The following is a 106,431-nucleotide window of genomic DNA, read 5'->3' on the forward strand; positions in this document are numbered from 1 at the left end:
GACAAGGTCGTTACTTATCCTCCGTTCAACGAGTTATCTTTAGTGGCACACTACCTTAATGTCATCATCAGGCTTCTCTCCCACCTCTGACACCAATGTAGCATGTTCAGCGATACTTTAGCTCTGCCCACGAGTTTATTAAGGTCACTGATGGTGTCAGTCCAGCACAATAAAACGTTACAAGTTGTCGGAAACTGCTACCGGTTACTGTGTTGCAAAAATTGTTTCAAACAATATTATAATTTGAGATTAACACTGAACAGCTGGACATATCCCAAACGTTAGCCCACTATTTTTGCTTTTCATTTTTAATAACATGGACTGTATACTACACCAAACCTCGTAATATAATATATATATATCTGTTTCTCTATTCTAAAACGAGAATTTCACTACATTAAATCCTTCACAGGATGGGCACACTTTTCGTCTCATGCATGCACAGTTCATTCCAGCAGCAAGGGGGAGGTGTTGATGGTGATTCTGAATGGAGTTGTCTGCTAGTCTGCCCATCATCATCATCATCATCATCGTCTTGGTCTGTCTGGCTGGGATAGCGGAATTGCAGGTTGTTGTATTCGCGACGGAACTGTCCGAGCTCAAATGCTTTGACTAAATGATGTGGGATTAAAAGAAAAAATAAGGACAACATACCTTCTTGGATTCATTTGTTATACGATACTGGTCTCTGCTTCGAAATGTCGGGGAAAATAGAGAGTAAGCAAGGTAAGTTCGCTTAGACTGGACTAAATAGCTAACCAGCTAACGTTAGCTGCTAGTCTGGGGTTTGTCTGCCTCGCTGTTGTATTTAGTAATACAGCCAGCCAGTGTAGTTTAGTCTAACGACGTTAGCTGTGGAACCAAGGCCGCATTAAACACACACACACACACACACCAAACATCCACCTTTTGTCGCAACGTTAGCTGGCCACCGATATTACTTTGTTAATTTTGTCTGGTTGCTATTCCAATAAGTCTTTACCTAGCGAGTTATTCTTGTTGCTGTCAAGCTAACGTTAGGCTAGCCAGACAACGGAACGTTCGTTTACTGGCAACCCGTAGCTAGCTACATAGACAGAGGTAATACAGCTAAGTTACCGTTACAAGCAAGCCGAACTAGCTAATGATAATGACATGTTATTACTGGTTTCATCTGTTGCCTAATGTTAATACCGACTGTCCTGCCGTTTGTTACTCGTTTTCTCTGAAGAACTGTTAACAAATGTGTTAATAGGATTAGCAGTCAGTTGTAGTAGTCCGAATATAATCGACAGTGTTTGTAATTCGGTTTAGTTAAGTAGTTCATTGGCGATCTAGTTTATTTCATTGCATTTGTTATCTGCTGATTTTGTTTCTGTTAGTGTTAACATACGGTACCTTTTTATAAAATAAACAGGATATAATGACAGTAGCCGTTATTCATTCTAGCTTAGGTAGCAGTGCCTGTTTAGTGTTTTCTCCTTGCGATGTCAATTTTCTTGTCGTTGTTATACCGCTATAATATTGAGTTGATAATTACTATCCCTATTTTTGCTGTAGCTGTTATTACTCAAACTTCCTGAGTATGGACTAGCAATTGGATGAGAAGTTCTAGTGTGTGAGTGATCGTTCTGTTATCACCGGTACACTGAACCAATTCATACGTCCTCTTTAACTGTGGGGAGTCGCCTCTACTTTATTCAAATGTACCCATCTTTTTCCACTGACTGTACTATGTAGACTGTTATTGTCACCACTAAGGGCTGATTTTGCAGACACATTAAAACTAGTCTAGGACTAAAACATTGGAGTGAGCTCATTGGAGTGATGTTTTTGTTTTTAATCCTAGACTAGGCTTAATCAGTTTCTTCTAAATTGCACCTGAAAATGAAGTTGAGTCAACCCAATCTTGTTTTCCACCATCAAATGAATTGGGTGTGATAATGATTACATTTGCCACTATGCGTAAGCCCACTAAACCTTGCTTTTCAATGAATCAGCTTACTAATGTTTAATGTTTATAGACCATTGATTTGCACTCTATTGTGTTGTTGCAAGATTAGAAATGACTTGAGTGTCAAGAAACGCTCACTACATCTGGAATTGTATATGGCAGGGCCAGTGCTCATCTCTGGATATGTTGTTCACATCTAGTGCATAGAGCACTAGAACTGGTAGAATCAGAATGTCCTTGTAGAGGGTGTGCATTCTGCTGTGATTCCCATCTGTGGCAGCTGCTTGGTGTTGGCTGACCTGACTGTGGACGAGCTGGCTCTTTAAGTACTGTCAGTGTTGACTCATTGAACATGTAATTACTAATTACAGTGGTGTTTAAATGAGCTGATTAGATATAATCCCCTCAAGTCTTTAGCGGCTGTTAAAAGCACAGTCTTTTTAGGTTGGTTGATTTAAAAATTAGCATTGGCCAATTGCTACGAGGGTACATTAGGCCAATTGCTACGAGGGTACATTAGGCCAATTGCTACGAGGGTACATTAGGCCAATTGCTACGAGGGTACATTAGGCCAATTGCTACGAGGGTACATTAGGCCAATTGCTACGAGGGTACATTAGGCCAATTGCTACGAGGGTACATTAGGCCAATTGCTACGAGGATACATTAGGCCAATTGCTACGAGGATACTACTATCGTATAGACTCACAGAGTAGATTCCACCTGTGTCCCTCAGGGTTTAATTCAGGGACCCTCAGCACAGCTACACTCATGAAAACAAACTTAGGCCCATCACATAACAAAGTCAATGGCCCACCTCAAGTCTCAGACGTTTTGTGACTTGCAGAAGGAACCACCTAACTAGCTGGCGTTTTCCTATCAGCTTAGCTACGCACTGCCCTTGTAGCAGTGATGCCAGATACCAGTCAAGCCTCTTTCAGGCAGACCTCCTCCCATGGAGAGATAACTTTGGAGTCTGACAAATGCTGTGTTGTGGCTGCATCTCTATAATTAATCTTAATCTTTTTCAATAGTACTCCCACTAGTTTTATGAACATCCTCTTGGTCAATAGTAAAATGGCCAGATCAGGTCAAATGCATGAGTATGTGTGACCAACTTCTCTGGTAGTTTTGGGTGGTTTCATTGTGAAGAAATGCTGAGACCTACTCACATTAGTGAGAACACTGCATCAGTCATGCCTGTTTTGGCCTCGCCTTTGTTTACAACCGTGGTGGAGAACCTTGCACAGAGTTGGAGCAAACAGGGGAGTGGTTACTGTAATGTTCTGCTCAATCTTGCTGGGCTGACTTTTGAAGACGGCAAACTTGCCATACTGTTAAATGTAGTTAGGAACAATTATTAATATGGAATACGTTGTATTGAGCAGGAACCACATTTTCTGAAACAGGATAACATTAAATACAATGTGGTGTTACTTATTTGGCAAATTTCTTAAAGGGAAATGTTACAGCAATTTACATTTTCAAATGTTCCTAGTTAATTCATGCGCACCGTGTCGAAATATTCTATTTTAGTGTATCGTTGCATTAAACCTATCAAAACACCCTATCTGTGAAAAGTTATGTCATCATACTAGACTTTGCACTTTGACCCTGCTGCTCAGTACCACAGATTCCTATAAACCATAATGTGCTAGCTAACTCCACCTTTCACTGTGTTCACCCAGCGTACACTCCCTCTTTGTCATCAGATAATGCCGTGGCTACCATTGCCTGCAGTGGTTAACAAACTTTGCGAAAGTTGGCTAATTTATCTTTCGTCAGAATGATTGTAATGGAAGTGTGAATAAAATGTATGCCCTCGCTCCTGAAAGTTGCTCTGCATGAGTGCGTCTGCTACATTACTTCAGTGTAAATGCAGTGATATTTCTGCAATGGAATGATCAACCTGTCTTGTTGTCTTTTGCAGCTCAAACGTTTATTTATGTGACATCCAGGTGGTTCAGTATTACAGCATATTTCTCCATTGCCCGTTGAAGTAAGCATTAAAAATGGTTCAGCACTTACACAATGGAAAATGTTTCAGCACTTACACAGTGGAAAATTGTTCAGGATTTACACGAGATTGGAGTCTGATGTGAATGAAGTAGTCATTTAGCTGCGGCTGACCTTAAGACCTCAAAGGCATTTTACCATAGGGCAACGAAGGTAATGATTTACTTGCCATGAGGTCAAAGTTACTTTCCCAAACAATTTAATGGTCTTTAACATGCACATGTAAAACAGTTTGATAAAATAAGTGCCTTATTTCATTTTAGTTTTGGTTAAATGCGTCTGTTCACCCATGACAACGTTCTAAATAAAAAATGTCCAATTAAAGAAAGAGAAAATACTTTTAAAAAAAAAACAAAAAAACAGAGCATTTATGGTTAAGTGTTGGATTTAATTTCTTGTTTTAAAAGAAGTTTTGAAATTGGATGCTAAAACCAAATCAGAATACTACTTCTGAAGTCAGTGAAACCCTTCATGTGTGCATAGCCTATACCAAGCACTGTTTTCTGCTAGTAGTGTTCCTGTAGTACCTACCTGGTCGGTACCTAGGATTGAGCTTGCAGGTGACTTACCATAACGAGTTGGTAGGTGTGTTAAGACAAGGCAGCCCTGTGGGATACCTGCCAGTCCAGTGTGATTTAGTGACAGCGGTGACTGATGGCAGAATGACATGTCGGTGACCGCGCAAAACTGTTGCTCTGCGGCAGTACTGTTACTCTGCGGCAGTGGTGTTACTCTGCGGCAGTGGTGTTACTCTGCGGCAGTGGTGTTACTCTGCGGCAGTGGTGTTACTCTGCGGCAGTGGTGTTACTCTGCGGCAGTGGTGTTGCTCTGCGGCAGTGGTGTTGCTCTGCGGCAGTGGTGTTGCTCTGCGGCAGTGGTGTTGCTCTGCGGCAGTGGTGTTGCTCTGCGGCAGTGGTGTTGCTCTGCGGCAGTGGTGTTGCTCTGCGGCATTACTGTTGCTCTGCGGCATTACTGTTGCTCTGCGGCATTACTGTTGCTCTGCGGCATTACTGTTGCTCTGCGGCATTACTGTTGCTCTGCGGCATTACTGTTGCTCTGCGGCCGTGGTGTTGCTCTGCGGCCGTGGTGTTGCTCTGCGGCAGTGGTGTTGCTCTGCGGCAGTGGTGTTGCTCTGCGGCAGTGGTGTTGCTCTGCGGCAGTGGTGTTGAACCACCATTAACAGGCCCACGGCCCAATTTGTTTCACAACCCATTGTTTGAGAACGGTTCCTCTAGGCCAGAGGTCTTCAACCCTCCCCTGGGGACCCCCCAGCCACTCCATCTATTTGATGAATCCCAGGGCTAGCACACCCTCAATCAACTTATTAACTAATTAACAAGCCCTTACCTGTTGAATCAGGTGAGCTAGTTTAGGGCAAAAACTAAACTGTGAGATGGCTAGGGGGTCCCCAGGAGAGGGTTGAAGACCTATGCTCTAGGCCTAATGGGAGAATGTGATTGTGTGTGCTAACACAGGGAAAATGAATATTGGGAGAAGGCCTGTCAGGTAGTATGGCTTTAAATTCAAATGTTTTTATTCAATTTTGAAAGGTAGGATTTCAGAGGTTTTCTGAAAACAGGTAGGGAGTCTTCTACCTTAAAGGATGGGCTGGTTCCTCCATTGTTGTGCCAGGGCCGAGAAAAGGCTTTACCTGGGCTGAGTGGGATTTGCTCCCCCAGTCACATCCAAAACACCCTAGGTGACAGGATATTGAGCTGGGCAGGGAGGTAGGTTTTGGGCATAGCCTGAAGCCAGGGATGAACAGTTCCCGTTATGCCTCCTCATGTCTTTGTAGTGGATGCAAGCTTGAACTGTCCGGCAGTTGAGTGAACAGGGTGACATGGGATACCTTTGGGAAGTTGGACATCATATGCCCTACAGCAGTCTGAATAAGTTGCGGGAGTTTGATGGCACATGCAGGGGGCCCTACCAACAGTGCAGATTCAGTAGTCAAAACAGGAGATAAACAATGACTTAGCACCTATGCCACTTCCTGTGTGAGATAGATGCATATATAAAAAATGCACCTCCGCCGCCGCAGTCTAAGTATGTCCGCTACTTGGTAATTGATTGGTTATTCTGATTCACCATAGTAAGTGCTTGTTATCCAGTGTTTTTCAGACACTCTAGCTAGCTGTTAACACGGTATTCAGTGGCCCCAGCCTATTCACGGCAGTGACATCAGTCAGAACACACACACACCTTATTCGAGGGTCTTTTAAACATCATGTTTTAATAAAGAATGATGAGTAAAATCTTGTGTAATACAGAACAGGATTGGTCATGAATTGGGCCTTTATGTTTGTTCTGTGACGCTAGTCAAACATTGACATGATGTCCCAATTCTTAGTTCCTCTTTGTTGTGTTTTTCGACTTGATTGTTCTGTAGGTATGTTTTCTTTTTGCTGACCGGGGCCTTATTTGTTGTTCAATGTCTAGGATAAGTTCTGTTACACGTAATCAATCTAGGAATGTTTTTAATTACTTGACAAGCACTACTTTACTTGACAAGCACTACTCAATTGCTTTTGTGGCCTGGTTGCCATTTAATGACTTGGGCTATTGAATAAGGGCAGAGTGTTTCTTACAAATCTTTGTAATAGTAATTCTGTATTATTTGATGACTGGGTGAGGCGTCCAATACATTTTGCTGGCAGTGAATAGAAGCTGCAAAATAGACAGAGGCGATTGTTTTTGCTTCAGTCTTTCTACCCTGCTTTGCTCAATTCAAATAATTTTTGTTTAAACTGGGTGTAAAATCTTATGTGTAAATTGTGTTTTATTTTTAGATTTTTCAGGCATTTTTCTGGCATTTTTTGAGTTTATTTGGTACAGAGACAGTGGGGAAAGATAGTGGGTTGTTCTATTTACCTGAAAAAGCAGTAGGCCGGGTTTAAAACCCATGTGTATACAGTTTACGGATGTCACCGAAAAGGTTAATGGAATTAGATTTGACTATTCTTTGTAAATATAGTTTGGTCTAGATGTAAAATGTAGTTTTTCAATATATAAACCCACCCTACATGTTCAAGTAAAATGCCAGGCATCTTTCAAAACCCAGACTCTCCAGGAGGGTTCTAGAATGCAAATTGCAGTCCTGGGTCAGAGTTCAACAATGTCAGGCAAACTCATGCTACATACACCCTCCGGGACCGCCGCAGATTGGCAGAGCAAAAGCATGTGTCTGGGAGAACGCAGGAGCCCTATGTAATCCGTTTGTTATAATTTAAAAAGATTTTAAAATTAAAAGTCTTGTCATGTTAAGTAGGCATAGACATTTGTTTTTAGAATGCAAAAGCAGAATTTCCCAATACGCAGTGGATTAGTCCTGTAATACCTGTCGTTTTTTGACTCATAAGAAAATGACCAAACAATTAACCAGTCGACTAAATGGGGTCACTGTAGTTATTCTATTAAAACTGAGTCTGCATAATTCACACCCACATGTGAAAACGTGGCACTTCATGCAGTGCTAGATTCAGAACTTGACTGCAGTGGGGTTTCTGAGATTCTTTCTGGATACGCTGTGCATATTTGCATGATTGTCTATTCTGTCGTGTTTTCCATGCGCTGGCTGACTACCATGTTACGCGTGTCCGGACTGCGGCGTATTTTAGCGAACCTTTTCTCATGCCAGATTGAGTAGAGCTGGTGTGTCGCTGGTTGAGCCGAGTGTGTCGCTGGTTGAGCCGAGGGCCCCAGGAGGCGCCAGGAGCCGAGGGCGCCAGGAGCCGAGGGCCCCAGGAGGCGCCAGGAGGCACCAGGAGCCAAGTGCATGGTACTCAACTGACATGCGTCCTAAAGGATCGGCCAACTTGCCTGCTGTCTGTGGGTGTTTTTTGCCTCCGTGGTGGGATGCGGCCTGGCCTCACGTCTCCCCTGAGGTGGAACTAACGGGGCTTTGGCGGAAATCACCGCACATTGGGAGGCTAAAGTGAAGCACTGAACACGGGACACACCAACACTTGTTTAGCTTTCTACGAGCTGAAACCTGAGCATGACGCCTGATTATCCATTCCGCCCTAATTTCAGGGAGACGTTACCCATAATCTGCCCGCGGGAAGAAGAGTTATCAGGGATCGATTGCAATCGTCCTCCAGTAAAAGATTCTCACGCAGCGTCATTTGCGTCTGTCCAAAGCTATATTGGAAGTGAGACGATGACTTGTTGTGACTCACTGACTACTCTGAAGGAACAGTCACTTTGTTCACCGCTGGCCACAATCAGTCACTTTCACAACAACCTGCCTGTTTTCACAGAAGGGTGGCACGTCCCCAAACTGACTGGCACAGCCAGGAATTCACAGCTAACCGTGGATGAGATCTGCATTGAATGGAGATCCAGACAGCATTCCTCACTGATTCCATTGGCAGAAGCTTTTCCCTCCCAGCTGTGAAGCTTGCTGATCCTCTGTCTTAAGCCACTGACAGTTCCTGTCCCTGGCATGAGTCCCATGCTTCGGAAGAGCAACTCAATCATCAGTGTTTGTTTATGAACTATATATATTTTCTCAACCGTTCTATATGTGGGTCATGTTTGTATTAGATGCTAAAGGATTTCTTTGGGGCTGTGGCCTTGATGTAGTTGGCTACGGGGCAGAACTGTAGTAATCTCAAATGTACTTCAGGTTCTGAGGGTTATTTCTAAGAAGTTGAAGAACAACACGTTTTTTTTGTAGTAAAATAAAAAAACAGGACAGATCCACGATGCTATTCTTCATAGGCTGTCTCACCTAAACAAATCACTTTTGAGGAAAATGTATACAATTTAAGAATTTCTTATGAAATCTTATCCAATGACCTAGTGAGAGGTTGTGTTTCAGTGTCAGTTGCGAGCTCATGTTACACTAGATGGAACGGTATGTCGGGGGTCATCTAGCTTGCTAAGTTCCCCCAAGTCACGTTTTCTGTAGATTAGCGCTCCTTCTCTTAACTCCTGCTTTTTGTCTCCCTCCTCAGATTCTCAACGCTCCCATTTGTCTTCCTTTACAATGAAGCTCATGGACAAGTTCCACTCTCCCAAAATCAAAAGGACACCTTCAAAGAAAGTCAGCAAGCCACCTTTAGAACTTAGCGTCAGCACAGCAGAGAAACCCAACATCAAGGTTCGTTTTATGTCTTTGTGTCTCCCTCTATATATGTCTCAAGTCCAGTGTGATTACTGGTTTATCTATATCCTACAACAAAACAGTCAGGCTGTGAAGGCAGAGAAGCAAACAGCCTCATTATTCCGTAACCAATATGACATTAATGAGATTTGCAGCACAGGCTTCACCACAGTTCTCACGTTGGATTCCTTTTGCAGAGTCTCAGCCGGTTAGAGGAGAATGAGAAAGACGTGGTTAGTGCCTTGCGTTACTTCAAGACCATCATTGACAAGATGGTGGTGGACAAGAAGGTGCTGGAGATGTTACCAGGTTCTGCCAGTAAGGTCCTGGAGGCCGTTCTTCCTCTGGTTCAAGTGGAGCCAAGGATCCAGCACAGGTGAGTTTGGCCCAGGAGGAGAAATTATATTATAAATACTGCTTCAAAAGTTGCAGCCAAAATGTAATTAGGAATAGGTAGAAATAATAAGGAACTCTCAAGAGACCAATACATAGTCATGAAGTTTTTCTTTCTTTTGTTCTCAGTTCGGCGGTGTCTTCCTGTTTGAACCGTGTCTACCAGAGTCTGGGCAATCTCATCCGCTGGTCCGACCAGGTCATGCTGGAGGGCGTTGACCTGGAAGACAAAGAAACCATTGTGACCGTCACCACTGTGATCAAAGCCGTGCTCGACGGTGTTAAGGTAACTTCGCCATGCCAGGAAACGAGCAAACGCCAACCGGCGGGATGTCACCGTGGAACTCCCTGGTAGGGGACGGTGGAAGTTGGCGAGTGTTTATTAACGGCACGCTGTAATTGTCCACAGGAGCTGGTTAAACTGACCATAGAGAAACGGGAGCGTCCCTCTCCCACATCCCCCGTCAAGCCAGTGCCACCGGCTGCTCTGCCCGAGAGGTCAGTGGGTCACTCCAATCTGAGCCTCTTTCTCATCGTATCTACTGCACACTACAGACGCTTGTGAGGTATTTGTAGCTCGCGGGAACCATCGTTGGTAATCAGGTTGTACACCCACAGCACGACCGAGCTGTCTGCCAATGAAAAGGAGAAGGACCGTCTGGACAAAACCTCGTCCCCGGTTCCGTCCACAGAGGTCCTGAACGAACACACTGGACCGGAGGAGGATGAGGTGGAGATGGCGCCGCCTAAACCCCCTCTTCCGGGCCCCAAGACGGCTGAACACAAGTAAGAGTCCATCTGGTGATGGTGTGCCTTTCATTGCCCTTGTATGTCACAGGATTACCGCTGTGCTGCTGGCCCAGACTCAATTAGTCACTTCAGTAAGTCAAGATTTGGTTCTTTCTTTAGATGGCACATTGTCATATTGTCTTCCAAACGCCATATCAGTGTCACACAACAGCATCTAGGTTACATAAGCTGCTTCAAAAAAGGGAGTTGAACCCTTCGTACAGTTTTTCATTATCTATTGTCAGAATATTTGATGTCGCCGTCAGTCAGTCTAGTCTGAGTTTACGTAAATACAGTAGAGGTCTAATCAAGTCAACAATCACTGTCTTAGTCACCAACCCTTTATGTTTGCTGGACCTGCAGCAACCTCCACTCATAGCTTTCTGGGCCCATTCATCAGCAAAAAAATGGTAATCGATTGTCCTTGAACTACAGACTAATGTTTTGTTCTCTCGTTTGTTTTGCATCAAGACATTGGCGGTAGCTGGAGAACGTGTAAATCAACACGGCCATTTATAGTGGTTCTAGTCTTTAAAGGCTGTATTAGAGAGGTGTCAGGAACGTGACTTCCTCTGATGAGAAAGCATGTCGCAGAACTGTCACTCAGGGGCCTTTTTCTGAGAAACGTCGCGGAGGCTTGTAAGCTCATAGCGTGTGAGTGACAAGATAATGGAGGTGGAAAACATCCGAACTGGACTGCAGCATATTCTGACACTTAGACATGCATTGGAAGGCTTTCTGCCTGCCTTTGTGCTTTCCATCAAACCAACAGTAGCTCTCTGAGATTCACTTTGCTAGCAGCCAGGTGGGGAAAGCTGTCAGAAGCAGCAGCTCACTGCATATTTTGTTTTTGTTATGCGTAAATAGTTCTGGTACGGAGGTGCTGGGGGCCGTCCTGTGGTTGAAATCTGCCCACCCCCTTCCTTTATAGGCAGAGAGGATATCCTCCGGTTTCACCTCCTCACCGACAACCCAGCTGACAACCTGCCCTGCATTCTGCACTTGCCTAACTGTCACCAGGCCATCTGTCTGCCTCTCTGCTGTTCAGTAGCTTCTCCCCTCTCCAGAGCTTTCTGTTTTTGTGGGGGGAGAAGCATCCAGGCACTGTCGGCCACTATCATTTTATTTCTTTTTGCCTGACCGCGTGAGCGGAGCCGTCCAAGAAGAGCGAATGTCTCTTACTGACTGACTCACTGGCTGGCTGACTACCCATTGTTAAATAGCATGGTGGTTAGAGACACGGACTGCCATGTAGGCGACCAGTTTTTGATCCTCGCCACCGACCGAAACAAAGTTTCCATTAGGATTTGATCAGGAAAGACAAAATCTTTGCTGGCTTCAAGCTTTAGTAGGTACGTTATAGTCATAAAAGAGGAGGGGTTTCTATGATTCTTTCGTCTTTTCACTTGACAGAAAAGTCAGTTACCGTCACCTATATGGATGGTTATTTTATCAGTGTCATTCAAGAATGAAAGAAGATTGTTGTGCCATGAAATGAAATAGCTTTTGCAGTTTGAAGTTCATCTTCAGTCTCACTAACAATTGCTCAATTCTTATGACTATTCCAAGTAGTAAGTTAGTAGATACTAGTAAGCCTATTACTGGCTAATAAGCTGTTGAAACGGCCAGTGTCGAATGCAATACAGTTCATAGATGCTATTTGTGGTGGAAGTAACATTAGTCAGTTTAACATACTAGCTTACTATATACAAAACAGTATGTCCTTCACCATCATCCACAAAGTACGTACTTGTAGTATGTAGTATACGATTTTGGATTCAACCATTCCTTTCGATTTACATAGTGGTTCACATGGCGTAATGGACGGCTATTCAAATGTCGTTGGTTTCTAAAGCAACGAACCAGACATGGAGGGATTGGAGTCATTGTTTTCATTACTGTATAGCTATTAGCTAGCCATCTACAGTCATCTCTTTCTAATTTAACACAATTAATGTAGTGCATGCTGTGGAAGTGTCTTGGAGACTGCCGGATATGGTTTCTCCCATTTCTCCCAGGCCTCATCCTTCTCCCGACCTCTCTCTTTTCCAAACATACATTGGGCCGAATGCCTTTGCTTTTTTTGGAATACTGAGCACATTTCACGCTGCCTCCTAATGAATACAATGTCCGGTTCTGCTTCCTCCCAAGTCCGCCGGCTCTCCCTCCAAAGAAGCGCCAGTCAGCCCCCTCCCCCACCCGACTGGCAGTGGTGTCACCGATGAGCCGGGCCACCAGTGGTGGTAGTTTCCCACTGGGCATTGGCCTCCTCAAACAGGTACAGTAGCTTGATGAAGGAGCCACTCCCCTCAGCGGGGGTGGGTCTGAAATGGCACCAGGGTTCACTACGGTGTTTGATGTTGGGTTTAAAGTAGAGCGTTTGGGCGGGGACACGGCATTAGCAGACATTGTCACACAGTTTCTTTGGTCCGGGCTGTTTCTACTAATGTTCTGACCAACATTGTGGGTGACGTCTGGTGTTGTCCCACCCTCTGATCTGCAGGAGAACGAAGTGGATGCGTTGCAGCGACGCTTCTCCGGGGGCAGCCACTCGTACGGAGGGGAGTCCCCGCGCCTGTCGCCCTGCAACAGCATGGGCAAGCTGAGCAAGTCCGACGAGCAGCTGTCCTGGACGGTGGACAGTGGGCAGTGCTCACGCAACACCAGCTGTGAGACTCTGGGTGAGAGACACGCACGCGCACATCTAAGGCGCGCACATGAATGTTCCAGCACTGACTTTGCAGTGGACCGATGAGTTTGTCGATGGCTGTAGAGGAGCCTCCAGGAGCCGAGCCGGAGAGGCGTGTCTCTGAGATGTTTGTGCGCCGCGGTCTCCAAAAGCCTCGCCGCAGGTTGTCTTCATGTGGCTGCCGGGTTGGTGTAAACAGGCATGCAGTGTATTGACAGACGCAGGCCGTGGCTTCCTGTTCCCGACGCCTCCGGCAGCACAGAGGCAACACACGGCCTCCTCCACTTCATCTGCAGCCTTCTAGAAATGTGGCGGGGGGGGGGGGGGGGGCGGCCCCATACGCAGCAGCGTAGCAATATGGCTGACTCCCTCTGGGAACTTGTTTTATCTGTCCTGTTCTTTGGTTGCGTACGAGGGAAAGGGGATGTGGATAGGAAGCCGTGCTGTTGAGATGCCAGGGTTGTCCGGACAAGTGGAGCACTTCACCCAGGTATCTGTCTTCCCCTTTCTGAGGGAAGAGAAGTTGGCTGTGTTTCTCCTGCTCCATTGTGATCCAGTGACATGTGCTGTAGATCTGGTTCTCACACAGGGCTCCACACCTCAGTACCAACTGAAGGGAGAACGTTGTGTGTTTCTCCTGCTCCTTTTGTTCACAGATGGGATTTATATTGTCAGGTGCCCTTTATGTCCCAGTGACTGTGTGGGTTGTTTTCAGGGCTCTGTGTCTCTGTCTCATCTCCCTCCCTCTCGCGTCTCCCTCCCCCGTCTCCTCCTCTTCCCTCCACAGACACAGCAGAACACTACGACCCGGACTATGACTTCCTGCACCAGGACCTGTCCAGCCTGGAGCAGATGCCTCCTGTGCTGGCTGGCGGGTGCCTCAGCCCCCTGCCCGAGTCCCACAGCGAATCGTCCTCCCCCTGCCCTGGCCCCGGTGCACCGCTGGCACAGCCCGACTTCAGTCCCGCCTCCCTCCAGGGTTCCTCCCCTCTGTACTCCCGCACGGCTCCCGCCCCGCCGCCCCCGGCGCTGCCGGAGAAGAAGCGTCGCAGCGGCGCCTGCTCCGGCTCCTCTGACGGCTTCTACTCGGGCTCCTCCTGGCGCAGCTCGTTCGAGCGCTACCCGTCCCAGTATGACAACCTCATGGAGGAGGATGTGCCGCCCTTTCCCCTCTCCACGCCCGACATCTCGTCCATGGTGGGGTTTGTGTCGGAGTTCGGCGCTGGCGAGGCCACAGACCCCCCACAGAGTCCACCCCCACTACCGGAGAAGAAGAGCCGTCACAGTGAGTCTGAATTCCATCTCCAAATCTGTCAGGCTGCGAAGCCATATGGTTTGTCTGCGAAGCACACAGAGGCCTGCTGGTGGAGCAGAATGATAAAACCAGAGTTTTAAGTAGAATGCATCCTCTGTCTGTCTCTCGCTGTCTGTCTCTCGCTGTCTGTCTCTCGCTGTCTGTCTCTCGCTGTCTGTCTCTCGCTGTCTGTCTCTCGCTGTCTGTCTCTCGCTGTCTGTCTCTCGCTGTCTGTCTCTCTCTCTCTGTCTCTCTCTCTCTGTCTCTCTCTCTGTGTCTGTGTCTGTGTCTGTCTCTCTGTGTCTGTGTCCGTCTCTCTGTGTCTGTGTCTGTCTCTCTGTCTCTCTGTCTGTCTCTCTGTCTGTCTCTCTGTCTGTCTCTGTCTGTCTCTGTCTGTCTCTGTCTGTCTCTGTCTGTCTCTCTCTCTGTCTGTCTCTCTCTGTCTCTCTCTCTGTGTCTGTCTCTCTGTTTCTGTGTCTGTCTCTCTCTGTCTGTGTCTGTCTCTCTGTCTCTGTCTGTCTCTCTGTCTGTCTCTCTGTCTGTCTCTCTGTCTGTCTCTCTGTCTGTCTCTGTCTGTTTCTCTGTCTCTGTCTGTTTCTCTGTTTCTTTCTCTCTGTAACATTGGGGAGGGTAGTTTTATCCTAGTACAAGGTGGCCACGTTTGTCTGTCTGATCGGCTGCTAATCCCTGGCTGTTTTGGCATGCGCTCCAGGCTGCCCTCCTCTCTGTCGGCTGCTAGCTAGGCCATCACACAAGGCCAGTCATGTTGGATAGGACATTCTGCAGCTGAACAGAGAGCACTTGGGAGTTCCATGTGTTTCATGTTTTTGCTGCGGGCTGGCCCTCAGGCATGTGTGTGTGAATGAGTTCACAGCTGGGAGCCCTTCTATTGCTCTGTCTGTCCCTCTGTGTCTCTGTCGCTCTCTCTCTCTCTGTTTCTCTCTCTCTCTCTCTCCCTCTGTCTCTCACTAACACACACCCATGATTCTGCAGGGAAACACTGATGTCAGCCCTGTGAGCTCACGTTGAATAATGCTTTTGTTGATCGAATGTCCCAGTGTACAGAGGCGTGGACTCTCCTGGCCGTGCAGGAAATGAGTGTGTTGAATGGCCCAGGGAGGTCTTGAACATGTCATTCAAGGATGTCATTATCAGCACATTCGCTATGTCCCGCCCAGTGATAGAGGCGTTCTTTATATTGAAGTAGGTTCATAAATTCACTACAGTTCCTTAACTCGTGGTAGAAACAGGAGACAGATATTACCACCTTTTCCCAACTCTAATGCTTCTGAATGGTTTTCTATAAACTATAGTAATGCTTATTTTTCAACCATCTGAGAACTGCCTTTTCTGTTATCAGCCAGGCCACTGAAATGATACCCAACCATGGTGATTGAGGAAAGGCCAGTTCCTCAGGACATTAACATGGCTGTGCTACATTTGGTTTGGTGCTTCCCCTGTTTATTTTGATTTCCAAAAGCTGACCCCCCCCCCCCCCCTTAAACCACAGTGTAAGACATTTAACAACGTCTGCTTGTCCCCCTTGTCATTCTCTTCTCCCCTGTGTTTGTGTGTCCCTGCATCACGCCGTCACAGTCCTGAAGTACATGCAGTTTGTGGAGGACTACTCCGAGCCCCAGCCCTCTGTCTTCTACCAGACAGCGCAGAGCGAGAGCATCTACGAGCAGCGCAACAAGCGCTTCCAGGAAGTGTATGGTTTCAACGACTCATTCAGCAGCAGCGACTCTGTTCACGAGCTCGTCCCGCCCCCGGCACTACCGCCCAAACAGAGGCAGCTGGTGAGCCACCGCCAACACTTCACACGGCTGAGGTCTCGTTCTCAGTGCGGTTCAGGCGCCCTCCCACACACCCTGCACACACACATCTGTCACCTACCGCGCCTCGCCACCGCTCGTTTCAGGGAAACCATTTCATCGGCATGCGTTGGTCAGTGATGTTTTAGAATCATCCGTGTGAGAAGTGAGGATGTTAAAGGGCCGAAGTGAGGAGCAGTACAGAGCCTGTAGTCTGTTGTTCACACCGCTTCTAATTCTATTTGTGTATGAGAAGGAATTTCTATTAATATAGTAGTCGTTAAGCATTTCCTCATTTAGAGTGGTTCCCAAATCATTGCTGAGGTATAAACTAAATTGCTACTATTTATATGTGACATTTGTTCAGTTTAGACCCTGGTGGCATAAGCTGATTAGCCTTTTGGACAGACTAGACATGAAATCTACTTGCCTTTTTTATTTTCCTGTTTTTACTGATTGTTATTTGTTTGATAGGTTTTAAATCCTGTGGTAGTTCACCTCGCTCTCAAAACCATCATCTCCACACATAAAAAAAATAACGTTATTTTCCAGAAGAAAAATAATACACAACCAATATGAATCAAATCAAGGTTCATCCATGATTACAGATGTTTTTTTAATTCATCCAAAGCAGATCAAAATATGAGAATACTTGCTTGCTTATTTGGCCTTGTGGATTAGTACATCCCAGTATTGGGTGTGGATTAAGATGAATCCCCTCAGAGTAGGGTTGGAAAACATGGATCGGTTTAAAGCCAGAGTGTGGGGAGGGAGAGCAAAGCTGGTTTGATTTTCATGTAATCAAATAGTTAAAGGTGCTTTTTTATTTTTGCATAGTAATTGCAGAAGATGTCCATAATATATTAGCTGTTATTGTGGAATGCTGCTGTTTCACTGTGTCACTGAGCTGTCGGTGTTGTGATTGGCTGTGATAATGACCTGTTGATTCCGCCCCCCTGTCTGGATTTGTTGGAATAGCAACGTTTTGTGACTGGATGTACAGCCAATGTAGACATTGGAATCTCCTGGTTGCTGACATTATACACCATTCCCGCAATGTGTTTCTGTTAGAAATAAAGTAATTAATATTGCTCGGAGTAGTGTTGCCATCCAGATAGCTGTGTAATATATATTTTACAACAAATATTGTGAGGGAGATTTGGGAATTGATACTCTAACTCAATTACTCTGTAAAAGAGCTGTGTTGTTGCTTTCAGCTACGTGTGGTCTGGTCTCTGGTCTGAATTGTCCATTCCCACTCTACTCACTGCCTTTGCCCTGTGTAAGATAGAGGATGTTTCTACTGTATGGCTGCTATTTTTTTATCTTGACACTAAGTGAACAAATTAGTGTTTTATATACTGTCCAATCTATTTTTCCCCCCTGCTTAACTTTCCATTGCATTCATGAAATGTCATTCCTTTTTTCTTCCTGGAAAGCCCACCCTCCATCAGAGCGATTCATGCTGCAGAGGTAACAGTAGAATGTTAGAGAACGCTTAGGACTGACGTCTTTCTTTTTAAACCATTTATTCTGTGCTAGCATTCCATTAGCCCACCCGGTGTCTTCATTTCTTCTGCTTCTACTGTGGGCTTAGCTGGCTGCAAAGATCCAACTGTTCTTTTTCTAACTAACATCTCGCTGCACTTTCCTTCTAACTCTTTCCTGCTCTTTATCTTCTCCTCTTTTGTCTCTTTCTTCTTCTCCACTCTGTTCTTGTCTCCCCCTTCCAGGCCTCCCACTCTTCCTCTCCTTCTTCCTCCTCCTCGTCCTCTCTCTCCTGCCACCTCCAGCAATCTAATGCCGTGCTGGTGGTGGATGAGGTTGGGGCTGCTCTCAGCATGTCTGTCTCTAACTCCTTCCTGAGCCGCCAGACCTCCCTGACCACCCCAATGGTGAGTGCCACTGTCGCTCTGTCTGTGGCTCTGTCTGTGGCTCTGTCTGTGGCTCTGTCTGTGGCTCTGTCTGTGGCTCTGTCTGTGGCTCTGTCTGTGGCTCTGTCTGTGGCTCTGTCTGTGTGGTTGTTTTGCTTGGCTTTGAGAGTGTTGGTTTCATTTCTAAAAATGTTCAGGCTTAAACATAACCATACAGTGGATATAAAAATTCTACACACCCCTTTTAAAATGCCAGGTTCTTGTGATGTAAAAGAATGAGACAAATATAAATCATGTCAGAACTTTTTCCACCTTTAATATGACCTATAACGTGAATAAATTCAATTGAAAAACAAACTGAAATCTTTAGAGGGGGCAAAATAAAATAAACTCACAATAACCTGGTTGCATAAGTCTGCAAACCCTTAAACTAATACTTTTGATTTTACCTCAGTCTTTTTGGGTAGGAGTCTATTAGCTTGGTCCATCTTGACGTGGCAATATTTGCCCACTCTTCTTTGCAAAAGCGCTCCAAATCGATGGCAAGGACATCTCCTGTGCACAGCCCTCTTCAGATCACCCCTCAGATGTGCAATTGGATTCAGGTCTGGGATCTGGCTGGGCCATTCCAAAACGTTAATCTTCTTCTGGTGAAGCCATGTTTTTGTGGATTTGGATGTGTGCTTTGGGTCGTGCTGAAATTGTTCACATTATAGGTCACATTAAAGGTGGAAAAGGTTCTGACATGATTTATCTTCGTCTCATCCTTTTACATCACAAAAACCTGGCATTTTAACAGGGGTGTGTAGACTTTTTATATCCACTGTACATATCAGTGGCGATAAAGAGTCTGTCTAGCAGTGTGTTGTTCATGATCCGTGTCTGTACTGTCTGGAGAGAGTTTTGCACTTTAGGGACTTTTCCAATGGCCACACCAGCAACCTTTATGAAATGCGGCAGAAGGACACAAGTTGAGCCCTTCTCTCTTCCACCACAGACTGCTTCTGCTTTAGTTCTCTTATTAGCCCTTGTGCTAGCCATGTGTTCGCAACTGATAAGGGAGTATATTGGGTAAAAAAACAGGCATAGAATGTGCAAATACGCTTTCCATTTTCTTTGCCAGACTTCTCCATGTTTACACACTCCAAACAATTGGATAAAGAGATAAATCGGAGATAAAGCATGAACTGTATATTTCCGTCCAGTGTTTATGAAATGTGTCATGTAAAAAGCATGCAGACCAGATACTGTACGCTTCTAAAACTGCCTTTCTAAAACTGGCAAAAAAATAATAATATACCAACTTTTCAAATTCCCGTAATGTTTTCCTATGTCTAATAACTCTAGTTTTGGAGCGATAACCGGATGTTTTACCCTTTGGTTTGGATTAAACTAATTTACACTTTCAGTCATTTAGCAGATAACCTCACCCAGAGCCACTTATATAGTGACTGCAGATGTTTTCGTAATTGTACTGGCTCCTCCTCATGAATCCACCTCCACAACAGGGGAGTTTTAATCGCCCTGACCTGCCCACTGAGCTACACAGGCCCCTTCCGTGGGAGATTCATCAAATCTGTTACTAGTAACAACCATGCTACATAGAACATGAAGTCACCCAGGAAGGATGCAGCATGGCCCTTTATAATCAGTGTAATTCTCTAAATGCCATGTCTCTGTGCCCAGTTTAGTCACTGTCGGGCCAGGGCTGTGCCTCAAAGTAAAACACATCAGCAGAAGCCAGGGCTGTGCCTCCAAGTCAAACGCATCAACAGAGGCCAGGGCTGTGCCCCCGAGTCAAACGCATCAACAGAAGCCAGGGCTGTGCCCCCCGAGTCAAACGCATCGACAGAGGCCAGGGCTGTGCCCCGAGTCAAACCCATCAACAGAGGCCAGAGCTGTGCCCCCCGAGTCAAACGCATCAACAGACAGAAACTTTGTAACCCTGTTGTGTGGGGTGTATTTGGTCTTGACAGATCAGGTTACAGCACCAATATCTTTTAAATTATTTATTGGCAATTATGTGCCAGACCACAGCCAACCTTTCCAGTCACTTCTTGTAGTGCCACCATGTAGGCCAATGACTTTAATTTATGAATGCTGGAACCATTTGGTGAGATGATTGACCTAGATTTTGTCACACATGGGGTCAGTGGTGTTTAAGGTGTCACAGGTGCCAGTACGACCAGGTGGATATCAGCTCACGCCCCCCTCCCCGATTTCACTGTTATGGTCAACAAGCACTCTTTATGGACGTGTAGTTCTGAAGAGACTAAGTTGAATTTAGAGTCATGGTCAACGACTGATCAGACTCACACAGACAAGTCTGTAGTCACATGTTTCACTAATGGCAAGAGTGCCAGAGTTTCTTAATGATTTGTTTCGTGTGTATTTCAGGCCGTGGACCTGACTTTATCCCTATTGTTGTCATTGATTTACTGAAACAGTTTTCGAGTCATGCTGTAGCGTAGCAACGTGTGTGTTTTGCCAACGGCGATGTTGTGAGATGTGATGCGCACATCAACCAAGTTGGATCTGCAACCACAACTTTATTCTTACTCTCTCAACTTACAGATCGCTCGCAGTTTTTTTTGTCTTAATCTCTTTCTCTCTGTCCCTCTCTTTTCTCGCCCTCGCTCTCTCAGCATAAGACAATTCTCCGGTCCTATTCTCAGGACTTTGGGCCTCTCTGCCAGTCTTCCATTCCACATCTCCTCTCATCTTTCTCTCCCTACTCTCCCATTGTCCACCAATCACAGAGCATGGACCTCGCGGCCCCGCCCAGTGGCTGCCCTGAACCTGTGCTGGTGGCCAATGGCTCGCTGGACAGCTCTGGTGCCTGTCTTGGCATCTGCCTTCCTACTGACTCTTCTTTCTCTGACACGCGTCAGACCTCTTTGGTGAGCCCTTTGCCTGGCTGTGTGTGGTGACAAGCGTTTGTGACTGTGCAAGGTGATAATGGGATTGTATACTAACAGTCTGATGGTGGGGGGGATTGCGGAGGGCGCGAGTTGCTCTTGTGGAAGAGCTGGTCTTGAATAGGGTATGAATATTGTTAGCAAAGAGCTGTTTAAATTTTAGGGACTGGATGTTCTCATCTGCGAAAATAGGCCAAACCCTATGTAAATAAAACCTAGGCTCCAGGCCTGTGTATGATATGGTGATTGGAACAATAGTGTTTCTTTGAGCTGATATTGCTGCCTCTTTGTTTTGAGCGGCTTGCCTGCAAGCAGTTTTTTTTTTGTGTCTGGTGTATAAAAAAAAGCATGCAACCGCCCCCACACACCCCCGGCATCTGTCTTTCTGCTGTCCTCCTTCTCCCCCCCCCCCCGTAGAGCGAAAGCGCTAATGAGGAAGGAGGGGAGGGAGAGTATGTCGACCTGTACTCGTCCAGCCAAGCCAACGGAGACGGGCTGCCCCCCCGCCCAGTAAGTAGCCCAGGCTGACAGGCGGCATGGGGTTGAGAGCGCAGGCAGCACGGCGTGCCTTCACCAACACAGCACAGCGTGCCTTCACCAACACAGCACAGCGTGACTGACAAGCAACCGCACTAACTAACCACCCATCCCAACTTGAACTGAGCGCGAGGGGTTCACGGCGCCTCGTCCGCCTTCCCGGCATGCTCTGCTAACTGCCTGTCCGTCACCCTGGGTTGTACTCCCTTCCCAAACCACCTGGTCTCTGGTCTGTCCCTGTTCCCCAGTACTTGGGCGTGTGTGTATTTCAGGAGTCAGAGGACATCCGAGTCCACTCCCTTGTGATGGTCTGAAGGTAGAGATTTTTCCAGGTTGCAGTTAGACGTTTTCGTGTAACGTTCATCTATAAATGGCTGTTACGGCCAATGGTGGTTGTCTCCAACCTTTCTGTCTGGACGGGAGAGTAGTAGCTTCATGTAAACTGGAAGAATGAGTGCCTGGCTTTGTTTAGTCTTTTAATTGTATGTCTTTATTCACGAACAACCGGCCTAACATAATAAAGCTACTAATCACAGATCATTCTCCAGTCTTTCAAAGCAGTTTTGCCCCCCCCCCCCCCCCCCCCGCCACTTTTAGAGACCATGTATTTTGGAATAGGTATTCAATACAGTATATCCAAGATATTGTCACCCTTGCACTTTTCTTAATTTCTTTTAAATAAATAGAATTTAAAAAAAGAAAGTGTGGTAAGTTGGATTTTCAACATGATATTGCATGATATTTTTCTAAAAATAAAATAACAACTGCTGTTTTAACATTCAAACATCTTTGATGTGATTCAGATATGGAGTTGTATATAGATATAGACTCTTCCCTGACCACACCAGAGCAGATTTTATTCTTCTGTTTTTGGGTGCTTTTATGTATGTGTTTTAGGGCTGCATGATTTGGATAAAATATTGAATCGCGATTTCTTTGACAAATATTGCTATTACAGTTATGCGATATTCAAACATGGGCGTAAACATCGTAGGTAATCTCACTTAAAAATAGAGATCATATCCTACATAATGTGTGATTAAAGTGAATAACAATCGAGTTGAAGTTCAGTGTTTTCTATTTTACACTTATTACCAATTTGAAGGTGCAGCCTGTATCAAACTATTTTTTTAACTGCACATTTACTGTAATGCAGTGGTGTTTGCAGTGCTTGCTATGTTTGTGCCGTTGCCAAAGCTGTTTAGGCTAAATGTTTCAACCCTTGAGCTATATTTTCTCTCATACTAAATTTGCTTGTAGGCGCTGACATTGAAGTTGAAACTTTTAATAACCGTGCTGTTGTGTGTGTGTGGGTCAATATCTTGGTACCACTCGCTAACTTGAAGCAGACGTCTTCGCTAGCAGTTGCAGTATTACCTCAAACTAACATTGAAAAACCATCAGGTATTTAAACAAAATTAGTCCAAGTATTTAAGTCATGTACAAAAATACCTACGATGCGTGCCTCCGTTGCCTCGCGTGAAGCTCATATCATTCACATTTTTTAGCTGGAAATTGCACAAGTTGGTGATTTGGATATTGCACATGGCAATTTCGATTATAATTAAATTAATTGTGCAGCCCTAATGTGTTTGTGCTGGAAGATCTACATGGAGATCCAGTTTTTGGACACCAGTTTGAACATTGGACTCAAATACCAGATTATCAGTTTATTTAATCTGTCCTTTTCAATTCAGTCATGCTTCCTTTTGTCCCATTTCAGCAATGAGGTTTTCCTCTTTTTCTTTGTTTACCATTGAGCCAATTGAGAAAAAAACTAACTTTATGCCTAAGATTTTTTGTCTTCCTCCATTTTGACCATGAGCTTGAATCTTTTTGCCCACAAAAGCTGTGGCATGTAAAGTAGGTTACGCAACTACTGTAAGATCTGAGAGTGAGTCAAATCCCGGATTGAAATGCTACCAACACTCATTGCTAGCTAACTAGGTTACGCTGACCCACGCTGACCACTTCTTCCATCTCTGCTGCAGAGCCCAACTGCATGATCTGTTCAACAGCATCGATGTGACAGGGCAGTTGGAAATGTGCCTGTCGACAGGGAGAATAATTCTAACCACCTTATTCCTACAGATAAGTACAATTCTAAAAAGAGGACAGGTAGATGACTTAAGGTTTGATAACTTCCTGATTATGGTTTTGTCAACTAGGACCAAGTAATCCATAGGGACTGCATGGCAGGAATAGCAGTTTATCCTCAGACTGTCCGCTCAGACTCGTTCCTTACATAATTGACAATATTTTACAGACGCTTCACATTTAGATCTGGACAGTAGTTTGTTAGGATTAGAGAGAGCAGGATTCATAAGGATGTCGTTGGCTGACAAAAACACCCTCCAATTTTGTTTCAGAGAAATAAGTTCTTCTAACATGTTAAATGGCCTCATTATAGATACCAATATGACATTTTAAAATATCCCGGTCAATGAAAACCTCATCCATGGCTGTTCAGCTTTCCTAAACTTTCTTTTTAGTTGTGCTGTTACATCATCTTCCAGGGAGGTTTTCATTTGGGGATGACCTAACTGGGTAACTATTTCACCCCAGTTACACCTACAATTCTATAAGGGGGTGAAAGGATTATGTGGTAAAGTTTCATTGGAGCCTCTTGTACAATGGGCCTTGAATGTCTGCAGAATATTTTGAAATAATCTTGATTGTCAAGGGTTTAACAGAGTTCTGTGTTTAACCCAGTGTCCAAAAACTGTCTCTGTTGAAAGTTCATTGTGTTCCAAAAAAACGACACCCTAAAAAAGTGCCTTGTTTCCATAGTAAATGATGGACCATTCATAATTCCATAGTAAATGATGGACCATTCATAATGGGCTAGAGAACAAAGATCTGAATCGTATCTAAAAAGTATGGACAGCATGGGGCTGAACACATTTGTTAAAATGCACCCCTCAAACATTTGAGAAATCAGCAATTTGTTTCTGAAAAAGCCACCACTAGATCTTATTAGTTTTTTTCTAATTCACTTGTTTTATGCTATTTGAAATTAATTTTAAAAAAAATTATCTAATAGGATTTACAATAGAAATATACAGGTATTTTCATTTAAAATTATTTTAGAAGAAATGGAGAATTATTTGTGCAAGGGTGTCTGTGGTTGGCTGCACCTTTTATTTTGTCTTCACTGTACTGGAGAAGTAAGCCTAGAACAGGGGTGTTCAACTCTTACCCAAAGAGGGCCGGAGCCTGCTGGTTTTCTCTTTTGCCTCATCATTTATTGCATCCACCTGGGTTCCCAGGTCTAAATACTCCCAGATTAGAGGGTTGGAATGAAAACACGGAGTGGGACTGGCTTCAAGGTCCAGAGTTGAAAACGCCTGACCTAGATTTATGCCTGTTTACATAAAGCATAATATACCATTGTCTGTTTTACAAAGAGCTCACTGAATAGACGGGCATGGACAACACACCCATGCACCTAGCTTAAATAAGAACGCATCCTCACCTTCCCCTTAACCTGCAGGTGATGTTCATTAGCCCCCCAACAGGAGAATTCACATGTGCATTCTGTAAACACATTGCGTTTCCACTGCAAAACGTGCCCCCCCCCCTGCTGAGTGCCCTCATGAACACGAGCTCTGGCTGCCGGTCAGAGGCAGGTCCTAACCATGTCGTGTTTCACTGTCAGGACTCGTCTGCCTTAGACGACTCACTGGACGACGCTGCCTCGAAGGACGCGCTGTGCAATAACCAGGACGTGGCCGATGACGGGTAAGCCCGCCACCGTTCCATCCTCCATTGTTCCTGCTCTCACGATTGAACGAGTCAAACCGTAATGATCCCCCCCCCCACCTTGTCATAATCCTTTCTCTGTCAGACGAAGGCAGAACTCCTGTGACGGAGGGCAGAGCGGCGAGGAGGCTGATGAGCTTTCTCTGGTCGATCACGCGGAGATCATGTCTCGGATAACACTAAAGCAGGAGGTAACCGTGCGGCCGGCGCTCCAGTATCCCCCAGCAGTCTGTTATTATCACGTATAATCACAGTGAAGGAGGTCCCTCTTTGTGGAGGTTCTTGTCAGCATCCTTGCTAATACAAGCCTCCTTACAGAGAGCCCTCTGCTGCCCCCTGCCTGAAACTCTGTTACTGCCTGTGTGATTGTATGTGAACTATGTGATTATAGGAGAAAAGCTGCAGTTGGCAAGATCAGACCAGCTTTAGTAGTGCTTAGTGTAGGTAACCCACTCGGGGCTAATGAGTTTAGCTTTTCAAAACGTCCATTTTTTTGATATGTCCGGTCCGGTTTAATCAGGACAGCCGCTGGTAGGGCGACCCTGGGACTTGTCACGAGGGCAACATTAAGGCTAATCCTCTCCTCCCTTTACAACATTTCATCTGACCGCATGTTGCCAGAATGATGACGGCCCAGATGTCCGAGCCGGATCAGGGGATATTTTGTTAGTCCACGCCACAGAAACAGACCGCAAAGGTATTTATGACCTCCGTGACATTTACACAACCACGTCCCCAAACACACACGCACGCTCATCCCCCAGCGCATCCCCAGCGTGCGCGCACGCACACATCAAACACATCCCCCAAAGGAGGTTAGTACACACCATCTGGGTCTGCTCAGATGGGAGGGTCTCTCTCTGCACTCCCACTTCCATATGTACTTCCATATGTACTTCCATATGAACTTCCATATGTACTTCCATATGTACTTCCATATGTACTTCCATATGAACTTCCATATGAACTACATCTTCTGTGTCGGTATGATGTCCACAGCAGAATATGGTTCAAACTAAGTAGGTTTTGATGTTTTCATGATTTGTCTCTATTAAGCTCTACCAAAATTGGAATGGTATTACTGCTAATAATGCTACTTTAGCTTTAATAGACCCAGATGTTCTTTTGCCCAAATTAATCTCTTGGGAAAGGAGAGAGTCCTTGGTAATCGTCTGTGTGGTCTTCATTACCAGATCTTGTCCTGTACTGTGAGGCTTTCCTGACAACGTACAGGACCTTCATAACACCCGAGGACCTCATCAAAAAGCTGCACTACAGATATCCTTTCCGTGCCGTCTCTCACACGTTACCTTTAACACAGCCTGCTTGTTTATTAAGACAGCCCAGACAATGTGGTGGCCAGCATATAGGGACAGAACAGTCAAACTGCAGTGTGTTGTGTACTTTCACATACTGCTTGTGCTTCTTAACCCTTCCACACATACACTAGGTTTTGTCACAGCCCAGATACATTCAAGAAGAGAGTGAGCAAAAACACCTTTTTTGTTCTGGTCCGTGTGGTCGACGAGTTGTGGTGAGTTCCGTAGAATGCAATCTACAGTGACGTTTCTTCCAGGACTCTCCTTCCATACCGACAACAGAGTATAGAACTGCACAGTTCATACATTTTCCAAGGATACAAAATGGGTTTTTGACGGGGTCCATCCAGCTCCAACCGACCTAGTCCATGATCCTTAATTAGCAGTTCCTATTCTCTATTGTAAACGTCCTGACGAGAGAGGAGCTAACTTAGTAAACATTCGTCTGCAATGAGACGCTCTCTCTAGTCTTGTCTTCTGTTCCTTCAACACCTCCGTCTCGTCCATCGTTTCCTGTGTGTCAGTCTGGTGGAGATGACAGAGGACATCCTGAAGCAGTTGATGGACCTGGTGTTCAGGCTGGTGTGTAACGGTGAGCTGAGCTTGGCCCGCGTGCTGCGCAACAACATCCTGGACAAAGTGGAGCAGAGGAAGCAGCTTCGCTACACCCACTCCCTCAAACCACTGGCTGCACGGGGTGTAGCGGCCAGGTAGCCCCCCCCCCGCCCCCCGCGCTGCCCATGCAGTTAGAGGACAGCATACCGTCACAGTTAACATACCGTGCACACGCCGACACGTTAAGAAATGTTCTGCTTTGTAATTGTTATTTTAGGAGTTCTGTGATTGTCGGTGCTGAGTTCTGACTAGGGCCATGTTTCCTTTTTTCTTTTTTTTACAGACCGGGAACCCTGCACGATTTTCGCAGTCACGAGATTGCCGATCAGCTAACTCTCCTGGACGCAGAGCTCTTCTACAAAATCGAGGTGGCGAACCCAAGCATGTCCTCCTCTCTCCCTTATTTGTACATTACCTTCTCCTGAGGAAGTCCTTATATGTGATCCTGTCTCTCTCTGCACAGATTCCTGAGGTTCTGCTCTGGGCAAAGGAGCAGAATGAGGAGAAGAGTCCCAACCTCACACAGTTCACAGAGCACTTTAACAACATGTCCTACTGGTAAGCCTACACTACTGTGACCTCACACCTTCCCTCAGTCACCAAGCTGCTCGACCTCCTGCCGGCAGGCCCATCTGGGGGGACATGTGGTGACATTCTGATGCATCGCTAGTCCTTTGTTTCTCTCTCAGGGTCCGCTCCCTAATCATTCTGCAGGAGAAAGCCCAGGACCGGGAGAAGCTCCTCCTCAAGTTCATCAAAATAATGAAGGTGTGTAGGTGTAAAAATGTGCATACCTAAGAAAGTGTTGCTTTGTGAGTTTTTTTTTTCTTTTTTCTAAGAAACATATTTTCTGTAATTTAAGACTCTCCACTTTCTTGCAGCACTTACGGAAGTTAAATAATTTCAACTCGTATTTGGCAATATTGTCTGCCTTGGATTCAGCTCCTATCCGAAGACTGGAATGGCAGAAAACCACCTCAGAGGTGAATTGAGCTGTGATTTCTAATATAGGAACTCTTATATGGGTGTGCCTGCGTTGGGGCTAGTGTGTACTGGATTTGAAGTGTACTTTTCACAGTTGATCTTTCCAATTTGTAAAATTGCAATGATTTACATTTCAAAAGATTGCTTGGAAACTTGGGTTTATTGTGAACCTTTCCACACAGCACTTCCTCTAAGCTGAGCTCCCAAACACGCGTCAGTGTTTTGGTTGAGGGTTACATTAACTAAGGTCCATCCTGTTTGTTTCACAGGGTCTAGAGGAATACTGCACCTTAATAGACAGCTCCTCCTCGTTCCGGGCCTACCGAGCAGCTCTGGCTGATGTGGAGCCCCCATGTATACCATATCTGTAAGTCAAGGGGTTACGAAGAGTTTGCCTTTCATTGTCACAAGACCCGCGTGTATTCGTCTTACTCAATGTTTCTTTTCTTTTTTTGTCTCGTTTCTGCACGACCCTGACAGGGGTCTTATTCTTCAGGACCTGACCTTTGTCCATCTGGGCAACCCTGACCACATCAACTCCAAGGTCAACTTCTCTAAGCGCTGGCAACAGTTCAACATCCTGGACACCATGAGGCGCTTCCAACAAGTGTAAGCGTTATGTGGCTAATGTGGCTGTCACTCCAGTATAGCGTTGTGTGTTTTAATCATGAAAACTCAATGGATGTTATTGGTATTTTGGGATGTTTTACTTGGACATCTCCCACTATTTGAAGGGTTTAGGGGATGTTTTCATTGTCTTTTCTTCCAGGCATTATGATCTGAAACACAACGACGACATTGTCTCCTTCTTCAATGACTTCGGCGACCACCTGGCAGAAGAGGCTCTGTGGGAGCTGTCGCTGAAGATCAAACCTCGGAATATTACGCGCCGCAAAACAGAGCGTGAAGCGAAGACATAGGGCTGGGTCCTGGTGTACCGGCCCTCGGGTCACCATACAAACTTAAAACGGAATTACAAGAGACTACAATCAAGTAGAACTGTGAAGGCAGCTAAAAGACTGGCACTTTTTTTGTTACAGTTGTTTACAGGAGCTCGATGACTTGCGATTTCACTGGGTTTCAGTCCAGGTATGAGGACGGCCCGTGGAGAGAGACTGCAGAACACGTGTTGGGAGGCCCACTAAGAGGGTTCTCCTGTTCACCTTTGTGGCACCAACCTCATCCACCCAATGCCATGTTGTGGGTACAACTCAAGCACTTCAGAATGTGCTTAGGGGTTCTCCCTCTCATGGCCTGAGAGAGTCTGACTGAAACCCTGTAGGTGTGTGGCATTGGAAACACTGTTCTGTGGCACTCAATTTAGAATTTCTTTTTTTACACGGGACACCAGCTCTTTTTTTTTGCCATAAACTGTGACAACATAACACAGCTGATGAACTGCAATTAGTGGTGCAGAACTTTGAGACAAAGACACTCAAATCACCCCATGTCTGTTTCTGGACAGGTAGAAAACTATTTTACAGACGCACATAAGATGGAATTTTATAATAATAATAAAAAAATGTATTTTTTTTTTTTTCTTTTTTTTTTTCAAGGAAGTATTGTATGTATAATCCTGTCTGACTAATGCAATGCAGTTGTCCTTTGGTTCTTTTAAAGGATCTGAGAAGGATAATGGGGAGACATGAGACATGAAGCTCATATTTGTGCACTTAATATCAAATGAACAAAATGGTATGTGAACAGTGTGTCACGGGATCTGTAAATAGCAATGGAGACAGAAACCAGAAGTGAACGCGAAGGTCGTCTTGTAAACATGCAGGTTCTACCTGTAGGGTGCCCCCCCCCCCAACCTGGTCCCCAATACCTCCTGTTTAATCTGGATGGCGTTTGGCTCCGATACCCAAAGACTGAAGTCCCCTCAATGCCAAATGAAGGCCGTTGCAAATGCAGGATAGCACATCGGTACCGCTGTCTCTTGACAGAATCATCCGGAACAGGCCCTACAGATCCCTGTGCAAATAAATAAAACATGAAGTATTTCTGTGTTGTGAATCACTTTTTTTATTCCTTGTTCGTGTCATTGTGTGACAGCGCGCAGTTTCAACATACTGCTCCTTGTTAACTTAATCGTTTTAAAATGTGTTCCTATACACATACTAGTAACAATTTTTAAATGACTACTACTTATTCCTTAGTTACTAGTAACTATTCCAGTTTTCCTAGCAACTATTCATTCAATACTAGTAGATTTTCATTAGTTACTACCAGTAACTGTTGCTTCTAGTAACATTTTTATTCTTACTAGAACCAACTGCTTTTTCAATCGGTCATCTGATGACTAGTCAAAATTATTACTGGATTGTTCAATTTAAAATGTTACTAGTAACAATAATAAAGTAACAACTGGAATACGTATCTATTAAATAAGAATATAATCAATAGTTACTTGTAAAACTGAAATAGATACAAGTAACTATTTGATTAGTTACTAGGAACTAATAAGTACTAGTCACTTAGTTACTAGTACGTCTTTAGGAATAACAAGTACTAGTCACAATAGTTACTAGTAAGTATTTAGCAATACGTGTTAAAGTGGCTTGTTATCCATGGCTGTATTACATTTTTTATGGATTCCCAGTATTAACTATGCGCTCACCACTATACGTACCTCTGAATAAGAGCGCCTGCTCAATTACTAAAAATGTATATAAAGAGTTGGTGAACATACGGTATAAATCTGTTTTGCTCAACTTGGCCACTATATTATCAGTTGATAGAAGAAGAATTGAATATCCAGATTAGATACGCTCAAGCTGCATTCAAACCCAAGGTGGAAAATGGCTCAAGAGAAGTACAGCTATCAAGCTTGTAAATCAATTTAATTGTCCAAAACCCACACCACTAAATTTAATACATTTATAAATAATATTTTGCTGTTAACAGCAAATAATCAAATTTTCCCCACAATCTCTTACATTATCTGAGCTCCACCCGGCCATGAACGGAGGATAATGTAAGAGCTGTGATTGTATTTTCGTACTCTTATTTTGTAATGCTATTCTGTCTTGGCAGAAGAGCAAAGGCTCATGGGAAACTTCTTTAGTCTTGATTTTTGAAGGGGGTGTAGAAGTTGAACTGATAGCGCGTGTTTATTTGACCCTTAAGCTGTGTATCACTGACAATAAAATATTAAGTCTAACACAAGTCCGTTGTTTTCGTTATAATTGATCGCTGGCACAAATCGACGTAAACGGCGTTTCAAAACGTTAGCCAATCAATGGTCATCTCTAGTGCGACAGCAGACCCACAAAATCGACTATCGAGAGGTATGGTCTCGTCTCGAATGTAAAATGTACCTTACCTTTTGAAATATGGAAAAAAAAGGTTTTTTAATTGCCATAGATTCGTCGTAGTCATGGATAAAGAACACTGCTTTTGCGTTCTCACATTTTTTTTTAACTACACTAAAGGCTAAGGTTCTTGTAGCTTGCAGTAAGCTATTAGTGGATGCAATAGGATGAGTAAACGGTACTGTAGCTAGCTAACTGTAGCTCACGGTTCACTGGAATATAAATATCTGTCTGGGGTTGTACTTTATTCTTACTGCCACAACAAAACGTTTAACTAGTTTCAAAACACGCAAACAGCAAAACAAGGAGGACGGTCAAATGTATGTGCTGGTAGTTTCCTCATTGTTTCGATCAAAATCGTTCGTAACTATTGTACATGTATACGTTTTGTTTGTAGGAATGAACACACCCCTAACCAGACATGTTTAAAACAGAGAGGTACAGTACTGTAGTCATCCACATTGACATACCAGGTGTTCTTTAGGTCCTTAATCGTTCTGTATGCACAAAAAACTAAAAGGAAATAAAAGAAATATGGATAATGATGTATTCAGGAGATGTGGCTATGCAAGCAGATTGAATTCCGTCAGACAAGCCTCGTCTTTTTATATTTTTTGCTAACTAAACCTGCATGTTGGTGTGATGATATAGCCTAGTATATTGCATTTGAAACGTGGGAAAGGTGAACCGTGGACAAATATATTGTTACTGTACTTTTACTGCACACAGGAACCATGCTGTCGTCTATCAAGCTGCCTATCGTGATCAGAGCTGAAATCAATTTAGTTCTGGTGGTGCTGACAGCACTTGGAGTCTTTTCCAGGCTTTATGGAATTCACTTTCCTAAAGCTGTTGTGTAAGTAGCTTATATAGTGCCAGTGTTTAAAATGAGGAAGACTCAACTCTGTCCAGATACTGGTTTGCTATTTATTCACCCTCTTCATGTTCACTAGTGGTCCAGTTCTGGTACAGGGCTCAGACCCCCCCCCCCCCCCCCCCCCCTCACCCAGTTTGAAACAGAACACACCAGACTGAACCACTGATTAGTTTAATCAATCAGGTGTGTAAAGCCCTGAGCTCATCTCAGAAACAAAAACCTACAAGCTGTAGCCAGAAGGTCCACTGGACCCAAACTCAAGGCCCTTCATTAAACCATAGGGACTGTACTGTTCCTAAGCTAGGACAACTATGTCACCTTGATGGATAACATTTTAATAAGACATTGGTTTTATTATGTTGAGCAAGATGGTATCCTGATATCTTTTGTTCTACAGGTTTGATGAGGTGTACTATGGACAGTTTGTGTCTTTGTACATGAAACGGGTCTTCTTTATTGATGAGAGTGGGCCACCTCTTGGTCACATGATTCTAGCATTTGGAGGTCAGTACAAACCCTTAATGATACCATACAGTGCAGTATACTTTTCATAGACATAACATTTAAATAAAAAAGTATCAGTTATTTAAATAAGCCTCTGTCTTTTTTTTCCTCTTCTACAGCTTATATCGGTGGATTTGATGGTAACTTCATCTGGAACAGGATTGGAGCAGGTAAACACTTTAACAACCGTCATGCTCATTGCCTTTGCTAAAGCCTAATTTCAGTGGCATCTTCAGATCTGTCTCCCAACATTCAAAGGTGCACGCTGTCCTTGTGTTTCTTAACGTGGTTGCTGTTTTGTCATAACGTTTTTGCAGAGTACTCCAGTAATGTGCCTGTGTGGAGTTTGAGACTGATCCCGGCTCTGGCTGGTTCACTGTCGGTCCCTCTGTGTTACATTCTGGTCGTGGAACTGGGCTACTCACATCTCACTGCCTTAGGTGCCACGTTGCTCTTCCTCATGGGTAACATTGGACTTCTCCTTCTCTTACACAGTAAAAATAACAACCTGTCTCTTTATCTGTTTTCTACCTGCCCAATTCAGGTTTAGTTTAATTGCTGTGTTTCATTAGATTAAATTAGATTCAACTTTATTGTCATTGAACATTACAAGTACAGTACAATGAAATGCAGTTAGCATCAAACCAGAAGTGCAAGAAAATATTGAATCCATTGTTGTTTATTGGTTACCATATTTTACTGAGGGTAGTGCAACTGTCTTTTCTACTCTTATGAAACAGAGAATTCCTTGATTGTTCAGTCCCGCTTCATGCTGCTGGAATCTGTGCTCATCTTTTTCCTATTGCTTGCTGTTGTGTCCTACCTCCGGTTTCACAATTCACAAAGCAGGTGAGTGTCACAGTTTTCTGTGTTCCACTACCCGATGGTGATTACCTTTTTTACTCCAGATTCGTCAATACAGAGTTCAGTGGAAGTATTCAGAAATTGATTATGTTGGGTGTTTACTCCGCCTTCTCTCAGCCTTTCTTCATCCCGGCTGATGTTTCTGTGTTTTTTCCAGTTCTCCATGGCGACTGGTATGGCTCCTGCTGACTGGAGTTACATGTGCGTGCGCTGTAGGGTAGGTTCAACACTTCAAAACTCGCAAAGGAAACAATGGTCCTGTTTGTGTCTTACGTCTTTGGTTTTCACTCATTTAATGTTGGCTTTACTCTCATATCTAAGCTTTGTTCCTGTCCCAGGGTGAAGTACATGGGCCTGTTCACCTACTTGTTGCTGCTGGGCCTGGCGGCCGTGCACATGTGGCAGCTTATTGGGGACCGAGCGCTGAGCAATGTGAGTTCAGGAGCTGCTGATTGCTGCTTGTTTATTTCTGCTTTTATTAATCTCCTTACTGATTGAAACATAGAGGTGTGGTTTCCCAGACACATTTTAATCATCTAAATGTGGGTATGGGAGGCTATGGGAGAGTGTGACCGACGCATCCTGTTAATGTCTCCACCACCATGCAGAGTGTGATTCTGGTGCAGGTGCTGACCCGCTTCCTGGCCCTCGTGGTTCTCCCCCTGCTGCTCTATCTTGGCTTCTTCTATGTCCATTTGACCCTGCTGTACCGCAGTGGGCCTCACGACCAGATGATGAGCAGTGCCTTCCAGGCCAGCCTAGAGGTCAGCGGCCCCCTCTGTCTCCGTTAAGATGCCTGCCCACACTCTGTGTTTCCGCTGCAACGTGTGGGTTTCAAATAATTTCATAGTGATCATCTGGACATGGGTTTCGTCCTGCTCTGTGTTTATATGCGGTGGGTTTGGCTGTATGCAGGGAGGCTTGGCGAGGATTACTCAGGGTCAGCCTCTGGAGATGGCTTATGGCTCTCAGGTGACCCTCCGGAGCGTGTCCAGTAAACCCATCCCCTGCTGGCTCCACTCTCACAAGGCAAACTATCCCATCAGGTGGGGGGCGAGATTCCGGTTGTCCGTTATTCACTGTAGATCTGGACCGTACACACTACACAAGTCATGGTGGCCGTGTTTCCCACAGGGGGCCGGTATGAATGCAGATGAAATGTATGCACTTGCTGCTGCGAGTAGCTCTGGATCGGAGTGTCTGCTCGATAACTTAAATGGAAATTGTTCTCTGATTCTGAAGGTATGAAAACGGCCGTGGTAGCTCTCACCAGCAGCAAGTCACCTGTTATCCATTCAAAGACGTCAACAACTGGTGGATTATCAAAGACCCGGGCAGGTGTGTGCTGACTGGCATCATTGGGCCGTGGCGCTGTGTCCATTCCTCTAAACTGTCACTGTTGTCTGGGATTCCCTTCCAGACAGGACCTGGTTGTGAGCAGCCCCCCCCGCCCTGTTCGCCATGGCGACGTTGTCCAGCTGCTTCACGGCATGACCTCGCGCTTCCTCAACACGTACTGTACACGCGGTTTTGCTTGGGGCTTTTCCCATCTGCACCACAGTCTGATCTGTCATGTGCTACGACCTACTGTTCTAGCATTTGTAACCAATATGTATGTCTGCCTGGCTGCTACTTGACCTCATTGAGAACATTATCCATGGTCTCTTAGGCATGATGTTGCAGCTCCCATGAGTCCACATGCACAGGAAGTGTCTGGGTACATTGACTTTAATGTGTCCATGCCAGCCCAGAACCTCTGGAAAGTGGTAAGAGACACTCCGCCCACCTCACATGGAGACCGTCCAATCACAATTACAACGTCATGATCTTCCTTGTGTTCTAAACAAATGAGGAAACTATACTTGAACATGACTGAGAACCCGTGTATCGTAGGCAGCCAGATAAACATATAGACACTGTTACTCTGTTCTGTAGGACATAGCGAATCGGGAGACTGAACAAGAGGTCTGGAAGACTATTCTGTCTGAAGTACGCTTGGTTCACGTCAAAACGTCAGCTGTGCTCAAGGTATGTTCCAGGACTCCATTATTTTAAATGATTAAACCACTTCTTCTCAGTTTCGCATTTGAAAAACCCTTTTTCCTCCGTTTGCCACTGCAGCTGAGTGGCTCCGCCCTTCCAGAGTGGGGCTTCAGACAACTGGAAGTAGTGGGAGATAAGATCTACAAGGGCTACCAGCCCACTGGCGTGTGGAATGTAGAGGAGCACCGCTATGGCAGAAGTAACATTGCCCAAACACCGATCGCATTCATTAACCCTTCAATAAACAGGCCCTGTACACATTTATGAGACCAGACATGACACCTTTTGAGAGTTGCCTGTGTCATTCAAAGCAATGCGTTTACCTCACTTCACAACGCATCTACTTAACTGAATAAATGCTGCTGCGTCGCTCCGAGTGTGTGGCGGGTGTAACGACAGGCTTCCTCGTCAGGTCAGGAGCAGAAGGAGAGGGAGTTGGAGCTGCACTCCCCCACCCACATTGATATCAACCGCAACCTCACCTTCATGGCTAAATTCCTGGAGCTGCAGGTAAGGTGAAGCGTGGCACACCGCTGACCATGTGACAACCTCAGGTAGGCCTCCCCAAGGTGGGCCTCCCCAAGGTGGGCCTCCCCAAGGTGGGCCTCCCATACTTCTCCTCTGTGTTGGTCCGACAGTGGAGGATGCTGACGGTGAAGCAGGAGACGTCTGAGCACAAGTACAGCTCTTCACCTCTAGACTGGATCACTATGGACACCAACATCGCGTATTGGCTGCATCACACTGGCAACGTAGGTTTGCTTCGGCCTTCAGTGGCCTTCCGCTCGCTCACTAAAGGAAATGACACGTTCTAATATCACTGCTGTCGTCCGGACAGAAATGGAACTCCAGCGTTGAGTTTTTAGAATGGTACCAAGTGTTTTTTCTGAGTAGCTACTGTTGTTTCAGGCCCAGATCCACCTGATGGGGAACTTGGTTACCTGGTCCCTGGGCAACCTGGCACTGATGGGGTATCTCCTCCTCTTCCTGTCCTATCTGTTAAGGAGGCGACGCAAAATTGAAGACATTCCTGAAGGTACACGCACTTCTCATGCACATTATAAATGCTACCCCATATTCTAGACCAGTGGCCTGTTGCAAGGACCATTGTTGACACGTGCCAACGGCTCATGTCCGCTGTTGTCGTTCAGACACCTGGCGCCAGCTGCTTCTGGCAGGAGTGGTGTGTGCTGGCGGCTGGGCCGTCAACTACCTGCCCTTCTTCATGATGGAGAAGACACTGTTCCTGTATCACTACCTGCCGGCGCTGACCTTCCAGATCCTGCTGATCCCTGTGGTCCTGGAGCACGTTCACACACACGTTCTGCGGTGAGCACCAGCATCTCGCCTCAGGATCGCCACGCGGTTGCCTGTCCCATTAGTCGTCCTAACCCGGTTGTCCTGCCGCCCTCTCCTGTCTCTAGGTGTACTTCTCACCGACGGGCTCTTCACGGAGCTGTATTGGCGGGATTGTCCTCTGTGTACTTGACCTTCTGGAAGTTCAGTCCCCTCACCTACGGCCACCCAGAGCTGAGCGCTGAGCAGCTGGACTCACTGCGCTGGAAGGACAGCTGGGACGTCCTGTTTCGCAGGCATTAGATCCGTGAACACCCAAACAGCTGGCCGGGAAGGAACCAGGCCGTGCCTTTGCACAAGGCAGGACGACCCTGAGAGAGTAAAGGCGGTGACTAACCGTTCAAATGCTAGGCCTTTGTCTGGTAACCATGGGGTTTCGTCAGCTGGTGCCTGTTCATGGGATAATAACTTTGGATTCAAGGAACTGATTTTCAGAGGGACATTTTTGATTGGGTCATGTAAGCTATTAATTATACCAACGTTAAGGCTATCTTAACTCAATTTTGTTTTTGTTTATAAGTCTCCAGTGTTCCTCCCAGCACTGTGACTCCCTCCTCTAAATTCTGCTGTTCTGCATGGCCTGGTCAAGCTCCTCACGGTAATGCTGCTCGTAGTGCTGTGGGCCCCAAACCAAATGCGCGTAGTGAGCCTTAGTCAGTTTTTTTAGGTAATAAATCTGCCTTCTTCCTGGCACAAAGCCACGGGCCTCCACTACCCTCAGGGGGGGACTAACGTGATCTTAACGGTTCTGATGGAGGCTCCACTGCCCTCAGGGGGGACTAACGTGATCTTAACGGTTCTGATGGAGGCTCCACTGCCCTCAGGGGGGACTAACGTGATCTTAACGGTTCTGATGGAGGCTCCACTGCCCTCAGGGGGGACTAACGTGATCTTAACGGTTCTGATGGAGGCTCCACTGCCCTCAGGGGGGACTAACGTAATCTGGACGGTTCTGATGGAGGCTCCACTGGACCATAATAACTGGAATGAGATTTGTTCTGTCCCAAACAAGTCACATGTTTATGGGTAAATAACAGTTTAGTGTTTATTTGTGTTTCTTTTTTAAATAAAGATTTGCCCAATTGAGTTTATCTTCTGCCTGTCTGTACATGTCACTTTAAGTGCCTGGTTGTTTTAAGGAAATCCTAGTGGTGAAATTAGTCTTCATTTCTGTTTCTACATTTCCAGGTCACATTATATTGAAAGCTGTCATTTTGGCCTCAATTTTATGAAATGTGTATCCACTGTAGCAGAGTTTAGCAGGTGTTGAAGGGGCGACTGTCCTATATGCTGAAAGTTTACAACCACCAAAGTTGCATGGAATTAAGCCAGATAAAGTGATTTGGTTGTGAAATCCATTAGAAAAAACTGGCCTTAGAAAGTAAACATTTTCATGCTGACCTAGTGTGAGAATAATGAACTCTCCTGAGCAGCAATACAAAACTATTCTCAGGACTTGTTTATAACGGCCGTCCCAAATCCAAATCTATGGACAGTGCTGGAGGTTCGGCATGCCCTGTGGTGTTTAGGCATCTCTGTCCCAATTGATGTGGAGGACAGCGTCCAATTCCTTGGGGAGGGGCTGAAGGCCATTATGATTTAGGATGCACATGGTCGATGGTAAAACACTTGCACAGGTCATATGTGACCACTACAAGGACAGCCATTTTGGAGCCAGTGGTAGTATTTGTAGCAGGAGGTCTCCCCAGAATCCTCTAAGAACGACATCAGCCTCACCGAGGTGCTGATTTAGGACTCAGAGCTGTTATCGCTGCAAGGGGAGGTTGCTCAAACTATTAAATGAAGGGGTACCAATAATTGTGGCACACATTTGAGAAAAGTATTTGTTGTAGGATTAGAATTTATTTTAGCTCTTAATTATTTTAAGTTTAATTTAAGTTCAGATTTTTGTTAATATTTTTAATGAAGTATCAGGAGGATATTATTGTTATAAGTTCACTGTACGTTTTGCTAATATTTATCAAGGGTGCCAATATAAGTGGAGGGCACTGTATGAGGCATCAATTTAGATTGCTGGATCACCATAATTGTTTATTCACATTGTTGTCAGAACACAACCACGGTTGTTTCAGATCTGGGGTCCTGAAGTGTTCCTGATAAAAATGTGTTCCGCCTATCAAAAGGATACAAAGACAAATAGTTGACAGAGTAAGAACATCAAGACTGAATCAGAAGGCTACATCATGGCATAAAATGTACTGCAAATATACTGTCGACTTCGCTATGGCATTTCTATGAGGATGCTTGATGTCTAATTCATTAAATTACACAGTAAATACAATTTCCATGAACATATGGTTCTAGCACCATATAACTTGTGAATGTCTAAAATTGTTGGGTAGGTTTGTAAACTTTAATGCTGGTTTTATTAGATTGAAAAATGAAAAAAAATATGTTCTCACAGACTTTGTATTTGAATGGGACCTTGAAAATGTTTAACACCAGTCAATGAGAGATGGGCAGATTAAATAAACAGCCCACACTCCTGTTCCCAGAACAACTAATAAACAGCCCACACTCTTGTCCCCAGAACAACTAATAAACAGCCCACACTCCTGTTCCCCGAACAACCAATAAACCTTGCAAAATACTTAAATCAAGTATTTCAACTGTTTATTACTTCATGACTTATATATTGAATTTAGTAGATGGTCAATGACAGTACATCCTTGTCAATGTTCATTTTCTGGTGTCTATCGCCCCAAATTAATTTGGCCAAACTCGTACCAGAATATATCAGTTTTAAGAGATTTTTCATGCTGACTGATCTTTGAAATTGCTGACTGATCTTTGTCCCTATCATTCAAAACAACATATTCTAAACTAAGGGTTGCTGATTCCGCCTAGTGGCTGATAAACAAACTGCATTAGAGACCATATTCCAAAAAGTTACCATAATCATGTGGCAAAAGATTTAATTTGATATTGTCCCACTAAATGGATTTACAGCCCAGCCTGCTCATCTGAGGATGGGTTCAGTGAACCGCCCTGTTTCGGTGAGGCCTGCGGTGGTGAAACCGACACTTCTTGGAGTGTCCTCGACGGAGAACAGAGCATCCCTGGAGCAGTGGGTTTTGATGAGCTTGTCCTCGTCTTGGTTGCTGGGGGTTTCCTGTAGAGATGCTACAGTCAATAAGACAGATTCTACGAAATGCAATGTTTACCATTATGTTTATCTTAAATTATCAATATTACATATTGCTCAAACATAAAACATTCTTGTGAAGTTTGAATTCGTTAAAAATCACCCATGCTATGTATTTGCTCTAACTAGGCTATATTGTCAGGGTTGTTCTATAGAAGTAGTGTAAAAATAGAAATGTAAAGCCTACTTTTCCAAACGCTCCACACACTTAAAACTGTCAGGTTAACATGCAGTACAGTGTCCGCAGAATGTAGTCCCCCTTCACTTTCTCCACATTTTGTGGTGGTATTGGCTTTATTCATAATTGATTCATGTAAAATAGATTGATGTGGTTGCCATCAATCTACACAATATCCCATAATGACAAAGAATATAAATTCTCTAATATTTGCTATACAAGTATTTAGTCCCAGACGTTTCCTGTGTGCTTCGGGTCCTTGTTGCGCTGGAAGATTAATCCTCGACCTAGTCTGAGATCTCGTGAACTCTCAGACCAGGTTTTCTTCAAGGACTTCTCTGTATTTTGATCTGTTCATCCATCCCCCAGTCCCTTCCAGACTTGTAGTCCCTGCCGCTGCGAAGCATGCCCATAGCCATCACAATGGTATCAGCAACGTTATGACCTGTTGTTGTTGCCAGACCTCTTGATCTAAGAGTCCTTCAGGTGGGATGTCATATCCCTTTTACTCAGGACTGGCATCAATTTAGCCACTCCATCATAAAGGTCTGATTGATAGAGGACTGCAGAGATAGTTGTGCTTTTGGCAGGTTATCCGATCCTTGCAGAGAAACTCTGAAGCTCTGTTGAAGTGCCCAGTGGGTTCTTGGTCACCTCTCTGACCAAGGCCCTTCTTGCCTGGTTTCTTAGTTTGGCTGGTTGGTCCGCTCAAGGAAGAGTCTTTTTGGTTCCAAACTTCATCCTTTTCACAGTAATGGAGCTCACTGGGCTCCTAGAAACATTTCAATTCTTTATCTATTATTATTACCTTTCCCAGACCTTTGCCTTGATATAATTCTATCCCTGAGGTCTATGGAGAGGTCCTTGGACCTCATGGTCTGGTATTTGCTCTGAAGGGTCCAAGTACATATGCACATGAGATGTTTCACTTTAGCATTTTCAATAAGGTTAAACGAATGATGCAAGGTTAGAAAACATTGTTTTGGCTTGGTCATTATGTAGTACTGTGTGTTGGCTGATGGACAGCAGCTCTGTTGAACCGCCCATGTATGAACATACACTGACATACTGTGACTTTTCTTACACTTACTAATCTGGGTCTTTTTTAAAGCATAAAAAGCAGTTCATTCACCTGTGCAGTTGAAGGCGTGTGCTCTTTGACAGGGGTCCCATCTGGGACAAGATGTGGTTGTATTTGAGTGTTGGCCGCGGTACGAGACCCGGGTCTCCCGTCTTAAAGGGAGACAGATGGGTGGTGGCTTTGAGGAGAGGACCAATTCCTGATGACCTGGAGGATTGTCATTTCAGAAACATATAGTGAGTTAGCTTGTTACGCGCCACTAAAAACTCTTTAACTCTGTTTACAATATCTGTTGTGGGATTAACAGAGGCTGGGTGTTTTGTAAAAACACTTGGTGACAACTGCTGATGTAAAAAGGGCTTCATAAATACATTTTGATTGATTGATGAATAAATCCATGATCAGGGACTGTTCTAGACAGATCAGGGACGGTTCTAGGCAGATCAGGGACGGTTCTAGGCAGATCAGGGACGGTTCTAGGCAGATCAGGGACGGTTGAGGCCCACCACTAGGGGGATCACTAGGGGAGGGTGCCCCAAATAAAATGTTGCTTAGGACCCCAAAAGGCTAGAGTCGGAATGATCCATGCTGTAGTTGTCTTTATAGTCCGCTTTGTCCAGGAGCAACGTAGTGTAAATTTTTTGTCTCCTCCTTAATCTACGCAATGGCTACATGTGTTCTAGCTCATATCTGCTACACTGGCATTGAATGAGAGCAAAGCAGTATGTGTACAGCCCTCAGTACCTTTCTGGGCCAGGGCTGGTCTTGAGCTTGTAAAGGGAGTCTTCCTCTGGGATGAAGGCCTTCATGGCAGCCCCTTTCCCGAGCACAGCAGCACTGTCCTGAGTCTTCAACTCAGAGTCCTCCACTTTAGGTACCTCTTGGTCAGACTGTTAGTGTAATATAGGTTCCCAACGTGCCATTTAGAACCAGTATGTAACTGTGAGGTAAATCTTTTTTTCTCGATGTTGAAAAATATATTTAGGTTAAGATTTTGTGGACACAGAATGAGCCTAGTATAGGACTAAAAATGTATTTACATGAGTATTCCTCATTAAGCTTGATTTTAGTCCAGAAGTAGTCTTAATCTGTAACTGGGAAAACTATGGGAAAGTCATAGCTATTATCTAATTACAAATTACTAATGTAGGAACATCTCTTAATGCATAAAAGACCAACAAGGATTCATTATTTACACTGCTGTTATTTTCATTGCTGCCACTTTCACCTTGAGGGCCTGCCTGCAAGCCAAGCCAGCTGCCTCAAGGTGCCCTCTCACGTCCCTGTCATCCTCCAGCCAGTCTTCCTCTGCACAGTTCCTCTCTGACTGCTCCAACATAGAGGTCTGCATCTGCCTGTCAGAACCCACCAGGGGGTTGGGCAGAAAGAAGCTCCTCAACACCAATGGGAAAAGAGACAGCAGACACATTTTCCATGCACTCAGTTCCATTCAGTTGAAATATATTTTGTGTGAGAATTCTCACTGTTCACTTGCAACTGACACATTTCGCATTCAGGTGCCCAATGTACCACAAGGAGTTGCTAGAGCACAAGGTAAGGAAACTCAGTGCAGAGCTAATTTGCACCACTACATAAAAGGCGCCTGGACGTTATCAGTTTTCCTGCAACCAGGAGTTGAATTCTAAATGTAATTATCAGACCTTAGTGCATGTGTCTCGGCCAGCAGGGAAACATGGTCCTTCTGTAGTTGTCGATGCTCCTTTTGAGCCCTCGCACACTCTTCCAGATCAGCCTGCAACTGTTTACACTTTTCCATGAGCTGATGGATCACCTGATGTAGAGAAAGCAAAAGCAGACTAACCACATTGCAGCCAGAAAGGGTTTCTGACAGGCCTTGTCACTATCATGTGGAAGTGTTGATTACTGCATGGAAGGCCCCATCATCACGTGAAAGTGTTGAATACAATATGGAAGTGTTGATTATTGCGAGGAAGGCCCTGTCATTATTACGTGGAAGTGTTGATTATTGTATGGAAGACCATGTTATTATTACATGGAAGTGTTGATTATCGCATGGAAGGCCCTGTTATTATCATATAGAAGTGTTGATTATTGCATGGAAGGCCCTGTCATTATCATATGGAAGTGTTGATTATTGCATGGAAGAGCCTGTCATTATCATAGGGCAGTGTTGATTATTGCATGGAAGGCCCTGTCATTATCACGTGGAAGTGTTGATTATTGCATGGAAGGCCCTGTCATTATCACATGGAAGTGTTGATTATTGCATGGAAGGCCCAGTCATTATCACATGGAAGTGTTGATTATTGCATGGAAGGCCCAGTCATTATCACATGGAAGTGTTGATGGAAGCTGACAGTCATGACAATCATCTCTCACCTCTTCCATGCATCACTCCCTTCACACTCTCCCAGTACCTTCTCGTTGCTGATGACCTTGCGGGTCATCTTGCTGAAGAGAGACTCCGACACCTCCCTTTCTCGGCGGACCCTCTTCTCCCTCTCTCTCAGATCCTCATTCTCCTCCAGCAGCTCCTTGCTCCTGCCGGAGAGCCGGCTAAGCTGAGCCGTCAGAGACACGTTCTCATGGAAGGCCCTGACCACCGTATCTGGCATCTTCTTGTCTGAAACACGCCGGAATTCTGCGGCCACCGCCGCTACATGTTGCTGCATCTCCTTCCTTAACCTACAAGGGGCAGAGAGGGTGGAGGAGAGCATGAGCAGGAGCGCCTGGGTGACACACGCACGTTCTACCCATGGTGTTGTTTTCTGAGGAGTGCCACTGTAGTGTCTTACGCGCCCTTAATTCCCTTCCCACAAGTCATCAAACTATTTTATGGCAAAAATGTGTTCGCCGTGAAAATCGACTCCGAAATGATTACGTGTTTTTAATGGATTGTCTACGTGCATGCCATTGACCTGTCATTGTCCAGCACGGCCTTCCTCTCCAGGCTGTAGATTACCGTTTGGTGCTCTCGTCTCTGCTCCTCAAGCTGCTCCTTCAGGCTCTCCAGGTGTGCAGTCAGCTCTTGCTTCTGCACACGGAACTCCTCCAGAGTTGCTAGCTTACCTACTGTACGCGCACGGAGAGAGGATAATGACATGAATGGATCAACATGATAATCTTTCACCCACAGTTTAATCGGGACATTTTGGGCCCCGGACAATACGAGTAAGCTGATTAGTATTGGGAGAAGGGAATGAAACATGCAGGGATCTATTAACTCTAAACTGGTGATCAGGTGGGTGGAATGTTGTGGTGTCAGGTTTCTTGGTATATTACCAAGGACCATGTTCTCTGAAGTGAGCTTGTCCTTCTTGTCCTGGAACTCATGGCGGAGTTGACTGAGCTGCAGTTCAAATGAATTCTTCTCATCGTCCTTGGCCTGCTGCAATCCCACCAATTGCTCTGACATGTCTCTAAGGTCATCCTCCTTCTGGGCCAGCAAGCGCTTCAGGTAGCGCACTATGTCCTTCTTCTCTTTCTCAACTGTAGTATACTTGGAGAACAAGTCCTTCTGTTGCACCTCCAACTCATCACATTTGTGTTTATATCTGCAAGGATGAGTTAAAACAGGTTTGAATTCTGAATGGCGATCGGTTGATAGCAAGGATTTACTCTCAATAATCCCAGCATTCCGGTTGTATTTTAATTATTTCTGTGCACATGTACCAAACTGTACCAAAGCACAACAGGCAATTAATTAACTTTATCTCCACCAGAAAGAATCATATACATTTTTTCTCTATGATTCTTGCCTAGCATTTGTTTTGTAATATGAGGGGTTATTTTAAGCCTATAAACCTATTAAGGTCTGTCTATCTGATCTTTGCCAGGACCATATTTTCTGGTTCAAGGATTAAATAAAATACTTTTTTTCATGATTTTACATTAATGGTCCAGTAATTGCTTACATGAGTTAGTTTAATATTCAATGATCGATTTTGTATAAATGGATAGTATTTCAAACATATTTTTAAATGATTTGTTCCCGTACAAGGTCTCCAGGCGGGCTAACTCCAGTTTACACTAAATTAGGCAAAAATATTTTGTTGCCACTTTTTAATTCGATCTTTGTGCGCTTATTACACCAAACTATACAATCACCTTCAAACAATAATTTAATTTCAGCACAAGAGAGTAGCCTACTGTAGCCTACATTTAAATATTAACTAATCAATTAATCAAAACGTATAAAAAGGCAGGCCACCTATCCAATCGTTCCTCAAGGTCCTGTATCTGCAACCGGTAAACGTTTTTTACGCCCTCAGACAATCCGTCGTCAAAACACTTTTGGTCTCCAAATCCTAAGGCCTCCTTTTTGGTTGATTTGTCGTCGCTTTTCTTTCCATTGTTTTTGGACATTTTTGCACTGAATTGTTCAAATTATATTAAAATCTATTGCTCCATGAAACCACGACGTAACTACAACAGAATGCAGTTACCAAGGAATGACGTAATTCGTTGGCCGTGGTTTCGGAACGGGTACTGGAACTGCAGAGAATTCTGCCAATTTAGGCTTCAACAACAATAATAAATAACAAATATTCACAATATATTCTGTTCGTCCAATTAATCTCGAAATTAATGTTGTGTTCTTTAATAACTTTAACATTTTAAGTATTTTTTTAAGAATAATGTCAAAGCGCATTAAATAAAAAACAAGTGAAAATAATAAACAGAGTCAAGATGCAATGAACGGTAAGTGCTTGTGTGGGGGTGTGGGGGGTTTGTATGTATGTACACAGCTACACAGAGGAACTGACACAAAGGACACTGAAAATACAAAGGACATGGACTACAAGGACACAGATTAAGTACAATAGCCTTCATTGGGAATGTATGATGCACACTTGCGCACCAAACAATCTGGATATACAATGTATTTCTTTGTAATTTAAATCAACTTTAAGTTTTTAATTCCGCAAGCCAATCTCTACTCCTTGTCCAAGAGCAAGTAACTTATTTTTGGTGCTCATCTCTGCTGCTCATAAGAAAGACATTGTGACTGTATGAATAGGCATGTATGGTACTTGCCAGGCCCAGGCAGATTTATAAACAAGTCAGCTTTCATTGACAATGTCACCCTTGTGTTAACTTAAACTAAGTCACCCAATCATTCCAAAGGTCAAAGCTTGTTTGGAGCTTAAATGTTGTTCCTTATCCCTTGGGAAACTGCTTATTGAATCCTACACCCTAATGAATCCTACACCTTAATGAATGCCACACCTTGTTGAATACTACACCTCCCTGAACACTACACCCTATTGCATACTAATGCTGATTCATTTGCATGTGACAGGAAATGTAGCAACCCAGAGAACATGAAGAAAGATTTCTGCTGAAGGATGAGTGAGTCAAATCCCTGACCCCTAAATAGGAGAAATGCAAGTGCCCCCCTGATGCCCCCCTGATGCCCCCCTGATGCCTCTTGATGCTCTCCTGATGCTTTCGTTGACTGTTTTCATATATTTTCTGGTAGTACATTTACATTTCATACAGCCAAGATGAAAGCTCCCTGAAACTGTCAGTGGAAATAACACAACTGTATTGACCGCAGTTTCACGATGCTGGTGAAACTAGGGGTCACAATCATTTTAGTGGGAAACTGTGTGGTTTTATTGCTGTAATAAACAACATCTTTCATAAGCAGAAATTACTACGAACGGCTGACGAGTATTTCGGTTGTCATATCCGCTCGCTCTAGATGACAGGAAGCACACTTCTCTGTTGGGCAAAAGTGTGCTGCTCATTCAATCGCATTGTGGGAACTGTATGCTTTTTGAGGATTGGACCATAGTTGTCTAAACACAAAGTAGGAACAAGGAATATAATTGGAACTGTCTCCTTACAGGTCTGAACCTATATCTTAAACCATGAGCAAACAAAAACTGAGTAAGTCATATTTTCCTAATAAATATCTCAAATTGAAATCAACTGTCCCACAGCTCTGGCTATATGATGAGTCAGGGAAAGAGAGGTTGCTCCTCATCTCTTATTGTGACTCCATGTAAAGAATGAGTCCTATTGACTCTTATTTCATCCATTCACTCATTGTGTGCTGTTGTGTCCACTTGTGAATGCACTATTGAGGTTTATGTGCCGTCGTAAACAAATACATAAATTGTTCATTGTTTGGTTTAAAATAGCAACTCAGCTGAACACTATAAATGGAGACTAACATGGCATACAATATTAAGCCAACTCTAACTCGGGAAGAACTTCTTTTGCCATAGAGAAACAAAGCACGTTTGTAGGCATTAGGGCTTAGGTCATGTATTTCAGTGTGTAACACCACCCACTGGCCTCATGTATCTACATAAAGGAAATAAAGGAAAGGTTAAAGAAAAAATTATTCACTTTTCACCCCCCCAATCCCCACCATTTTCAGCAGTCTCTACTGAGTCATCATTGTATTAAATGTCACTATTAGGTTTTCGTGCTCCAGTCCTCGGGACCCAAAGCACTGCTGGTTTTTATTCTAGCCCTCTAATCAGGGACTGATTGAAACCTGGTCCACCAGGGAAAAGCAATTAACTGCCATGTGTCCCTAGGCTATTAGTTGAGATCCCTTGGAGTCTAATGGGTCTCTAGGGCAGTATCATAATCAAATCTACAATAATATAAATCTGGTGATGGATTCAGCAGGCTCAACTTGGATGTTATAATATTCCAGATGTGACAGAGCAGACACTACAACAAATATATTTTTCGCATGCTAAAAATTTAAAGAGATCTACAAATTAAAATTGCATACTACACCACAGAAATCAATGTATCAGAATATCAAAATAGTCAGCAGTAGATCAAGTAAGACAATCTCTCTCTCTTCCAAGGTGTCAAGTGGTTTGGGAGCTTCTCCAGTCGCTCAAACTGGCGTTTGTCAGATAAGACAGACCCCAAGATAACCTCAAAACCGGATGGGAGCCAGAGAGACAAAATGCCCGGGGATAACTCAGTCAATGACATGGATACCTGCCTCCACAGCCCAGGCCATGTAGCTACAGTAGCCAGAAAGGAGAGGCAGAAACCCAGAAAAGCGGCAAAGAAGAAAAGGAGGAACAAAGAGGAGATCCACCAAGATCCGAGCCAGTGTCAGATTGGGGACTCTGTAAGAGATTCTCCCCTACTTAGTGTCCTCTCTGGTACTCACCTGTCTGCCTTAGAGAAACAATCGCCTAGTAGCCTTCAAAGGGAAACCCTGCCTGTGGCTCAGACCCCCGTCCACTCCCCCCAACCCTTTCCTGAAGAAGACAGACTGCCATTCAGTAGAGGCTCATTTCAGGGATGCAAGACCACAACACTTAACAGGCACTCAGGAAATCAAGATGCACCATCAACAAGTGAGGTCTTACCAGCGGTCAATTCAACCAAGACTGGGACCGACACCGGTGTGTACGACAGAGCCGTTATGCCTTTCTGCCAGCGCCCTCAGTGCCCCTCCGACTCAGCGTCAGCCACAACACTCTACAAGGACATGTATGTGCTGATGGACCCAATAGCGGAGGAGGTCAACAGCCATGCGGAAAAGAAGACATGGGACGTTTACAGCTGGACTCCGGGAGATTTAAAGAGGAGGGAGACACTTGACAGGTGAGTTTTTTTAAAGTTTTTTTTTTTTTTCTAATCTCAAATATGTTTTACATTATATGATTTTGGAATACCTTACTGCCCTTGTCAGATGTTCTCTATTTTTGCGCATTTATCCTGCTTCGCCGTAGTATTACATTGAGTGATAAACCACATCACAAAAAACACATTTTATACTTCGCCCCACTACAACTCGAGAAAACACAGGCTACAGTTTATTACGCTACATATGAAAGAAGTTTTGACATTCACATGGATGTGAAATTGCACGGCATTGACCACGATCAATAGAACAGGCTGTTAAACGTCTATGCCGTGTTTATGTGCCATCGGAATTATTACTAGGTCACGGCAGGAAATTTCACCCCACACTGAAATTATAGCCAAATCCCCTAATTAAACCCGCTTGTTCGAAACCCAAACACTAATTGGTTAATAATACGCTGTTTAAGACGTTATACCACAGTTACATAAAAACGGTTTACTATCAATTGTGTTGAAAATCAGTTCATAGCAATATGTTTGATGTTTGTGGTAGCCTATTGTATATTGTCAAAATTGGTCATATGCCACGCTCCTTCAAGTATTACTGCTAAATTGCGTTTATATATATTTTGCCATTACACCTCTACTAAGAGCTATATATCCATATACCAGCCCCCTTGCTGTACAACTTAAAACCCTTTCCTTCCGCCCCGCATTTGAACGTTCTAGTGCACCTCTACCATTGGTTCAAGTCTACCAAAGGTAAGGTAATGAAACTGGTCTATGGTGTTGTGGGCTAGCCACTATAGTCTACCTTGCTGCCCCATCTCCTTTCAGTTCTTCGTGTCGTAATCAGAGTCCATACATTGTGCTATGAATCTGGTCACTAAGATTCCCTTCATCTAAAACAAGGTTAGGGTTGAAAATCTGATCAGTGTGGCCTGGTTTGGTGGTTTAAACCGCTGCCCTCTCGGGAGCATGTACTGCTACAGCATGGATTTTAAAATGTACCACTGCTCTTTCAGCAAAAACTCTCCTTTCAGGGAAAATGTTTCTCTTTAGCATGATGTAAAGTCAGTGTACCATTATTGTAAGAGTATACTTTTTAGAGTATATTCATGGCATTCGTAGCCATGAATGTAGACTACCTCGGCTGTAGACTACCCCATTTTGAGTGTGAATGACAGATGTTTGAATGACTGTTAAATCAATCTTTAAAACTGAATCCCCAAATTCAGCTGCAATCATAATCGCACACCAAGCTCTGAAGCTAACTCCTTCCCTCGCCGATTTGCGCGCGTCTCGATCGTTAATGGGACTTGGAAGTAACATCTCTGATCAAGAAATCCACATCTGCTATGACCACCAACCTTTTAAGTTTGATTTTCATATGAATACGTTAGCTACACGAGGTATTATGGAGTACCAAAAGAGTAAAAATTAAATAAATAAATAATGAAATGCCTAATTTTGAGTAGCACATTATGATTTAAAAAAAGAAGGTATATTTCATAATAATATCAAATTGCTTTTTTTCATTACAAGATGTATTTCATAATGTCATAAACCTTTTCGTAATTTCGTTATATAATGGCCTGTTTGATTATTTCATTATCTATTCTATAACACTGTGCCGTTTTATCACCAGGGATATGTCAATCAATGTGGGATATCTTCCACTAATTATGGTGTGTACTATTTCTCAAATATTCCTTCTCAAATAATAATGTATTCCCAGTAGTAATCAGATGTATTCCAAAATGTTCTTTAACATCTGTGACACTCTTAACTAAAATATCAGCTGCCACTTTAAAGGCATGAAGCTTGCCATGGTTACGGAGTTAATGCTTTTGCCTCCGTTGAAGAACATGTCAGTCACTAGCTTGAATCCTACTGGAATGCTAGCGGTTTAAGTTTAACTTCTAACATTAAAATACCTCGAAACTCGTAAACAATGTCAGAAACTGAGAAAAACGGGAGTGAGTTTAATTTAAGGAATATTCAACCGCGAAGGGCTTCTAAAAATGTGCATTTCTCCTCCCCTATTTTCGGTATCTACTGCGTGCCGTTGAATATAATAAAACAAAAACGACGGAAATACTTTGAAAAGACCTCTATCAGATTGTGTGTGTTATAAATAGCAACCTTGCATACTCATTCATTACACACGTTTTTGTGTTAATCTCTCGAGTAAGATGTGAGAACCCAAATTGGTAGAATCGCAGCCAAACATCCCAATCAGTTCTCGTGACAAAAAATTGAGCTACGAACTTAAAGCTGAATTTGTTTAGCACCTGCAATCTCTGTAAAAGCTGCAAAAAAATAAATAATGATTTCTTACACTTATGACAAGCGCATTCTAACTTTCAGACTTTTTTTTTGGACAAGCGTTTGTCAAGCCCTGATAAGTATATTTGTTTTCATATAGGATATAAATAATCATTGCCTGCTGCCAAACAAGCGATAGTGTACTCTATTCTGTCTCGAGTCTTCACCACCATGGGAATAAGGTAATATTTTATAATTTGGACTCATTGATGTTGCAGGTACAGTACTGTAAGTCATTTTGTTACGTTGTATCCTGAACACTGCAGAAAATTTTTTTATTTTAATAGTTGCATGCTTAACTACAAGTATTTTGTAGTTCCATGTCACAGGCTTGAATGTTTTGTAATTTGAGTAGCCCAGGTGGTTTTCATGAAAGAAAACCAGCATGTGCCACATCGATGTGATGGCCTGTGAAATAATTTATTTACAACAATGTGTAATTATTTAAAGTATATATAAATATGATATTATTTCACTTCATGGAAACATTATATGTGGGACATATCTGCCCATACAGTAGCTGGCACTGCTGCTAAACTATTTCTTATTATATAGATATTTCTTATAGGGAACTGATATAAGGATAGGAAAAACAATTGTGCGTTCTTGGTTTTGCAAGTGGAGACCAACACTCGCTGCAAAGAGTAATCTGTCAATTTGGTCCCAACAAAATTCCATGGACCTCACAAGGAAAATGAAAAATCTCTGGTTTAGGGGTTATGTTTAGAGTAAAACATACGGTTGATGTAGGTTTAGGCATTATAGCTTAGGTTCAGGCAGAGGCAAAGAATTAAGGCAGGGGTGTCCAAACCATTCCACGGAGGGCCATGTGTCTGCAGGTTTTTGGTTTTTCCTATAAATTGGTTCCCAGTTCACACCTGAGAAACCAGGTGAGGGTAGAAACTAACCAATTAGTGACCTAATTAGTCAATCAAATACAAGGAGAGAGTGAAAACCTGCAGACACTCAGCCCTCCATGGAATAGTTTGGACACCCCTGCTTTAAGGGGTGCGATGGGACCGTGGAAGCCAATCAATCGGAGGGGCATGCAGGAACGTTTGTCTTATCACTGAAAATATATATCGTGAATTTTGTTGTTGTTGATTTGCTATATATTTATATATATTGGAGTGAATACATATTTGGACATTGAAGTGAAAGACATCTGCATACGTTTTAGGAGTCCATTATGCATTCTTAGGATTGAGTGACCGAGGGGGGGCGTAAAAGCAGATCTTGCTGGCTCTTTGGGTAAAGATCTGAGCTGTGCAAGATAGCTAGCTAAAGTTGCAAAACATAAAAATGGAGTGTTGATATGTTTGGCAATCAGAAGAGGAAAGAACACAATAGGTAAATGAGGGGGAAAGGGGTTCAGTGTGAATCTCTGGGTTCAGGGTTAGGTTAAATAAGACATAAAGGATAGGTTATTGAGGTTACGGTTAAGGTCTGTTTAAGTTATGTTAAGGTTATGTTTTGGGTAAGGGTTAGGATTAGTGTTAGGTATAGGGAATCTTTTTTCTGGTCCCCACAAGAAAGGTAAAACAATTGTGTCTGTGTGTGAATGCGAGATGCCCCTACACAACTGCATCAGAATGTTGGATGTGAGGCAGGGCGTTTTGTTCATGTTGTTAATAGGGATCTTCATGTGGGAAACCCACCCGGCCAAGAACGGGGAGGTTCCTTGGATCACATTGAACTGGTTTTATACATATCATAGGAAAAAAATTATTCCCCAGGCAGTCTGTAGATTCTTCTTCTTGCCAGATATTGACATAGGGCCTTTCACACTAACAACATCTATCAGTGCAGTATTGCAGTTTAAGTAATATTTAAATGAAGCGTAAACATACCCTTTTGTTTACATTTGCATTTAGAATACATCACTCTGACAAAGCTTGGCGCTATGCAGAAGACATGCTAGTGCAGTGCCTTGCCTCTCAAAATATTACCAGTAGCACTGGGCAACGAGTAGATATTTGTCTAGCGTGCTTATTTTTGTTATTTTCGTAAACTAATGGGTGTGGGGGCAGTAGCGACAGCGTCTCACATTAACTCAGAAGGTTACTGTCAACAATTTAGATTGACACCTGCTATATGTTTTTAATAATTTATGGAAATGTTGCAAATAGTCTTGTTAATCTAAATTGAAGTAAAATATTGTGTATGAGCCCATAGTTCTGTTTACGTGGTTTTGTGGTAATGCCATTGTTATCAAAGACTGTGTATTTGTGGTTGGGGAACCCTTGTGGGACATATGTTTTTGTTTGTGGATGTAACTTTAGCTGAAAGGAAGGAAAGAAGTGGTGGGAATCTATGAAGAACGGTATGTGTGGGAGGACGAGAAGTTGCGGAACTTGAGTGTGTGTGTGTGTGTGTGTGTGTGTGTGTGTATGCGTGTTTGTAAAGAGATTGAGTTCATGGGAACAAGAAGACATTTCTCTTCATAGAGAACTTGTGGAAATGTGCTGGGCTGAGGAACAACAGAAAGACCAAAAATGTTCAGGGAGTAGATTTTTCAGAATCCTTAACTTTTAACCTGACAGCTTTTTTGTTTAGTTCAGCAGGCTGTTGCTAGGAGTTGTCACAGTAGAACATATTTGGGAGGTATTGCAGATTTAAACTCTTCAGAGAGTCTTATGTAATAGGCCTACTTCCCTTAGTGAAGGCCCATAGAGAATGTAAGGAGACATATGAGAAAGACCAGCACATATTTTCCTTTTCAGATGTTTTCCTGTACAGGGGCCTCCTGGTATGGGTTATATAGTGGTTTTCAAAAGTGTTCACCCCCTTGGACCTTTCCAAATTGTATTGTCACAACGTGAAATGAAAATGTATTTTATTATTAGTCCAAAACAAATAAAAAATGTAGTATAATGGATTGCATAGGTATTCACCCCCTTTAGTTAATATTTGGTAACAAGTATGGCCTTGAGTCTATTTGGATAAGTCTCTAGCACCTTTGCACATCTGAACACAGAAATGTTTGCCCACTCTTTGGAAAATTTCTCAAGCTCCGAAGTTGGATTGGGACATTTGTTTAGCAGCAATTTTCAACTTTTCCTTTCCATGTTCCATGGGATGTGGGAATTGGCTTTGACTGGGCCACTCCAGGACATTGAATTTTTTTTGTCACTACAGTGGTTATCATTGTCCTACTGGAAAATGGAAAAAGTCCCACGTCTCTTGCTGACTTCAGCATGTTTTCTTTCAGGAATTCTCTGTACTTTGCTGCATCCATTTTGCCCTCTATCTTCACAAGCTTCCAGGGGCCTGACACACAGGAGCATGTCCATGGCATGATGCTGCCTCACAGTAAATGTGGTGCTCTCAGGGCGATGAGGCTTGTGCCAAACACCGTGCTTACCACTGAGGCTAAAAAACGATATTTTCGGTTCATTCGACCACATCTTCGTCCACTTGGTCTCAGTCTCCTACACGCCTTCTGGTCAACAATATGTGGAATGTTTTTGTGTTTTTGCCACTTTCACATAAAGGCCACATTCGTGAACCACCTGGGCTATTGTCTTTGTGATATAGTTTTGGTTAGGAATTGTACTAACCAAATGTGGGACCTCCCAGAGACAGGTGTATTTAACCTGAAATCATGTCAAAATACCTGCAGTGCATGGTGGTGGATTGCATTCAACTAGTTACATGACTTCTAAAGACAATTAGCTGCACCGCAGCTCATTCAGGTGTCTCTTAGCAAAGGGAGTGATTACTTGTAATCAGTTATGTAATTAGTTATTTTCTGTTTCATAGTGTAATTAATATAGAACAATTTGAAGACTGTATTTGTCACTTTGACATTGATCAAAAGGTCCAAATTAAATACATTTTCACCATTAAATATTGAAACACTGTTACGAATACCACAAGTTTAGAATGCAGGCTGGACTAACTAAACATTGACAAGCGGCTAAATGTGAAAGACATTTCAAGAGTATATACTGTATCCCATTTAGCAGATGTGTTATGCAACTTACAGTAACATTTGCATACCATTTACTTCTAGGGGTTCCTAGAATTGAATCCAACACCGGGGCAGAAAGAAACTACCCTAACTAAAAATAAATGAAAACATTTTGTTCATTGGGGTGCCCCCTAGTGGCCAGGGAACCTAACTGACTGCTGATGTTACTCATGCCTGGAGCCAGCCCTGTATATACACTACCAATCAAAAGTTTGGAGTCACTTAGAAATGTCCTTATTTTAGAAAGAAAAGCGTCATTTTTGATTGAATTGATCAGAAATACAGTGTAGTCATTGTTAAAGTTGTAAATGACTATAGTAGCCAGAAATGGCTGTTTTTTTTTTTAAATATCTACATAGGCGTACAGAGGCAGATTATTTGCCCCCATCAGTCCTGTGTCCTAATGGCACATTGTGTTTGCTAATCATGTTAAAAGGCTATGTGATCATTAGAAAACCATGTTGCAAATGATGTTACCACAGCTGAAAACTTGTGTGCTGATCTAAAGAAGCAATAATACTGTCATCTTTAGACCATTTGAGTTGCCCCGGAGTCACCCCTTCACTGTTGACATTGGTTCTGGTGTACAGTTTTATAGTAGAATTATTACATTACATAAGAGAAACACAGTGTTATATCATTACAATGAGGAACATCCACTTCCATTCTAACGAATCGTGACATTACCCCAGTGAAGTTGAAATGCATGAAAAGAAAATGCTTAAAGTAAAATGTAATACTTAGGGGTTAAAGTTAGATAAGGGGTAAAAGAAAACACTAACCATTCATATTTTATGTTTCCCCCTCTCTTTTACAGCCAATTAGAACCCATGGATAGCAAAGGTGAATATGTGAAGGTAAGATATTTTTTATATTAATGAGTATGAGTATGATTCTTGTTGAGGAATAATCTATGGGAGCTCCCTTTTTAAAGGACAGTTTGTAATTTATTGTGTGGGGGTTAATAACGATTATGTCCTAAAATAAAAATAACTGTAGCAACCCTGTAAATATAAATATGCAATTCTACTTTAACCACTTCAGCATGTTTTTGTGACACAGTTAATGCAAAATAGGCCTTTGAGCCAGAAGGTTCCTTGAGCACAGTGGCTGTGCTCCATCCATATGACAATTACAGACATAACATTTGGTCGATAGTACACTCATCCAAACGGAAGGATGAATAACAGAACTGTGGCATTCAAATGTCATTACACTGCAGTTTACACTTGGAGTAGAACTGTACTCTCTTGGAAACACTAAGTAATTATTCATTGTATTGTGGGAGAATAGGAGAGAGCTTTTTGAGGTACATGGCCCATGTCTTCATTGTTTTTTTCAACACTTCTGACCAAAATAATACTTTAGAAATAATTTGGGGCAAGTGACTTGCTGTACATTTATCCGTGTCTAGGAAAAATGTATTCAGCAATAGCCTGTCATACATTACATTTAGATAATTGAATAGGACTAAATCATGAGAATTTTCATCTGTCTAGATAAGTTATTTGCCTTGAACTATGTCTGAGTGAAGGAGCAGGATGTGCTCCGAGGGATTGTGTCACAATGTATATGACTTATAGGCTTTTTAATGACCTAAGCTAAAAGCACACATCTTTTTTCGAATAACGAGTAAATTCAATTATGAGTATTAGTTTGAAAGATATATTCATGAGTATGACAACTTTATCACACCCCTGGAAAGTATACACTAAAACTGGCTACACGTAGAATGTAAACCAAGGAAAGAATTAACTTCCTCTTTTCTGTGCCCATTTTAGAACAACACAAATGTCCCCGAATCTAAAACCATTTTAGACAAATCTCCCACACGTCGGACCAAGCCTCCTCCCCATTTAGCTCAGGGCCAAATAGTGTAGCAAAATGACAACAGACAGTGTTGTTCTCTTATTCCTACTGTGTGTGTGTGTGTGTGTTTAATCCCATCTCTTGCTGGGTTTGTGTGGAAACAGGAGGACACTGGAGGGAATCACAGTGAGCACATTGGTCAAGCTCTAATTGAGTTAGCTTGGGGGAAATAAAAGACTTTGTAAGCCTGCCAATTTAAGAGGAATAGTTTGGAGTGATCTAGGCAACTGAGCCTGATCTGGATTTGACTGGTTATGCCTGGTGGAAGGACTGAAGGAATACAGATGCATTCACTTGTCACTGTTAGATATTCTTAAATTGGCAAACTTACATACTACATTTACACTGAACTCATCATTAGGCTTTATTTTATCACATATTCAATAAAATAAAATATGTATTCCTGTTTTTGTATTTAAAATACATACTTTCCGTTCTGGAAAGAAAAATCATCTTGATGCAACAAAGGGGTTTGTAATAATTAAATTTGATGTATTCTTTAAGGCCAGAGGGCACTGTATATGTTCTGAAAGGTTTTTGGACCAGTGCCTAAATATACACCTGCCCCCCATTATACAGACAAACATGTATTTTTGAGAAAAACAACATGTCATCTCGGTAAAGGCCGGGGCAGGGAATAATTGTTAAGACCTGTCTTGTTTAAATTAATCCACTAAACATTTTGAGCAGAGATGAGTGGTAATTGATGGTACTTATCTACTGTATCTAGGTTTCTGTGTGTAGAGGTGACAAATCTTGGCTGAATGAGGGCTAAGTTACACAATGATGTTACCACGACAACCTGCCCCAGACTGTGCTCTGGTGACTTGCCAGTGTGGGAATGCCCAACTTTTCTTCTCGACCCATCTCTGCCTCCCACTATCTACTGTATTTCACAACAGACTAAGGGGGGAAAACGGAACAAAGTGATTGCTTGGTGCTGGATAACTGTCGTCTCATAGGGGTTTGTTTAAATTTTATTTCCTTTTACCATTTCATCCTATGTCTTTTAAGTTCTCCAAGGATGGGTCCTGGCTGGATTTCCCATCTGAAAAGCTCCGCAGGGAGTTGGAGGAGGAGCTGAAACTGAGCAGCAGCAACTTGATGAGCCATGGATGGTATCATGGAAACATCCCATGGGAGGTGAGGCTCACCAGCTCCCTCACTCATCTGGACACAATCACACACACACACACACACACACACCTGCTCCCTCACTCATCTGGACACAATCACACACACACACACACACACACACACACCTGCTCCCTCACTCATCTGGACATAATCACACACACACACACACACCTGCTCACTCACTCATCTGGACATAATCACACACACACACACACACACACACCTGCTCCCTCACTCATCTGGACATAATCACACACACACACACACACACCTGCTCCCTCACTCATCTGGACATAATCACACACACACACACACACACACACACACACACACACACCTGCTCCCTCACTCATCTGGACATAATCACACACACACACACACACACACACACACACCTGCTCCCTCACTCATCTGGACATAATCACACACACACACACACACACACCTGCTCCCTCACTCATCTGGACATAATCACACACACACACACACACACACCTGCTCCCTCACTCATCTGGACATAATCACACACACACACACACACACCTGCTCCCTCACTCATCTGGACATAATCACACACACACACACACACACCTGCTCCCTCACTCATCTGGACATAATCACACACACACACACACCAGCTCCCTCACTCATCTGGACATAATCACACACACACACACACACACACACACCTGCTCCCTCACTCATCTGGACATAATCACACACACACACACACCTGCTCCCTCACTCATCTGGACATAATCACACACACACACACACCTGCTCCCTCACTCATCTGGACATAATCACACACACACACACACACACACACCTGCTCCCTCACACATCAGGATATGACCACACACACTTGCTTCCTCACAAATATGGACATACAGTGGATATAAAAAGTCTACACACCCCTGTTAAAATGCCAGGTTCTTGTGATGTAAAAGAATGAGACAAATTTTTACTTTAACGTGAACAGTTTAATTGAAAAACAAACAAAAAAACTCACAATAACCTGGTTGCATAAGTGTGAACATCCTTAAACTAATACTTTGTTGAAGCATCCTTTTTGATTTTATTACAGCACTCAGTCTTTTTGGGTAGGAGTCTACTAGCATGGCACATCTTGACGTGGTAATATTTGCCCACTGTCAGACTGCAAGGACATCTCCTGTGCACAGCCTTCTTCAGATCACCCCACAGATGTTCAATTGGATTCAGGTCTAGGCTCAGGCGCGGGCCATTCCAAATCGTTAATCTTCTTCAGGTGAAGCCATGCTTTTGTGGATGTGGATGTGTGCTTTGGGTCGTTGTCATGCTGAAAGGTGAACTTCCTCTTCATTTTAACCTTTCTAATGGATGCCAGAAGGTTTTATGCTAAAATTGCCTGGTATTTGGAACTGTTCATAATTCCCTCCACCCTGACTAAGGCCCTGGTTCTAGCTGAAGAAAAACAGCCCCAAAGCATGATGCTGCCACCCCCATGCTTCACTGTGGGTATGGTGTTCTTTGGGTGATGTGTGTGATTTTTTTTTTGCGCCAGAAAGTTCAACTTTGGTTTCATCAGACCATAACACATTTTCCCATGTGCTTTTGGGGGACTTGATGTTTGTTTTTGCAACCTTCAGGCGGGCTTGGATGTTTTTCTTTGTAAGAAAAGGCTTCCGTCTTGCCACCCTACCCCATAGCCCATTCATATGAAGAATACGGGAGATTGTTGTCACATGTAGCACACAGCCAGTACTTGCCAGAAATTCCTGCAGTTCCTTTAATGTTGCTGTAGGCCTCTTGGAAGCCTCCCTGACCAGTTTTCTTCTCATCTTTTCATACATTTTGGTGGGATGTCCTGTTCTTGGTAATGTCTCTGTTGTGCCATATTTTCTCCACTTGATGATGACTGTCTTCACTGTGTTCCATGGTATATCTAATGCTTTGGAAATATTGTACCCTTCTCCTGATATCTTTCAACAATGAGATCCCTCTGATGCTTTGGAAGCTCTCTGTGGATCATGGCTTTTGCTCTGAGATGAAACTAAGAAAATGTCAGGAAAATCCAACTAGAACAGCTGAACTTTATTTGTGATTAATCAGAGTCACTTAAATAATGGCAGGTGTGTAATGACTTCTTTTTAATTCATGAGTTTGAATGTGATTGGTTAATTCTGAACACAGCCACATCCCCAGTTATAAGAGGGTGTGCACATTTATGCAACCAGGTTATTGTAAGGTTTTCAGTTTGTTTTTCATTTGAATTGTTCACATTATAGTTCACATTAAAAGTGGAAAAAGTTCTGACATGACTTATCTTTGTCTTATTCTTTTACATAACAGAAACCTGGCATTTTAACAGGGGTGTGTAGACTTTTTTTATATCCACTGTAATCACACATCCTCCTGCTCCCTCACACAACTGGACCAAATCACGCACAACTGCTCTCACACATCATGACGTCATTGGTATTCTCCCTCACACTGGTGTCCATTTGATTGGCAGCTGTCTGAGACACTGGTGTTGAACCACGGGGACTTTCTCATCCGAGAATCTCTCTCCAGTCAGGGGGACTATGTCCTGACTAGCCACTGGAGCAACAAAACCCTGCACTTCCTAATTAGCAGGGTCCTCGTTAGGAAAGGGGAGTCCCACACCCGGGTCCAGTACACCCTGGAGGGAGAAGCCTTCCACTCTCTGCCCGCTTTAGTTAATTTCTATGTGGGGAACAAGGTGGCTTTGACTCAGCAGAGTGGGGCTCAGATCCACCGTCCCGTCAATCGCACTCTACCGCTGCGCTACCGGGAGACCGCTTTCTCTCTGGCCAACCACAAGGCCGACCACAGAGGCTGTCTAAACTCTCACTACTGCCAGCAAGGCTCTAGAGGGGCTCTAGTCAACAGCTGCAGTGGGAATGTGACGGACAGGATCTGCCCACTAAGGTGAGAGACTTATTTCGCTGTTACCATTTTGCCATGCTACAAAGATATTTTGTTGGTTTTGACTACCAAGTGTCTAGTGTTGTGTGTCTGTATGTATGAATGCGCATATTTCTTTAAACACGGTTAAGGTTAGGGTTAATGTTAGAATATGTTAAGAATTAACACATGTTTATGTCCCCGTTTTTATACCTATGTTTGATGTGTTTGTCTACAGCCCTTCCGCGGTTCACCACAGGGGGGCAGTAAAAAGCTTCAGCTTGCCGTCTTCACCAACCGAGGAGAACCCTCTCTCAGTGACATTCAGTGAGTAAATCAACACGCATCGGGATGTTTTTGTACTACATTCACAAGATGAAAGACCTGCACTGTAGTGAGAGTGCCACACATTCCGTTGCTCCTCAGCAACTCCAGTTTCCAATACAGATATTGCGGTGTGATATTGTGTGATTAGTTAATGTGCTTTTACACTGTTTGCATGTGGAGGCACCCAGCAGGCTCGGAGTCCTCCCGTCCTCAGATTGCCAGGCGTTATGCGCTCCCCAGCTGTCTCCAGCCACTCCAGAAGCAGGACCCAAACCCACCTGTCACCCTTTCCCTTCCCCAAAAACAACACTCCTGCCACAAAATGGGCCACTATAGCCCAAAGTCCCTCGACTCTTCTAACTACAGACACACAACAGACCACTACAGCCCAGGCCTCATCCTACTGCTCTCTGAGCACAAACAGTCAACAGACCAGAATCCAGGCCTCTCCAGACCGTATCTATCTCACTCCAGACACAGACAGTCAACAGACCAGAATCCAGGCCTCTCCAGACCGTATCTATCTCACTCCAGACACAGACAGTCAACAGACCAGAATCCAGGTCTCTCCAGACCTTATCTATCTCACTCCAGACACAGACAGTCAACAGACCAGAATCCAGGTTTCTCCAGACCTTATCTATCTCACTCCAGACACAGACAGCAGCTCCAGCCGGATCTGCCTGGCCCTCCCCCCGGCTCAGAGTCATGTGGCGCGGCTGTGTGCAGAGAAAGAGGGGCTGAGCGTTGGAGACCCTGTGAAGGAGGACAATGGGAATGTATATGAGGACCCTATAGCAGAGACAGCCTCCGCCTTGAAACCGAGAAGGTACCGGTCCCTGCTAATGCCCACCGAGAACAGACCCCTGGAGATGGGGATTCTGAGGAGGGTCAAGGAGCTGCTGGCCCAGGTGGATGCCAAAACACTGGCTACACACATCACCAAGGCTGACTGCATGGTACTGATGCACACCGACACACACGCACCCGGTCGCACCACCCATAGATCTCTTTCTTACCATGTTTCTGTCCTCAGGCTGCCAGGATATTATATGTGACTCCAGAAACGCAGAGGAAAATGGGTGTAAGTTCTGGGATGGAGCTATTGACCCTCCCACATGGTCACCAACTCCGCTTGGACCTGCTGGAAAGGTGTGGACAGGCTTGACTTGAGATATCAATCCACACACACTTAAAACATTTTTTGTTTCCTTTTTTCCTGTGCCGTCGCCAAATGATTCATGTTTTGTTGAGTCCAAACTCTGTCGCTTCAGGTTCCAGACTATGTCCCTCATGCTAGCCGTGGATGTCCTGGGTTGCACTGGTAGTGCTGAAGAGAGAGCTGCCCTGCTGCACAAAGCCATTGAGATGGCCGCTGAGCTCAAGAACAGCCTGGGGAACATGTTTGGTTTCGCTGCAATCATGAGGGCTTTAGAGCTGCCACAGGTACGGCTCTTTAACTGGAGAGTTACTCATACACAACAACTTTAGCTGTAGTGATTTCTCGCCACTCCAGACACACTCACGCACGGACACAACGCCTACTCCCCTTTGTGCGAAGTGTGATTTTAATACAGAAACTGGGTATTAAACTGGAAATGTATGGTTGGGAAATGCACGAGTTGCATTGAGCTGTTGTCTTCCCTTCTCAGATCTCCCGTCTGGAGCAGACGTGGATGGTGTTACGCCAGCGACACACAGAGGGCGCAGTCCTCTACGAGAAAACTTTGAAGCCTTTCATGAAGAGAATGAATGATGGGAAAGGTACTCCATCCTCATCTCTCCCCAGAGACATGGACATGTCAGTATGTAGTATTTGCTGTGACTGACTTGGCGTTCTGTTCTAAGCAGAGAAAAGGGTGTCAACTCTGAGGGCAGTGGGTGCAAACACGTGCCCTAGTGGGTATATAATGGACACCTTCCTCCCCTCTTTTTAGAGACCTGTGCGTTGGCCAACACATCTTTCCCCCACGTGTTGCCCCTCCTGTCCCTACTGGAGAAGAGCGTGGCGGTGGCAGACGGGGCAGAGCCATGGGAGACTGCGGAAACTGGGGTGGACGTGTTAATGAGTCACCTGGAGGCCGCGCGTACCATCGCACAGCTGGGGGGCATCTACCGGACCAACGCAGAGGCCAAATTAAAGGGTGAGAGGATGGAAGTCTCGTTAGGTGTGCTTAAGATCCCGAAAGTACGTCTTTGCGTTCGCCACCACATAGAATTCACCACTTACAGGCATAGCCTTGTGAATGAGACTTTAAGGGCGACGTGTGTGTTGTTGTGATGTGGACATCCAGGGTTCCAGGAGCAAGCCGAGGTTCTGGAACTTTTCCTCACCGAGTTCGAGATGAGGTTGCTGTGGGGCAGTCGGGGAGCGGAGGAGAACCAGGATCAGCGATACGCCAAATTTGACCAGGTGTTGAGTGCTCTGTCCAATAAACTGGAGCCCCCCCATCTGGCACAGTGACCTTCCAACCAATCATGCCCGAACTGGACCATCGACTGGGTCTCTATCTTGTCTTGACAAGCAAATATTGTCCAACGCTCTGTCTCAGGACACCCCGGGAAGGGTTTGTGTCTTTATAGTTCACTTGAGGTGCCATGACATAGCTGAAGTTTATTAAGGGTCATGAAATGATGTTGGGATGAATGTAATGATGTAGAGAGCGCCTACTAATGAAATGTTTTCAAAACACTTCTCTGAAATACTATGACATGAATCATGCTGTTTTTAAATGTCTCGTCCAAGGTTGTTGTGGTTCATTTCAGTATATGTTGTAGTTGTAGTGAAATAACCTTGTACAGAGTGCACAATTATCACTCTACATTATTATTATTTGTTTTAATCAATTGCGCTTGATTGTGTTATAATAAGCGTGCTTATGAAGGCTGTGCCTTGTGAGAGTGCCTTACTTGAAATATTTTTTTTGGTAGTACTAAATGGGAACATTGCTACATTACTCATGGTACACAGAGGTCTAAATACAGATGTTGCTTCAGTAATGTAATGGTCATTGTCTTTAAACAAAAGTGTGTTCTTGCACATTGTAGTGAACTCTTTTCTAGGAACCTAAACTCATTATGTATTTGTCAATACTTACATTTAATCAAACATTTACTTTGTAACTTTTTAAAAGTTAATGTTTGTAATATATTTAAGGAAAGAGTATAGCTACACTTTTTGTTTTAGGGGTGGTTGGCATTCAGTTGGATTTAAAACAATAAAAAGAGCACAATGTGTATGTGAATTTATATGTAAATATAGTATCTGGTAAGAGGTAGGGAATGGACACAGAGCATATTTGGCTGTTGGGCATTATAGCATTTTATAAAAGAGAAATGTTAGGGGTGACGTGTTGGGATCACCTCTGGGATAGGGATGGGAGGAATTAACACGAAGCTCCAAAGCACCGTTCAGTTTTCCGAGCTCTGCTGTTTCGATGCAGATTACCAGGAGCTCGTTTCAAAGTACGTGACCAATGACGTTCGAAGCATCACCTTTAAGTTCCAACACGGCCCAACAATCTCTAATGTCGCTTTCCACTGCATGGTACCGGCTCGACTAAACTCGCTAAGACTCTACCCGCTTTGGGAGCGTTTCCACTGCATGGTATCTGCTCGACTCGGCTCGCCTTTTTTGATTTTCCACTGGCCAAAAATTGGGATAGTACCTGGTACCAGAAATATTTTTAGTACCTGCTTCGTCGAGGTTCCAACCGAGCTGAAGCGATATTAAAGGTGACGGAAGACTTCTGATTGGACAAGAGTGACTCAAGGCGCCTCTTAGCGCGTCTGTGCCAGGAGTTCTTGCATTGAAATTAGTTAATTTCAGTGCCAGTGCATAGGACCAGACTCGTCATTTGAGCGATCGTATTTTCCCAAAACTCCTATCGGTTTTGGACCTACGCACTGGCATTGAAATCAACTCGTTATCCCCTTGATACTTATAAGACGCGCTATTTTGTAACCTACAAAACCTCCTCTGGGTAACCTCCTCTGGATTCTAAAAATCAAGTTAGAATTCCAAGCGATGTTAGAAGTTTCAACGTTTATTTGTCAAATGTACCGAGAAAAACCGTCATCCTGAACAATTAAAATATTTTGACATGGCACCCGAGAACTATGTAGGAAGAGGTAAGAAGAATATATAAGCAAAAATATAGCCAGACAAAAAATACATAAACGCAACACACAACACTGCACGCTAGCAGCAGTTTAAAAGAGTGTACTGGTATTAGCCTATTATTTATTATATATATGGCAAGGCAGTAATATACATAACAATGTTAGCTAGTAGCAATTTGGTAGAATTATTGAATATTATAGATACATATGAGTGTCTATACATATTATTATGATGACAGTCATAATAATATGACTGTTATCATTTCGAAACATCAATGGTTCCCCAGACAGACAAATGGACTTGCAGTTGCTGCCCGGTGTGCCGTCCCTACCCTTTTCAGGAGACCAGAGCCCAAACCACTGTTGAGGCACAAGCTGGATGCGCATTTTATTGACGTGTGAGAACATTTAATTCGGAACTCTACAGCTCATCTGACTGGGGAGAAAGAGTCTCAGGTGAAAACACACCCACGTCTACGAGGACTACCATGTCAGGTAGAACTGTCAAGTCTTGATATCAGCTCACTTGAAACTGAGTTAGAAATGCTGTCAAGTTGTTTCTTTATGTACTGTGTATTCAGCCTGGCTCAGATTCTATAGGCTTTGGTTTCATCCTATCATGTTGTATGGCCAGGTGAACACTTCCAAAACACTGTCCAGTTTACTCTGGCTAAACAACTGATGTTTCTTGTCTCGTCAAACTATATTGTGTTTTCTGGATCTTATAATTTTTGTTGTGTGGAAACTAGCATTAGCTGATGGTTTAAAGACAGCCAATAGGTATCCTCATCAACAAAAATAATTAACAGAGAAGCTCAAAAGTCCTCTCTTGTCTATTTAATCTACAAATGTTTCAGTATCTTCAAAACTATTAAACAAAAACATGAATGGAGTGAGAGCTTCTTGTTCTTCCTCTAGAGTTGAGGCCTCTCTGAGCATCTGCACAGCACCCTGTATTTCCTCATCACTCAGGGGTGAGGACTTGTCTCAGAAGAGGCCCGTGTTGGCATTTACCCAGGCAACAGCATCCCCCAGGTCAACAACGCATCTTGGCAACAGAAATGAAAGATCACAACAATCACAGAGGAGTAGAGGTGTACAAAGTTAAAGTACTGAACTAGGTTCGGCTGTGTTCACCACTTTAGGGAAGTATCTAATTAAGACCCAAGTAACCAGGTAAAGAGAGTTCAAAACTAACCAGTAATCAATAAAAAAAAAAGTTTAGGTAATTTAGCTCATCCTTAGCAACTTCCCAAAACTGGTGAACATAGCCAAATACATCTACTTTTTACACCACTGCATAGAAGATGGCCATGGCAAATTATTATTTTGTTTACATTTCTAAATAATGACAACATAGTGTATATGAAGCTAAAAAAATAAATGGATCTTGCCTGCTTGCATATAGTTACAGGTGCATCATGCATCTTTAGTTAGTTATAACGTACCTTAATTTACTAGAGCTGGCAAACAATTAGCCTAACTCGTCGCGTAGCTAGCTATCTTTAAAAGTAGCTATAAGGGTTGTCGTGTTTTCTGTTTTCAAGCTATTCGAATCTCGGATTCAAATAATTTAATAGATAAGCGATCTTAGTGAACACGTTAACTATCCTTAAATACATAGCTAGATTTGGTCATATGGAAGCACTTACTGAAATCTTCGTCATTGACCCTGTAATTCTTCCTTCATAAACGCATGCAACTAAATCAAAAACACTACACCAATGGAAACCGTCAATGGGCGTAACTTAATATTAAGGAACCTCCATATTAAGTTATGCCCCCGCTAGAGTATTCAGTGTTGGTTAGTTATTATTTGAGAGTCATACAAAAGAGTAGGTAATTTGAGAAGTAAACAAGATAATTATTAATAGTGTTGCTTATTTAGCTAGGTTCTCGGAAAGGGTCATAGGATTGTGTATTGGAGTAATGGACAATGTGTATGAGTGTTCATTTCGTCAACAAAAATAGTGACGAAAATATTCGTTAAAAAGCCTACCTATTTTTCAGTGGCATTTGACGAGACGATAAATGACTGAATAGAAACAGAAAAAAACTAAAAATAATTTTAATTTTGGTTGGCAAAAACGAGAAAGAAGGATTTGTTTTCCCCAAGATGCGGTTTCAGGTGTGATCAAGACTTCTGAAAGCGCAGCATCCCAATTTACACGCACGGGGAAGACCATGGTGTGGTGTCTGGAGAGACGTGTATATCCTAATTTGTTAAATATCAAAACGTTTTTGAATCTTCTGTTCCTCCCTCGTTTATATATTTCTTACACACTGATATTTCCATCATTGTCCAGTCCACTGCGCGAACAATAACACGTGAGCAATACGCATTTTCCACTGGATTATTACATTTCACGCTTCAATAAAGTGCACAACGCTGCGCTTACAATTTTTATTAATAGGCCTAATTGTAGGCAATATCTTCTAGAAGCGAAACATGATGTCCCATTAGCCTTATTTAAGCTCCGAATGTATTGTGATCCTAGCGACGCCTCTGCTGGCTACACAATTCTCTCGTCTTTTCACTTGACAAAAAGGAGTTATCGTAGCGAGGTAACTCGCCAGACAAAACCAACTAATTAAAGACACCAAAAGGTAAGTGAAGGTGATTTTTAAAATATTTTTTCGTTTTTCCAAAATATCTAAAAATGCAATAGCGTCTGCAAAAAGTGTACCATGACAACTAAAGTGGTATATTCGGACTCGGGTGGGTTACAATATATGGATTTTAGTTTTCTGAAATGTTTTCCTTAGAAAGTTTAAGTTTAGCCTTAGAAATTCAATAGCATCTTCGAAAAGTGTGCCATGACTATAAACATTCTGATTCGGTGGAGGATGGGCTACAATCTATGACTTGACATGTTATTTAGAAGCCATATATTTTTTTAAAGCCATAAATTGAAGCCAACAATTTTCTCGAGGTTGGTTCAATTGAAGAATAATGCCCCCTGTTCTAATCAAAACCTTGAACCGTTGAATCTATTACTGGAGAGGGCTCAAATGTGCAATAACTATAACAATGACTCATGTTGATTCTGTGGTGGAGACACTATAACCCACAATAGGAGAAAATGAAATTAAAATATTTTATACATTTTACAATAACTGTACAAATACTATGCTAAAATATTGTCAAAATGGCTTTATAAAGAGTACATAATACTGTAATAGCTTGTTAAACTGCTTAATTCTATAATAAGGATCTAACAAAAAATTAAATTGCAACATTCATTGCTTTAATGAATAAACAGTTGTTACAAATGAAATGGCATTAACAAAAGGGGATTTCCATTGCTTTGTTTGATTTGTAGTGTATTCTGTCAGACATTCGCAGGCAGTTCTGTTGGTACCACCTGATGCACTGGTCACACCCAATCTGAAAGTTCTCATTTATGTTTTGTTCAATCTTTGACACTTAATACAGTACAGTCAAAGTTAATATCAAAATGTAAAAAAAAATGTGGGTTATGAATAAAAACTCTGGGATGCTACGATGTAGAACTGCTAGAGAAATGCCTTTATGGCCAGTCTGGTGTTGAGCAAGTCTGGACCCTCCCCTCCCAGTCTATAGTGATGTTATGCCACAGAAACAAACCTTGATCGTAGGAGGGCCCACACACAAAATACAACAGATTCAGAGCCGTGTTTGCGCTAATTGAAAGAGTAATAATAAGTATTAGTGCAAAATACAGATCAGATACAAAGCCTTTCAAAATATTATTTTTGACATAATTTTACAACTTCTGGATTCACTTAACCAATCAGGGTTTTGCCACACTCCAGGTTCTCCATACCACAGTGTGGACAGTGGTAAAACCGTAGGTGAGTAGTCAACCTAAAAAAGAGAGCTATAAGGGTAAGTGGTGGAACAATAAATGGGACACCCTTTCCTGACTTGATTGCAGTTATTGTCTAAGACAATTTCGAAGGTTAAACTCATTTCAAAATATAGCACTTTTTTTTGGCATGGCACACTTTTCATTCAAATCAATCAAATGTATTTATAAAGCCCTTTTTACAACAGCAGTTGTCACAAAGTGCTTTACAGAGACACCCGGCCTTAAACCCCAAGGAGCAAACAAAAGTAGTGTTGGATTTCAGTGGCTAGGAAAAACTCCCTAAGAAGGCCGAATTTTAGGAAGAAACCTAGAGAGGACTCAGGCTCAGAGGGGTGACAAGTCCTCTTCTGGCTGTGCCGGATGAGATATTAAGAGTCCAATTAGAATAATAAATACATTTCTCTGGGCTAAATCCAGAGTCTATTTGATTCTAGACTAGGTCAAAAGTATGACCAGGTGGACAGGGACAGCAACGGGCCCCCCAAACCAGGTACTCCGCAGGTGTGGACCAGGACCTCATCTCCTCCTAAAATTTTAAACTGGAGGAGACTGAGAAAAGTTAGAAAGTGCATTCCTCATATCCCCCAGCGCAGTAATATAGCAACGTAACACCATGGAACTGAGACGGGGGGTCCGGCGACACTGTGGCCCTACCCGGGGGAGGCCCCGAACAGAGCCCAACAGGCACGAAATCAATCCACCCACATTGCCAGGCATCAACCAAAGGGACACCCACCAACCGCAACCCCCCTGAAAGAGGGCTGAGTATTGCCAGCAGCGTACAGCCCAGTACTTTTCAAAGACGCTATTGAATTTCTAAGGCTAAACACAAAAATGTGCCAAATATTTTAGACAAATCTAAAAGCTGTAGATTGTAGCCATTCCTCCATCGAATCAGAATATACAACATTTGTAGTCATGGCACACTTTTTGGAGACGCTATTGAATTTCTAAGGCTAAACTATTTTAATTTTTTTTATCATCAGAAAACTAAAACCCGTAGAGTTTAGCCCATCCTCCCCCCGAATCAGAATATACACATTTTGTAGTCATGGTACACTTTTTGGAGACGCTATTGAGTTTCTAAGGCTAAACAATTATTATGGCACACTTTTTGGAGACGCTATTGAATTTCTAAGGCTAAACAATTCTTTTTTTATTTATTTTTCTTCAGAAAACTAAAAGCCGTAGATTGTAGCCCATCCTCCACCGAATCAGTTTATAGCACTTTTGTTGTCATACCACACTTTTTGTAGACGCTATTGAATTTCTAAGGCTAAACTCATTTTTATTTATTTTTATTTTCAGAAAACTAAAAGTTGTAGAGTTTAGCCCATCCTCCACTGAATCAGAATATACAAATGTTGTAGTCATGGCACACTTTTTGGAGACGCTATTGAATTTCTAAGGCTAAACAATTATTTTAATTTTTTTTTCTTCAGAAAACTAAAACCCGTAGAGTTTAGCACATCCTCCACCGAGTCAGAATATACAACTTTTGAATTTATGGCACACTTTTTGTAGACGCCATTGAATTTCTAAGGCTAAACACATTTTATTTTATTTTTTTCTTCAGAAAACTAAATGCCGTAGATTGTAGCTCATCCTCCTCCGAGTCAGAATATACATATTTTGAATTCATGGCACACTTTTTGTAGATGCCATTGAATTTCTAAGGCTAAACTAATTTATTTATTTTATCTTCAGAATACTAAAAGACTTAAATTGTAGCCCATCCTTCACCGAATCAGAATATACAAATGTAGTAGTCATGGCACACTTTTTGGAGACGCTATTGAATTTCTAAGGCTAAACAATTATTATTTTATTTTTTTCTTCAGAAAACTAAAAGCCGTAGATTGTAGCCCATCCTTCACCGAATCAGAATCTACAAATGTAGTAGTCATGGCACACTTTTTGGAGACGCTATTGAATTTCTAAGGCTAAACTAATTTATTTTATCTTCAGAATACTAAAAGACGTAAATTGTAGCCCATCCTTCACCGAATCAGAATATACAAATGTAGTAGTCATGGCACACTTTTTGGAGACGCTATTGAATTTCTAAGGCTAAACTATTTAAAAAAATTTATCATCAGAAAACTAAAACCCGTAGAGTTTAGCCCATCCTCCCCCCGAATCAGAATATACACATTTTGTAGTCATGGTACACTTTTTGGAGACGCTATTGAGTTTCTAAGGCTAAACAATTATTATGGCACACTTTTTGGAGACGCTATTGAATTTCTAAGGCTAAACAATTATTTTTTTATTTTTTTATTCAGAAAACTAAAAGCCGTAGATTGTAGCCCATCCTCCACTGAATCAGAATATACAAATGTTGTAGTCATGGCACACTTTTTGGAGACGCTATTGAATTTCTAAGGCTAAACTCATTTTTATTTATTTTTATTTTCAGAAAACTAAAAGTCGTAGAGTTTAGCCCATCCTCCACTGAATCAGAATATACAAATGTTGTAGTCATGGCACACTTTTTGGAGACGCTATTGAATTTCTAAGGCAAAATAATTATTTTAATTTTTTTTATCTTCAGAAAACTAAATGCCGTAGAGTTTAGTCCATCCTTCACCGAATCAGAATATACAAATTTTGTAGTCATGGTACACTTTTTGGAGACGCTATTGAGTTTCTAAGGCTAAACAATTATTATTTAATTTTTTACTTCAGAAAACTAAATGCCGTAGATTGTAGCCCATCCTCCACCGAATCAGATTATAGCACTCGTGTTGTCATACCACACTTTTTGTAGACGCCATTGAATTTCTAAGGCTAAACAAAAAAATTTTTATCTTCAGAAAACTAAAAGTCGTAGATTGTAGCCCATCCTCCTCTGAGTCAGAATATTGAATTCATGGCACACTTTTTGTAGACGCCATTGAATTTCTAAGGCTAAACTAATTTATTTATTTTATCTTCAGAATACCAAAAGTCGTAGATTGTAGCCCATCCTTCACCGAATCAGAATTTACAAATGTGGTAGTCATGGCACACTTTTTGGAGACGCTATTGAATTTCTAAGGCGAAATAATTATTTTAATTTTTTCTATCTTCAGAAAACTAAAACCCATAGAGTTTAGCCCATCCTCCACCGAATCAGAATATACAAATTTTGTAGTCATGGTACACTTTTTGGAGACGCTATTGAGTTTCTAAGGCTAAACTCATTTTTATTTATTTTTATTTTCAGAAAACTAAAAGTCGTAGATTGTAGCCCATCCTCCTCAGAGTCAGAATATACAAATTTTGAATTCATGGCACACTTTTTGTAGACGCTATTGAATTTCTAAGGCTAAACTCATTTTTATTTATTTTTATTTTCAGAAAACTAAAAGTCGTAGAGTTTAGCCCATCCTCCACTGAATCAGAATATACAAATGTAGTAGTCATGGCACACTTTTTGGAGACGCTATTGAATTTCTAAGGCGAAATAATTATTTTAATTTTTTTTATCTTCAGAAAACTAAATGCCGTAGAGTTTAGTCCATCCTTCACCGAATCAGAATATACACACTTTGTAGTCATGGCACACTTTTTGTAGACGCTATTGAATTTCTAAGGCTAAACTCATTTTTATTTATTTTTATTTTCAGAAAACTAAAAGTCGTAGATTGTAGCCCATCCTCCTCAGAGTCAGAATATACAAATTTTGTAGTCATGGTACACTTTTTGGAGACGCTATTGAGTTTCTAAGGCTAAACAATTATTATTTTATTTTTTTCTTCATAATACTAAAAGCCGTAGAATTTAGCACATCCTCCACCGAATCAGAATATACAACTTTTGAATTCATGGCACACTTTTTGTAGACGCCATTGAATTTCTAAGGCTAAACACATTTTATTTTTTTTTATCTTCAGAATACTAAAACCCGTAGAGTTTAGTCCATCCTCCACCGAATCAGAATATACACATTTGGTAGTCATGGCACACTTTTTGTAGACGCTATTGAATTTCTAAGGCTAAATAATAATTAGAAGAAGCATCTCAAGGTCCTGGAGGGGCCTAGCCAGTCTCCAGACCTGAACCCAATAGAAAATCTTTGGAGGGAGCTGAAAGTCCATATTGCCCAGCAACAGCCCCGAAACCTGAAGGATCTGGAGAAGGTCTGTATGGAGGAGTGGGCCAAAATCCCTGCTGCAGTGTGTGCAAACCTGGTCAAGAACTACAGGAAAAGTATGATCTCTGTAATTGCAAACAAAGGTTTCTGTACCAAATATTAAGTTCTGCTTTTCTGATGTATCAAATACTTATGTCATGCAATAAAATGCTAATTAATTACTTAAAAATCATACAATGTGATTTTCTGGATTTTTGTTTTAGATTCCGTCACTCACAGTTGAAGAGTACCTATTATAAAAATCACAGACTTCTACATGCTTTGTAAGTGGGAAAACTTGCAAAATCGGCAGTGTATCAAGTACTTGTTCTCCCCACTGTAGGCATGCCTGGCTTCTTGTTTCGAAACAAGCCTTAATAGTTCAGAAAGCCTCAGGTTCCCATTCCTACTCTGGGGCTGCATCCCGGTGGCTCAGGTTGTGTTTTCCTGTGTCCAGGGGCGCCGTATGGGCTGGAAAGGTTAGGACGATTCCAACAGCCTGTGACTGACAGGGGCCCTAAAAAGTTAATAGAACATTAGGTTAAAAAAATTCAACAATAAATATTAACCTTTAACACCTATCCAATTTTCTTTCCTTGTTTGGATTAAGAAAACATCCGGAAACTTTGTATTGTGCTCCCACGAAATGGTTCGGTCCGGTCCCCAAATCAGACACGAACGGTACTTGCTAGCAGTGAATTACGATTGGGTGCCATTGGAGCAAGGCCGTAGTCATGGAGTCAACATTGGGGGGGACCAAATTAGCCGGATCTCTGGGGGTCCCCCAAGAAAAAAATCAAAAATTTTTTAGTTGGTTACCCCAGTCCAAAGACAGCATATTCCCCTGCTTCCCACTCTTTAACCTAACCCTAACATCAGAAACACGTGTGCCTAAACCTAACCTTAGTAGCGCCTGTGCCTTAACCTAACCTCTGTTGTGCCAGCATTAAGTATGATTCTGTTGGAACAACACCAACACGTCGATATCAGATCGTTCATCAATATTTGCTCCTTTTCTCACTCACCTCCACGTCGCCTACTCTCCCTGCTCCGTTGGCATGTTCTCTCTCCCTCGCTTTCTTCACTCTGAACGCACCAGAGTGAACATAAATACTATCAGTAAATAAGTTGTTTCTTACCATGATGTTCAGGAATGGATTACTAACCATTTCCAATCTGAATGACAATGATTATTATATCAATAAATTATGACTCACCTTTTGTGCTACTGTATACGTCTATCATCTGACTGTTACCCATTTTCTCACTGCTCTCAGCTTACTTTTCTGAGGCTGCCCAAAAAACCAATGTCACTGCCATCCTTCCTTGTGCTCATGTCACTCACTGTGAATGAAAGCTGACTAATAAAACTGCTTGAACTTGCTCAAAACAATGCTATTTATCATACAAAAAGCAAATACAACTATAGTTCAAGTTCAAAACAATTATTTGTCATTTGCAATAACAAGTTACAGCAATGAAATGCTTGGTTTTCCTACTCCTGACAGTGCAGTTAAAGGTTAAAAAGTAACACCAAAGGTTGTAAAAGTTGTCCAGCTTACTGGAGAATATTTAGAACTTGGAATGAAGTTTCTATGAAACTTTCTGAAAAACATATTGCAATAAAACTGATTTTCCAAATTTGCTAAATTGTTTAAATTTCTAGTTGGGATTTTTGGATCAAATCAAAATGTGTATTAAATTTAAGTGTACTATTTTGATCAATTTAAAGGTTGTAAACGTTTTCCAGCTTACGTGAGAATATTGTGAACTTATGGGGTTTCTATAAAAAAAATTGAAAAAGTTATTTCAATAACACTGGGTTTTACCAAATTTGCTACATTTTGAAGATTCTAGTTGTGATTTTTGGATCAAATCAAAGGTTGTAAAAGTTGTCCAGCTTCCTGGAGAATATTTGAACTTGGAATACATTTTCTATGAATCTTTTTGTTATTGTATAAGTTATTGCAATATAATTGTAATTTTCACAGTATGAAAATGTGTATTAAATTTGTTTATTCCAAATTTGCGAATGATCAAAGATTCTAATGGTGAAATATTGATACATTTAAAGGTTGTAAAAGTTATCCAGCCTACTGCAGAATATTTTGAACTTGGAATGAAGTCTGTGATACTTTTTGAAAAAGTTATTGCGATATAATAGTGTTTTTCATTTATTAGAGAATGTGCATAAAAGCTATGTTTGATTGTTTTATCAAATAAAGGCTTGTGAATGTTATCCAACATAACATAGAATATTTATTTATAATATAAGTCAGTCATAGTTATCAGTGAAGAATGCAAGTAGTTTTTAACATTTAAATGTTTGCTTCAACTGTCTGTTGAAACTCTGTTGAATGTCTGTTGAATCTCTGAATATGAAACCCAACTTTGGTGCACAACATTGACTAATTAATTAAATTATACTTAAAATAGCTATTTAAACTGTTAAAATGTACTAATTCCAAATCGTATCAGTATATTCTATATGGCATTATCTATAACAGCCGCAACTATGATTTTTCACGAAATAACAAGTACTGATTTTTTACTATTATCTATACATTTGAGACATTTAACAATTTGGAAGATTTTAAATATTAGCTAAAAATCAATACCTGTTAGTTCAAAAAAAAGTTGAGGCTGTTAGATAATGTCATGTAGAATCAACCATCCTAATTATGTCAATGGAATCAACTGTAGTCAGGGACGCTGACCGGAATGACAGGGCCCGGGACAGAATTTAACATTTAGCACCCAAACCACCGGACACATTTTTTTATTAATAGTAATTAAATGGCTGTCCAAAAAACAAGTCATACAAATGTTATTGTTTAATGCTTTAATTCACAAGTAGGCCACATTCAAATACATTTGTTTTCAACACAGGGAATTATGTCACATATTTTCAATTCAGAACCTACTCAGTCCCGATCAGTCATTACTGAACTGCTACACATATTTAGACGTTCTCTTTTAGATTTGTCCTTCCATTTCTGTGCTCCTAGTTTTGGTTGCATGGTGGCAATGTTTAAGCCAGATAGCTACAGTACTGTAGTTAGACACATTTATTGGTTAAATTTGGAGAGAAAAAATAAGCTCCATTATGTAGGGGTTTTTCAGTAAAAAAAAAACAATTACAGCATTTTGCAATTACTCATCCGTCAGAAAGCGATTCTGCACCAATGCCCGATAGAGAATCACGTTCCGAATAAAAGTATGAAAAATGGAATTACCTGTTCCAAAAAAGCACTAACTCAAGAGTTCGACGACGTTCTTCTTAGCCTTGCTAATGTTAGCTTAGGGTTTCTGGTAGCTAGCTACAGAGAGTTGGTCTAAGCCTTCTTTCGCTTTTTTTGTAGTGTGTGCTGTAGTAGGACAAGGGAGGAACTGACGGTTTGTCGTCCTGGTCTCTAGCTGCCATTATATTTTCTTACAGTAAGCAAACGTCGCCCCTTACGGCATAGCTATGCTATGCTATATATAATATCATCCAGGTAAAATAAGCCAAGGAGGAAAGCCTGCCTCGCAGAAAGCGATTGGCTGGGAAGTAGCGGCATGCTCCAAAAATGATAAAATGACATTCCACCGGCACTTCACTTTTTTGTTTTTTACTGAATAAATTCTACTAGTGCAGCTTTAACAAAGTTCTGTTGGCACTGGTGTTTAGGGTATCACTCTGATTGGCTGTACGTGTTAGGGTATCATTGATTGGCTGTTGGTAGAACAAACCATATTTACAGAAAAGGGTTTAATCATAATGCTGTATAAACAAAAACAGCAAAAAGTAAAAAAAAAAAACATGAATCCCTTCATCAATGCAATTCTTCTATTTAAAAATTGTTAACCTTCTCGAGAGTACTGAATACAACACTGACTGACTGTAAGCCAACCAAATGCACCCCAGGCCTGGGCCCAGGACAACATTCACGGTTGTTGTCCCCTGTCGGCGTCACTGTCTGTAGTGATTTCTGATGAGTATCTCCGCTTTAAAAAAATATATATTTAAAGTAATAAGCTAATTTAGGGACCGGGGAAAAGTGCAGTATCATTAAAAGCCATCGTTCTCAGGACTGCACTTTTCCCCGGTCCCTAAATTCGCCGGCTCGTAGATATAACCTAGTCCGGCAATCCGTAGACCTGGACAGTTTTATCCGCACTTGGCAGTAGTCAAATATGTGAATATGAAACGTTCTTTACCGCGACAGAGATTGAACCACCACACTAGCTCTCGTGAGGTATCTTCCCTGAAGTTGCTTGTCCGTATCTTGATATGCCACTTCCGTATGTAGTGTTTTGGTTTTGACAACGTTCCATCAAATGTATTGTGGGAGTTGAAGTTCCTTTCAATCATTGCTGTGGTTTGTTAAATCAATTTAGAAACGTAGAGAACTACAAAAAAACGCCCCCTAGCGTGAAATTACATATTTTTATTGTGCAATGTGTAACACCATACGTGGTCACTTTACAGCAAGATGTTGGTTGTCAGAAGTGCTGTGATCCAGTTCGTTTTAATGGTTTTACTTTATTCCTTTCACTGCGTGGAAGGTGTCTTTGAAAGGCTAGTCTGCACCATATCTGAGAACTGCGATTGTGATTTTAAACCAAATGTACGAGGTAAGAAACTAGTAACAATGTAAGGGTAGCTAATTAGCTAGCTAACAAAAAGAGTTCCTAAGTCCAGTTGGTAGTGATAAAAAAATGTATGCAGATGACTAGCTAGCTGGTTACTTTTTTATTTTTAATATTATTTTTTAGAATACTACTGAAACTAGATTCAGTAATCCATGGTGTGCTCTTTCCATGTAGCTATACATCCAGACTGTTGCATGTTCATTCTTCACCGCGTGATAGTGACTGGTATTTTGGTAGAATATGACCAACATCTTTACTTTTGTACGCCTCCTTTCGTTCTCTCATCATTAGCTCCGAGTAGAGTTAAAGAGATTATAGCAACCAGTCAGTGCAGGACTGAGATAAGCGCTTTTCTATGTGACTTGCATGGCTGTTGGTTCCGAAAACGTAATTTCTAGGGCCGTGTAAGTATGGCATACTTAAATATTTACTGAAATATCCGGAGAACGCTCCTGCATTGTATCTCCCACCGAAGGAGAGGAGAGTGAAGAAGGGACTGGATCTGTTACACGTCAGGACTGATGGTATTAAGCGGCCATCACTGTTACCCAAGAGTTGACTGGAACAGCTATATACACAAATCACTGTGTCAGAACCACTTCAGTTTAAAAGATGGCTAATGCTACTGTACAATATTATATCAGAATTGCAAATGCCAAATACACATTTGGTGCTTTTAATCTGCGTCTCACCTGCGGTTACCTTGGAAACCGATGATAAAACGAGCCTCCAGTCCACACCAAAGAACCTGCTTTCATTGCAACATCAACACTACTCTGTAGCGTCAGGACTGGAGGGTGAGGCCAGATATCCACAAGCCACTGAGGCTTATTGATCAAGCCCATGTTTAGGTCTGCTGATATGGAGGCTAGGGTGAGGCCAAGGCCAAAGAAACTGTCTGGTAAGCAGCCATAACCTCTGTCATATTGGCCAATGCCAGATCCCTGGGCAACATACTGGATGAACTACATGAAAGACCACTGGGTGCTTGGAGAGGCAGGTCTGGTATGTGGTACTGAGAATTGGCTGGACAATACAATCACTAATTATGATCTAGGTTTACCTGGCTTTGGAACACCAGTCAGACTGGACCAGGACAACAAAAACAGTGTGAAGAGAGATTAAAGTGGGTCATGTGTACAGCCTACATTAACCAGGCTTGGAGTAAAACAGCTAAACTTCAATCATGTTTTAGGCATAATCTAGATTTGCAACATAGTCTCAGGGGACTACATAGACTATTTTACATACAGTGTATATAAAAAATCTACACACCCGGTTAAATTGCCTGGTTCTTGTGATAAATCATGTCAGAACTTTTTCCACCTTTAATGTGACCTATAACGTGAACAATTCAATTGAAGAACAAACTGAAATATTTACCCACTCTTCTTTGCAAATGTGCTCCAAATCTGTCAGATTGCAAGGATATCTCCTGTGCACAGCCCTCTTCAGATCACCCCACAGATGTTCAATTGGATTCAGGTCTGGGCTCTGGCTGGGCCATTCCAAAACGTTAATCTTCTTCTAGTGAAGCCATGCTTTTGTGGATTTGGATGTGTGCTTTGGGTCGTGCTGAAAGGTGAACTTCATCTTCAGCCTTCTAACGGACGCCTGAAAGGTTTGTGCCAAAATTGCCTGGTATTTGGAACTGTTCATAATTCCCTCCACCCTGACTAAGGCCCCGGTTCCAGCTGAAGAAAAATAGCCCCAAAGCATGATGCTGCCACCACCATGCTTCACTGTGGGTATGGTGTTCTTTGGGTGATGTGCAGTGTTGTTTTTGCACCAAACATATCTTTTGGAATTATGGCCAAAAAGTTCAACCTTGGTTTCATCAGACCATAACACATTTTCCCACGTGCTTTTTGGGGACTTGATGTTTGTTTTTGCAAACTTCAGCTGGGATTGAATGTTTTTCTTTGTAAGAAAAGGCTTCCGTCTTGCCACCTTACCCCATAACCCATTCATATGAAGAATACGGGAGATTGTTGCCACATGTAGCACCCAGCCAGTACTTGTCAGACATTCTTGCATTTCCTTTAATGTTGCTGTAGGCCTCTTGGAAGCCTCCCTGACCAGTTTTCTACTCGTCTTTTCATACATTATGGAGGGACATCCAGTTCTTGGTAATGTCTCTGTTGTGCCATATTTTCTCCACTGTGTTCCGTGGTATATCTAATGCTTTGGAAATTATTTTGTACCCTTCTCCTGACTGATATCTTTCAACAATGAGATCCCTCTGCTTTGGTAGCTCTCTGCGGACCATGGCTTTTGCTCTGAGAACTAAGAAAATGTCAGGAACTCCTACTAGAACAGCTGAACTTTTCAAAACAGAGTCACTTCAAATGATGGCAGGTTTGTAATGACTTCTATTTAACATAAGTTTGAATGTGATTGGTTAATTCTGAACACAGCCACATCCACAGTTATAAGAGGGTGTGCAGACTTATGCAACCAGATTATTAATATAAGGTTTTTATTTAAAATGTTTCCCCCTCGAAGATTTCAGTTTGTTTTTCAAATTAATTTTTCACATTATACGTCACATTAAAAGTAGAAAATTTCTCACATGATTTATCTTTCTCATTATTTTACATCACAAAAACCTGGCATTTTCACAGGGGTGTGTAGACTTTTTATATCCACTGTAAATCCATGGCACCCAATTTCGTATTTTATGTTAGGTTACATTACAATGCGCTAAATAATACATCACAAATTGGCTAAAATGTAACATATCTCACAAACGCTATTGCAATGTATAATAAACATATAATATGATACAAACACCAGACAAATGTTTTATGTTTGAAGTTTAGAAAAGGCAGAAATAAGTGGCTTGGGCTATTTCATTTCTTCTAATAAAAGATAAACTTGCTCTATTTCTGTGGAGGAATCCAATTTTGATTAACATGTGTGTTAGTCTTGATTTGTACACGTTTTAAATGATAATGATAATTATCATACTTTAAATAACCAAATACCAAAATAATTCTGAGGAAAAACATTCAATTTGTAAACCATCCAAGGTAGTTATTTAAGTGTTTCTGAATTGTGAGATATAGATAATTTCAAATTTTTACTCATTTTGTTTTTGAGATTTCACAATAATTTAAGATTGACAGTAAGCATGCATGTCAAGGGTTTCTTCTTGCTGTCACAGTGAAATCAGGGAAAGCTTGTTCTTCTGTCCACATTGTTAGTTTTCGTTTCTCCCTTCCCAGGTTTGGAATGGGATCTGTATAAGAATCTTTACGGACAGCATCTGGCCCAGGACATCGTGTCAGAGGAGGTGGCAAACTTCCTTCAGGCGGAGAACCCTGACCGGCCCCTAGTCCTGTCCTTCCACGGGGCGTCTGGGACGGGCAAGACTCTGGTCAGCTCCATGATTGGAAGGCACCTGTACGGCACGGCTATGGGGAGCCCCTACATCCACCAGTTTGTGCCCACCCTACACTTCCCCATGCCTGAACACGCCAAACAGTACCAGGTAGTTCATCTCTGTCACCTGAACACTCTGTCATGGCCTGCTTAAGGTTTATACACACATCACAGTTAGAGTTAGTCTTTGTGGCGTGTAATTCCATTCCGTTCGTGTTCGTTCATTTCTCCCTTTTCGTGCGTTGCCTCGTAGGTGGCGCTGAAGCGCTGGTTAAAAGGGAACCTGACGGCCTGTGCCCGCTCCATATTCATATTCGATGAAATGGAGAAGATGCCCCCGGGGGTCATTGACATCGTGGCGCCTTTCCTGGGACCCTCGCACTCCGTGTTTGGCACCAACTACCGCAAGGCCATCTACATCTTCATCAGGTAGCGGCTGGCGGGTTAAGACAGGACGTAGGAGACCCTCATCTCAACGTTACAGTCAATGTACTTGGTCTTTGTGCAGTTCAGGGAACCTATGTCGGCGCTCCGGTGGTTGTGGTGAAGACGTTGAAGGCCTGTCAGTTGTTTATCTTCACCGGCCTCTGGCTGACCAGTGAATGTCTTGTTGTGGTAGACGTGTTTATTCTGAAGGCTTGAATGTGAAAATGTCAGTGTGATTATTAGTACATTCCCTGTAGTGTATTTCCAGTTACTGTGCACAGACTGAGGATACAGCTGATGCTCTGTTTGGTCGAGCTTATTTCTGAATGGGTTGGGGGGGGGGGGTGTGATGGCTCTGGTTATTGCTTTGTAACCCCAGGGGTTTATCGTGGAGGTATGACAAAGCATGGGTCTGAGATGGAAGTGCTTCTGCATCTCTGTGCGCGCGCGTGTGCGCTTGGTGACATCTTTAGCAGTTACTCTTCCTTCTCGCACACCGTGAAACCACAGGCACATCGGAGTTACCCATTCCACGGGTTTTCCCCCCCGAGTCTTGCCCGAATCACAGTTGCTGTGGATGTTTTATTCAGCGTCACTCCCTCGTCGACGACAGGTCATGTCTTTGGCAGGGACGTGAGCTTGCCTGCCATTGGGCGATGGACAATGTTGTGCAATCTGTCCGTTTGATTTGTGACCAGAGTGTGATTGACTGACTGTGTTCTGTGGTTGCAGCACAATTGGAGAGGAGGTCATCAACCGGCTGGCCCTGGAGACGCGGCAGGCTGGCAGGGAGAGAGAAGAGATACGGCTGGTGGAACTGGAGGACGCCATCTCACAGGCTGTGTACAACAACAAAAGAAGTATGAACGTGAAGAATATACACAGCTGAGTCGTTTCGAATGCGACCATTCTCAAGTCATATGCCACCCCGTTTTCAAAGTCGCTGGGACGCTGCGTAAAATGCGAACAGAAACGGAATGCAATGATGCACGATTTTTTGGGGTAACATAGGCTAGACAAAAACCCCTTGGGCAGTGAAAGAGTAGGGGTTTCCTCTCGTCTTTTCACTTGACGAAAAAGTCTGTTATCGTCACCTATATTGACAGTTATTGTATCAATGTCATTCACTAAATGAAAGAACAACGAATGTTTTTGCGCCATGAAATAGCTTTGGTTAATTTAAAGTTGTAAGTTAGATACTAGTAAGCCTATTACTGGCTAATAAGCTGTTGACAAGATGATCTAACGTCGAGATGCTATACTGACAGTGGGCAAACGTATCACTGTGGTATAGTGGTTAAAGCACAGCCACTCACGTGTGAGACCCCGGTTTGAATCCAGTGAGGGTAACAACATTTATCACTTTTAAATGTGGGCCGGCTGAACTAGGCTTGCCCGGTTCATATTCTGTTTAGTTTTTTTGCTTTACACAACATTTCCAGTCTTTTCTTGCCCCGTCCCAAATTTTTTGAAACGTGTTGCTGGCATCAAATTCAAAGTGGGTGTATATTTCTCAAGGAACAATAAATTAAATTCAGTTTCAACATTCGATATGTTGTCTTTATACTATTTCCTATTGAATATAGGGTTGAAGTGATTTGCACATCTTTGCATTCTGTTTTCATTTCCATTTTACACAGCGTCTCAACTTTTTTGGAAACGGGATTGTAGAATACAACCGTTCTCAAGTCATTTTGAATACAACCATTCTCAAGTCATTTTGAATACAACCATTCTCAAGTCATTTTGAATACAACCATTCTCAAGTCATTTTGAATACAACCATTCTCAAGTCATTTTGAATACAACCATTCTCAAGTCATTTTGAATACAACCGTTCTCAAGTCATTTTGAATACAACCATTCTCAAGTCATTTTGAATACAACCATTCTCAAGTCATTTTGAATACAACCATTCTCAAGTCATTTTGAATACAACCATTCTCAAGTCAATGCTTTTTTTAGTTCAGTCCGTTCTAAACAGCCCTGTTCTCCCCCCAGGTGGATTCTTCCATTCCAGGATCATCCAGGAGAAACTGTTGACCAGTTTTGTGCCGTTCCTCCCCCTGGGCAGGAGGCATGTGGAGCGCTGTGCTTACAGAGAGCTGTGTCAGCGTGGTGAGTGCCAGCGTAAAGACGTGGTGGAGGCAGTAGGGGGAGCTGTTGTCTACGTGCCCGAGCAGGGACAACATTTCTCCAGCACGGGCTGCAAGTCTGTGCCAGCCAAAATCAACTTATTCCTATGAGTTGGAAGACATTTTTTTTTTTTTGCTAAAGTAAGAGTTTCGGATGACCAGAAGAAGTGGGAGGATGGAAGGAAACCCTGAAGACTGGTTGGGATGGAATTTAATCCTGACTTGTGTGTTTAACTGATAATTGTAACTACAGAATGCAGACACCTCAGAGTGGAAGTCTGAATGGACCCTCTCCAGTGGAGGCATGTAGATCCTGTCATTATGGTCGGTACAGTCAGAGACACAGCTGCAAACAATGACTCCATGACTTAGTGATGCTGAATGCTGAACTTGTCCGGTGTCCCTAGCCCAGGACCTGGAAGCCACGGGATGGAGATGGGTTGCCTGGAGTGTAACTGGGTTTCTACCTCCAATCCACGGAATCCTTTTCTAGGGAAGTATAATTCAAAGTGAATGTCCTGCCATCTTTTACTGGGGAAGTGAGACGTTATGTAGTAATGGAGGCATAGAAGTTGATGCATCCTATCAATTTCCGCCAGATTTTATTTTTGAAACTAAATCTGTAATTAGTTGAAAGTGGAAGAATCATTCCAATTAGTGGGATAAATGTGACTACTTGGAGAGAGAGTGTGCTCCTCCAGACAGCAGGTGGCAGTAACGGGTCTTCAATTGCCAAGAGGTTGCCTCAAAAGTTTTTTAATGATTTAATATGAATTTTTCTTTTAATCATTGTTTTTTTTTTTAATGAAGAATGTTGTTTACATTGTCTGTTAATGAAAAGAGAGACAGAATAACTGAGAAAATATGATGGTGTCCATAATATGTGAGGATGCATTCAAACCTGAATGCTGAAACATCCTAGACCATTAACTTAAGGATTTTTTTGCAATATTGACTACAGAAATGAAAATTCTGGTTTGTATGTATATTTATCCAGAAATTAACTGCTTGCTTATTTTTTTTTTTTAAGGGTCAAATGAAACTTTAATTCGTTAATTGCCTTAGTGTCTTCATCAGTTATTTTAATTTGCTTTTAGATAATGTTTGTCATTTGTTACGCTCCCCTTATTATCATCTAATAGTTATTCCTTCCTGAAAGTGACTCCAGAGAAAGTTATACACCATCTGTTAATTTAAGTAGTTTGTCTCTAATCTGGATCGTTTTGCCAGGCACAAGTATGAAATTAAATGCTGTTTCTCTCATCCTTCAGTGTGACTGAAATGTATATTGTTGCTTTGTTAGCGTTATATTACAAAAAAGTACATTTCATGCTTCATTTGCACAAAGAAGTCTTACATTTTGTCAGCCTCAACCTTAAAAGTGTTTTTTGATGAGTGTGTTCTAATATAATTCCCCCTCAATGTTCTTTGCGTCAACCCTGATTCTGGCTGGTTTTCTGTCCACGGTTCCAGGTTCCTTTTATTCACAATAAATATCTTAGCAACCTTTTACCTTTGGTTTTAACCTTTAACCTAATACAGTGGCAGTTAAATGTTTCGTTAAGTTTACGTAATATTCATGTTAGTTGACAACTCAATCAAATGTAAATCAAAACTAGACAAACTGATGTCTGTGCCCAAGGGGGAGGGATTGCTAGTCCTGGTTTGCAGGACAAATATTAAGTGACTTGCTGACATTATGACAAATTCCAGGTTTGTCACTGAATTAAATCCTTTCATTCTGAACATTAAGTCCTTAACTCCTTATGTCATGCCAAGTATAACCTAACTCCTTATGTCATGCCAAGTATAACCTAACTACTTATGTCATGCCAAGTATAACCTAACTCCTTATGTCATACCAAGTATAATCTAAACTAGAAGGCATTCAAAGAAATTCCTGAAACTAGAACCTCTATTTAGTGGGAAAACATTTTATGCCAGCTAAAGATGTGTCACAGAGTCCGTTTCCATGTCCCCTGGAATCTGTAACTTTCTGTCGTGGGGCATGCAGAGGCAAATATGACATGTCAATTCCAGTCACCCAGGGTAGAGCACATTCTGCCCCCCCAGAACCTCGATCTGATGAATCAGAAGCGTCCCTCCTCTCTGACGAGTGAATGGCTGATAGTTTCAAACGGGACGTTCACCATATCGCCAAGGAAATAAACAGGTATGGAAAACTGTGTGTGCATTCTGCTGAGTCACTGTGAAAAGCCGGGGAAGAAAACAAGCCATGTCACACCAGGGTTGATGTCACTAGACTTGATGCCACTGGTCTTGTTGAAGTCCAATGCTCCTCTTCTAAGGCTAACATTTGGAGAGCCTTGTCTCAAGACCCTTCAGACGTCCTCACACATATGCCACTTCTCTCCATCCTGCTCCACTGTGATGACTCCATTAGCCCCCCCACACCCCCAGGACTAGGGACCTAAAGAGTCACTGCTCTGAGAGGCCTCTTCACCTCAGCTGGAGTAAAACAAAGGTTTAATATGTCGCCATCCCTGGACAAAAAGACGCCCGGATAATGTCGGCATGACCCCCCGTCCTCCGACACCACTCCTGGCCTGACCTCTGGGCCTACTAGTGCCTGCGTTCACACGCTCCCCCAGGACAGCTGGACCGGCCCGGGCCTCCATCCAGACCCTCTATGACCATTCGTCCCTTCTGCTCCTCCATCACAAATCGGGTTTAAAAAGGCACGGCACCTCCTCCCTCACTCCCCCTGTTCCCGGGGCAACAATGGGCACCTCCAACCCCCCACCCCTCCCCCCCACATCTGTGAGTGCCCCTCTGCCTGCTCATTCTTCCCCTAACCGCTCCATTATTGGCCTTCTTTCACTTGTAAATGTGGCCAGCGATACTTCTGATGGGTCTTTTATCCACCCGGTCGGGCTCAGAGGAAAGGTGGGGGCTGGGGGAGGGTGTGGGGTGGGTGGGGGGTGGTCGGGTGGGCCGGGGTGGGGGGGACAATTACGACAAAGAGTTAAATCCTTTTTTTGTGTGCAATCATTTGGGACTGTTGGCAAACCGAACTCTCGCCCGCATTCCTGTAACCTTCCTAGCACAGCAGAAGCAGCGGAAAGAAGCCACTGGACTCTCACTGGATCACTATCACTGCAAGCAGTGTGACTGGGAGTCTGGAACATGATCCTATTGGTCTAATCTGACAGCGCTGGGATAATACAGTTGTAACCAATTTCTAAATTAGCTATTCAATCATAATGTCTGTTGCTGTTGTTTTTGTTGCGGCACATTATTTGGCTGTGATGCGGTGTTATAATATCCCCTACTTCAACAGACTGGGTTAAGGATAGAAAATGTTTGGCAGGAATAGTTTCCGTGTGGGTGGATAAGTCCTGGGGACAAAGGGAAGGACAAGCTTCGAACGGCCACCCTGGTCATGGCTTGGTCAGCGTATGTGGGATTATATGTTATTTTAGCTTCTGTTCTGACCTCAACAAACCCCCAACAAAGGGGTTGTCTCTGTGGCCACAGAGTCTCCACGACAACAGGTGGACAATGGGGGGAGCGATTTGGGGGTGGGGGGGGGTCTGAGAGGGAGTGATGGGGGAAGAAGGAAGGGGCAAGGGTGACCTTGGCTTCTATATTGGTCAGATGTGTTGTAAAGGCCACAGGCCTGCTGGGTTTAGGAATGAGAAGATGTGAGGAGGAATAATATCACGACGGCTCACTCCCTTCAAACTTGGAATGATTAATGACAACATCAGCCTGTCTCCCCCTTCCCAAATCCCACCACCACACACACACACAAACAGCAGGCCATCTGACCTTTGTAGGCCTGCTGCTGCTTAAACACTAACCCCCGTCCTTTGACACAGCCACTGTCCCAACACCACTGATTGATGAGTGACTGCATTCCCACCCACAGGTTATGGTAATGTGGCCGATAATGCAAAGGAATATTCAGCTTTGGAACTGCCATGTCTGTGCTGTGACGACAAGCAAAGTAGAAACATCTGCATCGGTTCCAATACTGTTTCTGCTAGTGTTAAGCCAATGTCGACTAAATCGCAAATACACATAATAACCAGGTCTTTTAGTAGCAATTCTAAAGATCAGATGGGGCATTGATGATGACACGGGCAATAAGAAAGTGATTGTTTATCTTTCTGTCCTTAAGGGACAGATCATGTCTCCCTCCGATTGGCTGAATGGTGTTGCTAAAGAAAAAAGAACAAAAGCATTGTGTTGGTCGCTGGCTCAAATCAGTGATTTCATCGCTCTCCTAACAGTCAGAGCTTTGCTATAACAGAGTATGTCAGTAACGTTGGCTCCATTCAGAGGCTGGTCAGCGTTGCAGTGTTTCAGATATTCACTGTCCTAGACAATAGAGCCGGGTTCCTCGGTGGTACCAGAGGGTGGCGGTGCTGGGGTGGTGTGGACGGAGGCGTTTGAAGGGGATGGCGTGGTGGGGATGACGAGTACAGAGCAGGCGATGTGAGCGCTCTGGCTCTGTGAGTGGTCAGTCACGTCAGCGACGCATCCAGACTCCTCAGCCATCCCACACTCAGAGTCACATCCTCGCCCGCTCACATGACTCCCAGCTGCCATGGACCGGGTGAAGGATAGCGGCGCTAGGCTGAACAGCTGCTCCACACGGACACACCTGCATACAAAAGTTCCACATTTCACACATGGTGTGTGTCTGAGGATCAGAAATGTTTAGATATGTCTGTCCAAGGTGCCGTCGGAAGCTTCCCATCGCAGAGGAAACTGGCTTGATTCGGCGTAGGCAGCTGGTGATGACATATCCGGGTGGGGCTAGTTGGGGGTGGGCGGGGGGCGGGGGGGGGGGGGGGGGGGGTTCTGCAGTTCCTATCTACCTCGGCTGTGCTAACACTGGGTAACTAGTAGTTTTGATCTTAGAATACGTCAGGGTAGAAAGGCTTACAGACAGCGTTGTTACCAGGCTCTCTCTCAAGACATTACTGTTCCACAATTCGGTCTGGCTCTAGCCATGGGCAACATTGCAGCTCTGGCCTCTACGGGTCCCCCCGACCAAGATCTATTTAAAACTAATACAAAACTCTAACTCAGTCGTGGTCTGAAAGTATCATTGAGACGAAGAATTGCAAAAATACTCAAGTTTGGTTGTGATTCTCCTTATCTCAGTCATTATGCTTGTTTATACGTTGTGCTAACATGTGTTCTGTACTCGTCCACATTCTGATTGTGCCCACATGGTAGGTGGTAGGTCCCTCACTGTAGGTCCCTCACTGTATGCAAATTATATAGTAGATGTTATTTTATTTGTTGTATTAAGACATTTTGATAATGTTTGATATTCATAAGACAGTAGTGTGTCCTGGCAATTATTTGTTTTCCGGATCATTTTAATGTGTAGTTAGACTAGGCAGTGATGTAAAGTTGAGTTGTAGTAATCATGGCTAAATACAGACTGGGCCCACAGGGTTCCATGGGGCCCTGAACTCCATAGAGACCAGCTGATTTTCTTTGTCATTCCCACTTCAATAAGCAAGTGAACATTTTGTATCTCAAATGTCACCTGATTATTATAGCGACAACACACCTCAGCCATGATTTTTCCCCCCAGCATTGTCGAGCAGAAACCTGCAGGAAAAAATGTCACAATCCAGTTTACCTGTGTATCCTGCACATAAGACTTGATATTACCATAACAAGCATTGTGTAGAATTGCAGGAAATGTGATTTAAGCCTCAAAAATTCCCACAATAAAATACACTAAAACAGCATGCGTTCATCATGTTGGAATTCATCTAGAGTTGCACAGTGTGCTTAAAGAATTTAGAAAATACAAAAAAGAACCTGGTGGAACATCTCACATCTAATAGGTCAGTTGGCAACAGGTCAGTAAAATGACTGGGTTTAAGAATCTTTCAGAAGTGAAGATGGAAAGAGGTTCACCACTCTGTGAAAGCCTGCACGAGCAAATAGTGCAACAATTTAAGGAATAACGTTTCTCAATGTAAAATCGCAGTTTGGGGATCTCATCATATACGGTACATAATATCATTAAAAGATTAGGGGGATCCAGTGAAATCTCCGTACTCAAGGGACAAGGCTGAAAAACAATACTAAATGGCCATGATTTTCGAGCCCTCAGACAGCACTGCGTAAAAACAGACACAGTTCTGTACTGACTCAAGAGCCATTCAGAAAAGCATTGTGTGTGAATACAGTATGTAGTTGCAGTCACAAATACTAGTCAAAACTCGACCATGCCAAAAAGAAAACATATATAAAGAAGATCCAGAAATGCTGCCGCCTTCTCTGGGTGCCTGAGCTCATTTAAGATGGACTGAGGCGAAGTGGAAAACTATCCTATAGTCTGACAAATCAAAATGTGAATTATTTTAGGGAATCATGGACGCTGCGTCTTCTGGGCTAAACAGAAGATGGACCATCTGGCTTGTTATCAGCACCGAGTCCAAAAGCCAGCATCCGTGATGTTATGGGGGTGCTTTAGTGCACATGGCATGGGTGACTTGCACATCTGTGAAGGCACCATTAATGCTGAACAATATATACAGGTTTTGGAGCAGCATATGCTGCCATCCAGACATCTTTTTCAGGGAAGGCATTGCTTATTTCAGCAGGACAATGCTTAACTACATTCTGCAGCTATTACAACAGCATGGCTTTGTAGTAAAAGAGTCCAGGGGCCTGTAGTCCAGATGTGTCATTCATTTACAACTTTTGGCGGATTATGAAAATAAAAATACATCAAAGGAGACCCTGAACTGTTGAGCAGCTGAATTCCTATATCAAGCAAGAATGGGAAAACATTTCACTTTCGAAACTGCAGCAATCAGTCTCCTCAGTTCCAAAATGCTTACAGATTATTGTTGAAAGAAGAGGTGTTGCAAAACAGAGGTAAATATGCCCCTGTCCCAACTTTTTTTAAATGTGCTGAATCAAATTAAAAATGGGCATGTATTCTTCCCATAACAATAACAATTCTCAGTTTAAATGTTCAGTTTCTTGCCTCAAGTGGAGGAGTTTAAGTATCTAGGGGTCTTGTTCACGAGTGAGGGAAGGATGGAACGGGAGATTGACAGACGGATCGGTGCAGCTTCTGCAGTAATGCGGTCGATGTATCGGTCTGTCGTGGTGAAGAAAGAGCTGAGCCGCAAGGCGAAGCTCTCGATTTACCGGTCAATCTACGTTCCTACTCTCACCTATGGTCATGAGCTTTGGGTCATGATCGAAAGGACAAGATCCCGGATACAGGCGGCCGAAATGAGCTTTCTCCAGAGGGTGGCTGGGCGATCCCTTAGAGATAGGGTGAGAAGCTCGGTCACCCGGGAGGAGCTCAGAGTAGAGCCGCTGCTCCTCCACATCTAGAGGGGTCAGCTGAGGTGGCTTGGGCATCTGTTCCGGATGCCTCCTGAACGCCTTCCCGGGAAGGTGTTCCGGGCCCGTCCCACCGGGAGGAGACCCCGGGAAAGACCTAGGACACGCTGGAGGGACTATGTCTCCCGGCTGGCCTGGGAACGCCTCGGTGTCCCCCTGGAAGAGCTGGAGGAAGTGTCTAGGGAGAGGGAAGTCTGGGCATCTCTGCTTAGACTGCTGCCCCCGCGACCCGGCCCCGGATAAGCGGAAGAAGATGGATGGATGGATTTTCAACATTTGATATGTTGTCTTTGTACTATTTTCAATTAAATATGGGGATACATTATTTGCATGTCATTGCATTCTGTTTTTATTTGCATTTCACACAGCGTCCCAAATGTTTTGGAATTGGAATTGGAGCGCAACCTACTCTGCCATATTATTTAACTAATTATTAGTGGAATTCTGTTGTTATTGACAGGAAAGTAGGACGGAGAAGCTAGGGAGACAGGTATGTAGAGTGCACAACCAGTCGACTGAGCCAGGGCTCAAATCCCCGTCGCTAGGGGGCATGTGTGGTCCAGAGTCAAGAGGTTCCATCATATTTCAATGTTAGTCGTTTTTCAGCTACATCCCAGGTAGACCAAACTAACATATTATTTTACTATAGTTGTTTTGATCAGTTGTTCAGTTAGATCAGTTAGTCTCCTTTATTATTTTTCGGAACTCTGACAGTTATTTATGAATGCAGTTTGCTTAGGAATAAAACAATCTAATTAATGGGTGTTTTAATTCGGTCTGCATTTCTACAATAACTCCACATCACCTCACGGCAGGCACCACCATCAGGGTTCTGCTATGTCATAAAAAGTAGGTCTTATGATCAATGCAATGTCTGTGTTACATTATAATGCTGAGATGGACCTAGTAACTCACCTATTCAAATTCACAGGCACCATATCACAGCCACTAACAAATACAGGTGGTAACTCTACATTTCACTCAAAAATGAAAGAAATACAGACACCAGGTGTTTACACCACTCATTGTTACAACCACACAGCTTTATATGCTCTTTATAAATGCACCTGTGTTTATGCCTTCAGACCTTAAGGACCTGTGATATGTAAGGTATGCATTGCACTACTAAAGCGGCTACAGTATAGATCACATGTAGTACATGTTAAAGTGTTATTGTAATAATATTTACAATGGAAAAACACCCTGTGTCTTGGAGAACAAATCTCTTATCATGTGTCAAGATATTGTTTAGCCTGTTGTAAGACTGAAGAAGGCTGTAAGGGCTAAAACTTTTGTGTGGACTATCCTGAAAAATTCTCTAAGATTCACGCCACATCTTTAAATACAGACACATCCCATCCTCCTCTCTTTCTTCATGCACTTACTAAACTTTGTGCTCTGAAACGGTCAGGGACGACCGTTTATAGTATAACTAACCATATAGGAAAAGCCTGGGGTTTTCAGGTTGTCCGTGCTGAACCAAGCAACCACAACAGCTAACGCTGTGGGTGTAGTGTCAGCCGAGCCGCCCCGAGCCCTCAGTCATCCCCTGCTCTTGGAGTGGTGTTGTGTCACCCATAGCAATGACACAGACATCTGGTCAGGTGACTGGGGTGTCCAAGGGACATGAGGAAGGAAGAATGACCCGGATCAGAACAAAGACTGCTGACGTTCATGGAACCTGATCATTCAGCAGTGGTGGTCAGAGATTGGCTAAACAACACGTCTGACCTCATCTCATTTCCACCTACAATCATACAATCCGACCACATTTTATTTAAATGGACTATCAGCTTATAAAATGCAGTCAAATCACAGCTTTTCTCTGGCATACAGTGGTGCTTCCTAGTTGGGCATTGAAAAATACAGGCATTGAGAGACATAACATCTCCTCCCAGACGTTTCGTGTTGAAGTACATCTCATTAGGTGTTCAACAGAAGATGTATGAGGCTGGGTTTACACCTCCCAAACACACCACTCTCTAGCTGTATACCAAATAACTTCCATAAAACTACAGAGGCAACACATATTTATGAATGGATGTCAGATAATAAACCCAGTAATTTTAATGGGCTTTTCAAGATATTAATAAATACAATTCACAAACAATTTATTTTAAATCATTAGCTTTAATCTTTCAATATCATCATCTCCCTTTTAGAAGATTAGAATCAGAAAGATACAGATTTGAAACCACTGGTTGGTGGTTTTAGATCAGTGTGTTGGCTGTGAAAGGACCTTCCTTATTTAACAGAGACAGCTCCAATTGATTCTCCTATAAGCTTTACATGCTAGCATGTAGAATTAGAGATTATGTTTGGGGAATGCATTACTCAGAACAGTAGCTTTCAGTAGCTAGATTAGATGAAATTGTGATGTAAAAAAACTAAATACCCTCTATCTTTAAAGACAAAACCATGTTTGGTTTTCCTGCACTTGAAACTTGGTACAAATGCCATACTGTTTAAATTAGAGCAACTATATAATTATGTTTTCTAGGTTTTAGTTTAAAGCATTATATCTAGGTTCCTATCACAGTTAATAACAAGATCCTATGGTCAAATCATTAAAGTTTGAAGATATCACAGGGATTAATAGTTGAGAGGGACATACAATAACAAAGAATAGTTTAAAAAAACACTGACCGATAGACATATTGGAATAACTGTATCAAGAAATAATTTGGAAGGCCTTTAAGACCGAAAATGTACCTGCTAAATGAGGTCAAAACCAAAGACTGGTCTAAGCAGTACATAGTAACACAAAGAATACATTGTTTTATAAAAATAAAAAAAGATTTGCATTTTTAGTTGTCATTTGGATTATACATGAACATATATGGAAAAGACTACATCAATTTCTTATTCATTTATTATTAAAAATGCAACAAAACCAACAACAAATGCCCATATACCCAAGAAGATCAACCAAAGCACAAAACAAAAATAATAGGCTTAGATCGCAATTATGTTTGTCATTATATAAACCTATATACCGAAAATGACTAACGAATTCCCTCTTTATTGGCTTCTAATGGTGTTTTCAGAACATAAAGAGATTGAAAAGGTCAAGGTTTGTTAAACAAAATGAAAATGATACATTCCTCAAGAATTATGCAAATTGTAATCCTAAAACAGAACAAAGAGCCGCAACAAAAGCCCACCAGTTGAGCGACAATAAACCCATTTTTGCTTATAGGTGCAATCGAAAGTAGGAAGAAAACAGAATACGTTAAAAGTTTATTTTAATAGGATTGGGTCTAGGCCTTATAAATATTACATTTGCGTAATTTGAACAACTTGCAAAAATTTATAAAGTTTTTAGGCTACTTAATTTGCTATAAATTAAGAATAGTTGATTTAGAAGGTTCATGTATGTAAAACATGGGTAGGCTACTGCAAACTATAGCCTACAGTGACGATTAGTTTAACATGAGCTAATCGTCTAAAACTTATTTTGACCCATATAGTGTTTTCCTGAATAATTGGTGGGATTGTAAATAAATCGAATAATCAACATTGCAGCTTTCCAAATAAGTAATATGACTATGATGACAAGACTAAAACGTATTTTTACGACACTGATGTGAAAGGAACCTCTAGCAACAGATGTCCATGCACAATTCTCGGGTTGTGTTTGAAATTTCACAAGAATTGCGTTTGGACAATCAACTGCAAGGGCTCAAAGTGTGTCTCTTCAAACGTATAGCTCTCATAGTTCTAAATATATTTCTCATTTAATCGATCAAATATCTTGTATCATTACCTTTAAATATGTAACACGTTCAATGTCAAACGAATCATGCACCTGACTTACCACGGATTATCATATTTGAAGTATAATAAGTTGCAGGCAATAGAAAGATCATATTAATTAATTTATTCTGGATATGAGCAAATTAAAGTAGCTAATAAAGTTTAAAAAGCAGTCGGCTCACTGCCCTAATGCAGCGAAACATCATTCTCCTTAAACGTTTTATAATAAGCCAGCAGGTCCAATAACAAATGCAAAGTACACATTCCCAATTCGATAGCTTATAAATCGCCAATTGCAATGATAACACGAATACTTTTTTTTAAATCAACGAAGGCCCTCAAGGTTACACAATTTCCCAATACAAAACTGGAGTAACTTCTTAATGAAATGTCATAATAAGCCCACATGAAATGATGGCTGATTATGTGAGGATTCCTCTAAGCATCAGCATTTGGTACGAAATCATCAGAGAAACGCACACTTTGGAACGAGGCGTTCTTCAAACTCCATTCCGGTTGCGTTTTCCCCTATCTGCACCTGTAAGACGCATCTTGCACATATAGTTCCCCCATCATTATAAAGCCAAACACAGGCCATTGATATCTACTTCATAATCTTCCAATCGTAGAAACATTGGTTGCCGTTTTATGGTTTATAATAGTAATTTTATAAGGCGACAAAGCCGAACATTTCTCATGCGAGGAAGAAGAGGAAATGGTTCAAACGCTAATGCACCTGCTCCTCCGCGGTCCCAAACAGGATGTCTTGTATACTCCAGCTTTAAGAAAAATTATAAGAAGCGAAAAAAAGGGTTATCTGAGTAAACTCGTGGCGCTCCTTCAACTGGCTATTACTTGGTAGGAAGACTGCATGGGAATGGCACTGCGCGCTCGCTATTCTGATATCCAAAGGCCTTTCTTGAGCTCTGCTCCACTAACAATAACGGTGTTAGCGAGATGGACGGCAAGAGGGAGTGGGGATGGTCTTCGCTTGGTACTGAATTTGAATAACACCACGGGGTGATAAAAGTCCATTGTGCAGAAGAAGTAATGAATCTGCGCTGTCTCTGATAGCACATACAAGCCAACAGCTGCGAATGAAGAACTAGCAACCTTTTAAAGATACAACAGCCCTATTTTGCCTCTCCAAGACATTTATTTTCAATCAAAACACTGTTATCCTTGCAAAATGTAGGCTATTGTCCATAGCCTAATATCGCCTCCCCCCCGGTCTTGTTTATACCCAGTAACTGCACTAACAAATAGGCCTACTGCATATCAACTTGTTTGTTCGTAAATATATTTGAAATTGATCATGAATGGCCAGTTGCTGGCTTTTCAAAGACCATGAGATCAAGTTCATTAGCCTAGAAATAAACAATCACTAAGGAATATTAGCGGATGTATGTATATAGCCTAGGCATACAACTAATTTCTCAAAAGAATGGTGCGCATTTCGATCTCCTAGAGCTTTTCGTTGTTGTTTTGAACCAGCCAAGAGTGTTGACCTGAATGATGCAACCTACAGTATACAAATCTTTGAGCGGATGGAGGTAACAAACTGTAGCATAGCCTACCTGTGTATATTGCCTGGAGGTGTGCACTGTTGAACATTTATCCACACATGCGCAGAAGCTTTGGGAAGCTGCCGAAGAAGTCGAATCCGCAAGCACTCTTTTCATAATTGGCCAAAAATTAGACCTCCTTTTAAAAATAAAATCGAAATATCGATAAAAAAAAAAATTATATGATCTGTGATATTCAAACGATAGAACCACAATAACTATGTGTACTTGTGCTTCAGAGGCTTTAGAACAGGTTTCATGAAAAAGACTAAAGGCGAATACGGCATGCAAATGATAATTAGCCTATTATTACAATTATTATAATTTATTACCTATTATTGTAATCTTTATTTTTTTGTAACTTTTTGGTAGAAAATAATAACACTGTTAATTCACCAACTATTCAGCTAAAATGTGTATGTTTAATTTAGGAAGAGGCGGGGTCGTGTTAAACAATGTACAAAATATTTGTATAAAAAAAATAAATTGTTTTGACATAGTTGGGGTCAATTTGCATTAAAAAAAATTATGTTTTATAATTATTAGGCCTAGGGGAATTCTTTTCCAGCACCCTGAATGTTCCTTCTGACAAAAAATCCCTGCTTTAGCCCTATCGCAGCTCTGGTTTATACACCTCTTTGATATATTATGGAGAAGTGACCGCCTTAGGGGTTGGGCTCTCCTCTCCATTTCTTTTTAAGAACATTATCAGTTAGTTTCCTTCATTGCATGGCACTCCTTTGAGGGGAGTGGGTTAACATTTCCTTGGCTGGGAACATCTTCTCACTTTCGATGCTCATTTGCTTCTTAAAGGGCCTGCCCGCTGCTGCCTTTTCACAGCCATGTCAGAATAATTATGTGCTGGAGGCCCTAGATCGCTGGAGATTATGGCTAGAGAGAAGGACGTAAAAGAAAACGTTATTTTTGGGGCTCGCAAAACATGAATCCCGAGTTTAAATCTTCGACTTACTTGAACAGAAAGGAGGACTGGAATTTTTTTTATTTGGTCTCTGTAGGTCTTAAATGGTAAGATCTACAGAGACCAAACTCGGGATGTAACATGTCAGGTGATTACATCCCACTACACATGGTGCCATGTGTCCAAATGGTGGCGCAATAAATGCCTTTGACCAAAAAAAGGTCAGGCCCTCCTCCTAGTTTGACAAATGACCACCATAATGATCAACCGCCATTTCGAAAAAGTAATACGGCTGTCGACATCTTTGTGCAACGTCTCCACAGACACAGCAAAAAACGATTTCTAAAACAAATTGTTTACAACTTCCATGGAACATCATCTTCAAAATTACGGATGAACTTATGACGTGTTAAACACCACGGACGCTGGTGGGCAGGAAAGTTCAGGGCGTTTGGCCTGTATATTCAACGTTGGTTTTAAGAGTGAATGGAGACCCCTACTGATCTTAAACATGAACACACCTTGTCACAGACATATCAAAACCACCTTCAATTCCCAACCAAAACTTGGTTTTGGTACGCTTTCCAAAGCTAGAATCTAATGTTTAGTGTGCAAAGTGGGACGCTTCAGCTATGTAGAGCCAGCGATGTCATCTAAACTGGAACTCTCAAGATGCAGACCAAACCAACAAATCACCAAGCAGTCCTATTAAAACACTACTAATGGTGATTACATGCACGTGAAGGGCAAAAAAAATCTAAGTTAATGCGTAAATACAGTTTTGGAAAAAAAAATTTGACCACTCCTAATTTTTCTTAAATCAGCATCTCTACATATATGGCATCCATTCCAGTGTCTGTTAAATTCCAACACAGGCTCACCTCATTTTACTTAGAGGTACTGATTAGGTGATTACCTGAACCAAATATTATTTAACGAGGAAAAGTATAAAAAAACACTGCTGTGGTCATCACTATCCTCTTGTAATAGGACTTGCTGGATGGAAAAAACAGTGCAAGTAGTACCTCAAAGGTAATTTGAATAAAAAAAATAACTATTCAGCATGAGTTGAAAAGAAAAGCTTCAAGTGAGGAAGGGAAGGGTTAAATTCTGGCTTTACCGGCAGAGTGGTACAGTGAGTGGCAGGTTGCTTCCATCCTGAAAATCTCAAACACGGCGGTTCATAAGAACAAGGTCAAGCAACAGACATTGTGGACAACAAAGTTACAGACTGGCAGAGGGCGAAAACCACTGTCCACTGACCGAGATGACCGTCAACTCATTTGAATGTCACTCAACAACTGTAGGATGACATCAAGTGACCTACAAAAAGAATGGCAAACAGCAGCTGGGGTGAAGTGCACGGCGAGGATGATTCGAAACAGGCTCCTAGGGGCAGGGAAAAAAGCCCTTCATCAATGAGAAGCAAAGAAGAGCCAGGCTAAAGTTTGCAAAAGACCATAAGGTTTGGACCGTAGAGGAATGGAGTATCTGATGAGTCAAATTTTAAACTTTGCCCAACACCTGGTCATCTAATGGTTAGACAGAGACCTGGAGAAGCCTACAAGCCACAGTGTCTCACACCCACAGTGAAATTTGGTGGAGGATCGGTGATGATCTGGGGATGCTTCAGCAAGGTTTGTTTGTCTCTGTGAAGGACACATGAATCAAGCCAAGTACAAGGTTATCCTGGAAGAACACCTGCTTCCTTCTGCTCTGACAATGTTCCACAACTCTGAGAATTGGTTTTTACAGCAGGACAATGCTCCATGCCACACAGCCAGGTAAATCAAGGTGTGGATGGAGGACCACCAGATCAAGACCCTGTCATGGTCCGTCCAATCACCAGACCTCAACCCCATTGAAAACCTAATTTGATCAAGAGGAAGATGGATGGTCACAAGCCATCAACCAGAGCCGAGCTACTTGTTTGTGCCAGGAGTGGCATAAAGTCACCAGCAATGTGACAGACTGGTGGACAGCATGCCAAGACGCATGAAAGCTGTGATTAAATATCAGGGTTATTCCACCAAATACTGATTTCAGAACTCTTCCTAAGTTAAAACATTACTATTTTGTTGTTGAAAAATGAATATTAATTTGTTTTCTTTGCAGTATTTGAGGTCTGAAAACAATGCATATTTTTCTTGTTATTTTGATCAGTTGTTATTTTCTACAAATAAATGCTCTAAATGATAATATTTCTATTTGGAATTTGGGAGTAATGTTGTCAGTAGTTCATTGAATAAAAGCAAACTGTTCATTTAACTCAAACACATACATAAGAATAGTAAAACCAGAGAAACTGATATTTTGCAAGGGTCTCTTAATTCTTTCCAGAGCTGTATATGAAGAGGCGTAAGCCGATTCCCAAGTTCTCATTTACAATGACAACCCAGCATAACAATTGCAAGATAAGCCTTGTGTAACTAAGGGTTATCGATGCGCAAGGGCAGCAAAGGCTGTCCCGTCTGGTCTGAACCGACAGAATGTCTACTGTGGCACAACTCTCAGAAAACGTTAATGTTGGTAAGTGGAGCAATGTGTCACAACGCATTGCATTGCGCCCATCCACTGTTGAAAGAGCCTACAATGGGAACGTGAGTGTTGGAACTGGACCTTAGAGCAATGAAAAGAGTCGTCTGGTCGGAGGAGTCCCGTTTTGTGGAAGGCCTACTAGGTGTACTATGCCAAGGTGTACTGTGCTATTTACCTGGGGAAATGATGGCACCAAGATGCACTGTGGGAAGACGACAAGATGGTCTGGGCAATGTTGTGCTGGGAAACGCTGGGTCTGGGAATTCATGTGGACGTCAATTTGACATGTGCCACCTACCTAAACATTGTTGCAGACCAGGTACACCCCTTCATGGCAATAATATTCCTTGATGGCAGTGCAGGCATTATCCAGCTGGCTTCATTCAGCAGGAGAATGCACACTGCCATAATGCACACATTGTTCGGGCATGGTTTGAGGAACATGGGTGTAACATGGGTGTAACCTTGGACTCCAAATTCCCCAGATCTCCATACGATTGTGCATCTGTGGGATGTGCTGAACCAACAAGTCAGATCTATGGTAACTGCACCTCACAACTTACAGGACATGAAGGATCTGCTGCTAATGTCTTGGTGCCAAACACCACAAGACTCCTCCAGGGGTCTTGGAGAGTCCATGCTTTATTGTACAGACCAAATTATTTCAAGCTTGCTCTCCCTCATGCTCTTGAGGCTGTACTCGGAGAGACAGCAAACCGTCTTGCGATTACACGTATGGATGTGCCATCCTGGAGGAGCTGGTGCAAAACGCAAAACTAGAGAAGAATCATTCAGGAAGGATAAGCAGAGAGCAATTGTCTGTGGCAGCCACCTGCAAAACCAATCCCTTTTTGGGGGTTGTCTTGCTGTTGCCTCTCCAATGCACCTATTGTCCCTTTCTTTTGCACCAAAACAGGTGACATTGATTCACAATTGCATATGCTTCCTAACTGGACAGACTTAATTAATTTGAGCAGTGTATAGATACAGTGGATATAAAAAACCTGAGGGAAGGAGGTTGTTGGCCAAGATCTCGCGATACACTGCCCCATACATCCTCCCCTCAGTCATCCTGTCCCCTTTGCAGAAAAGCATCCCCAAAGAATGACATTTCCAGCTCCACGCTTCACGGTTGGGATGGTGTTCTTGGGGTTGTACTCATCCTTCTTCTTCCTCCAAACACAGCGAGTGGAGTTTAGACAAAAAGCTCTATTTTTGTCTCATCAGACCACATGACCTTCTCCCATTCCTCCTCTGGATCATCCAGATGGTCATTGGCAAACTTCAGACGGGCCTGGACATGCGCTGGCTTGAGCAAGGGGACCTTGTGTGCGCTGCAGGATTTTAATCCATGACAGGGTAATGTGTTACTAATGGTTTTCTTTGAGACTGTGGTCCCAGCTCTCTTCAGGTCATTGACCAGGACCTGCCAAGTAGTTCCCGGCTGATCCCTCATCTTCCTCATGATCATTGATGCCCCACGAGGTGAAATCTTGCATGGAGCCCCAGATCAAGGGAGATTGACCGTCATCTTGAACTTCTTCCATTTTCTAATAATTGCGCCAACAGTTGTTGCATTCTCACCAAGCTGCTTGCCTATTGTCCTGTAGCCCATCCCAGCCTTGTGCAGGTATACGGTTTTATCCCTAATGTCCTTACACAGCTCTCTGGTCTTGGCCATTGTGGAGAGGTTGGAGTCTGTTTGATTGAGTGTGTGGACAGGTGTCTTTTATACAGGTAACAAGTTCAAACAGATGCAGTTAATACAGGTAATGAGTGGAGAACAGGAGGGCTTCTTAAAGAAAAACTAACAGTTCTGTGAGAGCCGGAATTCTTACTGGTTGTTAGGTGATCAAGTACTTATGTCATGCAATGAAATGCAAATTAATTATTTAAAAATCATAAAATGTCATTTTCTGGAATTTTGTTTAAGATTCCGTCTCACAGTTGAAGTGTACCTATGATAAAAATTACAGACCTCTACATGCTTTGTAAGTAGGAAAACCTGCAAAATTGGCAGTGTTTCAAATACTTGTTCTCCCTACTGTAAGTGTGAAAGTCATTTGTAATTCGTTTCAGTCATTGGCAGCAGAGAACTGAGGCCGAATGAAGTGTCTACTTCAGGAATAATCAGTGTAAGGTAAGTAAATCACAGATATCTAATGAGTAGGCATACAGTACAGTGAGTTGGTACCAGTGAATCTGGCGTGGTGTATGCTGGGAACATAAATGTCACAAAGGTGAGTATTGTAAGGGGTACTGAAAACAATGAGGATGGCAATGTTTATTCAGGTAATTCACATCTAATTTATTCAGGTAATTGTTAGATGTGATCCTGTAAATTACATCGCCAAAGTCTAAAACTGGTAGGGTCATTTTTACAAAATTCAGTTTGGCGGCATCGCCACAAAGGAGACTTTGCTGCAAAACAGGAAATCAATTCTGGTTTTGATTTTAAACTGAAGGTGGCTAATGTGGGTCTGGAAAGAAAGTTAACAGTCCGACCCAATACAGAGATACTTAAGTATTGACATACTTTAACTTTTCCATCCAAGGTTAGAATCTTTGTAAGGTGGGCTGGTACAGGTTCTTTACAATTGAAGAGCATGCATTTTGTTTTACTAGAATTGAGGATAAGTTGGAAATCAACGAAAAAGTGGGTTTTGTTTGTAAAGCTATGATGAAAGATAGTCAGCAAACAGGGGCCAGATACAAAATAGTGCTGTCTGCGGGATTGTGAATGAGAGTCACTGGCCATAAATGCAACATTTTTGAAGTATACAGAGAATAAGGTTGGCCCGAGAATCAAACCCTGAGGGACACCCATTAAATGAGCCAGTTGACTAGACAGCAATCCCTCAGATTTTATGCACTAGTTTATGCATTCGTTTTTGGAACCCAGCTAAGCAGTTCTTTGAGAACCCACGGCCGCTGAGTCTTGATTAGTATGGGGAGATTAACAGAGTTAAAGGCTTTCACCAGGTCAATAAAAACAGCTGCACAGTGCTGTCAAGGGTCCCACAATTTGGCCCCTACACAAACATCCACCATGTGACCCCTTGAAATTGACTACCCATTCCCTTATGTAACTAGCTCTATTTTCCCTTATACCATCTCACAAAACTAAAGAATTATTCTAGCTGACACCCACAGAACACAGAGCGGCCTCACTGGAGATGCAGAACAGGAACAAAACACACTGCAAACATTTATATTAATAATAAAATACACAAACCGTAACTGCAACAATTTTTAAAATGGTCAGTGGATAGTAAGGTAAGTAAAAGTGGTGGAAATGAAAAGAGAATGCTAGTTGAAACAATAAATGCTAGTTCAAACAATAAATGCTAGTTCAAATAATCAACACTAGTTCAAATAATCAATGCTAGTTCAAATAATAACAATTTTAAAGGTTTAATTTCCGTGTATAAAGATATTTGAAAGTTATTTACAAACATCTGTTAAATGTAGTTACCAAAACCTGCTCCTCTTTGCTCATGGGACAGATAAATAATGTTCGTGTTGAACCCCTGTGGAACCCCTGTGGAACCACGTCTGCGCTGTGAATAGGTCATCTGTCCAGCATAGCTTTAGATACCACATCAGGATTTCATCCATGATAGGAAGCCTTGCCGATACCATTATATCCAATCTAGAACTGTCCAGCACACTACACCAGTCCTGTGTTGAACAGGAAACAGGGTCAAATTTAGCCTTAAAGAGCTGCATTTTCTCCGTATTAGGACAGAATAAACAAATTCTACTTAAAGATACCAAATACAACTCTGGAAGAAATGACGAGACCACTGCACTTTTTTCTTTCCTTTCCAAAAAAATTAAAAAGGAAGGTTTTGAGTGAGGAACAGAAGGGTTAAAATTAAGAGACCACTGCAAATGTAACGCTTCTGTTCCTCACTCAAAACCTTCCTTTTCAACTTTTTTGGAAAAAGGAAAGATAAAGTGGAGTGGTCTTTTTTTCCAGAGCTGTATTTAGATACAATAATATACTACGTGGTGAGCATAAAGAGATGAAGGGATACTGTATAATGTATATCCTGTACATGAACTTACTGTCCATGTCAACATGGAGATTTACAGTTTGATTACATCTAGATATTATCCAAATACATGTAGGAAGACGTTTTGGAAGCAGTATGGCGAACTAGTATAGTATAGTAGTGTAGCAGTAAAGTAGTAAAACTGTTTAGTTAGCAGTTAACAGTATGCAGTGAGTATTTAGTTAGCAGTTAACAGTATGCAGTGAGCATTTAGTTAGCAGTTAACATTATGCAGTGAGCATTTCGTTAGCAGTTAACAGTATGCAGTGAGCATTTAGTTAGCAGTTAACAGTATGCAGTGAGCATTTAGTTAGCAGTAAACAGTATGCAGTGAGCATTGTCCTTTTAGCCCCTGTAGGGCAGATTACTAAGGGCCACAGCACAGGAAAATCAAGAGTGAACTGTTTTTCACCTGCCCTCCACCTACCGGAAGATCATTTTTGTTGCAGCGGTTGCCCGGTGTCAGCAATGATTTTGCCTGCTTGCAAGTAGGATCTGGTTGTACTATGTGGAGTGCTGACTACTGTACCCTTTCTGTGGACCATACAATGCATCGCAGTTCACCTCTGCAGCAGGTAGACACAGACCCAAACCACACAAATATTGAAGGATGTGAGGATGGACTTGATGATTGACGTGTAGTGCTGAGCCAGCCATAGACTGGGTGATTTTTATTTTTTTGCTGCCTTAAATTGTGCATTTACTGGTGGGGTGGAGTTGGGAAGCTTTCCTCAAGTCAACCACCACCTCCATGGTTTTATCATAGTTGATGTGTGAAAACAATTCCCCTATGCACACTTTATGCAGCAGTACGTTATCATGTGTTGATGTTCAACATATTTGGCTAAACATCAAAAATGTCAAATATTATTTTCAGTTTGTCACTACTGGGTCCTGCCTTTGTAGCACAGTATTTTTCTGCATAGTACAGAATACATTGCATTACAGTATTGTACAGGAAACAAATATGAATATACAGCTCTGGAATAAATTAAGGGACCACTACACCTTTACTTTCCACAAAAGTTGAAAAGGAAGATTTTGAGTGAGGAACAGAAGGGTTAAAATTAAGAGACCACTGCAATTTGAGCCCTTCTGTTCCTCACTCAAAACTTTCCTTTTCAACTTTTTCGGAAAGGAAAGAAAAAGGTGCAGTGGTCTCTTAATTTTTTTCAGAGCTGTATTTACATACACTACCCTATTTTAATGATTTGATGATCTTGCAGGGTTGGAGAGAACAATACAGTAGCTCTCCAAGAAGAGCGTTGGTTTAAATCTACAGGATGGTACATTTTAACCAACCAGGAACACAATTGAGGAGACCTGGTTTAGAGCCCAGACCCAGATGAAGTTCTTGGTAAATTTACAAATGAGATCAAATTTGTGAAATCATAAATGAGGCCTAAAGTTCCATTCCACCTTATCAAGCAGAACATATATCTTGTGCAATGTTTTTTTGTGGGGGGTATTTTTTTTAAATGCAATTAATGTCTTTAATGTTTTTTGTGTGTGAATTAAATACCACAAAAATAACAGTTACACTGCAGAATTGTTGCAGTATTAAAAGGTGTTATTGTATTTCACACTCATATTTGATTTCTAATAGTTATACGGCACTCTTGACTGTAATCTTTTATAGTATATATTTTAGTAGACAGACTCTGGGGTGGCAAATACCCTAATTGTTAAGACATTCATGTGTTGAGGAACCAGAAGGTTGCTAAATTGAATCCCTGAGCCGGGCAAAGTGAAAAGTCTGTCATTCTATCCTTGAGCAACAAAGTTAACTGTAATTGTATGTAAAGCAGGTTGCTCAGCATAAGAGTATCTGCTAAATGATTACATTTAAATAATAAAAGCAATGGGTCTTCCATCTATGAATCTACTGTATGGGGGTATTTCTTAGAGTGTAGTCTATTTTTCAAGGTGTATGTTATATTTAATTATATGTCAGGCTGAAGCATTTTCCCTTTCATTGGAAATATTCCCTTCACTTTCTCATAAATAGGCCAACGAGCTTATATAGATCAGTAAAAGA

The 106,431-nt window shown here is 42.4% G+C and overlaps 5 protein-coding genes across 18 annotated transcripts; 4 read left to right on the forward strand and 1 right to left on the reverse strand.

The window, feature by feature from the left end:
• The first annotated feature begins 485 nt into the window (after positions 1-485).
• On the forward strand, positions 486-30,047 carry rapgef1a (Rap guanine nucleotide exchange factor (GEF) 1a). Of its 7 annotated transcripts, none has more exons than XM_010877157.5 (26): positions 486-726; positions 8,908-9,053; positions 9,254-9,432; positions 9,579-9,735; positions 9,859-9,947; positions 10,068-10,235; positions 12,390-12,516; positions 12,742-12,919; positions 13,715-14,212; positions 15,818-16,020; positions 17,769-17,930; positions 20,555-20,809; positions 21,245-21,337; positions 25,023-25,105; positions 25,212-25,317; positions 25,748-25,823; positions 26,320-26,404; positions 26,568-26,660; positions 26,970-27,155; positions 27,344-27,428; positions 27,524-27,618; positions 27,750-27,828; positions 27,942-28,043; positions 28,314-28,411; positions 28,525-28,653; positions 28,814-30,047. In XM_010877157.5, the coding sequence occupies exons 1-26, from the start codon at positions 699-701 to the stop codon at positions 28,962-28,964; spliced, it is 3,651 nt and encodes a 1,216-aa protein (XP_010875459.2). In that variant the 5' UTR covers positions 486-698; the 3' UTR covers positions 28,965-30,047. The 7 variants fall into 7 exon arrangements, with proteins under 7 accessions (XP_010875459.2, XP_010875460.2, XP_019908293.2 ...); XM_010877158.5 differs by having other exon boundaries at positions 490-726; positions 20,669-20,809; XM_020052734.3 differs by lacking the exon at positions 21,245-21,337 and having other exon boundaries at positions 492-726; positions 20,669-20,809.
• Positions 30,048-30,532: 485 nt separating this feature from the next.
• On the forward strand, positions 30,533-38,078 carry pomt1 (protein-O-mannosyltransferase 1). Of its 3 annotated transcripts, XM_010877162.5 has the most exons (21): positions 31,348-31,536; positions 31,756-31,796; positions 32,088-32,214; positions 32,633-32,739; positions 32,859-32,909; positions 33,057-33,203; positions 33,480-33,588; positions 33,761-33,820; positions 33,942-34,035; positions 34,212-34,367; positions 34,519-34,649; positions 34,846-34,941; positions 35,024-35,116; positions 35,273-35,369; positions 35,539-35,631; positions 35,725-35,845; positions 36,059-36,156; positions 36,285-36,398; positions 36,556-36,682; positions 36,798-36,975; positions 37,071-38,078. In XM_010877162.5, exons 1-21 carry the CDS (start codon positions 31,526-31,528, stop codon positions 37,243-37,245), a joined length of 2,226 nt encoding a protein of 741 aa, XP_010875464.2. In that variant the 5' UTR covers positions 31,348-31,525; the 3' UTR covers positions 37,246-38,078. The 3 variants fall into 3 exon arrangements, with proteins under 3 accessions (XP_010875465.2, XP_010875464.2, XP_019907750.2); XM_010877163.5 differs by lacking the exons at positions 31,348-31,536; positions 31,756-31,796 and adding an exon at positions 30,533-31,334; XM_020052191.3 differs by lacking the exons at positions 31,348-31,536; positions 31,756-31,796 and adding an exon at positions 31,547-31,678.
• A 1,026-nt stretch (positions 38,079-39,104) lies between these two features.
• On the reverse strand, positions 39,105-45,844 carry cfap157 (cilia and flagella associated protein 157). Its single transcript, XM_010877232.3, has 9 exons — positions 45,620-45,844; positions 44,692-44,963; positions 44,328-44,481; positions 43,827-44,094; positions 43,089-43,219; positions 42,656-42,782; positions 42,172-42,317; positions 41,479-41,634; positions 39,105-40,135 (listed from the first exon to the last, which is right to left on the reverse strand). Exons 1-9 carry the CDS (start codon positions 45,772-45,774, stop codon positions 39,967-39,969), a joined length of 1,578 nt encoding a protein of 525 aa, XP_010875534.3. The 5' UTR covers positions 45,775-45,844; the 3' UTR covers positions 39,105-39,966.
• Positions 45,845-47,200: 1,356 nt separating this feature from the next.
• sh2d3cb (SH2 domain containing 3Cb) lies at positions 47,201-64,814 on the forward strand. 5 transcript variants are annotated; one of them, XM_034296709.1, is made up of 13 exons: positions 47,202-47,304; positions 48,246-49,002; positions 56,103-56,142; positions 58,169-58,297; positions 60,789-61,225; positions 61,440-61,528; positions 61,709-62,112; positions 62,173-62,487; positions 62,565-62,680; positions 62,803-62,974; positions 63,181-63,292; positions 63,466-63,672; positions 63,823-64,814. In XM_034296709.1, exons 1-13 carry the CDS (start codon positions 47,286-47,288, stop codon positions 63,990-63,992), a joined length of 2,967 nt encoding a protein of 988 aa, XP_034152600.1. In that variant the 5' UTR covers positions 47,202-47,285; the 3' UTR covers positions 63,993-64,814. The 5 variants fall into 5 exon arrangements, with proteins under 5 accessions (XP_034152601.1, XP_034152600.1, XP_012992404.3 ...); XM_034296710.1 differs by having other exon boundaries at positions 47,201-47,304; positions 61,709-62,487; positions 63,466-63,716; positions 63,823-63,972; XM_013136950.4 differs by having other exon boundaries at positions 61,709-62,487; positions 63,823-64,813.
• A 13,262-nt stretch (positions 64,815-78,076) lies between these two features.
• tor2a (torsin family 2, member A) lies at positions 78,077-85,834 on the forward strand. Of its 2 annotated transcripts, none has more exons than XM_010877168.4 (5): positions 78,077-78,235; positions 81,481-81,746; positions 81,891-82,066; positions 82,796-82,923; positions 84,065-85,830. In XM_010877168.4, exons 1-5 carry the CDS (start codon positions 78,094-78,096, stop codon positions 84,307-84,309), a joined length of 957 nt encoding a protein of 318 aa, XP_010875470.1. In that variant the 5' UTR covers positions 78,077-78,093; the 3' UTR covers positions 84,310-85,830. The 2 variants fall into 2 exon arrangements, with proteins under 2 accessions (XP_010875470.1, XP_012992397.4); XM_013136943.4 differs by lacking the exon at positions 78,077-78,235 and adding an exon at positions 80,516-80,611 and having other exon boundaries at positions 84,065-85,834.
• The last annotated feature ends 20,597 nt before the right edge of the window (positions 85,835-106,431 follow it).

The sequence above is a fragment of the Esox lucius genome, chromosome 13 (genome assembly GCF_011004845.1).
Source record: "Esox lucius isolate fEsoLuc1 chromosome 13, fEsoLuc1.pri, whole genome shotgun sequence".
Taxonomy (NCBI): Eukaryota; Metazoa; Chordata; class Actinopteri; order Esociformes; family Esocidae; genus Esox; species Esox lucius.

What these genes read in the sequence shown, in the direction of transcription:
- rapgef1a (XM_010877157.5), top strand. Translation starts at nt 699, where the DNA reads ATGTCGGGGAAAATAGAGAGTAAGCAAG. An exon ending in CCGTGCTCGACGGTGTTAAG is followed by an intron (nt 9,736 to 9,858) that starts GTAACTTCGCCA and finishes AATTGTCCACAG; the next exon opens with GAGCTGGTTAAACTGACCAT. An exon ending in AGTTCATCAAAATAATGAAG is followed by an intron (nt 27,829 to 27,941) that starts GTGTGTAGGTGT and finishes ACTTTCTTGCAG; the next exon opens with CACTTACGGAAGTTAAATAA.
- pomt1 (XM_010877162.5), top strand. An exon ending in TTTCACAATTCACAAAGCAG is followed by an intron (nt 33,589 to 33,760) that starts GTGAGTGTCACA and finishes TGTTTTTTCCAG; the next exon opens with TTCTCCATGGCGACTGGTAT. An exon ending in GGAGCACCGCTATGGCAGAA is followed by an intron (nt 35,846 to 36,058) that starts GTAACATTGCCC and finishes CTTCCTCGTCAG; the next exon opens with GTCAGGAGCAGAAGGAGAGG.
- cfap157 (XM_010877232.3), bottom strand. Translation starts at nt 45,774, where the DNA reads ATGTCCAAAAACAATGGAAAGAAAAGCGACGACAAATCAACCAAAAAG. An exon ending in AGGTCATCAGCAACGAGAAG is followed by an intron (nt 43,220 to 43,826) that starts GTACTGGGAGAG and finishes TCTCTACATCAG; the next exon opens with GTGATCCATCAGCTCATGGA. An exon ending in ACCAGCCCTGGCCCAGAAAG is followed by an intron (nt 41,635 to 42,171) that starts GTACTGAGGGCT and finishes ACAATCCTCCAG; the next exon opens with GTCATCAGGAATTGGTCCTC.
- sh2d3cb (XM_013136950.4), top strand. An exon ending in GCAAAGGTGAATATGTGAAG is followed by an intron (nt 56,143 to 58,168) that starts GTAAGATATTTT and finishes ATGTCTTTTAAG; the next exon opens with TTCTCCAAGGATGGGTCCTG. An exon ending in CCCTCTCTCAGTGACATTCA is followed by an intron (nt 61,529 to 61,708) that starts GTGAGTAAATCA and finishes TTGCATGTGGAG; the next exon opens with GCACCCAGCAGGCTCGGAGT.
- tor2a (XM_010877168.4), top strand. Translation starts at nt 78,094, where the DNA reads ATGTTGGTTGTCAGAAGTGCTGTGATCCAGTTCGTTTTAATGGTTTTA. An exon ending in TTTTAAACCAAATGTACGAG is followed by an intron (nt 78,236 to 81,480) that starts GTAAGAAACTAG and finishes CTCCCTTCCCAG; the next exon opens with GTTTGGAATGGGATCTGTAT. An exon ending in TGTGTACAACAACAAAAGAA is followed by an intron (nt 82,924 to 84,064) that starts GTATGAACGTGA and finishes TTCTCCCCCCAG; the next exon opens with GTGGATTCTTCCATTCCAGG.